Source organism: Ranitomeya imitator, chromosome 2 (assembly GCF_032444005.1).
Source record: "Ranitomeya imitator isolate aRanImi1 chromosome 2, aRanImi1.pri, whole genome shotgun sequence".
NCBI lineage: Eukaryota > Metazoa > Chordata > Amphibia > Anura > Dendrobatidae > Ranitomeya > Ranitomeya imitator.
In genome coordinates this window covers 347,345,308-347,489,486 of record NC_091283.1, presented here as the reverse complement: position 1 = coordinate 347,489,486, position 144,179 = coordinate 347,345,308, and the positions used below count along the sequence as shown (strand labels likewise).

General features: G+C 44.6%; 1 protein-coding gene across 1 annotated transcript; it reads left to right on the top strand.

Annotated features, from left to right (window-relative positions):
* Window positions 1–27,346: 27,346 nt before the first annotated feature.
* Window positions 27,347–135,304, top strand: LOC138666533 (zinc finger protein 420-like). Its single transcript, XM_069754746.1, has 15 exons — window positions 27,347–27,420; window positions 70,351–70,481; window positions 70,610–70,786; window positions 70,869–70,992; window positions 71,076–71,173; window positions 71,372–71,462; window positions 72,750–73,995; window positions 75,929–76,007; window positions 76,084–76,533; window positions 114,160–114,321; window positions 114,451–114,630; window positions 114,713–114,836; window positions 114,920–115,017; window positions 115,216–115,306; window positions 134,230–135,304. Exons 2-15 carry the CDS (start codon window positions 70,407–70,409, stop codon window positions 135,174–135,176), a joined length of 3,942 nt encoding a protein of 1,313 aa, XP_069610847.1. The 5' UTR covers window positions 27,347–27,420; window positions 70,351–70,406; the 3' UTR covers window positions 135,177–135,304.
* The last annotated feature ends 8,875 nt before the right edge of the window (window positions 135,305–144,179 follow it).

The following is a 144,179-nucleotide window of genomic DNA, read 5'->3' as shown; positions in this document are numbered from 1 at the left end:
CCACAGAGTTATGCTATAAGAATCAGGCTGCACTCAGATGACACCCGAGTGCAGTCCAATGGAGAGTACTGCAGAGACACAGGACTGATGGGTAAACTGCAGCAGCACAGGGACAGGTGGAGGAACTGAGGAAACGCAGAAGCTAGCGGGATAAAGGAAAGACAGGAACTGTAGAGACACAGGACTGATGGGTAAACTGCAGCAGCACAGGGACTGGCGGAGGAACTGAGGAAAACGCAGAGGCTAGCAGGATACAGGAAAGACAGGATAAACCCAAAGTCAGAGGGAAAGCGAACTTCACAGAGACTAAGAGCGGCCAGGAACGCCAGTAGGAAACAAATGATACAGGCACAGAGGAACGGCAGGAAGCAGTTTAAATACCTACTAGATTGTGGCCCGATTCTAACGCATCGGGTATTCTAGAATATGCATGTCACCGTAGTATATGGACAATGATGATTCCAGAATTCGCGGCAGATTGTGCCCGTCGCTGATTGGTCGAGGCAACCTTTATGACATCATCGTCGCCATGGCAACCATTATGACATCTACGTCAATACTGTGCCCGTCGCTGAATCAGGAACGTGGGATTTCTACGTCCTTTATGACATCATCGTCGCTGTGCCCGTTGCTGATTGGTCGAGGCCTGGCGGCCTCGACCAATCAGAGACGCGGGATTTCCAGGACAGACAGACAGAAAAACCCTTAGACAATTATATATATAGATAGGCAGGGTAGCACTTCCAGGTAACAGACCTCCAGTACCATAGAGAGGACAATAAGGAGAACCGACCTCAGGCTATTAGTCCTCCAGGACCATAGAGGAGACAAAAGATCAGAAGTGCACACGCGCAGCACTGAACCTGGTATGCGCATGCGCACGAGAAGCAGAGGCCGGGAGCGAGCGCGGAGAAAGAGACGCTGACTGGGGAGGCGGCAGCAACGGTATGACACTTCCAGGGGCAAAGTTACCCAAAACCAGATTATATAATCTGTCAGGTTTTGAGAGACAGGCCATTAAAGACTATCTCTGAGAGTTTTGCCAAGGGACATATTATACTCTCATCTTCGCCTGTAGCAGCAGGGTTTTTCTTCATTAAAAAGAAAGATGTGGGCTTGCATAGCTGTTTAGACTTTCTGAAGTTAAACCGGTATATTATCCAGGATCCATATTCCCTCCCACTCATTCCTGATTTATTCAATCAGATTATTGGGGCAAAATTTTTCTCCAAGTTAGATCTCAGAGGTGTTTAACATATACCGTAATTATAGTTAAGGAGGTTGATCAGTGGAAGACAGTGTTTTAACTTCCCAGTATGAGGGCCCCCTTCCTTACCAAAGACCGTCACAGCGTGACAACTATTTTTTTTATAATAAAGATCTTTTTACTATGTGCTAAGAGCAAAATATAAAATAGTCTTATCTCTTATACTGTATGGTGAACTGTGCAAAAATAAAAATAACTATTCTTGTGCTGCTGTTTATATGTTCATTTTGCATCCTAATTAGTTGTCCCCTGTGCGACGTTGTCATCTAGATATTTTCCACAGAAACGAAAGTGTTTTTAAAATTTTCTAAATTATACCAATGTAAATGAAAATGGGACCTTCTAAACATGGAAATGGAACTAGAAAAAGATATATCTGTAGTGATTGGAGCATGGTCAGAAAAATGTACAGTATGTCCGGGATGATGGAAAATGTGGTAATAATGAGAACAACAATTAATAGTTTAATTGTTCATAGGTGTCGTGTGCAAGGGACTAGTGTGTGTATTCATGCCTAATAAGATTAAGTAAGTCAAGGATCACCTATATTTTAGTGATCCATAAGGAATTGAACAGGAGTATATACAACCAGGGCCACCATCAGGGCATTACTGTCCTTACTGCTGTATGGGGTCATGTGAGCAGAAGTAAAGAGGGAGGGCCTGGATGCATTCTAGGCCCCCCTCTTGTGCTTCTGCTCACTGAGTCCCAGGGTATAATAACGTAGTATTCGCCGGTGCAAGCAGCCTTCCTTGGAGCTCCATGGAACAGCCTTCTGTGACGTGCGTGCATCATCGCGTTTTCGCCGGCGTATACGCGCACCACTCTCTAGAAGGACAAAAGAAGCAGAGCTGCGTTTGCAGATGATCGTGAGAGATATGAAAACTATTTTTTAAATAAAATGAATTAAATGTTCTCTGAGGGAAGCAAGTGATGATGAATTGAGGGTGTTGAACAGTGAATGATGTATTGAGGAGAGGGAGCGCAAATAATGATGCATTGGGATGGGGACAGCAAATGTTCAATAGAGGGTAGGGGAAAGCAAATGATGAATTGAGGGTGAGGGACCGCAAATGATGACTTGAGGGTGGGGGGTGTTGAGCGCAAATGAATTGGGGAGGGGGGCTGTTATAATTTGGTAATTCAGAACCACAATGAACATTGAAGTTCAGAGCACATACAGTGACCTGGCAATAATCCAAAAACATAGGACGAGCTCTGAGACGTGGGAACTCTGCTGACCGCAATCCCTAAGCCTATCAAACCACACTAGAGGCAGCCGTGGATTGCGCCTAACGCTACCTATGCAACTCGGCACAGCCTGAGAAACTAGCTAGCCTAAGAGGAAAATAAGCCTACCTTGCCTCAGAGAAATACCCCAAAGGAAAAGGCAGCCCCCCACATATAATGACTGAGTGAGATGAAAAGACAAACGTAGAGATGAAATAGATTTAGCAAAGTGAGGCCCGACTTTCTGAACAGACCGAGTATAGGAAAGGTAACTTTGCGGTCAACACAAAACCCTACAAACAACCACGCAGAGGAGGCAAAAAGTCCCTCCGTACCGACTAACGGCACGGAGGTACACCCTCTGCGTCCCTGAGCTTCCAGCAAGCCACAAAACCCAATTAAGCAAGCTGGACAGGAAAAACAACAAACAAAAATAACACAAGCAAAACTTAGCTTATGCAGAGCAGCAGGCCACAGGAACGATCCAGGAGGAAGCTAGACCCACACTAGAACATTGACAGGAGGCCAGGAGCAAAGCACTAGGTGGAGTTAAATAGGGCAGCACCTAACGACTTCACCACTCACCTGAGGAAGAAAACTCAGAAGCCGCAGTACCACTCTCCTCCACCAACGGAAGCTCACAGACAGAATCAGCCGAAGTACCACTTGTGACCACAAGAGGGAGCTCTGCCACAGAATTCACAACAGGGGGCAGCAAATAATGAATTGACGGTAGGGGAGAGCAAATTATGATTTGAGGGTGGGGAGAGCAAAAGATTTGAGGATGGGGTACTGCAAATGATAATGAATTCAGGCTGAGGGCAAGCAAATGATGAATTAAGGGTGGGGCGATATGGAGAGTAAATGATGAATTGAGGGTGCGGCACAGCAAATGCTAAAGAATTGAGGGGAGAGCGAATGATACTGAATTGAGGGGAGGGGAGAGCAAATGATAAATTGAGACTGGATGCTGGGGGATAGTGACGATGAATTGAGTACAGGGGTGAGACAGAGAGAAGACATAACAATGAACTGGGGCAGAGTGGGCATGTAAATATAAGGCTGGGTTCACATTGCGTTATGGTGGTACGTTTAACGGACTACGTTACACCGCGGCATAACGCGGTGTAACGTAGTCCGTTAACGCCGCCATATACTGCAATGTTGGATGCATCGCTAGCACATGCCCACAATGGGCGTGCGCTAGCGATGTACCGTCATTGAGTGACGGACCCCAAGACGCGGGCTGCAGCGTTTCCGGGTCCGTCACTTCTAGCGCAGATAGAGCTAGCAGATGCTCTATCTGTGTTAGCGCGATGCAAACGCCAGCACTTGCGTTACAGAAGCCCGTTATCGTATGTGCTGAACGGGCTGCTGCTAACGCAGTGTAAACCTAGCCTAATGAATCATTGGAGTGGGGGCGTTAAGGAGGCAGGAGTGTGACTGATAATGTATTGGGGAAGAGTACAGGTTCTAATTAATTTATGTATTTATTGGGAGGGAAAACTAATCAGTGGGGGCTGTTATGGCCGGCAATCAGGCAACACAGCGTGCAGTAATCAGCGCACATACAGAGATCTGGCAATAACCAAAAACAATAGGACGAGCTCTGAGACGTGGAATCTCTGTAGACTGCAGTACCTGATCTATCCTCACACAACTATAAGCAGCAGTGGATTGCGCCTATCACTACCTATGCAACTCAGCACTGCCTGAGGAGCTGACTAGCCTGAAGATAGAAATACAAGCCTGACTTACCTCAGAGAAATACCCCAAAGGAATAGGCAGCCCCCCACATATAATGACTGTTAGTAAGATGAAAAGACAAACGTAGGAATGAAATAGATTCAGCAAAGTGAGGCCCGATATTCTAGACAGAGCGAGGATAGCAAAGAGAACTATGCAGTCTACAAAAAACCCTAAAACGAAAGCCACGCAAAGGGGCAAAAAGACCCACCGTGCCGAACTAACAGCACGGCGGTGCACCCCTTTGCTTCTCAGAGCTTCCAGCAAAAGTAATAGCAAGCTGGACAGAAAAAACAGAAAACAAACTAGAAGCACTTATCTAGCAGAGCAGCAGGCCCAAGGAAAGATGCAGTAGCTCAGATCCAACACTGGAACATTGACAAGGAGCAAGGAAGACAGACTCAGGTGGAGCGAAATAGCAAGGCAGCCAACGAGCTCACCAAAACACCTGAGGGAGGAAGCCCAGAGACTGCAATACCACTTGTGACCACAGAAGTGAACTCAGCCACAGAATTCACAACAGGGGGCACAGTGGTGCATTACAATTTATATTTGGCATGGTAGGTTGCATAATAACTAATTATATATTAATGGGTGCACGTCTATTCAGCTGCGTATTGTAGAAGGGGCAAAAGTGGGCAATTTGCTTTGGAAGTGGTGCTCTAGACAATGGTTTTATTTTAAAGCAGAGATGAGTCCTGGCTGGAAGAAGTGACTGCGGTCTGCGCTGGATGAAGAAGAAAAGCAAAGATGGAGGACTTCAACTAGACACGTCACCAGTGAGTCAATCAGTGTGTTACCTGTACAATATTAGAGACCTTCCATCCAAAATCCAAAAATAACCTCAACAAGTGCCTTGAAAAATGTTAATCAGGCAAAACGTTTGATCTTCAACACATTTTGACCATAAGGAATCTGCCTACTGGATCTTGAATATTAGCTTATAAATAAATTGAAAGCTAAATAAAATTGCTACCCCTCATGTTTTTTTAAAGAGATTTTTACAAAGATGCTTCAATACAGTTAGGATATTTTTATTTCATAAAGGTGGGTAAGGTAGATCCTCTAAGCCTTAGATAACATTGACCTCAGAAATTGAATATGCAAACAAGAAAGCATATAGGTAGCAAGGACTTGGCACACTCAGGAATTTCAGAAGCAGCAGGACCGATGAAGGGAAACCCAGCAGGGTTGGAATAGTGTAAAAGCACAGTTTGCACAGAAAGTTGAGCACACTAAACATGGAAGTCTAATGTCTCAATTCCAAGACACTGGTGTGAGTGTCAATGAGCTTTAAATATGTCTAGGGAAATTGTCATTGATCCACGAAGGGCAACTTGAAAAACCCAATGTTGAGCACAACAGAAGACAGTGGACCCAGGATCAGGAAGCAGAGCCTGGGCTAACCGGGGCAGGTGTGTAATATGGGTCTTTATTTTTCATCCAATTTTTCTCTTGAGGAACACTGGATATAAAAATATTTTGTCAATTATTTATAACTCCTCCATTTGCCTGGGGTGTTGAGGCTGTCAACATTCCGAAAACAACATTTCAAGGAATACAAAAGTCATTGAGGATGTTGTCACAGAAGGTACCATAATAACCAATAACACACGGCGTAAAATAGCAGCTCAAGATCCCAAAACAATAAGAAAAAAACATACCTGAGATGCGAAGGGCCCACCCCCATTCTCCAGAAGCATATCTGAGGGGGGACAACCGGGGCATATGCCCCGGGTGCAGCCGGCAGCAGGTGCAATTGGGCTGTTTAATGTGGCGGTCCAGAGTGTCTTTCCCCAGGGCTAGGATTTGGTCATTCTGTGCCAGCTGACAAGCTGCAGCGCGCCAGCTCCCAGAGTCCAGGCTTTAAGACAAGTAGAATTGAAGCTCTGAACACTGTCAGAGCGACATCAGCAGTATAATTAGATCATGTGATCTCGCTGCTGATGTCACTCGCCGCCACGCAGAAGAAAGCAGAGGACCAGTGGTAAGTGCTGAAGACACCAAAGATTCAATGTAGGGGGGTGATTTATTCTTTGTGTGGGGGGATTTGTTTACTGTGAAGAGGGGATTATTCAGTGTGGAGGGGGATCTACTCTTTGTGGAGGGCTGGGGATTTATTACTTTTGTGGGGGGTATTATTCAGTGTGGAAGGGGGATCTATTCTTTGTAGGGGGTGGATTTAATCAGTGTGGAGGGGGGCTTAATCTGTGTGATGGTGATAGAATGTATGAAGAACAAGGGGTAAATATGTGAGGAGACAGTATGGTTCGCAGGGGTGACATACATGAGAATGGAAGGGGAAACGTGTGAGTTATCAGTATGGGAGGAGAAAAGTGTGAGTTGGCACCGATAGAGACTTTAGTATTGTGGGGGACGATGTAAGCCAGAAGTGGATAGTATGCCAAGGAGGAGTGTGATGAGGATGCATAGTATAGAGACTGGGCCATCTAGGGGGGGGGGGGGGGGACACAGTGTGAGAGGACAGTGTAAAGGAAAGTATGGAAACAGGATAGTGTGCACAGTGTGAACCAAAAGTGGGACCATTGGTTTTACCATGTTGTTTACTAGAAAACAGGAAAACAATCCAAGTGCGGTGAAATTGCAAAAAAAAGTGCAATCCCACACTTGTTTTTTGTTTGACTTTTTTACTAGGTTCACTAAATGCTAAAACTGACCTGCCATTATGATTCTCCAGGTCATTACGAGTTCATGTACACCAAACATGTCTAGATTCTTTTTTTAAGTGGTGAAAAAAAAAATTCTAAACTTTGTTAAAAAAACAAAACAAAACTGCCCAATGTCGGTAAGGGGTTAAGGGCGTTGTGTCGGGATGTGCTGCACAAGACTGGAGAAGATGGAAGTCTGCACAGACGACTTTGGCTGAGAAGAGTCATCATGGAGTCTAGACAAGATGAAGAAGAGAACGACTACAGAGACACAATAATCTAAAAGGTACGTGGATGTAAATGTTATTTGTGATACTCACTAATTTTCATATTTTTGTTTGTTATGAGCATTAAAGGGGTTGTCCAAGTTTGTGATGACATGAAAATTGAACTGCATTACTGCACTAGAAATATGATAAAGTTAGCGCATAAATTGGCCAATTCATGTGTACCTGGTAGCCACATTAGGGCATCTATCGTATACCAGGTCCTAAACTTTCCTCACTGAGAATAAACGTCTTCATCTGAATGGGTACCTGTGAAACCTCTTAGACTAAATTTCTCTCTCTCTGTGGAGGAGTAATGGACCTGCTGCGATTAAAACACCTGTGGCTAAGAGGCGGAGTGCTCAGTCAGAAGGCTAATGAATACAAATTTTAAAAAATTGACCGTCATATCCAAATAGACTAAGTGTGAACAGGGGCTGAACCTAGAGTCACCAACTCGTATACAAAAGTGGTGCAAAAGTTATCGGAGATCCATAACTTGTTCGTTCTGATGAAAGTTATGTAGTCTACACTTTGAGGGGACAGCCGGATGCGATTATCTGTCAGGATACCACCAGCAGAGCTGAATGCACATTCTGAAAGAACGCTGGTTGCAATGCATGACAAAACCTCCAAGGCGTGACAGGTGAGCTCAGGTCACTCTTCCATTTTTGAAGACCAAAATGTAAAAGGGGCCAACCACCCCCTGATGGCATTGATTTTGAGCTCAGATACTCCTGCACCATATTCTCCAGTTGTTCACAATGTGTCAAATATCAAAAAACTGATCATCACATCCAAACATGAATAAGGTCTGATCAGGTGCTTACCTAGAGTAACCAACTCAAATACAGAGTAACCAACTCAAATACAATCAAACAAATAAGTCTACTTTCACACTGGTGTTTTTTGTTAGACGTCGCAATGCGTCGTTTATGGCAAAAAACGCATCCTGCAAAGTTGTTTGCAGGATGCGTTTTTCCCCCATAGATTAACAATGGCGACGCTTTGGCACAAGTCGCAACCGTCGTGCGACGGTTGCACCGTGTTGTGGCGGACCGCCGTGAGCAAAAAACGTTAAATGTAACGTTTTTTGCTCCTGACGGACTGCTTTTTCCGAACGCGCATGCGCGGCCGGAACTCCGCCCCCACCTCCCTGCACCTCACAATGGGGCAGCGGATGCGCCGGAGAAATGCATCTGCTGCACCCGTTGTGCAGTGCGTCAAACGCTAGCGTCGGGATCTCTGCCTGACGCATTGCGACGGGGAGATTCCGACGCTAGTGTGAAAGTAGCCTTAGGCGCTATAACATGCAAACATTAAATATGAAAATTAAATTGAATTACTGCACGAGAAATATGAAAAATTGAGAAAGCTTAGTGCATAAATTGGCTAATTGGTGTGTACCTGGCAGCTACGGAAAGGCGTTTCTCATTGCCAGGACCTAATGCCAATCCTCTATTAGACAGCCTGCATCTCTCTGGGAACCTAATAAGAATCCTCTTCAGACTAAAATCTATATCTGTATGGAGGGATAGGATCCTGCTGCAATTAAAAACGGCTGAGACCAAGGGGCAGAGTGCTCAGTCAGAAGGCTAATACAAACATCAAAAATCTGACCATCATATCCAAACATGATAAGGTTTGTACAGTTGCTTACTTGGAGTAACAAACTCAAATACAATCAAATAAAGCAGCACTCTGTAGAGCTATAACATGCAAATGTGAAATATGAAAATTAAACTGCATTACTGCACTAGAACTATGAAAAATTGAGAAAGCTTAGCGCATAGATTGGACAATTTGTGTGTACCTGGCTGCCGCGATAACACGTTTCTCATAGCCAGGACCTAATGCCAATCCGCGCTTAGACAGTCTGCATCTCTCTGGGAACCTAATGTGAATCATCTTTAGGGCAGTCCCACACGTCCAGATAATTCCGGTACCGGAAAAATCGGTACCGGAATTATCCGTGCCCGTGTGTTTCTGTGGCACATCAGTGTGGCACACGTGCGGCACACGTGTGCCGACTGGGTACCACACGCACCGTGCAGGAGACAGCGCTAGAGATAAGCGCTGTCCCCTGCATCTGGTGCTGAAGCTGCCATTCATATCTTCTCTGCAGCAGCGTTTGCTGTAGAGAAGATATGAAAAATCCTTTTTTTTTTTGGTTTCTCGTGTTTAAAACAAAGATCCCTGTCCCCACCCCCTGTGCGCTCGCCCGCTGTTATTAAAATACTCACCCAGCTCCCTCGCAGTGTCCTGTCCTTGCCGCACCTTCTCCTGTATGAGCGGTCACGTGGGGCCGCCCATTACAGTCATGAATATGCGGATCCACCTCCCATAGGGGTGGAGCCGCATATTCATTTCTGTAATGGGCAGCCCCACGTGACCGCATACAGGAGAAGCTGCGGCCTGGAGAGGACACTGCGAGGGAGCCGGGTGAGTATTTTAATAACAGCGGGCGGGCGCACAGGGGGTGGGAGGGGGCTGGGGACAGGGATCTTTATTTTAAACACGAGAAACAAAAAACAAGGATTTTTCATATCTTCTCTACAGCAAATGCTGCTGCAGAGAAGATATGAATCGCGGCTTCAGCACCATGTGGGGGAGACAGCGCTTACTGTAGCGCTGTCTCCTGCATGGCACACGGACTGCACACGGACAACGTCCATGCGGTACGTGTTTTACATGGACCCATTGACTTTAATGGGTCCGTGAAATCCATGCGCTCCCACGAGCACTGACATGTCTCCATGTTTTGCACACGGACACACGGTCCGTGAAAACACGCTGACATGTGCAGAGACACATTGATTTCAATGTCTCTACGTGAGTCAGTGTCTCCGGTACATGAGGTCACCTCACGTACCGGAGCCACTGACGTGTGAAACCGGCCTTAGATTGAAAGCTCTCTCTAAATGGAGGGGTAGGATCCTGCTGCAATTAAAAATGGATGAGGCCAAGGGGCAGAGTGCTCAGTCAGAAGGCTAATACAAATATCAAAAAAACTGACCGTCACATCCAAACATGAATAAGGTCTGAACAGGTGCTTACCTAGTAACCAACTCAAATACAATCAAATAAATAAGGCAGCACTTCTTTGATTGTTCACAATGTGTCAGATTTGTACTCTGCTGTTCTGCTGGTACACAGGCTGGTCTAAAAAATGTGTTAAACGACTCACAGAAATTGCTTATGTCACACTGCTGCTAATGTTTCTGCAATAACGTCTTGACATTCCCGTGGATGGATGTCTACAACTGGGATGCACACTATGTGCCTCACTGCTGTCTTGGGGAATACCACTCTTAAGATTGTCTACAAGCGTATTTCAATACTCCAGTGGGGGAAGTATCTGGCTAAATTTACTCTTGTACCATGGATCTAACAGAGTGGCAACCCAGTAGTCAGCACTATTTCTAATTTCTAACTGTAAGAATATGGGCATCGTGTTGAAGATAGTGCAGCAAGAAGGTACTCATGTGTTGGGCACTTCCATGAGGTCCATGTCTATGGTGTGTTAGTGGCAGGGTAATACTCAAGGTTGCTTCCTCCGTCCCCTCCCATCAACCAAGGACAACAGAGAGTGTATTATTATCCTCTTCATCTCCTGACTATTGCGCGTCCATCACCTCATCCTCCTAAATTTGTTCCTTGGCTCCTGCATCTTCAACAGTTTGTCTGGTACCATGAGCCCCTCTGGAACAGTCACGTCACCTCGCACAGACTATTCAAAGTGTGCTCCAGCTTGTAGGTGACCGGAATAGTGATGCTTATGATGGCATCATCAGCGATAACCATCTTCGTAGTCATTTCAAAACTGTGCAGAAGGGTAGCCTTTCACTTGTGCCCACTCCGAAAGCATGATTTGCACCACGTCTGGACTGCGTTGGCCTAGGCTATGCAAAAAGACATAATATAGCAGGTTAACCGGTATGCCCATAGAAAGACCTTAAAGGGACTCTGTCACCTGAATTTGGAGGGAACAATCTTCAGCCATAGGGGCGGGGTTTTCGGGTGTTTGATTCACCCTTTCCTTACCCGCTGGCTGCAATATTGAAGTTCATTCTCTGTCCTCCGTAGTACATACCTGCACAAGGGATTGCCTTGTGCAGGCATGTACTACGGAGGACAGAGAATGAACTTCAATCCAATATTGCAGCCAGCGGGTAAGGAAAGGGTGAATCAAACACCCGAAAACCCTGCCCCTATGGCTGAAGATTGTTCCCTCCAAATTCAGGTGACAGAGTCCCTTTAACTTTCAGCACTAGCACTAGCGCAGGAGCGACCTCTCAGCACTGTAACACTGAGGAAATGTCGCCCAAAACAAGATGTCCGCTATCGTAACCAAAGTAATACAGAAGCATTAATGGAAATGTGATGATTTACCGAACTGTGACCGATGTTGAGTAATAATGCTTGTGAAAGCGAACACGAATCCGAATGTTCTACGTTCGTGCCGAACTTGAGATTGGAGAACGTTTTCCAAACATGTTCGCTCATCTCTACTCTCAGAAATAATCAACAGAGAGCAGAAATACCTTAAGTTAAAGAATGAAGGTGATAAGGGTCTAGGAGATAACGAGATGATCCACGGCTCCTTCTGGAATCTAGGCTGCTCAACGCCCATTGTGGCCTGTGGGCCAAAAAAGATTGTGTACCCCTGATATAGAGTATAATGTTCTGCAGTCCATATAGTCTATAGTATTCTCATACATTTATAAATATAATGGATATGGTGATATGGCAGTCTGCACAACTCGTACACACACGGCTCCGCTACGTACACCCAGTACACACACGGCTCCGCTCCGTACACCTCCTACACACACGGCTCCGCTCCGTACACCTCTCTTACACACACGGCTCCGCTCCGTACACCTCGTACACACGCGGCTCCGCTCCTTACACCTCGTACACACGCGGCTCCGCTCCTTACACCTCGTACACACGCGGCTCCGCTCCTTACACCTCGTACACACACGGCTCCGCTCCTTACACCTCGTACACACACGGCTCCGCTCCGTACACCTCGTACACACACGGCTCTGCTCTGTACACCTCGTACACACACGGCTCCTCTCCGTACACCCTCTACACACACACGGCTCCGCTCCGTACACCTCATACACACACAGCTCTGCTACACCCACACTATAAACCCCTCCTGACCCCACACATAAACTTCCCCTCATCCAGCACCATGACAACCAGCACAGCAGAGTCCTGCATACACTGAGGCCCGTGATCATGTGACCCCTGACTCCTCCCCTCCTGTGACCTCATCACAGGTCCTGTGCGCACAGAGCAGCCATATATGTGGTGTGCGGCTCTGCAGGTGGAGGTAGGTGCTGGAGCCCCGTTACTTTGGGGGGGGGCATCATCATTATAATTAACCCCTTCAAGTTTGAGCTATTTTACTAACAAACAGGAAATCTCTACATGTGTTGTGCCTGTTGAACAGCGGATAGTCATGCAGCCTTGGGGACCTGAACGTATTTTTCGAGCACTCTGAAAACATTCTGTTAGCACGCGAGCATGGATACCGCGTTATCCTAGCATGTTTGCTCACCACTAGCACTTTCCGGGTCACGCTCGGTGGCCCCGTCACGGCACACTTCCTATCCCCCTGCAAAACAGGATTCGCGCACATGAGCCGATGGAGCCATATAGTGTAAGGCTAGGTTCAGATTGCGTTAGGGCAATCCGTTTAGCGCTAAGCGCTAGCGGATTGCGCCAACGCAATGTCTTTTTCGGGGTCGCGTTTAACGTCCCCGCTAGCGCAGATCGGAACAGACCTCGGGTTTGCAGCGTCTGAGGCGCATCACAAAACACCGGCACACCGCTAGCGCATGCCGAAAATGGCATGCGCTAGCGATGCGCGTTACCATTGCTGCCAATGGGCGCCCTAATGGACGCGTTGCACGGCGTTAATTTCGCCGTGCAACGCTGTCCGTTAGCGCAGTCCCATTAACGCAATGGGAACCTAGCCTAACGGTTCCGGCAGAGCGAACGTTCTCTCTGACATACATCATTTTTGAAGTGTGCGCCTACTGCAGGGGGGCACTCACATGCAGGGGACTGTACCTGGGTGTCAGACTCCAGTAGGCGCACACTCCCGAAAATGATGCATGTCAGAGAGAACATTCGCTCTGCCGGACCCGTTACAATCTATGGCTCCATCAGCTCATGTGTCCGAATTGTGTTTTGCAGAGGGTTTGGATGCATGCCGCAACGGGGCCACCGAGCGGGTATGGGTTAATTTCATTTATATTCTGAGAAATCAGACGTCTTTGTAACAAATATTTTTTTTCTATATTTATAATGGTGAAAAAGATGGATGATACGAATTTTTATATTTTAAGGACAAATGAAGTGAAGATAATAATACCAAAGAATTTGTGATTGCAATCATTGTCAGGAAGAAACTGAGTATTATCTGACAGAATTACAGGGGTGTTAATACTTTTGGCCACAATTGTACTTGTTTTTGCTGATAATCTTGAAGGTCGTGTAAGTATTTTTTTTTGTTTTATTTCGGGTTTCCGATTCCTATTTGGAAAGTTCCTCTTACAGTGACGAATAAAATTTCTTGTAATGATATAATGATATACAGTTGAAATGGGGACAATAAGTTGTCCTGTCCCCTTTGCAGAAAATCACAGCCAAAGTATGTTTCCCCCCACCATGCTTCATGGTTGGGATGGTGTTCTTGGGGTTGTACTCATCCTTCTTCTTTCTCCAAACACGGCAAGTGGAGTTGATTCCAAAAAGTTCTATTTTGGTCTCATCTGACCACATGACCTTCTCTCATGCCTCCTCTGGATCATCCAGATGGTCATTGGTGAATTTCAAACAGGCCTGGACATGTGTTGGCATGAGCAGGGGGACCTTGCATGCCCTTCAGGAATTTAATCCATGATGGCGTAGTGTTATTAACTGTGGTCCCAGCTCTCTTCATGTCATTGACCAGGTCATCCTGACTGTGTAATTCTGAGCTGATTCCTGCCCTTTTGCAGAATCGTCCTTAGCCCACGAGGTGAGATCTTGCATGTAGCCCCAGACAGAGGAAGATTGACATCTTGTGTTTCTTCCATTTTCTAATAATTGTGCCAACAGTTGTTGCCTTCTCACCAAGCTTCGAGCCTAGGGGTCGGGAACCTTGTTGGCTGAGAGCCATGAATGCCACATACTGTATTTTTCGAACTATAATATGCACCAGACCATAAGACACACCCGAAATTTTCAGAAAGAGAAAATAGGGGAAAAAAATTAATGTGTGAAATGGGGATTCGTCTTACAGTCCGAATTAAACTTACCAGGGCGATATCGGCAGTGCTGGTGGAACATGGTCACAAGGGGTTTTTGGTGGTTCGGTGATATGACTCCCATCCCAGACTGGTGCGGCAGGTTCGGTAATGCTCTGTGGTGCGGGGGCTGTGTCAGCATTTTGTGAATTCCCGGAGGCCCCCGCACATCCATTGCTGCGATGCAGTGACCTCTAGGAAATCCCATTCCAGGTTGGTTCGGCGGTGTTCTGTGGTGCGGGAGGCTCTGCCGGCATTTTTTGAAAGCCAGGAGGCCCCTGCACATCCATTGCTGCGATGGCCGGCCATTTTCCCAGGGGCCACCGCATTGCAACAATGGATGTGCGGGGGCCTCTGGGCTTTCAAAAAATGCTGGCGAACTCCCCCCGCACCACAGAGCATTCCAGTCTGGAAAGGGAGTGTGATCATTGCCCTGTAGTCTCGGACCTGGACCGCCGCAGATTCGCCTGACTTTTCCTGCTGCCACACTACTTGTAAGTATATTCTGACTATAAGACGCTCCCCCATTTTCCCCAAAGAGTCTTATAGTCCAAAAAATACGGTATTTTAAAATGTAAAAGAGTGGTATTCACCTGCGCTGTCTACAAAAACGAACAATAAAATGAAAAATAGATGAATAAATGAATAAGAGAGCACTTGCTTAATGAGTAATCATTGGTTATGCAGTGGATGTTGTAATAGGTCCTTAAAGTACTACCAGAATCTTAGGGGAATGAGGAGAGGGAAAAAAAGGGTAAATGTTTGTATTGGTGAATATAGTGAGACTAAATAGATTTATAATATATACTCACTCAGATATTAAATGGAAATGTGCAATGAAGAGACGTGATCCCTGTGTATCTGCAATTGATGCGGGAATTGTGATGACCGCGGTTGCTTAATATTCAGAGGTTTATAGTAGATGCTCCTGCTTAAATAAATGTACAACCTTTATAGGTAATGGTGGTTTTAAATAAATGCGGTCTAGTTTTCCCAGTACACAAACTTACTGCTGGTGGGAGTAGCGCAGGATTCCGTTAGGTTAAGGTAGTAAGATGACCATCAGGTGCTGGCTGACAAGGACTACTGTGATTAGAATGGATTGCCCATATGTTGAGATGAGGAGAAATGCTCCCCTAGTATGTTGGAGCACTAATATGCCACAATTGCTATGTGCACATAATATATGCTGTACTCACAGCGGCGCTGAGTGCGGAGGGAAGTGGTTCCGGAAAGTCTGAGCCACCGCTAGGTGTACCGCTATGACAGAGCGGTGGGTTAAGGAGAGAGTGGCGGCAGAAGCCGTGCGACCGCGAGACCTCGTGTGCCCCGGCCGGATGCAGCGCTGAGGTAGCGGTCGGAGAGGGTGGGCGGAGCTGCTGGTGACGTCACCATGCTACGGGGCTAAAGAGGACAGGTGTGCTAGTATAGCTAGTCAGCAAACCAATGCATTTCAAGGACTCTGGCCCTCTTCATCAGGGTTAATGCTGACCGCATGTCTTCCTGCTTCTTTTATAGCGATGTGCCCTCCCCTCCTATGTGTAATTGCTGCCAGTGCTGATTCAATTAGTGAATCGTATCTTTGATTGGATGATTGTTTGTGCACCAATGCAGAAAGTTGTTGATAAGTAATTAGGTATTGAGCTGTGGAACTCAATTGAATTGTCTGTTGGTTGGGAATTAAAGTGTATAAACAGGTGAATTAAGAACTGGGAAAGTATTTAAAAGGGGAAAAAAATCTTTATTGATTATAGTAAAAAGCTTAAAAAGTATATCTGTATAAACTGCATTTAAAAATGAAAATACTAATAAAATCTTGTCTCTTAATTAGACTGACTTAACATATAACCACATCAGTATGTGTGGAGTTATAAATGTACACAAATATTAAGAATACATAAAATGTGTCATTTTATGTATGAAATATAAAATATTAGAGCTCTATAACCCTTGTTAGATACTTGCCTCTATGTATAGTCACCCATTATTAATGTTAGCCCGGGGTATTCGTCGAGCTCCATCGTTTTAGCCTTTGTTCAAAACGGATGATGTTATTATTGACCCAGCTACTGCTGCCAGCCTCATGAGGGTCAGAATTTGGCCAAATGACACGTCAAAAAAAAGGCATAAAGTTCAATTTCCTGATTTAGCCCTTTGGGTGCCAGGCTGTCAAGGGAGAAGATCCATTTAGATTCAATTCTTGACATGGTTTTGATGTAGTGGCCACTGGCCACCCCTTGGGTTCTTAGGTACAGTTTGGATACCGTAAAAGGAGATCCCCTCACATAATTTATTGTGTTTCTCATAGAAGTGTTGGGATAAGGGATGACCTTTGAAACCCTTTTTGATATTGTTCAGATGTTCCTTTATGCGGACCTTTAGGGGTTTTTTCGCAACTAAGGATATAGATGACCCCTACAGAGTCACATGTGATTGAGGACTTAATGGGATATTCATGAGTGTTATTTGCATCTGTCAAAGACGTGTATATTTTTTTGACACATTTTGTGTGCTTGCAGCAGAAACATTTGCCACATGATTTGAACCCCATAGTTTTAGTAGTTGATGCCTTATTTGTATTTGTGAGATTGCTTAATACTGGTTTAGTGGTGGGAGCAAGCAGAAGACCCAAGTTTTGGGCTTTTGTATATACGAATCTTGGATTTTGCGGTAATCAATCAATCACATGTGACTCTGTAGGGGTCATCTATATCCTTAGTTGCCCATGCGAGAAAATTTATGTCGGCCGCACGAAAAGACCCCTAAAGGTCCACATAAAGGAACATCTGAACAATATCAAAAAGGGTTTCAAAGGTCATCCCTTATCCCGACACTTCTATGAGAAAGACAATAAATCATGTGAGGGGATCTCCTTTTACGGTATCCAAACTGTACCTAAGAACCCAAGGGGTGGACAGTGGCCACTACATCAAAACCATGTCAAGAATTGAATCTAAATGGATCTTCTCCCTTGACAGCCTGGCACCCAAAGGGCTAAATCAGGAAATTGAACTCTATGCCTTTTTTTGACGTGTCATTTGGCCAAATTCTGACCCTCATGAGGCTGGCAGCAGTAGCTGGGTCAATAATAACATCATCCGTTTTGAACAAAGGCTAAAACGATGGAGCTCGACGAATACCCCGGGCTAACATTATTAATGGGTGACTATACATAGAGGCAAGTGTCTAACAAGGGTTATAGAGCTCTAGTATTTTATATTTCATACATAAAATGACACATTTTATGTATTCTTAATATTTGTGTACATTTATAACTCCACACATACTGATGTGGTTATATGTTAAGTCAGTCTAATTAAGAGACAAGATTTTATTAGTATTTTCATTTTTAAATGCAGTATATACAGATATACTTTTTAAGCTTTTTACTATAATCAATAAAGAATTTTTTCCCCTTTTAAATACTTTCCCAGTTCTTAATTCACCTGTTTATACACTTTAATTCCCAACCAACAGACAATTCAATTGAGTTCCACAGCTCAATACCTAATTACATATCAACAACTTTCTGCATTGGTGCACAAACAATCATCCAATCAAAGATACGATTCACTAATTGAATCAGCACTGGCAGCAATTACACATAGGAGGGGAGGGCATATTGCTATAAAAGAAGCAGGAAGACATGCGGTCAGCATTAACCCTGATGAAGAGGGCCAGAGCCCTTGAAATGCATTGGTTGCTGACTGGCTATACTAGCACACCTGTCCTCTTTAGCTCCGTAGCGTGGTGATGTCACCAGTAGCTCCGCCCACCCTCTCTGACCGCTACCTCAGCGCTGCATCCGGCCGGGGCACGCGAGGTCTCGCAGTCGCACAGCTTCTGCCGCCACTCTCTCCTTAACCCACCGCTCTGTCATAGCGGTACACCTAGCGGTGGCTCAGACTTTCCGGAACCGCTTCCCTCCGCACTCACCGCAGTGAGTACAGCATATTTTATGTGCACATAGCAATTGTGGCATATTAGTGCTCCAACATACTAGGGGAGCATTTCTCCTCATCTCAACATATGGGCAATCCATTCTAATCACAGTAATCCTTGTCAGCCAGCACCTGATGGTCATCTTACTACCTTAACCTAACGGAATCCTGCGCTACTCCCACCAGCAGTAAGTTTATTGTGTACTGGGAAAACTAGACCGCATTTAAGGTACCTTCACACTAAACGATATCGCTAGCGATCCGTGACATTGCAGCGTCCTGGCTAGCGATATCGTTCAGTGTGACAGGCAGCAGCGATCAGGATCCTGCTGTGATGTCGTTGGTCGGGGCTAGAAGGCCAGAACTTTATTTGGTCGCTGGCTCTCCCGCTGACATCGCTGAATCGGCGTGTGTGACGCCGATTCAGCGATGTCTTCGCTGGTAACCAGGGTAAACATCGGGTTACTAAGCGCAGGGCCACGCTTAGTAACCCGATGTTTATCCTGGTTACCATCCTAAAAGTAAAAAAAACAAACGCTTCATACTTACCTTCCGCTGTCTGTCCCCCGGCGCTGTGCTTCTCTGTACTCACTGTGAGCACAGCGGCCGGAAAGCAGAGCGGTGACTTCTTTTCTTCATCTTGTCTAGACCCCATGATGAGTTCTCATCCACAGCCGTTTCTGCAGATTTCCATCTTCTCCGTTCTTTTGCAGAAAATCTCCACATGACGCCCTTAAAGATACAAGTGTCATTAAAATGCTCCTGAATAAAAAAATTGCCCCTCACTATACTGTCTGCACAAAATATGACCCCCACACTGTCCCTCTTATGGTTCATGCTCTTCACACTGACCTCTCCTTTCCATACCGGCCCCTCTTCACATTGTCCTCTCATACTGTGTTCCCCCTATAGGCCCCAGTATTTATACTGTACTCTATCATCAAACTCCCCCTTCCTGGTATACTGTCCCCTCCTGGCTGTGCCCTCATACTGTCCCTCCATGCTACACCCCCACTATTCAGTTTCTATTCTGTGCCCACTCATTTTTGTCCCCCCATACTGTCTCCTCACACTATTCCCCTCCCTCCTTATACTGTCTCCTCTCACATCCCTCCTGTTCACCATACTGTCTCCTCATATATTTACCCCCTCACTTTCTATACTGCCTGCTCACCTAACTCCTCATACCGTGTCTGCACAAATCCCATCACCCTCACTTCCCGTACTCAGTCCACATACATTTTTCACATCGCTCTTCATACTGTGCCCTCATTCTCCCAGATTGTTTCCTAATACATGCCCCCCATTCCCTCATACTGTTTCCTCATACATGCCCCCAATTCCCCCATACTGTTTCCGCAAACATGCCCCCAATTCCCCCATACTGTTTCCTCAAACATGCCCCCAATTCCCCCATACATGCCCTCATTCCCCCATACTGTTTCCTCATACATGCCCCCAATTCCCCTGTACTGTTTCCTCATATATGCCCCCCATTGCTATTCATTTTGTGTCCTCAAGTCTTCCACACACATAAAATCCCCCATCCCCACTACAAATCTCACCCCACATATAATAAATTCCCCCATCCCCAAATTCTCCCCACACATAATAAATCCCCCATCATTGCTCTCTTCACCACCTCCATCATTGCCTTCTCCGTCATGCCTATCATTGCCCATTTCACCACCTCCAGCATTACCTCCCCAGCAATCCCACCATTGCCCTTTCCACCACATCCATCATTTCCTCCTCCACCATCCCCATCCTTGCCTATTCCACCACTTCCATAATTTCCTCCTCCCCCACCATCCCCATCCTTGCCCATTCCACCACTTCCATCTTTTCTTCCTCCACCACCATCCCCATCCTTGCCCATTCCACCACTTCCATCATTTCCTCCTCCACCATCCCCATATTTGCCCATTCCACCACTTCCATCATTTCCTCCTCCACCACCATCCCCATCCTTGCCCATTCCACCACCATCCCCATCCTTGCCCATTCCACCACTTCCATCATTTCCTCCTCCACCACCATCCCCATCCTTGCCCATTCCACCACTTCCATCATTTCCTCCTCCACCACCATCCCCATCCTTGCCCATTCCACCACCATCCCCATCCTTGACCATTCCACCGCTTCCATCATTTCCTCCTCCACCACCATCCCCATCCTTGCCCATTCCACCACCATCCCCATCCTTGCCCATTCCACCACTTCCATCATTTCCTCCTCTACCACCATCCCCATCCTTGCCCATTCCACCACTTCCATCATTTCCTCCTCCACCACCATCCCCATCATTGCCCTTTCCTCCCCCTACACACACACCATTTACTTCTCTGCACATTCCCCTGCAGCGCGCAACACAAACGCACGCGCGAACACACACACACACACACACACACACACACCTCTCACCCCCCCTCACCTCTCCTCACGCTCTGCCGCAGCATCTCCATCGCCTTCCTCTGACCTATGACACAGCCAGCCGCTGAATGATGACGTCATCCAGCGGCGCGTCTGTGTGAGAGGAAGCGCGGGCAGGATGACAGATCGCTGCAGCTCCGCTGCTATTTTCTCTTGTAGGCAGCGGAGCTGCAGGGATTTCTCCCTGCCTGCCACAGCCACACTGCAGGGGCCCCCCTCCACCTCCGCACCTGTTGGGAGTCGGCGCTCTGCAGCTTCTCTGTGTCGGCTGTCAGCTTGACAATCGGCACAGAGAACAGCTGACTCCCAGACCGGGGGCGGCATAATGCATCCGCCGGGGGAGACGCTGCGGACCGCCACATTAGGCGGCCCGACTGCGCCTCCCTGCCGGCTGCGCCCGGGGCACATGCCCCGGCTGCCCCTCCCCCAGATACGCCACTGCGTGTGCACATAGCCTTAACCGTGCCAAAGGAGTTGAAAAGAAAAGTCTTGAGTGAGGAAAAGAAGGGCTCTATTCTCTCTTTTCAACCCCTGGCAAAAATGATGGAATCACCGGCCTTGGAGGATGTTCATTCAGTTGTTTAATTTTGTAGAAAAAAAGCAGATCACAGACATGGCACAAAATTAAAGTCATTTCAAATGGAAACTTTCTGGCTTTAAGAAACACTAAAAGAAATCAAGAACAAAAAAGGTGGTAGTCAGTAATGGTTACTTTTTTAACCAAGCATAGGGGAAAAATTATGGAATCATGAAAAACAAACACTCCAAAACCTCACTAGTATTTTGTTGCACCACTTCTGGCTTTTATAATAGCTTGCAGTCTCTGAGGCATGGATTTAATGAGTGTCAAACACTACTCTTCATCAATCTCGCTCCAACTTTCTCTGATTGCTGTTGCGGTGGGACACAGTGAGCGTCATGGTGCCATCCTTAAAATTTCTAAGACGGCAGTCCATTACAACAAGGTCAAGCAGCAGACATTGCGGACAACAAAACTAAAGATTGTCAGAGGGTGAAAACAACTCTCCACTGACCAGGATGACCGTCATCTTATTTGAATGTCACTCAGCAACGCAGGATGACATCAAGTGACCTAAAAAGGAATGGCAAATGGCAGCTGGTGTGAAGTGCACGGCAAGAACAGTTTGTAACAGGCTCCTAGAGGCTGGACTCAAGTCATGTAAAGCTAGAAAAAAGCCTTTCATCAATGAGAAGCAAAGGAGAGCCAGGCTGAAGTTTGCCAAAGACCATAAAGATTGGACCATACGACTGGAGTAAGGTGATCTCTGATGAGTCTAATTTTCAGCTTTGCCCAACACCTTGTCATCTAATGGTTAGAGACTTGGATAGGCGTACAAGCTACAGTGTCTTGCACCCACTGTGAAATTTGGTGGAGGATCGGTAATGATCTGGGATGCTTCAGCAAGGCTGAAATTGGGCAGGTTGTTCTTTGCGAAGGACGTATGAATCAAGCTGCATACAAGGTTATCCTGGAAAAAGAGTTGATTTCTTCTGCTCAGGCAATGTTCCTCATCTCTGAGGACTATTTTTTTTTTCCAGCAGGACAATGTGCCATGCCACACAGCTAGATCAATCAAGATGTGGATGAAGGACCACCACATCAAATCCCTGTCATTGCCAGCCCAGTCTCCAGACCTGAACCCCATTGAAAACCTCTGCAATGTAATCAAGAGGAAGATGGATAGTCACAAGCCATCAAACAAAGAAGAACTACTTACATTTTTGTACCAGGAGTGGCATAAGGTCACCTAAAAGCAATGTGAAAGACTGGTGGAAAGCATGCCAAGAAGCATGAAAGCTGTGATTAAAAATCATGGTTATTCCACCAAATATTGATTTCTGAACTCTTCCTGAGTTAAAACATTAGTATTGTTGTTTCTAAATGATTGTGAACTTGTTTTTTTACATTATTTGAGGTCTGCAAGCAATGCATTTTTTGTTATTTTGACCATTTCTCACTTTACAGAAAATAAGTAAAAAATGTATTGCTTGGTACTTCGGAGACATGTTGTCAGTACTTTATAGAATAAAAGAACAATTTACATTTTACTCAAAAATATACCTATAAAGAGAAAAAGCAGACAAACTGAAAATTTTTATGAACAGGAGAAAAAGGGAGCATACAATATAAATAGTTTTATAAGCAAGTGTCTTTATTAATACAAAAAGATACTAAAAATAGTAAGACAATTACATATTAGGTGTAATCCAGTCAAACGCAGAGGGAGGACCACCCCCTGCAACCCCCATATACATATAAAAGTAATAACCAAGGGGAAAAAAGCCCCACATACAAATCACATGGAAGACTAAACCCACATGTACCTAGGTGAGTACCATGGCGAGCAATGAAGCTAAACTAATAGTAGTGTGTGGTACATAGTGAAGTAACAGGTACCGTGGCTAAGCTTACCAGCGAGGGGTGCAGGAGGAGAGTCCCACCGGAAAAAAAAAGCGCCCCGACGCGCGTTTCGCGGCTCTAAAGCGCCGCTTTCTCAAGGGGAAAGCTTGAGAAATCGGCGTTTTAGAGCCGCGAAACGCGCGTCGGGGCGCTTTTCTTTCCGGTGGGACTCTCCTCCTGCACCCCTCGCTGGTAAGCTTAGCCACGGTACCTGTTACTTCACTATGTACCACACACTACTATTAGTTTAGCTTCATTGCTCGCCATGGTACTCACCTAGGTACATGTGGGTTTAGTCTTCCATGTGATTTGTATGTGGGGCTTTTTTCCCCTTGGTTATTACTTTTATATGTATATGGGGGTTGCAGGGGGTGGTCCTCCCTCTGTGCTTGACTGGATTATACCTAATATGTAATTGTCTTACTATTTTTAGTATCTTTTTGTATTAATAAAGACACTTGCTTATAAAACTATTTATATTGTATGCTCCCTTTTTCTCCTGTTCATAAACATGCTTGTTATGGAGCTTTTTTGACTGATCTGGGGGCACTTTATGTTAATGTGTTGCAGCCCAGACCAGCATTATGACATTGAGATTTTTGTTAAAACTGAAAATTTTGCAGTGGTCTCTTAATCTTTGCCAGAGCTGTATGTAAGACCAACATTTTTAAAGTACAATAAGTCTTTAAATTCCTTTTTAATAACGTTGTTATGCTTTTGCTAACCAATGATGAATAAAGTACTTCTTACCATTAATGTGACTTCTGGTGCTATATGGTTTTGTGGGGTATAACCAAAGGATTGTAAAAAACCCTTTTAAAATGTAACTTTTAATAAATACTGAGTAAAAATTACCTATATAAACGGGTCAGGAGACAGTAGCACCTTAATCTATCTTAACACAAAAATGAAAGGATAGAGACTAGACTGTGGGGGGGCGTGATCTTTCCCTTACTCGCCCTGCCTCACAGCGGAGGTTGGCACCCTAAATTTGACATGGCGCCCCCACTCGTCGACGGCTCTCCCTTATGACCCTACAGGATCTTAACAAAATGAAACTACCACCACACCACAACCTTATCTAAAGTGCAATAATGCTTATAAGGTGCAATAAAAGAGCTGTAAAGATCTAATGTGGAATAGTTTCCACAAAAAAGGGTCTTGTAAACAGTTACCCTTCTATTGATCTGATATGAGAAAGGTGCACAAGGTGTCTAATGTTAGAGACAGAGTAAGTTTAAACAGTTGCGATATACAGCAATAATGGACCTGTTTCCAGTCTCAACAACACACATGACACCTATGGTATACCCAAATAATATGCACAGTATGGTATGTGGGAGAAAGATGTATACACTGTGTAGGCAGAGTAGTATGCAAAAAAAGGACAATCATATGTCAGTATGCCATACACCAGCACCTCTCAAATCATAAACAGGCAAAAAGAAAAAAGATGGTCAAATAAAGGATGTACTCATCCGTATGCTGCCGCCCATCCCGACGCGTTTCCCCCTAGGATAATGCACCAGGGTTCATCAGGGGAAGGAGTGGGGCTTCTCACGGTCCGAGGAAGCTATAGAAAGCTGCGTCTCGGAATGACCGCTCAAAACATCCGAGGCAGCTATAATGAGCTGCGTCTCTGAATGACCGCTATATGGTTTTGCTGATGGCTTTGTAGTCTGATTCTTAAGCCGGTTTCACACGTCAGTGGCTCCGGTACGTGAGGTGACAGTTTCCTCACGTACCGGAGCCACTAACACACGTAGACACATTAAAATCAATGCATCTGTGCAGATGTCATTGATTTTTTGCGGACCGTGTCTCCGTGTGCCAAACACGGAGACATGTCAGTGTTTGTGGGAGCGCACGGATTACACGGACCCATTAAAGTCAATGGGTCCGTGTAAAACATGTACCGCACATGGACGTTGTCCGTGTGCAGTCCGTGTGCCGTGCAGGAGACAGCGCTACAGTAAGCGCTGTCCCCCCCCACTGGTGCTGAAGCCGCCATTCATATCTTCTTTGCAGTAGCGTTTGCTGTAGAGAAGATATGAATATTCCTTTTTTTTGTTTGTTTCTCGTGTTTAAAATAAAGATGCATGTGCCCACCCCCCTCCCAACCCCTGTGCGCCCGCCCGCTGTTCTTAAAATACTCACCTAGCTCCCTCGCTGGCTGGCGCTGCTTCCTGTCCTGGCCGCACCTTCTACTGTATGAGCGGTCACGTGGGGCCACCGATTACAGTCATGAATATGCGGCTCCACCTCCCATAGGGGTGCAGCCGCATATTCATTACTGTAAATGAGCGGCCCCACGTGACCGCTCATACAGTAGAAGGTGCGGCCAGGACAGGAAGCAGCGCCAGCAAGGGTGCCGGGTGAGTATTTTAAGAACAGCGGGGGAAGGGGGGGTGGGCGCACAGGGGGTGGGAGGGGGATTTGGGCACATGGATCTGTATCCATGAATACTTATTACTTATACTTAATATGAATACTTATTTCATGCAATAAAATGCAATTGTGTAAAAATCATACAATGTGATTTTCAGTTTTTTTTATTTTTAGATTCTGTCTCTCACAGTTGAAGTGTACCTACGATAAAAATTACAGACTTCTCCATTCTTTGTAGGTGGGAAAACTGGCAAAATCGACAGCGTATCAAATACTTATTTTCCCCACTGTATCTCCATATGCACAAAGGCCTTGAAGACAAATCATTTATTAATTTCATTTATTTCGTATCAGTTATGAACTGTTTTTTTCTGTGTGAGATGAGTTGTATTTTGGGAATATCTTATAACTTATTGTTCAAATAAGAAATATTTTTCTTCAAGCAAAATAGCAATTCAGCTCCTTTTTTTACTACCCGCGCTTTACAGTGCTATAAAAATGAGATGAGTTGTTTTTTCTATTTTTGCACTTAAATATCACATTTCATGGTTTTATAGCTATTTTTCTCTGCACAAGTGATATCTTATCTCACTTAGTTTCTTCAGTAATTTTACTTATCAGCTCTTGACCTACAACATCGGATCCTGTCCGTGGAGATCTTCAATATTAGAGTTTTCCTGATAGACCCATCAAGGATGGATATAGACAGGCACAAGATGGCGGAGAGGATATTACACCTTACCCTCGAGATCCTCTTCCAGCTTACTGGAGAGGTGAGAGATTCTGATGACGTCACATTACATCATTCTTATCTATGGGAATAACAGACGGACAGAACTGGAGAGATGAGGACTCTGGAAATGTCTGTAGTGAGATTTATTAATGTGTCTGTCCATAACCAGGATTACACAGTAGTGAAGAAGACCTCTAGTGAGCGCTATCAGGACCCTGTGTCTGAGGGATGGGGAAAACCCCTGAGCCCTATTACAGGGCCTCCACCTCACCCCCTGATGCATGAGGACATCAGTGACCAGAATATCCTAGAACTCACCTACAAGATGATTGAGCTGCTGACTGGAGAGGTGACACTGCTGGGAATGCTGGGACATTATACAGTAACACTATGAAGGGATCGGGGGATGACGGTCTCATTGTCTGTGTCAGGTTCCTATAAGGTGTCAAGATGTTGCTGTATATTTCTCCATGGATGAGTGGGAATATTTAGAAGGACACACAGATCTGTACAAGGATGTCATGATGGACGTTCCCCAGCCCCTCACATCACCAGGTAATAGACAGGACTAAATACACCTGGCTTATAATTATCTGTATGTAAAGAATGAATTCACTCCCTGTATGTGTTTCCTCCAGATCTATCCAGTAAGAGGACAACACCAGAGAGATGTCCCCATCCTCTTCTTCCACAGAACTGTAAACAAGAAGATCCCAATGTTCCTCGGGACCATCAGGTAGATGGAGAGAAGGTGTCATGAGATCTCCCCTATGATGTGTAGACGGCTGTGAAGGTCTTGTGCTCAGTCTTGTTTTATCCACCAGTATTATATGCTTTATACTTGTGTAATGAGAACGGAGGAGATGGCAGGATTAGAGCTGATCATAGATGTGTCTTCTCTATCTGTCTGTGACTGTTACAATATTTGTTTCAGGGTGAAGCTCTGACCCATATTAATACTACAGAGACATATGTGAGTAGTGTAAAGTGGAGATTCCTACAAATGACTACCCAGGTGAGCAGTAACTGCCTTTTGGAGCTTCTAGCTGTGCAATCATTATTATTGCTCATGGGATAAACATGGATCTAACCCTCTCGTAATCTTCTTTATTAAATCAAGCCCAATCTATATCTCACTAATTCCCTTGACGGGAGCCCTGGTTCATCCATCCAGGCAGCCCAAAGCTGTACAAATTTATTAATATTACCTCTTATTTTGTACACACCTTTTTTAAACTTATACACCAGTTTATTTTGTTGATATATTCCTTTTTTGTTGAGCTCTTAGTATCCAGCCAGTGTTGCGCTATTAGATTCCTTTTTAAATACAGCATTCATGCTATAGCTATTTTACCCTGCTCAGTTGTCTGTAGATCTTCCACATGCTCCAGCACACAAACTAAGGCATCATTCACACATCAGTATTTTTGATCCGTATTTGTATGCCAAAACCAGGAGTGTCTCCAAAACACAGAACAGATGTCAATCTTTCGAATACAGTTTTTCTCTGTCAGTTCCACTCCTGGCTTTGGCTTCAAACTGATGCAAAAATACTGATGTGTGAATGAGGCCTCAGGGCGTAGTTTCCACCACCTTAAACACTCTTCTAATTAATCCTAGTACTTTCCTCCAGTATCCCTCCTTTTTAGGACATGACCACATCATATGAAGTAGAGTAGCCGGCTCCACTCCACACCTAGGACAGCATGCATCTGCTCTGGTCCCAATATTATACATAATCTCCGGTGTTCTATACACCTTATGTATTAGATAAAGTTGAGAAAGTCTATGCGCTTCACTAAGAGAGAGTTGAGGTACCCTTACCAGTATCTCTATCCACTGACCTTCTTCTATTGGGTGTTTGCTTAGCACTAATGTTGATAAAGATCTATATAGCTGCGATATTATCCCAGATGAACTATTTGATCTACTAATTAACTGTATAACAGTATTTGGTACATAGACCTTCAAACCACTCTCCGTAAAGTCCGCATTGAACGCATGACGTATCTGGAGGTATTTATAAAAGTCCTTTGGATTGAGATCGAATTCCTCCTGTAATTGTGCATAATTGTGCGTAATTGTACATTATTTAATAGCAGCTGGGATACCCCGCCCACCTCCCTCTCCCTCCACTTCCCAAAACCCACCAAACTTCTCAGATTAACTAACCATGGGGTGTCCCATATTAATGTAAATTTTGAGAAACTCTCTATTTGTTGCTGATCTCTTATTTTCCACCATATTTTCTGCATTAACGATAATGTGGAAAGTTTTTTGGAGAAGATTTGCATGTGTTACCCTCTAGTGCTTCATATAAAGATCGGCTATTTACCCCTCACTGCAAGAGATCCTTTAACAAATTTTTACCTGTATCCTCCCAGCTAAATATTGAGCTTGGCTTGCCAAGAGATAGACCCACAGGTTAGGAACTGCTAACCCCTCGTCTGATTTGTCCTTCTGCAGAGTTTCCAATTTAAAACGAGCCGTTCCACCCCTCCAAAGTAGAGATCCTTCAATAGCCTGAAAGAACCTAAAAGGGAACCATATCGGTGAATTGTGAAAAAGATACAGCAACTGGGGCATCCATATCATTTTAATTAAATTGTCTCTCCCCACAACTGATAAAGGAAGTTTAGACCATGGATTCCTTTTCCATGTAAGCTTACTGATGATTGGGGCTAAATTTAGTTTTTCATAATCTAGCGGGCTAAGTGAGACCATCACTCCCAAATATTTAAATATTGATACCTGCTGCAGTCCAGAGCTACGTGGATTAACAACCTGACCCCCCTCTCATCTAGTGGCATCAGCACCGATTTAGACCAGTTAGTCACCAGCCAAGAGTAGATTCCAAAAGTCTGGATCACCCCCATTGTCGTCGGCAGAAACTTGGCCCTGCGCTTAGTAACCCGATATTTACCCTGGTTACCAGTGAACACATCGCTGGATCGGCGTCACACACGCCGATCCAGCGATGACAGCGGGTGATCAGCGACCAAAAAAAAGGTCCTTATCATTCCCAGCAACCAACGATCTCCCAGCAGGGGCCGGATCGTTGGTCGCTGTCACGCATAACGATTTAGTTAACGATATCTTTGCTACGTCACAAAAAGCAACGATATCGTTAACGAAATCGTTATGTGTGAAGGTACCTTAACGGTACCTTAAAATGTCGCCGCGTAAAGTGCAATTTTATCTTCCAACCCCCCTCTTCTAAACCCCTCTGTCCCAGAATGTTTTTGTAGCAGAATCACCGGGGGCTCAACCACCAATGCGAAAAGCAAAGTTGACAAGGGACAACCTTGTTTGGACATCTCCCCAATACCAGTGCTTCTGATAAGGAACCATTCACCCTTATGCTGGCTGTAGGATTGGTATATAAGATTTTTATTGAATTTATAAATTCCTCCCACAATCCAAATTCTTGTAAAACTGACCACAGGAATCCTCACTCCACACTGTCAAAAGCTTTGGCCGCATCTAAGGAGCAAATCACTCTATCTCCTGAGTTTTCAACCGGCATCTGCAGATTCAAATATAGACATCTTATGTTAGTTGCCACCAACCTTCCTAGCATAAACCCGGACTAATCTTGATGAACAATAGAATAAATAACCCTGGTAAGTCTATTGGCCAGAACCTTAGCTATTATCTCTACATCTGTATTGAGAAGGGAAATGGGCCTATGCGAATCTGGTTGTATGGGATCCTTATCTTGTTTAGGTATCGCTACCATAATGGCTTCTTGCATGGATTTAGGCAATGAATGTGATTTAATGGCTTCCTGAAATGTATTTTAAAGTTTAGGTAACATTATACCCCATATTTTTTATACAATTCAATGGGGATCCTTGGATGTATACAGGGATTCATAGAATGTTTTAATATTTGTGGGGTTTCATACATCATCTCCCCAGTCTCATCCCTCAGTGTCACAATATATGTTTCTCCTCTGTGCGTTTGCTATTAATGCGAGGACATATCCCGCTTTTTTGCCTTCATCAAAGTAAAATTGTTTTTGAAATGATCTCTTCACTTTAGCTAATTCTAATACATGTGAATTGTAAGCATCTTGGGCAACCTTCATCTCAAGAAGATGCGCTCCTTCTCCACTTGAGGCAAAAAGTTGTTCCGTGTCCTGAGCCCTCAACTTTTCTCTGCTCACTGCCGGAATAAGAGCTCCCCTAAGATAGGCCTTCATTTCTTCTCACAAAGTATCCCATGACACTGTTCCGGAGTTATATAAGAAATAATCCTTGATGGCCTGTTCTATCAAGTGACCATCAATCATCTGCACCCAAAATGCATTAAAGCTCCACAGTTTGGGCAGAGATATACTACTGGAGAATTTTGATAATGTCACCAATAATGGCGAGTGATCTGACAATAGTCTAGGGAGGTATTCTATTGATTCCAATTGTTGAAATATTGGGTCCGTACCCAAAGCCAAATCTATACGAGATATTGTGTTATGTGAACTTGAGAAACAAGAAAACTGCTTAATATCAGGATATCCCAATCTCCATAAATCATTAAGCGAGAGTTCCGACAGAAGTTCCCCAAATTTCGGGACCGAATCATATTTCCCACCCTCCCCAGAGCATGAACTCTTACTCATTCTATCCAACCCTGGATTCATAACATTATTAAAATCTCCCAACATTAGGATTAGCTGCATCGGTAAAGTATTTACAGCTGACATAACCTCCCTCATTACTGGGAAACTGGGAAAACTTAATGACTTGAGTATAAGGCTAGGGTGGGAAATGCAGCAGCTACCGGTAAATGTCAAAAGTAAAAATAGGTACCAATAAAAGTAAATTTAATTGAGACATCAGTAGGTTAAGTGTTTTTGAATATCCATATTGAATCAGGAGCCCCATATAATGCTCCATAAAGTTTATGATGGCCCCATAAGATGCTCCATATTAAAATATGCCCCATACAATGCTCCATAAAGTTTATGATGGCCCCATAAGATGCTCCATATTAAAATATGCCCATATAATCCTGCATAAAGGTTAGTAATGGCCCCATAAGATGCTCCATAGACATATTTGCCCAATATAATGCTGCGCAAATGCTGATTATGGCCCCATAAGATGCTCCATAAAGATATTTGCCCCATATAGTGCTGCACAAACATTGATTATGGCCCCATACAGACACTTGCCCCATATAGTGCTGCACAAATGTTATGGCCCCTTAGTGCTGCACAAACGTTTTGGCCCCTTATAGTGCTGCACAAACGTTATGGCCCCATATAATGCTGCACAAACATTATGGCCCCATATAATGCTGCACAAACATTATGGCCCCATATAGTGCTGCACAAACATTATGGCCCCATATAGTGCTGCACAAACATTATGGCCCCATATAATGCTGCACAAACATTATGGCCCCATATAGTGCTGCACAAACGTTATGGCCCCATATAGTGCTGCACAAACGTTATGGCCCCATATAGTGCTGCACAAACGTTATGGCCCCATATAGTGCTGCACAAACGTTATGGCCCCTTATAGTGCTGCACAAACGTTATGGCCCCATATAGTGCTGCACAAACATTATGGCCCCATATAGTGCTGCACAAACGTTATGGCCCCATAGATGCTCCATACAGAAACTTGCCCCATTTGCTGTGATAAAAAAAAAAAATCACATACTCACCTCTCCGTCGCTCAGGCCCCAGGCGCTTTCAATATTCACTGCAATATTCACTTCAATATTCAGCACTGACCTTCAGGCTGAGGGTGCGCACTGACTACGTCACCGCGCCCTCTGACCTGAGCGCCACTGCTGAAGATGAAGCGGCGCCGGACCGAGGAGCAGGTGACTATCGCACTGCGCTCCCCCTCCCCGTATACTCACCTTCTCCTGGCGCTGTGCAGTCCCTGCTTCCCCGGCGCTGCAGCTTCTTCCTGTACTGAGCGGTCACTGTTACCGCTCATTACAGTAATGAATATGCGGCTCCACCTCTATGGGAGGTGGAGCCGCATATTCATTACTGCATTGAGCAGTACCATGTGACCGCTCAGTACAGGAGGAAGCTGCCAGCGTCGGGAAGCCAGAGACCTGCAGGGACCGCTCCAGGAGTAGGTGAGTATAAATAGACAGTGCCCGCTCCCCGTCACCTGCCAACCCCTGGGTATGACTCGAGAATAAGCCGAGAGGGGGACTTTCAGCCCCCAAAAATGGGCTGAAAATCTCGGCTTATACTCGAGTATATACGGTATTCACTGAGACAAGTATATAGTCCTGTCTAAAGATTCTACAATTGAGGCAGATGTATCTCCCTTCCCCATCTATTTTACAGAGGAGAAGTTTAAACTGAGTATCTTTGTGTATAAGAATAGAAACTCCTCTCGCATAACTAGATCCCACTGAATGAAAAGTATAACTCAGCCAGGGTCTATCAAGTATTGAGAGATTATCTCTACTCATGTGCGTCTCCTGCAGACATGTGATGGAAGGCGCTGTTTCCCTGATGTATTTTAGTATTGCTGTATGTTTAATAGGGTCTCCCAATCCCCGCACATTCCAGCTCATCAAAGATATATGCTTAGTCATTGTTTAGAGGAATGATCCATAAATGACCCACCATATGTTTAACCTGCATCGCACACTTAGACATACTTTCACATGTTATGACATTAAACAGCATTGAATGACATGATGACCAAATATGCAAATTGCATCTTCAGAGAAAAAGAGGACTTGAACTCTCTAGTTGGAAGTAGCGATCCTACAAGTCACAATCAACCTTTTAGCGAGTCATGCAATATGACTTAATGTAAAATGCCAAATCAGTATCTCAATTCGCAGACACGGTGTTTCGGGCTGTTGGCCCTCGTCAGTGCGAAGCATGAGAACTGATTTGGCTAGGTGAGAGGCTCTGGACTGGGGTCTAAGAGGTAAGGTTTCTCCTTGTGGAGAGTGACATACCAGCTGGCTTGTCAAGGTAAGGAGGCTTATTTGACGTGCAATGCTCCTCTGGGAAATTTAATATGCAAATTGCCTCTTCAGAGAAAAAGAGGACTTGAACACAGTGTCTGCGAATTGAGATACTGATTTGGCATTTTATCCTAAGTCATATTGCACGACTCGTTAAAGGGTTGATTGTGACTTGTAGGATCGCTACTTCCAACAGGTGGCGCTATAGAGTTCTTTTTCTCTGAAGATGCAATTTGCATATTAAATTTCCCAGAGGAGCATTGCACGTCAAATAAGCCTCCTTACCTTGACAAGCCTATGATGACCAAATGACACTCATAGAAAACCCATTTAACCAAAACACGAAAAGAAAAGCAAAAAATACGGTGATACTATGTGAACTTGTATCACACTTTAGAGCACAAAATCTGGGGAACCTGTCCTCCAGTAAACAGTACATGTTGAGTGCACATTTTCATTGCCGCTCCTGCACCTGGCAATGTAAAACCTCCGGACTCCTCCTGTCACGCCGTTTATTGCGATAACGGGGCAGGACGGCGAACTTGAACCCACACCTGTTATTGACAGGCACAAGGGGGCATTCTTTGCGTCTGGAGGAGAGAAGGTTTTTCCACCAACATAGAAGAGGATTCTTTACTGTTAGGGCAGTGAGAATCTGGAATTGCTTGCCTGAGGAAGTGGTGATGGCGAACTCAGTCGAGGGGTTCAAGAGAGGCCTGGATGTCTTCCTGGAGCAGAACAATATTGTATCATACAATTATTAGGTTCTGTAGAAGGACGTAGATCTGGGGATTTATTATGATGGAATATAGGCTGAACTGGATGGACAAATGTCTTTTTTCGGCCTTACTAACTATGTTACTATGTTACTATGTTACCTGTCCCTGCCACTATAAGGGGCCCTGGCTTTCCCTTATCTCAGGGGTACCTATGAAGGTTAGGAGGCCTGAGCCGCCAGCGTATCCCTGTCTCCTGTGCAGGACCTATCAGTGACCCCCTCTCCCCCCAAGAGAGGTGGACTGCACCAGTGTATAAATATCACATAACAGAGTATACAGACAAGGAAAAGGAAAACCACACTTAGCTTAATGCTGCAAGGCACAGCACAGCAGGAAGAAACACCAAATACAATGGACACAGCTGTAGAACAACAGTTCCCAGCTAGCTCCTACTCCCGGCTTGGTCGCTGAAGAATGAACTAACACCGACAGTCAGCTGATGAACCATGTGACCTCTTAAAGGATGGAGGGAGTGGTCACCACAAACATCAGCTGACCCAGCAGCAATGCAATAAAATCAGCGGCCACCAGGGGGAAAATACTACATTAACCCCCGATGACCAGAAAGGAAAAAAGGTCTTAATCTGAAGCAAAACCAGATCTGCCACAAATCCAAAATTGGATCGTGACACCTCCTGTTCAAAGTGCAAATACAATACCAGTCCTCATTTCAACAGATTAGAAATTCAAACTCGAGCAAGAAAAAAAAATTGAACCATAAGAAACCTTTTGTAGATGAAGTCACAAAGTCTCTTAGTGTTGCGTTTTCTTAGTTGTTGTTCATGTTGATCCAGCCTGTCCATGGCATTTTGCGGATTGTCCAAACACTGAACTGACCCCAACGCTGCCACCCGCAGATTAGCTGGGTATAGCATTGAGTATTGGACTTCTGCTGCCCCTAGACGCCTCTTGACATCGAAGAATTGAAGTCTCTTTTTTTTGGGGTTCCGCTGAATAATCTGGATAGAAGCATATCTTCTGGCCGTCTATAGTAATATCTGGGTTATTTCTGGCTGAACGAAGAATGTCGACTCTGTCTCTGTAATGTAGCAATTTTATTAGAAAGGCTCTGGGATGAGCCCGGCTGCATAGGACAAGTTGGCACTCTGTGAGCCCGTTCCACTACATAGAGTGAGGACAATGTGTCTGAACCCTTTCTGAAGCCAGGCCTCAAAGTATTCAGTGGAATTCCCACTCTGTCTTTTCCTGAACGCCCACCAGCCTATTGTTGTTTCTCCTTGAAAGATTTTCCAGGTTATCAGTTTTTGCAAGTAGTTAGGCAATCTGACTAACATGTCATCTCATATCTTTAGTGAGGTTTGGCACTTTGTCCTCTATATCGCTGATTCTATTTTCCACTTCCACTACTCTCTCATTTACCTTCCTTAAATCTTGTCTCATCAATGAGAATTCTTCTTTAAGTGTCCCCACTTGCAGACTGAGGGAAGAGAAAGACGAGTTACAATTATTATTTTATTATTATTATTATTTATTTATAGAACACCATTAATTCCATGGTGCTGTACATGAGAAGGGGGTTACATACAGAGTTATAGATATCGTTTACAGTAAGCAAATTTACAGTGAGAGACTGGTACAGAGGGGAGAGGACCTTGTCCTTGCGGACTTACATTCTATGGGATAATGGGGAAGAGACAGAAGGTCGGGGGTGCAGCAGCTCTGGTGGTGGTGAGGCGGCAGCTCACAATTGGTGATAGCTTTAAAGACGTCACCCAGCGTGGGCTCCTTGTCTGCCGGAAGACTCTGTTCCTGATTAGGTGTCTGTTCCTGAGTCAATCTGGGAGGAGTATTACTATTTATAGTCTCCTCTTCTTCAGAATTAATTCCTTTTCCCCGGTCAGGTGAGGTTCTACACAGCCGGATTCTATATTTCTATACAGTTACGTCAAAAGTAATGTCCGTGCCTTTAATGCGGGTTCTGAGGCTAAGCCCACATCTTTCCCCTTACTTGATGGCTGATTTCATCAGACATAAAATGCCTCTAAGGCCGGCGTCACACTCAGCGTACAAATACGGTCCGTATATTACGGCCGTAATACGCTGAAAAGTCCCGAAAATAGTGGTCCATATCTCCTCCGTAGGCAGGGTGTTTCAGCGTTTTTTGCGCATGGCATCCTCCGTATGGCATCCGTACTGCGTGTTTTTATCGCAGGCTTGCAAAACCGACATACGGCTATACAAGGGATCCATGTGTAAAAAAAAAAAAAACATATATACTGTATATATATATATATATATATATATATATATATATATATATATATATATATATATGTATGTCAGTAGACACATATATGTATATATATTAATATTTCATCCAGCGCGATCTAGCAGAAAGCCGGTAATTCAATTACCTAGAAAGCTCCCTGGCTTTCTAGGTAATTTCCCACGATCTATGAACAGCCAGCAGAGGGCGCCTCACCGCAAATGAAGCTAAATATAGATCATTGACCTATTTTTAGCTTCATTCCCTGGGGTTTTGCTGCGAGGAGGAGGAGGAGGAGGAGGAGGAGGAGGAGGAGGAGGAGCAGCCTGCATTAGCGGGACTCCTTGCTGCAAAATGTTTTAACCCCTTCAGAAGGATTTACATCGTTGGACGTTACAGATCTGCGGAGGGTAAGGATATTATTGGTTTATTATGTTTTTTAGGTACAGAACGAATAAAATACTCCAACAACCATTGTTTTTATTTCATTAAAATAATTTTAAATAATGTGTTTGTGTTTTATTTAACCCTTTACTACAATTGGATTAATAATGGATAGGTGTCATAATTGACGCCTCTCCATTATTAATCTGGCTTAATGTCACCTTACAATAGCAAGGTGGCATTAACCCTTCATTACCCCATATCCCACCGCTACACGGGAATGGGAAGAGAGTGGCCAAGTGCCAGAATAGGCGCATCTTCCAGATGTGCCTTTTCTGGGGTGGCTGGGGGCAGATGTTTTTAGCCAGGGGGGGGGCCAATAACCGTGGACCCTCTCCAGGCTATTAATATCTGCCCTCAGTCACTGGCTTTACTACTCTGGCGGAGAAAATTGCGCGGGAGCCCACGCCAATTTTTTCCGCCATTTAACCCTTTAATTTAGTAGCTAGAACGGCCAAATTTTGCAGATACACACTACTGACATTAGTAGTGTGGAATCTGCAAAAAAAATGGAGAGAATACATGGTTTACTGTATGTAAACCATGTCTCATATCATGTTGGGTTTAGGAAGGAGAAAGAAAAAGCCGGTAATTGAATTACCGGCTTTCAAGCTGTATAGCGCTGGAATAAATATTAATATATATACATATATGTGTCTCACTGACATATATATATATATATACCTATTCTATGTGTACACATTTATTCTACCTATTCTATTGTAAGCTGTCAGTGTGATTTTACTGTACACCGCAGTGAATTACCGGCTTTTCTCTCTAACACCGCTGCGTATTTCTCGCAAGTCACACTGCTTGTCCGTGTGTAATCCGTATTTTTGGGCCTTCCATAGACTTTCATTGGCGTATTTCTTGCGCAGTACGGTGACAAACGCAGCATGCTGCGATTTTCTACGGCCGTAGAAAGCCGTATAATACGGATCAGTTTAATACGGCAGATAGGAGCAGGGGCATAGAGAATAATTGTGCCGTGTTTTTTGCGAGTTTTACGGACGTAGTTTCTGCGCTCTTATGTCCGTAAAACTCGCAAGTGTGACGCCGGCCTTACACACACGTGGCTCTGCTCCGTCCACACACGGCTCCACTCCGTACACCTCGTACACACACAGCTCTGCTCCGTACACCTTGTACACACACGTCTCCTCTCCGTACACCTCGTACATACACGGCTCTGCTCCGTCCACACACGGCTCCTCTCCGCACACCTCGTACACACGCGGTTCCGCTCCGTACACCTCGTACACATGTGGCTCGGCTCTGTACACCTCGTTCACACACGGTTCCGCTCCGTACACCTCGTACACACACCTCTCTGCTCCGTACACCTTGTACACACACGGCTCCTCTCCGTACACCTCGTACACACGCGGCTCCGCTCCGTACACCTTGTACACACGCAGCTCCGCTCCGTACACCTCGTACACAAGCGGCTCCGCTCCGTACACCTCGTACACACACAGCTCAGCTCCGTACACCTCATACATACACGGCTCCGCTCCGTACACACGTGGCTCCGCTCTGTACACACACAGCTCCTCTCCGCACACCTCATACACAAGCGGCTTCGCTCCGTACACCTCGTACATACACGGCTCCGCTCCGTACACACGTGGCTCCGCTCTGTACACACACGGCTCCTCTCCGCACACCTCGTACACACGCGGTTCCGCTCCGTACACCTCGTACACATGTGGCTCGGCTCTGTACACCTCGTTCACACACGGTTCCGCTCCGTACACCTCGTACACACACCTCTCTGCTCCGTACACCTTGTACACACGCGACTCCGCTCCGTACACCTTGTACACACGCGGCTCCGCTCCGTACACCTCGTACACACACAGCTCAGCTCCGTACACCTTGTACATAGACGGCTCTGCTCCGTACATCTCGTACACACATAGCTCAGCTCCGTACACCTCGTACACACACGGCTCCGCTCCGTACACCTCGTACACACACGGCTCCGCTCCGTACACCTCGTGCTCCGTACACCTCGTACACACACGGCTCCGCTCCGTACACCTCGTACACACGGCTCTCCTACACCCACACTGTAAACCCCTACTGACCCCACACATAATCTTCCCCTCATCCAGCACCATGACAACCAGCACAGCAGAGTCCTGCATACACTGAGGCCCCTGATCATGTGACCCCTGACTCCTCCCCTCCTGTGACCTCATCACAGGTCCTGTGCACAGAGCAGCCATATATGTGGAGTGCGGCTCTGCAGGTGGAGGTAGGTGCTGGGGCCCCGTTATTTGGGGGCTTCATTATTATCATTTACGACTTCCACACCAGTTTACCCTATTCCTGACCATGCACATTTGCGTCCTCTTTTTCATAAATGCCGGGCTCTTCTAGTTTTTTGTATTTATGTTTATATCAGTGGGGAATTACCGTAAGAGTCTTGAGTCGATAGAGCTGTGTGAGCGTGTTTTTACATGATGACCTGACATGACTTTTGGATATGGGACAGACCCCGACTCCATCTTAAAACAACCATAACTACAGGAAACCTGGACATTGGGATTCACAAGTACTGCGATATTCCCAGATGTCTGACATACAGCACGAGGACAGACAGCCTTAAAGGGACGGCACGCACTGGCTTGCCATTCATGCAGAGCCAGTAAACTTTCGGGGCACCAATGACCCTATTATCCTCACTCCTGTGCTTAACCACTGTGCCCGCCCCTGATAGACGTTAACCTTAGTGTATGTTTCCACGTTCAGGAAATGTTGCGTTTTTGATGCTGCGTTGAGCCGCAGCGTCAAAAACGCAACATCCAGATGTTCCAAAATAAGAGACGTGGCAAGGGTATACATATAGTATAACAATATTTCTTTATTTATTTGCAATAGTGCAAATAAGCAATGTACAAAAGGGCCGGGAAGCACACTGTGCAAAGCACTTATTTGCACTATTGCACTTTGTTATGAGGTGTTGGCCACATGGCCAGAATATACTATATAATGGGTCAGTAATTTTTCTAGTAACCTCACGGACACCCTTGTGATATTTGTACACTAGTGATATACACTTCTTGTATCCATTTTTTACTAGAGACCTGATATTAACCTTCTTTGGCATACCTTATATCTACCGATATATATTTTCATTTTTAATTCTCTGATTTTATTGTTGCGATTGTGTTTATATATCCTTCCATATGTGCACATACATATATGTTATCACCATTCCTTAAAGAAATATTGTTATACTATATATATATATATATATATATATATATATATATATATATATATATACCCTTGCCACGTCTCTTATTTTGGGATTGGGTCCCTGGCTCTGGTGGTTGGTGCTTTGCTGCTGTCGAGTGGTTCCCACTTATCTTTTTTTGTTTTCACTGGGGTCTCTATAAATGGTTATTGTGTCATATCCTTTTATTTTATTATATATATATATATATATATATATATATATATATATATATATATTGCCCCTCTAGTGTTAAACAATTTGTGTCTAACATCCAGATGTTGCAGCATAGTGGAGGGGATTTCATGAAAGAACAAAAAGTGCCATTTTCCGATACCCATGTCGTCTCCATTTTTCGTGATCTCAGATTGGGTGAGGGCTTATTTTTTGCGTGCCGAGCTGACGTTTTAATGATACCATTTTGGTGCAGATACGATCTTTTGATCGACCGTTATTGCATTTTTATGCAATGTCGCGGCAACCAAAATAACGTAATTCTAGCGTTTTTTATTTTTTCTCGCTACGCCGTTTAGCAATCAGGTTAATCCTTTTTTTTAATTGATAGATCGGGCGATTTTGAACGCGATAATGCTAAATATGTGTAGGTTTGATGTTTTTGTTTTTTTTAATTGTTTTACTTTGAATGGGCAAAAGGAGGGAAATTTCAACTTTTATATATTTTTTTTTCATATTTTTAAAAACTTTTTTTTTTATTTATTTTTTTTAACTTTTAGCATGCTTCAACCGTTTCCATGGGAGACTAGAAGCTCTGCTCAGATCGATCCTATGTAGCAAAATTACTGCATTGCTATGAGTGCCGACCACTGGGTGGTGCTCACTGCAATCCGACATCAACAACCATAGGGTCTGCTGCAGACCTCTGGTTGTTATGCCGACGCACCGATGACCCCCGATCACGTGACGGGGGTCAGCGGTGCATGAATTTCCTGCCTGGTGGCCTGAAGTCCTTGTTAAATGCCACTGTCAGAGTTTGAAAGCGCCATTTAACTAGTTAATATGCGCAGGCGCATCGCTATTCTATTCAAAGCAGCTGACATGTCCCAGCTTTGATGCAGGCACACCACCGGAGCCCGCATCAAAGCGGGGGTTCTGCCATCAGACATACTAATCCGTCCGATGGCAGAAAGGGGTTAATTAACCCAAGCAACAAGGCCTTTGATGCTCTCTCTGGGGGGGGGGGGGGAAGAAGCATTGACCCTGTGTACCCAGCAATTTATCACAGGGGTATGAACTCTTGTGCAGGACCAGCCAAACTGGATTTCTTTGTCTGACTCAAGCCATATGCAGAGTTTGCAGCACCACAGATCACAGCAAGGCTCTTAGATAATGGCCTATAATAACAGAGTGCGATATCTATGATCCTAGCCGAGCACATAACCCAAATCTCCAATCTTTTCCCCACGAGCCCATACCAGGCAGCCACCCCTAGCACTCTGCATTATTGAGTTACCGAGCATAGCTACCAGGAATTAAATACAGTAGCCTTATTTGGTCTCCATGCACTGATAAGATCCAGCAGAAAACCCATTGGTGCTGCCGCTGTTCCATTTGGACCTTCGGGCGAAAAGTTATGGGCCATCCACGGTTCTTCCTGGAAAATCATGTTCTCAGATATTGAAAGAGGGAGGTGACCCAGCCCAGGGGTGGGTGCAGCGTGAGGGAGGCAACAGCCTAGGGGATAATATGCAGCTCCTCATTTTAGACTCTGTTCTGCTACTGGCAGGAGGACCGTTACCTGACACGACCAGGGAATCACATAACTAAGATTTGGACCTGTGGTCACTTGCTACATAACACGGTAATTGTAATCTATCTGTACCCTACCCTTGACTGTATACCTGCTTTTGTAAATATATACCTGTGTTAGGTGTTGGGATTTTCCCGCTGAGCGTGATGGATCCCGAGCCGTGTCAAGTGCTGTGGTCTACCATTCAGTCCCGGCCGCTGGGACTGCTGCTCAGCATGGATGTCGGTCCCAGCGTCTTGCTCAGGCTAATGCCGCACGTTTGGTTACTGTTGGCTCTCCAGTCAAGTCTATGATAACCAGTGTATTGCACGCGCCACATTGCATACTGGAGTCTAAGTCCAGAAATCACTTTACTGAGCATGTCTGTGATGTTGCTGGCGCCTTCTCATTGGTGCTCGGACGTCGCCTGCTCTGGTGATGTGGCAGCTCCGGATTGGCCCTCCGGCGATGTTAGCATGAGGAATCTGCCAACCCTAACAACCTGTATATTTCTAGTGCGCCTTTTTGTTGATTAAATATAAATTAATCTTGGGTTGCTCTTTTATCTCAATTCACGAATCCCAGGGTAGGTTTCTGACCCGATATAAGCCTGTTTTCGGATGAGGCTTGTATATCGAACGAGGAACTGGTGGCAGCATACCGCACTGTGAGGAACTCGGACAGTGACGGCCAGGAGATATATCTATCTATCTATCTGTGTGTGTATATATATATATATATATATATATATATATATATATATATATATATATATATATATATATATATATATATAATCTATCCCCCCCCCCCCCCAATCCTGGACTGGTGATATATATCCCCCTCCCCCACTGGGAGCCCCTCAATAACTCGTTCCCTGACTGACCTGGGGCAAGTGGTGGCGCCAGAGAGCCGATCCTTGCTGGTTCCTTCTCTTCCCTCCCTGGAGGTGAGTGAAGTCGACACACCCCTTCCCCTGTGTGATCCGTCATAGTTAAAATGAGTCCACCTTAACTTTTCCGCAACTTCCACCTGACTCCTAAACCTCCATCAAAGAGAATATTTGACACCTTAAATGTACTCGACCACCATCCACCATACCTAATAAAGCCAGCAACCATTTCTACATGCTATGGAAAGACTGTGCATACAAGTAACACAATTCCAGAGCTCTGGCAGAAAAATGTTATCAATGCAACTCTACCAAATTATGGTCTATAATACGGTAACTAAAGAAAAATAAATCGCTAAACAACCTGCAATGAGGATCCCATAATGGAGAATGTGGAAAGTAAACCATAATAAAAGTGGGATCCACCATCTGATTACCTGTATAGTGACATCTGTCATGCTTCAAAAAACTATTATACCGTGTGTATTGTAGCCAGCTCTAATAATTCACCAATTCAGTTTTTGGTTCTGTGCAGTAGCTGTGCTGTGCGGTAATAATTTCTTAAGCCCACTTACTCTACTATCGGAAAAGTGATGAGTATATATAAAGAGGAAGATATTATAAATAGGGAGTAATTAAAAGCTGTACACAATATAACATCAACATTAAAACCGACCATTAAATAACTTTCATAATATTTGGCCATAGTAATTGAAATAAACCTATGTTAATTGTTTTCAATGCCCTTGATGCCATTCACTGTTAACTGCTCCAACTTGGTCAGAGCCATCGGTGATAGGCATCTTGCCTTTCATGTTGATGCACTTAATTACTTTACCCTTAGCCGCTCCTCCTGGGTCAAGGGCATCGGGAATAGGCATATTGCCCTTTGTTTTAATGCACATGATTTTACTCTTAGCCGCTCCCACCATATCAAGGGCATCGGGAATAGTCATATTGCCCTCCGTGTTAATGCACTTTATCACTTTACCCTTAGTCACTCCCCACTGACTCAAGGGCACTCAGATTAGGTACACTGCTCTTCAGTTTAATGCACTAGATTACTGCTTTGTCCAGAAGACCACCTTAAAAGAAGCAAGAGTTGGTCAATATAAACAGTCAAGAACCGTGCCTCAGCATTCTCAAGACACATGAACAAAAAGAGAGGGTCCTTGAAGCTACAGATTGTATTGAAGAGCGTACCTACATTTTTTTTTTTCTCCCCTGCAGCTCCTAGGGGTGCTGTTCCTAGCTCGGAGGAGCCAATTTATTCTGTAGGTATGCAAAATATGATTGCCATGACCCCAGGGACTTTACTCTAACAGGGTCTTATAAGCTATAAATGTTTCTGGAGTCCAGGGGGTCATACCGTAATGGCCACCTCTCCACACCAGGGGGCCATACCCGAGATGGTTATCCCTCCACTGAATAACCTTAAACAACATTAACTTGACTCTGAAAAAAGGAGGAGAGGAATTGAAGGTTCAACCATTTTTTTTTAAAAAACTGCAATAAACAGCTCCACCATGCTACCCCCAGCCGTACCACAACCGGCTCAGGGGGACCCAGCTGACTGTTACACATACAAAAAAATGCCCCGCTGAGCCCTCTCTCAGTAGGTACCCACTTCCAATTTTATCACCTACTTAACACCGATGGGAGTCACCCATCCCGGCAGTGGGCTCTCCCGTCCTCCTTTGGTGTAAGCAACCTCCTTCAAAACCCCCCCTCCTTTTTGTCCAACAGATCGTTAACCCTCGACACAAGGGGGCCATACCTGAGACAGTTACCCCTCGACACAAGGGGGTCATACTGTCATGGACACCCCTCCAAACCAGGGGTCCATACCTGAGATGGTTACCCCTACTGACCAAATTATAAGTAACTTCAAAAACCCACGAAAAAGGAAAAACAAATAATTGCTTTTTCCAGGACGTCCCTCCTGACAGCACCAACAAGAGGTTGTCCTTCTTATCCTTGATAGGGACAGGAACACACAAGAGGTTAAAAGGCCCCTCCCTCCACCACCCTCTCAGTGTTTTTTCTGTCCCTATTAGGGACAGACGCAGAAGAGATTTACCTTTCCTCCAGGAGCAGGAGCCCGGACGCAGGAGGATCGGGCGGGGATCCTCGTCATCCTCCCCCCTTTATCTTGACCCCGCTGTACAAGGGGTCCCTCAGCCTGGTCCACGCGGGCAGTGGACCCTGAAGTGAGCCGCTTCCCCTCCCAAGGGGCTCTCGGCTCGCGCGGCGCGCCCAGAGTGCATTTTACATGCACAGAAGAGGATTTCCGGTTTCGTGGTGGACGCGCGCCCTCTAGCGTCCAGCGTGCGTTCCACCGTGGAACGCATTTCCGGCATATATTTGAAAAAATGGTGCCAACCCTAGGAATTAAAGAGGGAACGCCTTTTTCCTGACGATTCAGATGGAAGACAGGTGAGACTATTTAAGGCCGGTTTCACACGTCAGTGGCTCCGGTACGTGAGGTGACAGTTTCCTCACGTACTGGAGCCACTGACACACGTAGACATGGTGAAATCAATACATCTGTGCAGATGTCATTGATTTTTTGCGGACCGTGTCTCCGTGTGCCAAACACGGAGACATGTCAGTGTTCGTGGGAGCGCATGGATTACACAGACCCATTAAAGTCAATGGGTCCGTGTAAAACACGTACTGCACACGGACGTTGTTCGTGTGCCGTGCAGGAGACAGCGCTACTGTAAGCGCTGTCCCCCCCACTGGTGCTGAAGCCGCCATTCATATCTTCCCTGCAGCAGCGTTTGCTGTAGAGAAGTTATGAATAATCGTGTTTAAAATAAAGCTCCATGTCCCCAGCCCCCTCCCACCCGCTGTTCTTAAAATACTCACCCGGCTCACTCGCTGGCTGGGCGCTGCTTCCTGTACTGGCCGCACCTTTACTGTATGTGCGGTCACGTGGGGCCGTCCATTACAATCATGAATATGCGGCTCCACCTCCCATAGGGGATGGAGCCGCATATTCATTACTGTAAATGAGCGGCACCACGTGACCGCTCATACAGTAGAAGGTGCAGCCAAGACAGGAAGCGGCGCCAGCGAGGGAGCCGGGTGAGTATTTTAAGAACAGCGGGGGAGGGCGCACAGGGGGTGGGGACATGGAGCTTTATTTTAAACACGATTATTCATATCTTCTCTACAGCAAACGCTGCTGCAAGGAAGATATGAATGGCCGCTTCAGCACCAGATGCAGGGGACAGCGCTAAACTTTAGCGCTGTCTCCTGCACGGTGCGTGTGGTACCCAGTGGGCACACGGGCGGCACACGTGTGCCACACTGATGTGCCACAGAAACGCACCGGCACACGGTACCGGAATTATCTGGACGTGTGAGACTGCCCTAAGGCATGGTAGGGGGTGGGAGTTGATGTTCAGTGCATCAGATCAGCCAGCTATGGAAGGACACTCCGTTAACTGGCCTGATACTTTTACTCAGACCCCAGTACAAGTGAGTGTCTGGGACTTTGTGCCTTACTCTGCCCCTCTGTCTCTCTGTCTTCTGGCCACAACCAATTAGAGGGGATATATTTAATAGTATATTCCTTTGTTCCATTGTAGGACAAGGAAACCTCTAAAAGGACCACGGCTACATCTGTGCCTAAAAAGAAGGGTAAGGAGTCTGCCATTTATAATGCAAAATTACCTGACCCATACGGGAAACAATTATGCCCACCAGAGTGCATCGCGAAAGTGGTCAAAGATGAACACTCCTCTTTTATTAGGAAGTCTCCCTAAGCTAGAAGATCGTTGGGTACAGCCGGGACCAGCTGCTTCGAAAGCATCACCAAACCAGGGATTCAAGCTTCAGGAGGCTAATTTGCATATTCCAGGTGCCTTCTGGGAGAAGCGAAGTCTCCCTAAGCTAGAAGATCGTTGGGTACAGCCGGGACCAGCTGCTTCGAAAGCATCACCAAAATTTTTGCCTGTAGGACATTATTGCAAGAGAGCTTGGCTGAGTAGATTACACAAGAAGGAAAACACACAGCAAGTCAGCAGGATCTAGGAGCAACATGGCAGATGTGACAACCTACATGGTGAGCTGCAGCATGTGCTACATGTTCACAGATCGACCAGAAGAAGAATCCAATTTCACCTGTCAGAAGTGTAGACTAGTGGCCCTTTTAGAAGAAAAGGTGCGGGGTCTGGAAGAAAGAATAGCAACTTTGAAACTCATCAAAGAGAATGAAGACTTTCTAGACAGAACAGAAGCATCTCTACTGGTCACAGAAGGTGCAAAAAGTGTCAGAGAACCTCCAAAAGCAGATGAGTGGAAGCATGTGACCAAAAGAAGCAAGAAGACCATGGAGAAATCATCAACCACACAACTGAAGAACCGATATCAAATCTTTGTAGAGGATGAAGATGGCACACCTAAGAATGAAGCAATACCAGCAAGCAAAAAAGAAAAGGGCACACAGCAACAAGTGACAGCAAAAAGTACAGCCAAGAAGCAACGAAGAGTGGTGGTGGTGGGAGACTCACTACTGAGAGGCACCGAAGCAGCCATCTGCAGACCGGACATAACTGCAAGAGAAGTATGCTGCCTTCCAGGTGCGATGATCAAGGATGTGACCGATAGGATACCAAAGCTCTTCAGCTCCAAGGACGTCCACCCATTTCTTCTGATACATGTTGGCACCAATGACACGGCAAGGAAGGACCTACCGACAATCTGCAAGGACTTTGAAGAGTTGGGGAAGAAAGTAAAGGAACTGGATGCACAGGTAGTTTTTTCTTCTATCCTTCCAGTAGACGGGCATGGCACCAGGAGATGGAACAGGATCCTTGATGCAAACAACTGGCTAAGACGATGGTGCAGACAACAAGGATTTGGATTCCTGGACCACGGTGTGAATTACTGGTATGATGGACTCCTCGCCAGAGACGGACTACACCTCAACAAACCTGGGAAACACACATTCGCCAGAAGACTCGCTACACTCATCAGGAGGGCGTTAAACTAGAAGAAGAGGGGACGGGAAGAAAAACATTAGACTCGAACAAAGACGACCCAGGAAAACATACTCAGAAGGGAGGCAAGAACATTTCTAAAACAATCCACAGTGAGGAGATTGGAACAAAACAAAATCCTCTAAACTGCATGCTCGCAAACGCCAGAAGCCTGACAAACAAGATGGAAGAACTAGAAGCAGAAATATCTACAGGTAACTTTGACATAGTGGGAATAACCGAGACATGGTTAGATGAAAGCTATGACTGGGCAGTTAACTTACAGGGTTACAGTCTGTTTAGAAAGGATCGTAAAAATCGGAGAGGAGGAGGGGTTTGTCTCTATGTAAAATCTTGTCTAAAGTCCACTTTAAGGGAGGATATTAGCGAAGGGAATGAGGATGTCGAGTCCATATGGGTTGAAATTCATGGAGGGAAAAATGGTAACAAAATTCTCATTGGGGTCTGTTAGAAACCCCCAAATATAACAGAAAGCATGGAAAGTCTACTTCTAAAGCAGATAGATGAAGCTGCAACCCATAATGAGGTCCTGGTTATGGGGGACTTTAACTACCCGGATATTAACTGGGAAACAGAAACCTGTGAAACCCAGAAAGGCAACAGGTTTCTGCTAATAACCAAGAAAAATTATCTTTCACAATTGGTGCAGAATCCAACCAGAGGAGCAGCACTTTTAGACCTAATACTATCTAATAGACCTGACAGAATAACAAATCTGCAGGTGGTTGGGCATTTAGGAAATAGCGACCACAATATTGTGCAGTTTCACCTGTCTTTCACTAGGGGGACTTGTCAGGGAGTCACAAAAACATTGAACTTTAGGAAGGCAAAGTTTGAACAGCTTAGAGATGCCCTTAATCTGGTAGACTGGGACAATATCCTCAGAAATGAGAATACAGATAATAAATGGGAAATGTTTAAGAACATCCTAAATAGGCAGTGTAAGCGGTTTATACCTTGTGGGAATAAAAGGACTAGAAATAGGAAAAACCCAATGTGGCTAAACAAAGAAGTAAGACAGGCAATTAACAGTAAAAAGAAAGCATTTGCACTACTAAAGCAGGATGGCACCATTGAAGCTCTAAAAAACTATAGGGAGAAAAATACTTTATCTAAAAAACTAATTAAAGCTGCCAAAAAGGAAACAGAGAAGCACATTGCTAAGGAGAGTAAAACTAATCCCAAACTGTTCTTCAACTATATCAATAGTAAAAGAATAAAAACTGAAAATGTAGGCCCCTTAAAAAATAGTGAGGAAAGAATGGTTGTAGATGACGAGGAAAAAGCTAACATATTAAACACCTTCTTCTCCACGGTATTCACGGTGGAAAATGAAATGCTAGGTGAAATCCCAAGAAACAATGAAAACCCTATATTAAGGGTCACCAATCTAACCCAAGAAGAGGTGCGAAACCGGCTAAATAAGATTAAAATAGATATATCTCCGGGTCCGGATGGCATACACCCACGAGTACTAAGAGAACTAAGTAATGTAATAGATAAACCATTATTTCTTATTTTTAGTGACTCTATAGCGACAGGGTCTGTTCCGCAGGACTGGCGCATAGCAAATGTGGTGCCAATATTCAAAAAGGGCTCTAAAAGTGAACCTGGAAATTATAGGCCAGTAAGTCTAACCTCTATTGTTGGTAAAATATTTGAAGGGTTTCTGAGGGATGTTATTCTGGATTATCTCAATGAGAATAACTGTTTAACTCCATATCAGCATGGGTTTATGAGAAATCGCTCCTGTCAAACCAATCTAATCAGTTTTTATGAAGAGGTAAGCTATAGACTGGACCACGGTGAGTCATTGGACGTGGTATATCTCGATTTTTCCAAAGCGTTTGATACCGTGCCGCACAAGAGGTTGGTACACAAAATGAGAATGCTTGGTCTGGGGGAAAATGTGTGTAAATGGGTTAGTAACTGGCTTAGTGATAGAAAGCAGAGGGTGGTTATAAATGGTATAGTCTCTAACTGGGTCGCTGTGACCAGTGGGGTACCGCAGGGGTCAGTATTGGGACCTGTTCTCTTCAACATATTCATTAATGATCTGGTAGAAGGTTTACACAGTAAAATATCGATATTTGCAGATGATACAAAACTATGTAAAGCAGTTAATACAAGAGAAGATAGTATTCTGCTACAGATGGATCTGGATAAGTTGGAAACTTGGGCTGAAAGGTGGCAGATGAGGTTTAACAATGATAAATGTAAGGTTATACACATGGGAAGAAGGAATCAATGTCACCATTACACACTGAATGGGAAACCACTGGGTAAATCTGACAGGGAGAAGGACTTGGGGATCCTAGTTAATGATAAACTTACCTGGAGCAGCCAGTGCCAGGCAGCAGCTGCCAAGGCAAACAGGATCATGGGGTGCATTAAAAGAGGTCTGGATACACATGATGAGAGCATTATACTGCCTCTGTACAAATCCCTAGTTAGACCGCACATGGAGTACTGTGTCCAGTTTTGGGCACCGGTGCTCAGGAAGGATATAATGGAACTAGAGAGAGTACAAAGGAGGGCAACAAAATTAATAAAGGGGATGGGAGAACTACAATACCCAGATAGATTAGCGAAATTAGGATTATTTAGTCTAGAAAAAAGACGACTGAGGGGCGATCTAATAACCATGTATAAGTATATAAGGGGACAATACAAATATCTCGCTGAGGATCTGTTTATACCAAGGAAGGTGACGGGCACAAGGGGGCATTCTTTGCGTCTGGAGGAGAGAAGGTTTTTCCACCAACATAGAAGAGGATTCTTTACTGTTAGGGCAGTGAGAATCTGGAATTGCTTGCCTGAGGAGGTGGTGATGGCGAACTCAGTCGAGGGGTTCAAGAGAGGCCTGGATGTCTTCCTGGAGCAGAACAATATTGTATCATACAATTATTAGGTTCTGTAGAAGGACGTAGATCTGGGTATTTATTATGATGGAATATAGGCTGAACTGGATGGACAAATGTCTTTTTTCGGCCTTACTAACTATGTTACTATGTTACTATGTCGGATATAAGAACCATAATTAGGGAGTAAGTTTCACATCCCTCCCGAGTAGGCCCTAGACCAAAGAGACCACGATAGGAGATGGAGTTCAGTTCTGAAGGCGAGGAGACCTCAATTGACTCCGATGCAGAACAGGAGGAAAGTGAGGAATTTGTGCCGGGTCTCCCAGAAAAAAAAAATATCGCTTTTCCTGGGAAGATACAGACAGCTTGTTGTCAGGAGTACTATGGGATTAGGCGATACGGGTCTACCTCCTTCCTCAGTACAGGATCACATGTTTGTCGGCTTGAGATGCCGTACGAATAAAGTATTTCCGGTCAATATGCACATTAAAGCTATGATTCTAGAGGAATGGGAGGAGGTTTAGAAAAAACTCACTAAGATTTAGGACGCGTCTCCCATTTGAGTTGGAGGATATTAAATTATGAGAAGAAACCCAGAAAGTTGATGTCCCAATAGCCAGGGTAGCAAAGAAAACGGCTATCCCCTTTGAAGACTCTTCATGCCTTAAAGATTCTATGGATAGAAAGGCGGAGGGTCTTCTAAAGAAGTCATGGGAATCTTCAGCTGCTACAATTAAGGTGAACATAGCCTCAACCTCGGTTGACAGATCCATGAATATATGGTTAGAGGACTTAGAGGCTCATTTCAACCCAGGGAAGAAATCTTGGAATCCTTGCCGTTGCTCAAAATGGCAACAGCTTTTATGGCGGATGCCTCAGCGGAATCAATTAGATTCGCCGCAAGGAATGAAGCCCTAACAAATTCTGTAAGATGCGCAATATGGCTGAAAACCTGGTCAGGGGACTGCAACTCAAAAATAAATTATGCTCCATCCCCTTTTCGGGCCTTTGAGTTTTTGGTCCAGTTCTGGACGACATGCTGGAGAAAGCTTCGGATGACAAAAAAGGTTTCCCAGAAGAGAAACCTAAAAGGGTGGTGTCCTTTCGTAGACCATACGCCTATTAGAGACCAGAGTACAGAGGAAAGGGAAAAATGGGTAGATGGAGCGGCAAGGGAAAAAGTACCCCTTCCAGTTCATCAGTTAGCTCTCGAAGGCAATGTCACCAGATTGGTTGGGGGGTGACTTCAAAACTTTCTCCCAGCTTGGTCAAAAATATCCAAAAATCCATGGATAATACAGACAATAAAGGAAGGATACAGAATCGAATTCATACAGTTACCCCAAGGAAGATTTCACCTAACAACGGCCCAGTCTCTCCAAGTTGCAAAAAGGCTGCTATCGGACGTAAAGAAATTAATACGTTTAGGAGCAGTGGTTCCGGTACCGGAAGCAGAAAGAGGTCGGGGGTACTATTTGAGCCTCTTCTCAATCAAAAAACCAAGAGGAGACTATCCCACAATAATAAATCTAAAATCCCTGAACAGATGGGTTACTTACAAAAGATTCAAGATGGAATCTATAAAATCTACAACCCCGCTAATCAAACAGAGTATGGTCATGAGCACGCTAGATCTGAAAGAAGCGTACTACCACGTACCAATTCATCCCCACAGCCAGCAATTTGTGAGATTTGTGCTGACAGATGGAAAGGAAGTTCGTCATTATCAGTTCAGGTGTCTACCTTTTGGTCTTTCTTCAGCACCACGCATTTTTTCCAAACTAATGGCAGAAGGGACGGCCTTCCTCAGAGAGCAGGGAATAGTAATTGTCCAGTATCTGGATGATTTCCTCTTGATCGCAGAGTCCCCACAGCTCCTCAGAGCCAGTTTAATATCAACCGTCTTATTATTAAACAACCTGGGGTGGATAATAATCTGGGAAAAATCTGACCTAATGCCAGGAAAACAAAAAGTTTTCCTAGGAATTCTCCTGGATTCCGAAAAACAGATGTCCTTTTTACCAGGAAAAAAAAGCAGGAATAATTAAGAGTCAAAGTCTTAGCCTTCAAAAGGAAATATAAAGTGTCCATCAGAGACGCTATGGGAATTTTGGACTGATGACGGCCTCTATTCCAGGAGTCCGGTGGTGTCAATCTTACAACATCAAATCCTGTCAACTTGGAACAGAAGGACGGAAGGTCGGGACAAAAGATTAAGACTATCAACACTGACACTAAAATCTCTAAGCTGGTGGACATCTCCAAGCAACCTAAAGAAAGGGGTTATGTGGACACCGTCCCCATTCATATTAATTACCACAGACGCCAGCGGCAAAAGCTGGGGGCCTGTCATGATCCCAATGGCAGGGAATCACAAAATGACAAGCACAAGAACAAAAACGAGCTCTAGGGTGATGGAACCTGAGCTGACCGCGACCCTGAACCTAAACACACAACTAGCAGTAGCCAGGGAACGTGCCTACGATGATCCTAGACGTCTCGCACCAGCCGAAGATCTAACTTCCCCTATTAGAAGAAACACAGACCTCTCTTGCCTCCAGAGAAATACCCCACAGAAATAGCAGCCCCCCACATATAATGACGGTGAAATGAGAGGGAAGCACATGCGTAGTATGAAAACAGATTCACCAAAATGAGGCCCGCTAAAGCTAGATAGCAGAGGATACAAAAGTAAACTGCGCGGTCAGCAAAAAAAACTTCAAAAAACCATCCTGAAATTACTGGAACTCATGTTCCAACTCATGGAACATGAGGAGTAATAACAGCCCACTAGAGCAACCAGCAGCAAGGAATCACATATCTGCAAGCTGGACAAAGACATAAAATAAGCAAAACGTGGAACAGGAAAAACTAAACTTAGCTTGTCTTGAAGATTACTGAAGCCAGTAGCAGAGGTAACAAGAAACACTGATTACATTGATAGCCGGCGAGGAAATCACAAAAAGGCCAGGTTAAATAGGAAACTCCCATATCCTGATGGAACAGGTGGACACCAGAGACCGCAGAGAACACAAGTCACCCAGTACCATCTGTAACCACCAGAGGGAGCCCAAAAACAGAATTCACAACAGGGGCCCAGGTGTAGGATCAGTGCACACAAGGCATCTGGCAAAGTTCAGATCCTCCCGGATCTTCCAACCTTCGAGAGCTACAAGCAGTCTGGGAGATACTAAGGTGGTGCTTACCAAAATTAAAAAACAAACACATCCGCATTCTATCAGACAATGTTACTACAGTCTCCTCAGGCATCAAGGAGGCCCGAGACATCACCGTCTACAAGCAGTCGCACGAAAGCTCTTCATTTGGGCAGAAAAGATGGTGCTCTCGGTGACTGCAATACACTTGAAAGGCTCCCAAAACGTTGTCGCAGATTTTCTCAGCCAGAAAACAATCCAGCAGTCGGAGTGGGAGCTGAAATCGGAAGAATATGGTCGCATAATACACCAATGGGGTACTCCCCTAGTAGACCTGTTTGCCACAATGAAAAATTCAAAGACAAGGAAATTATTTTCTCTAAATCGGGGAGACAGACCAACAGGGGTGGATGCCCTATCTCTCAAGTGGGACATGGGCCTGGCATATGCCTTTCCCCCCCTTTCCTCTAATCCCAGCAGTTCTAAAGAAAGTCCAAGAAGATCAAGCCACAGTCATCATGATGGTACCCTTCTGGCCCAGAAGGAGTTGGTTTCCCCTTCTCAGGAAGATGGCCATAGGATTCTGAGCGGGAAATGCTGAGGACAAGGGGACTCTCCAAGGCAGTCATAACAACTATCTAGAGTAGTAGGAAGCCAGTGACTTCGGCCATATATACGAAAATATGGAAAAATTCACTTCTCAGTTTCCTGAAGCTAAGTCTGACATTCCCAAAATTCTAGAGTTTTTACAGGCAGCCTTTGAAAAAGGCCTGAGGCCTAGTACTTTTAAAGTACAAATCTCAGCCTTAAGTGCTTTTTTGGACTTCCCACTAGCATCCCATCCTTGGATTCAGCGTTTTATTAAATCCACAAGCAGATTAAGTCCCACAGTTAGGGCCTATGTCCCTCCATGGGATTTGAACATTGTCCTAAACGGTTTGTGCAAAACCCCGTATGAACCCGTGAAAAAATTCAGACATAAAATCTCTCTCCCCTAAAGCTGCTTTCCTTGTGACCATAACTACGGCCAGAAGAATTGGGGAAATACAGGCTTTTTCCATAAAAAGCCCATACCTAAATATCCTAGAAGATTGCATTATTCTGAGATTAGACCCCGCCTTTCTTCCAAAGGTGGCATCCTCCTTTCACATGAACTAGGAAATAGTTTTACCTTCCTTTTCTCAAAATTATAAGAATGATCAGGAGAAGGCTTTTCACTCTCTAGATCAGTGGTCCCCAACTCCAGGCCTCGAGGGCCGCCAACAGTGCAGGTTTTCAGGATTTCTTTAGTATTGCATCGGTGGTAATGTGATCATCTGCACAGGTGATGATTCCAACCCCTGTGCAATACTAAGGAAATCCTGAAAACCTGCACTGTTGGCGGCCCTCGAGGCCTGGAGTTGGAGACCACTGCTCTAGATGTCAAAAGGATAGTCCTCCGATACTTGGAGGTCACAAAGGACTGGCGAATAGACTCCAATTTGTTTGTACAATTTTGGGGGAAAAATACAGGGCAAAAAGCATCGAAAGCAACATTGGCTCGATGAGTAAAATCAGTAGTCCATCTGACCTACTCAGCTGAGGGCGAATCACCTCCAGTCAATGTTAAGGCACACTCCACAAGAGCAGTAGCCACATCCTGGGCTGAACAAGCAGGTGCCTCTGTGGACCAGATCTGCAGGGCCGCAACCTGGTCAAATATAAGTATCTTTTGCAAACACTATAAATTGGATGTGTTGGCAAGCCAAAAATTGACCTTCGGGAGGAAAATCCTCCAGGCAGTAGTCCCACCCTAATCATATCATCTGGTATTCTCCTGTTGGTGCTGTCAGGAGCGATGTCCTGGAAAGTAGGCATTTGACCTATCTGTAATAGGTTTTCCAGGAGTCCATTATGACAGCACCAATTATATTCCCTCCCTTTTTAGAAAATTCCTATCTGATATGTGATTATAACATATGTAGAAGGAATGTGAAATAAAACTTTGTTGCATCCATCCTGGTGTGGTACTTGGAAGAATCACTGAGAGGGTGGTGGAGGGAGGGGCCTTTTAACCTCTTGTGTGTTCCTGTCCCTATCAAGGGTAATAATAATAATAATAATTTTATTTATATAGCGCCAACATATTCCGCAGCGCTTTACAAATTATATAGGGGACTTGTACAGACAATAGACATTACAGCATAACAGAAATCACAGTTCAAAATAGATACCAAGAGGAATGAGGGCTCTGCTCGCAAGCTTACAAGCTATGAGGAAAAGGGGAGAGGTGGATGGTAACAATGGCTTTAGTTAGTCGGACCAGCCATAGTGTAAGGCTCAGGTGTTCATGTAAAGCTGCATGAACCAGTTTACTGCCTAAGTATGTAGCAGTATAGACACAGAGGGCTATTAACTGCATAAAGTGTATGAGAACATGATGCGAGGAACCCAATTATGTTTTTTTTTTGTTTTTTTTAATGGGCCACACAGGGATAGTTAGGTTAATGCGTTGAGGTGGTAGGCAAATCTGAACAAATGAGTTTTTAGGGCATGCTTAAAACTGTGGGGATTGGGGATTAATCGTGTTAACCTAGGTAGTGCATTCCAAAGAATCAGCGCAGCACGTGTAAAGTCTTGGAGACGGGAGTGGGAGGTTCTGATATTGAGGAAGCTAACCTGAGGTCATTAGTGGAGCGGATGGCACGGGTAGGGTGGTAGACTGAGACCAGAGAGGATATGTGGGTGGTGCTGAGCCATGGAGTACTTTGTGGATGAGGGTAGTAGTTTTTTACTGGATTCTTGAGTGGATGGGTAACCAGTGTAATGACTGGCACAAGATAGAGGCATCGGTGTAACGGTTGGTGAGGAATAGGATCCTGGCTGCAGCATTCAGGACAGATTGGAGCGGGTCGAGTTTGGTAAGAGGGAGGCCGATTAGTAGAGAGTTACAATAGTTCAGACGAGAATGAATAAGTGAAACCGTAAGAGTCGAAAGTAAGAAAAGGGCGAATTCTAGAAATGTTTTTGAGATGCAGATAAGAAGAGCGAGCCAGGGATCGGATGTGGGGGGTGAATGAAAGCTTGGAATCAAGTATGACCCCAAGGCAGCGGGCATGTTGCTTTGGAGTAATGGTGGAACCGCACACGGAGATGGCAATGTCAGGTAAAGGTAGGTTAGTAGAGGGAGAAAACACGAGGAGTTCAGTTTTTGACAGGTTCAGTTTCAGATAGAGGGAGGACATGATGTTAGAGACAGCGGTAAGACAATCACTGGTGTTTACTAAAAAGGTCAGCGTGATAACAGGAGAAGAAGTGTATAATTGGGTGTCGTCAGCATAGAGATGGTACTGGAAATCAAATCTACTGATTGTTTGTCCAATAGGGGGAGAATACAAAGAGAAGAGGAGGGGGCCTAGGACTGATCCTTGAGGAACCCCAACAGTAAGGGGAAGGTGCGAGGAGGAACCACCAAAATATACAGGTCCTTCTCAAAAAATTAGCATATAGTGTTAAATTTCATTATTTACCATAATGTAATGATTACAATTAAACTTTCATATATTATAGATTCATTATCCACCAACTGAAATTTGTCAGGTCTTTTATTGTTTTAATACTGATGATTTTGGCATACAACTCCTGATAACCCAAAAAACCTGTCTCAATAAATTAGCATATTTCACCCATCCAATCAAATAAAAGTGTTTTTTTAAAACAAAAAAACCATCAAATAATAATGTTCAGTTATGCACTCAATACTTGGTCGGGAATCCTTTGGCAGAAATGACTGCTTCAATGCGGCGTGGCATGGAGGCAATCAGCCTGTGACACTGCTGGGATGTTATGGAGGCCCAGGATGCTTCAATAGCGGCCTTAAGCTCATCCAGAGTGTTGGGTCTTGCGTCTCTCAACTTTCTCTTCACAATATCCCACAGATTCTCTATGGGGTTCAGGTCAGGAGAGTTGGCAGGCCAATTGAGCACAGTAATACCATGGTCAGTAAACCATTTACCAGTGGTTTTGGCACTGTGAGCAGGTGCCAGGTCGTGCTGAAAAATGAAATCTTCATCTCCATAAAGCATTTCAGCCGATGGAAGCATGAAGTGCTCCAAAATCTCCTGATAGCTAGCTGCATTGACCCTGCCCTTGATGAAACACAATGGACCAACACCAGCAGCTGACAAGGCACCCCACACCATCACTGACTGTGGGTACTTGACACTGGACCTCAGGCATTTTGGCATTTCCTTCTCCCCAGTCTTCCTCCAGACTCTGGCACCTTGATTTCCGAATGACATGCAAAATTTGCTTTCATCAGAAAAAAGTACTTGGGACCACTTAGCAACAGTCCAGTGCTGCTTCTCTGTAGCCCAGGTCAGGCGCCTCTGCCGCTGTTTATGGTTCAAAAGTTGCTTTACCTGGGGAATGCGGCACCTGTAGCCCATTTCCTGCACACGCCTGTGCACGGTGGCTCTGGATGTTTCCACACCAGACTCAGTCCACTGCTTCCTCAGGTTCCCCAAGGTCTGGAATCGGTCCTTCTCCACAATCTTCCTCAGGGTCCGGTCTCCTCTTCTCGTTGTACAGCGTTTTCTGCCACATTGTTTCCTTCCAACAGACTTACCATTGAGGTGCCTTGATACAGCACTCTGGGAACAGCCTATTTGTTGAGAAATTTCTTTCTGGGTCTTACCCTCTTGCTTGAGGGTGTCAATGATGGCCTTCTTGACATCTGTCAGGTCGCTAGTCTTACCCATGATGGGGGTTTTGAGTAATGAACCAGGCAGGGAGTTTATAAAAGCCTCAGGTATCTTTTGCATGTGTTTAGAGTTAATTAGTTGATTCAGAAGATTAGGGTAATAGGTCGTTTAGAGAACCTTTTCTTGATATGCTAATTTATTGAGACAGGTTTTTTGGGTTATCAGGAGTTGTATGCCAAAATCATCAGTATTAAAACAATAAAAGACCTGACAAATTTCAGTTGGTGGATAATGAATCTATAATATATGAAAGTTTAATTGTAATCATTACATTATGGTAAATAATGAAATTTAACACTATATGCTAATTTTTTGAGAAGGACCTGTACAGTGAAGGAGCGGTCAGAGAGATAGGAGAAGAACCAGGAGAGAACGGTGTCCTTTAGGCCCATGGAGCGGAGCATAGTGAGGAGGAGCTGATGATTCACAGTGTTGAATGCTGCGGAGAGATCCAAGAGAATTAGCATGGAGTAGTGACCATTAGATTTAGCTGTTAATAGGTCATTAGAGACTTTAGTGAGGGCAGTTTCAGTAGAGTGTAAAGAGCGGAAAGCAGATTGAAGAGGGTCTAGAAGAGAGTTATCTGAGAGATAGCGGGTAAGACTGGAGTGGACCAGGCGCTCGAGGAGTTTAGAGATGAAGGAAAGATTAGAGACAGGTCTATAATTAGCAGCACAGTTTTGCTTGAGGGATGTTTTTTTAAGTAATGGATGTATGATGGCATGCTTAAATGAGGATGGAAAAATACCGGAAGTGAGAGAAAGGTTGAATATTTTTGTTAGGTGAGAGGTGACAGCCGGGGAAAGGGACTGGAGGAGATGTGACGGAATGGGGTCACTGGTGCAAGTGATTGGGCGAGAAGATGCAAGGAGCCTAATTACTTCTTCTTCTGTAACTGGTTCAAAGTCAGAGAGTGAACTAGATGCAGTGGGGGAGGGAGGACAGTGCATGGTATAAAGAGATTGGGAGATGATTTCCAAGTAAGAAGGACAACCTCATGTTGGTGCTGTCATGATGAAAAATCTATTACCGGTAGGTCTAAGGCCTCCTTTTTTTTTTTATTCAGTTCCTGAAATGTATATAAGTGAGGATGAAACAACATGCATTTACATATAAGTTAGAGTTTACAAACTGTAACAGTTTGATAACTGGAAAATTTCACATCATAAGGTCAGATATAGTCAGTGATGGACAATGCTGTGTTATATGCTGTAACAATAAATGAGAAAAAGCCACCTGCTCCTTTACAGTAGTTACAAACAGACACGGCTCTCAAGTCACCAGTTGCACATAAATAGTAAGAAATATAATATGTAGGTCTAGTATAATCATATTAAATTTGTTTACAGTAAACGATATCTATAATTTTTGTATGTAACCCCTTTCTCATGTACAGCACCATGGAATTAATGGTGCTATATTAATAAATAATAGTATAAGCTGCCTGTAGCCATAGGTGTATGTGTAGAAGACTGCAAGTTCTGTATCCAAGTCAGTCACTCTACCTACATACAATAGACAAGACCGGGTTGAAAACTGGGCCCATGATGTGTCCTCCAGAGCAAGGTGCAGCATCACACTAGGAGTGCCCACTGAATGCTCCACCATGTGCGGAGTTATTAGTGCCCACTCACCGCCCTGCCATGTGCGGAGTTATTAGTGCCCACTCACCGCCCTGCCCTGTGCTGAGTTGCTCCCCAAATATTTATTTTATATTTGATGAAACATATATGCTAAGGCTCCAGGTAATCCACTCGGGCATGTGCTATCCACCATCTTAGATAATATAAAATAAGCACTTGGTGGATATACACCGATTCTGCAACATATGAGGGGGACAATATACAGAAACAGGATGGATATGTCAAGCAGGTCAGCATGCAACATAAGAGGACTAAAGGCTGCCATAGCTACAAAAGTAAAGCACAGAGATGGAAGTCATGTACAGATTATATGTACAGTGAGGAAAATAACCAGGAGGCACCGGATCTTTATACATAGCATGATCCGTATATAGCAGAGTGATGAATGATAACATGTACCCCAGGTCTGTATCCATGATAAGTATACAGCACATTTGGATGGAGCCTTTACACAGATACCACATACATGGAGAAAGTAACCTGGTTGCACTGAATCTGTACACACAAGATGATCAGTATATAGCAAAGAAGAGGTCACATACAGATTACAAGACTCCATAAATGGGAAGGGGAGAGGGAATAATACGCACACAGCAGGGTTAGTATACATATCATTAACATGAAGTGCAGCAACAAAGGCCCCTTTCTCGGTCTCCCATGACAGCACTACGGAGAGAGGGGATCCGCCCGTCAGGGACAGGAAACCTACAGATAAAAGGGCGGTACCTCTCCCTCGCATCAGTTGGTTTCCTGTCCCTGAACAGGGAACCTCTTTTTTCGGTGGTACCTGTAAGATAGACCGATGGACCGGGACCAGGCGGTCGGGTTCCGGCAGCGAGGAGGCTCCTGCCGCGGCTTGTCCGGCTCCCAAAGCCGCCACCGCTGGAACCGAGGGGTTCTTCAGGGTGAGCGGGAGGTAGAACGCCGCCGATTCTGATGAGAAGAAGGGGCGCTGGATCACCCGGAGCTCCTGTGCCGATAAGCGCACGCTCCGGGTGTACAAAGATGGCCGCCGCTCCGGAAATGCGGCAGGACTTCTGGGTCATCGCCGCGCGCATGCGCGGTAGCTCTTTTTCTCCCTGGAGGATGTGACGCAGGACCGGAAGTGCGGTGAATGCCGGGGGTGGCGCCAAATACAAATATGGAGATGGTGCACACATAGTTGTCGCACTATGTCCCTGTAACCATGGAGGACAGCGATCCACAGCAGGAGCTGCAGCCAAGGCAGCAGCACCACAGAAAGACAGACCCAAAAAATACCAGGAGTGGGTCTAGCAGCCGTTCCACACAGCGCAGCAGATCTGCTGCAAAGACTAATACGCCTCCTCAGGAACTTTCTCTACCAGGCCCCCCTCCAGAACCGGTACCTGCCTTCCACATCCGAATGGTGAGTGATCTCCGTGAATGTACATATTTTATAATAGGGCTCCCTCTTCTCCCTTAACAGGGAAAGAGGTTGGAGAAAAATAAAAATAAATCCTGCCCCATCTGTGACAAAGCTTTACCGGTAACCTGGGACAAAAAGCTTGCATCCAGCGTTTGTTATCTGAGGAGACTCCCGACTTCGCATCTGAACTTAAAAACATACCGTATATACTCGAGTATAAGCCGAGATTTTCAGCCCAAAATTTTGGGCTGAAAGTGCCCCTCTCGGCTTATACTCGAGTCATGGTGGGTGGCAGGGTCGGCGGGGGACAGGGCGCTGAGGCATACTCACCTAGTCCCGGCGCTCCTGACGCTCCCTCTGCCCATCACACGGTCTTCGGTGCTGCAGCTCTTCCCCTGTTCAGCGGTCACGTGGGAATGCTGATTAGAGAAATGAATATGCGGCTCCACCTCCCATAGGGGTGGAGCCGCATATTCATTTCTCTAATCAGCGGTGCCGGTGACCGCTGATAGAGGAAGAGGCTGCGGCACCGAAGACCGTGTGACAGGCAGAGGGAGCGGGACGCCGGGAGCAGGTAAGTATGTAATATTCACCTGTCCGCGTTCCACACGCCGGGCGCCGCTCTGTCTTTGTGTCTTCTTGCTCTGACTGTTCAGGTCAGAGGGCGCGATGACGTATATAGTGTGCGCGGCGCCCTCTGCCTGATCAGTCGGTGCGGAGAGACGCCGGGACGAGACGCTGGGAGCTGCAAGCAAGAGAGGGGAGTATGGCTTTTTTTTTTTTATTGCAGCAGCAATGGCACAGCTTTATATGGCACAGCTATGGGGCAATAATGAACGGCGCAGAGCACTATATGGCACAGCTATGGGACAATAATGAACGGTGCAGAGCACTATATGGCAGCTATGGGGCAATAATGAATGGTGCAGAGCACTATATGGCAGCTATGGGGAAATAATGAATGGCGCAGAGCACTATATGGCACAGCTATGGGGTAATAATGAACGGTGCAGAGCACTATATGGCACAGCTATGGGACAATAATGAACGGTGCAGAGCACTATATGGCACAGCTATGGGACAATAATGAACGGTGCAGAGCACTATATGGCACAGCTATGGGACAATAATGAACGGCGCAGAGTACTATATGGCAGCTATGGGGCAATAATGAACGGCGCAGAGCATTATATGGCACAGCTATGGGGCAATAATGAACGGCGCAGAGCACTATATGGCACAGCTATGGGACAATAATGAACGGCGCAGAGCACTATATGGCACAGTTATGGGGCAATAATGAACGGTGCAGAGCACTATATGGCACAGCTATGGGGCAATAATGAACGGTGCAGAGCACTATATGGCACAGCTTTCTATGGTACATCTATGGGGAAATAATGAACGGTGCAGAGCACTATATGGCACAGCTATGGGGCCATAATGAACAGTATGGAGCATCTATTTCTATTTTTGAAATTCACCGGTAGCTGCTGCATTTTGCACCCTAGGCTTATACTCGAGTCAATAAGTTTTCCCAGTTTTTTGTGGCAAAATTAGGGGGGTCGGCTTATACTCGGGTCGGCTTATACTCGAGTATATACAGTAATCCGGTCCAAGGTTCAAAATGCCGTTTTATCTTCCAAAAAAGGGAAAGATAAAATAAAGGAGACAGTACATTCCCACTCTGTCCGATCCTCATCTGAAGATGCAGATTTGGACGATTCTAATTCCTCCCTATCCTCCTCCGAAGAAGATTCGGGCCGGCATTGCTTCCCACTTGAAGAAGTGGATACTTTAGTGAGAGCCGTTAGGGCTACTATGGGGGTTGAGGAACCCAGACCCGACAAAACGGCCCAAGATGTAATGTTTGGAGGTCTGGGACAAAAGAAGCGGAGAACTTTTCCTCTAAATACCAATGTCCAATCACTAATCAAAAAAAAGAGTGGGAGAAACCAGATAGGAGAAACTTTTCGGTGCCCTTGCTTAAAAGAAAGTATCCCTTCGAAGATGAGGCATCCACTTCCTGGGATAAGGCACCAAAACTGGATGTAGCGGTGGCAAAAGCCTCGAAAAAATTTGCGCTCCCGTTCGAGGATATGGGTACCCTCAGAGACCCTTTAGATAAGAAAGCGGACACATTTCTTAAAGGGGCATGGGAATCGACTGGGGGTAGCTTGAGACCTGCTGTTGCAGCGACCTGCACCTCCAGATGTCTAATGGTATGGATTGACCAATTAGAAAGTCAAATTAGAGACGGGCTACCCAGAAATAAGTTGCTGGATTCAATCCCTGTAATTAGAGCAGCAGCAGCATTCCTGGCGGACTCCTCAGCAGACTCCGTGCGCTTAACATCTAAGGCCGCTGCTCTCTCTAACGCAGCCAGAAGGACCTTATGGCTCAAGAGCTGGCCTGGAGACCTCCAGACAAAGTTAAAGCTATGTTCTATCCCATGTGAAGGAAATTTTTTGTTTGGAGAGACCCTGAATGATATCCTCCAGAAAGCGGGAGACAAAAAGAAGGGGTTTCCAAATCTAGGTCCAGCCCCATTCAGGCAGTCCTTTTCGGAACCGGAGATTTTTCCGCCGCAGACCCCCCAGGGAGCAGAATAAATGGGAAGAAGGCAGGAGAAGGGATAGAGGTTACCTCTTTGGCAATACCTCTCGTGACAAAAAGCCCTCCAAATAACATTTTTCCTACTGTGGGGGGAAGACTCACATCATTCCTTCCTGCCTGGAAGAAAATATCCAACAACATCTGGATTTTAAACATCATACAGTCCGGTCTAAAAATAGATTTTACCCCCCCCCCCCCCGGAATTACATAGAAACAAGAACAAGGTCCTCGGCAGCAGAACAAGCAGCTTTAGAGAGAGAAATTATTTCCCTACTGCAAAAATCGGTAATTCGAGAAATCTCCCCTCAGGAAATAGGGGAAGATTTTTTTTTCTCCCCTCTATTTTTAGTACCGAAACCCGACGGGTCCTTTCGGACCATTATAAATCTAAAAAACTTAAACAGATACGTAAAAAATCACAAGTTCAAAATGGAAACAATAAAGTCTACCATAAAAATCCTTTTTCCGAATTGCTACATGGTCGTGATAGACTTAACCGACGCATATTACCATGTGCCCATCCACAATCAATCTCAAAAATTTCTCAGGATGGCAGTCCACATAAAAGGGCAATTAAGGTATTTCCAGTACAGGGCTCTCCCATTCAGGATCTCTATAGCTCCTTGAATATTCACGAAGATAGTAGCGGAAATGATGGCCCACATAAGGGAACAAAATATATTAATAGTCCCTTACCTGGACGACTTTCTCATTGCAAGCAACTCGGCTCAAAGTTACAGAGAACTGTGAGACCGAGTAATAACTATTTTGCCGGACTTGGGGTGGCTTATAAACATAAAAAAATCAAAGTTGGAACCCTGTCAAGTACAGGAGTTCCTAGGACTGACGTTAGACTCCCGGGTCCAAGAATGTCGACTTCCAGATCCCAAAAAAGACAACATATTAGCCATGATACCACAAGCGTTACACCATCCTTCCATGACTCTAAGGAGAGCAATGTCGCTACTAGGCTCTCTATCCTCATGCCTACCAGCGATACCCTTCGCACAATTCCACACAAGAGAGCTTCAGTGGCACATACTAGAATGGCAGTTATTACTAAAAAAAACAAACTGGAAAGTCGAATTACCCTAAATTCCTCAGTTATTCATTCCCTTCTTTGGTGGGGGGAAAGCCAAAACCTGTCGAAGGGAGTTCCTTGGGTGCCAAAAATATCTCTGGTAATAACAACCGATGCGAGTCCCAGTGGATGGGGGGCTCACATGGGGGACAGAGTGGCTCAGGGAATCTGTTCTTGACCTGACCAATCAGCATCCTCAAACCAGAAAGAACTTTGGGCAGTGCTTCAGGCCCTACTATCTTTTCTGACCTACATTCAGGGACATCATGTCCGAATTTTTTCGGACAACAAAGTGACTGTAGCGTATATAAACCACCAGGGAGGAACAAGGTCTCGGGCACTGATGAGTTCCTCCGCCAAAATGATCAAGCTTGCGGAAGAAAATCTACTATCCCTCTCGGTGTTACATATTCAGGGTTCAAACAACGAGAGAGCAGATTACTTGAGTCGAACTTAGTTAAAACAAGGTGAGTGGTCCCTGAATCAGTCTATCTACAACCAGATCATATAAATGTGGGGAACACCAACAATAGATTTATTCGCCAGTTCCAAAAACAAGAAGGTGAACAAATTTTGCTCACTGAACCCGGAAGGGAATCCACAGGCTCTAGATGCCTTTCTGATTCCATGGACTCAAAAATTGACTTATGCCTTTCCTCCAACCATTCTGATTCCGGCAGTCATTCAGAAAGTCAGAGAAGACAAAACAAAAATGATCCTTATAGCCCCGTTCTGGCCAAAAAGAACGTGGTTCTCCTGGCTGAGGATACTATCGGTCTCGGACCCATGGGTCCTACCGAATATACCAGACCTTCTACATCAAGGACTGATCTTCCACCCACAGGAGTCGAACTTACATTTGACAGCCTGGTTTTTGAACGGGGACTATTAAAAGAAAGAGGTTTTTCAGACAACTTAGTTGCCACACTATTAAAAAGTAGAAAACCCATCACTACTAAAATATATGGGAAAACATGGAGAAAATTCCTGTCCGTCTCCAAGGTAAAAGTCCAGGAGGGGCCTTCAATTCCTAAAATACTTGAGTTCCCACAAAATGGTCTGGAACAAGGGTTGGCGGTTAGTACTCTTAAGGTACAAATAGCAGCTCTAGGAGCACTCTATAATCAAAATATTGCGGCCAACCCATGGATAATCAGATTTATTAAGGCAGTAACAAGATCAAAGCCCTTAAATTACTCAAAAGGTGCCCTCATGGGACTTAAATTTAGTCCTCTCAGCGTTAACGGGTCCTCCATTCGAACCCATAGAGTCAATTCCCATCAAAACATTATCACTTAAGACCATTCTCTTGGTAGCATTAACATCTGCGCGCAGAATAAGTGACATTCAAGCCCTATCTTCTAATCCACCTTTCACTAAAATATTAGATGATAGAGTCACTCTTAGACCTGACCCGGCCTATTTGCCAAAAGTGGCATCAAAATGCCATAGGTCACAAGAAGTATCCCTACCGTCCTTTTGTCCAAACCCAAAAAATGAGAAAGAGCAGAACTTCCATAATCTAGACGTCAGAAGATGCCTAGTCCAATACTTAGATTCCACCAGGGAGTATAGGAAGGAAGGCTCTCTGTTTGTCTGTTTTCAGGGTCCCAGAAAAGGATTCCGGGCATCCAAAGGTACTTTGGCGAGGTGGATAAAGGAGGCGATAGCCTTGGCATATTCATCCTCGGGGAAAACGATCACAGATGGTATAAGAGCGCATTCCACAAGAGCAGTAGCTACCTCATGGGCTGAGAGGTCAGAAGTATCGATAGAGCAAATCTGTAAGGCGGCCACCTGGTCATCACCATCAACCTTCTTTAGACACTATAGATTAAATCTAGCCTCTGTGTCTGATTTAACCTTCGGACAAAGGGTTCTCGAGGCGGTGGTCCCTCCCTAAGCTTAGTCTCTGCAATTCTCTCCGTAGTGCTGTCATGGGTGTTTCTCGGAGCCCATGACAGCACTCGCTTATTCCCTCCCATCACGAGTGCGGTGAGCACCTTTAATTACATATAATTTATATAGTATTATCTAGGCACGGGGTTCCTCTATTAAGAAATGTTGTTATATGATTTTTTCTCTGTTGTAAACTAACCTGGAGGTCCTCCAATGCTCTGTAAACCAACTGATGCGAGGGAGAGGTACCACCCTTTTATCTGTAGGCTTCCTGTCCCTGTCATGGGCTCCGAGAAACACCGTTATCGGTGAGTAACTACGACTTTTTCACACATCAGTTTTTTGCTGTCAGTCGCAATCCGTCGAATTTTGAAAAAAAAACGAATTCGGCGACTGATGCCGCCAGATCCTTTTTTATCTCATAGACATGTATTAGCGACGGATTGAGACAGATGGCCTCACGTTTCATCCGTCGTTTGCTGGAGCCATCGAAAATTGTTTGTCCGGCTTCCGGAGATGACGGACAAAGTAACGTTTTTTGTGTATGTCGAAAAATCGGACAGTGACGGATCCGTCGCCGCCTGTCGTTTACTCAAATGGAAGCCTATGGGCGTCGGATCCGTCAAATGACGGAATCTGGCAACAGATCCGTTTTTTAAACTGAGCATGCTCCGATACAATTAGCCAGCCCCCAATTAGGAAGCGTATAAAAATCCTGCCAGGTAGTGCTTCACTCATTCATGTACCAGCAATCAAGCCAGCGGGAGTCCAGCCAGCCCAAGACCAGCCACTTTAAATTATGTTTTGTATAAACTAATAAAAACTATTCTAGTTTTAAAATATATTCTGTGTCCACTTCTAAAAATATTTTTTGCACCTCATTAATTGAATATGATGCATGAAAAATAAGGTTGTGCAGTTAAAGTAGAAGGAAGTGCTGGCCCCTGTTTTATGGGCTTTCTGATTGAGGACTTGTTTGTTTTTGATATTCCACCCCCTGATTGTTCCTCTCTCACCACAGTTTAGTAAATGTGACTGCCCAGGTCCATCACGGTAATGGCAGTGCCATAGCTGATATCTTCTCACAGCCCTTGTTTCCCATATTATACAGTCAGTAGCACCAAAAACTCATGAAGAATCTTTATAATACAGCAGTAATGTGATATATCAGACATGTCTGCATGTAGGTCACACAGGAGCTGTCTCTGCATTGTGTGAGGTAACTTATAGCAGCCACATGAGGTAACATGGCGGCTACATACATTTCTGAGGTAGTATTAATCCCATATATGATGTAGGACCTGATTCTACACTAATACATGATGTCTGAAGTGAATGTGCTCTTATCAGCTGTAATGTGATGTGATAACCCCAGTATTAAACGTCCCTGGAACTGCTGAGGTGTTTTCTCCATTTCATCTGTGAAAAAGGGAGAGACACAGATTTACCTCCCCTTTATAAGCCCCACCCTCCTCACAGTGACACAGCAGGCACAGACATACTGTGCACCTTGGGCCCACCAGAGAAAATCATTCTTGGGGCCCACTATGTAGCTACATAGAAATAGATACAAGACTACCAATTGTGCGGTAAAAAGCGCTAATATCAGGGTATAATATAAGGTAGTACATGTCTTAATTATGTAGCAAGGGTTGGGGTAACCCCCTCATAAAATATAATGCAGTCCCCTCTCAGAATATAATGCAGCACCCCACAAAATATAATGAAACTCCCTCAGGTATAACGCAGTCCCCACTATAGAATTTAATGTATCACCCTCATAGGGTATAATGCAGCCCCCCTCATATAGGATAATGCAGCCAACGACATAATATAATGCAGCCCCCCATAGAGTATACTGTAACCCCTTCATAGGACATAATGCTCCCCCCTCATATAGTATGATGTAGCGCCCCCCCAGAATATAATGTAGTCCCCCTGAGAGAATGCAGCCCCACTACAGAATATAATGGAGCCCCCCATATAGTAATATGTAGCCCCTCCAGAATATAATGTAGTCACCTGAGAGAATAATGCATCCCCACCACAGAATATAATGCAACCCCCATAAAGTATACTGTAGCCCCCTCATATAGTATGATGTAGCCCCCATAATATAATGTAGTCCCCTGAGAATAATGCAGTCCCCCCACAGAATATAATGTAGCGCCCTCATGAAGTATAATGCAGCCCCTCACCACCCCCATCATTGTCCTCATCACCACCTCCATCATTGCCTTCTCCTCCACCACCCCCATCACTGCCCTTTCCACCACCTCCATCATTGCCTCCTCCCCCACCATCATTGTCCATTTCATCACCTCCATCATTGCCTCCCCACCACCATCATTGCCCATCACCTCCATCATTGCCTCCTCTTCCACCATCATTGCCCATTTCATCACAACCATCATTGCCTCCCCACCATCATTACCCATCACCTCCATCATTGCCTCCCCTTAACGCTCATTGCCCATCACTTCCATCATTTCCTTCCCTCACCCTCATTGCACATCACCTCCATCATTGTCTCCCCCCACCACCATCATTGCCCATCATGGTCTCTCCACACCAATATCATTGTCCTTCCACCACACACACTTCACCTCTCCGTCGCAGCACATCCTGCAGCCTCTTCCTTGCCGGCAGCTTTCTGTCTGATACAGCGCGCTGGATGATGATGTCATCCAGCTGGGCTGTCTCAGACAAGAAGCAGGGCGCCGGGAGGTGAGCTGTGCTGTGTGTGTGTGTGTGTGTGCCTGCGTGTGTATGTGGTGCTTTATATGCGGGCAGTGTTAGCTGCAGCCTGTGGCTAATGCCCGCTATTTAAGAGAAATGGTATTCACACCTCTCCACGCCCATAGGGGCATGGGAGTGAATATTCTTATTGCTTTCGTAGTGGGCACAGGATCCTGTCTCCAGCTGCTGCTACACTGGCACAGGGCGCGCCCCCTTGACTCAGGGGCCCCATAGCCACTGGCTGGGGGCCCCTGGAGCAGTGGGGGACCTAGGCAGCTGCTGGCCACTATGCCAGCAGTTGTCAGTGCCTGGGCACACTGGTGAATTCTCCTGTGGGCCAGTCTGAGCCTGTATACCGCTATACAAACAAAAACTACATGAGTTAAAGATCCCCCCCCCCCCCCCCCAAGTCATGTCCTCTTCCGCTTATTGCTCCGGTGGTTTCTTTTTAATTGATATAATTTTAAGTTCCATGTGAGAAAAGCTTTACATATCCGCTCATTTTCTTACCAATCAGGTCCTTATAGTATCGAATCCTTTCCGTGAACGTCTTAAGACAGTTTCCTCTCAATTATGGAAAGGGAGAGGAACAAGATGAAGAGGATATTACATCTCACCCTGGAGATCCTCTTCCGGCTTACTGGAGAGGTGAGAGATTCTGATGACATCACGTTACATCATTCTTATCTATGGGAATACAGATGGACAGAACTGGAGAGGTGAGGACTCTGGAAATGTCTGTAGTAAAATTTAGTAATGTGTCTCTCCATAACCAGGATTACACAGTAGTGAAGAAAACTTCTAGTGAGCACTGTCAGGACCCTGTGTCTGAGGGATGGGGAAGACCCCTGAACCCAATTACAGGGCCACCTCACCCGCTAATACATGAGGACATCAATCGCCAGAAGATCCTAGAACTTGCCTACAAGATGATTGAGCTGCTGACTGGAGAGGTGACACTGCTGGGAATGCTGGGATCTTATATAGTAATGCTATGAAGGGATTGGTGGATGATGGTATAATTGTATGTGTCAGGTTCCTATAAGGTGTCAAGATGTCAGCATCTATTTCTCCATGGAGGAGTGGGAGTATTTAGAAGGACACAAAGATCTGTACAAGGACGTCATGATCGAATTTCCCCAGACCCTCACATCACCAGGTAATAGACAGGACTAAATACACATGGCCTATAATTATCTGTATATAAAGAATGAATTCAGTCCCTGTATGTGTTTCCTCCAGTTCTATCCAGTAAGAGGACAGCACCAGAGAGATATCCCCGTCCTCTTCTTCCGCAGGACTGTAAACAAGAAGATGCCAATGTTTCTCAGGATGATCAGGTAGATGGAGAGAAGGTGTCATGAGATCTCCCCTATGATGTGTAGACGGCTGTGAAGGTCTTGTGTTCAGTCTTCTTTTATCCACCAGTATCAAATGTTTTATACTTGTGTAATGAGAACGGTTGAGATGGCAGGATCAGAGCTGATCATAGATGTGACTTCTCCATCTGTCTGTGACTTTTACAATATTTGTTTCAGGATGAAGATCTGACACATCTTAATACTACAGAGACATATGTGAGGGATGATGAGCGGTATAAAGAGGAGATTCCTATAGATAACTGCCCAGGTTAGTAACTACTGAATGCAGAGAAGTCACAGATTCTTCTCATGTATATCGTATTTTTCAGATAAGACGCTCTTTTTTTCCCCCCACATTTTTTTGGAAAATGGGGGTGCGTCTTATAACTTAAATATACCTTACTGGCTGCAGTTGAGTGGGGTCCCAGGGTCGCGGCTGGCAGAGGCAGGAGTGGGGTGATGCTGCGAGCCCTGGGTGCGGCTCCCTATGAACTGGTGAGATTTTACATTATATGTGCCACTGTGTCTAACTTCGTATTCCAGTCAAGTAAATAAGGCAGCACACTGCAGCGCTGAAACATGCAAACATGAAACACGAAAATTGAACTGCATTACTGCACTACAAATATGAAAAATGAGAGCGTTTAGCGCATAAAAATGGCCAATTTTATGTGTACCTGGTAGCCACTTTAGGGCATCTCTCTTATACCAGGTCCTTTCCTCGCTGAAAATAAACGTCTCCATCTGAATGGGTACCTGTGAAACCTTTTCTTAGACTAAAATTCTCTCTCTCTCTGTGCTGTGGAGGAGTATTGGACCTGCTGCGATTAAAACACCTGTGGCTAGGAGGCGGAGTGCTCGATCAGAAGGCTAAAGAATACATTTAAAAAAACTGACCGTCACATCCAAACATAGACTAAGTGTGAACAGGTGCTGAACCTAAAGTCACCAACTCGTATACAGTCAAGTAAATAAGGCAGCACACTGCAGCGCTGAAACATGCAAACATGACTGTATACGAGTTGGTGACTTTATACTTGTGGCATTTCCTGAGGAAGGAGTCATGTGCACTCCGAAATGCGTAGAATAAACCAGTGTTCAACTAAACATTTGGTCTGTTTTTGGATTAGCTGGTAGCGCGGATCACAACCCACAAATCCTCCTATTCAGCGATGATATTTATTTAGGTTTAAATAATTTTTACTTGAATCCAGGAGTGGATTGTAAAGATAATTTTTAAAAAAGAATAGTACTAAGCCAGCTTTATACTCTCTAAAGCCATGACCATGCCACCCTTCATTGCTCTACACTAAAGTGCAGCTGTGGGGGAGGGGTGTTGAAACAGATACACACTACATAATAACATTAATCTATAGGTGACTTTATGATTCTCTACTGAGCAATTTTCTAGAAAGAGTGGCGACGTGTTTAATTTGGCATCCTAATGAGTTTCAATCTGCCAAAGTCAAAAACATCTATGTTTATTAATTTAGAAATAATGTATAATTTCAAAGTAATATAATTCAAAAATAATAAAATGTAGTTTTATTCTTAGGAGATAACTATACTTGGAACCCAGAAGGACATCAAATATCTTCCGATTTCAAGGCAGGTGGTCATAGAATCACATATGATACATATGATGACCATGCCGTTATCACATGTATACACGCTGCTCTTCAAAGTAAAGACCTATCATCTGATGCTTTTCAATTGGCCCTATCTTCTGATTCATTGCAGATTGAAAAGCAAAATCACAGAGCTCATATAGAAATTAAGCCATGTTCAAGTTGGGAAAGTGAGAATTGCTTCAACCATGAATCCAATCTTGACACACATCAGCGAGTTCACACTGTGGATAAGCCGTATTCATGTTCAGGATGTGGGAAATGCTTCAACCATGAATCCAATCTTCTTACACATCAGCGAATTCACTTAGCGGAGAAGCCATATTCTTGTTCAGAATGTGGGAAATGCTTCAACCCTGAATCTGATCTTCTTACACATCAGCAAATTCACTTAGCGGAGAAGCCATATTCATGTTCAGAATGTGGGAAATGCTTCAACCATGAATCCGAACTTCTTACACATCAGCGAATTCACTTAGCGGAGAAGCCATATTCATGTTCAGAATGTGGGAAATGCTTCAACCATGAATCCGATCTTCTTACACATCAGCGAATTCACTTAGTGGAGAAGCCATATTCATGTTCAGAATGTGGGAAATGCTTCAACCGTGAATCCGATTTTATTAAACATCAGCGAAGTCATGCGCTGGAAAAGCCATATTCATGTTCAGAATGTGGAAAATGTTTTAATCGGAAATCATCTCTTGTTGAGCATCAAAGAATTCATACAGGAGAGAAGCCATTTTCATGCTCTGAATGCGGGAAGTTTTTTAACCAGAAGTCAGTTTTGGTTATGCATCAGAGAAGTCACACAGGAGAAAAGCCATTTTCATGCTTAGAATGTGGCAAATGTTTTACCAAGAAATCATATTTTGAAACACATCAGCGAGGTCACACAGGGGAGAAGCCATTTTCATGTTCTGAGTGTGGGAAATTTTTTAATCGAAAATCAGATTTGGTTACGCATCAGAGAAGTCACACAGGAGTGAAGCCGTATTCATGTTCAGAATGTGGGAAATATTTTACACAGAAATCAAATCTTGCTACACATCAAAGAATTCACACAGGGGAGAAGCCATATTCCTGTTCTGAATGTGGTAAATCTTATTCTCAAAAATCACATCTTAATAAACATCAGACGAATCACAGAGGGAAGATACCTTTTGTTATGTAGCGCATGTGGAAACTGCTTCAACTGCAACTGAGATCTAATTGTGCATCAAAGATCTCAAGTGGAAAACGCCAGTATGTCGGGAATGAGAAATATCTTATCCACAAATCCCTCCCTAAAGCTAATAAAGAAATTAAAATATTTAATTTATTCTGGAAGGATAATACTTCTTTACTATTTGTTTTATGTGTGTTCTGTTTGTTATAAGGTTTCTTAACCATTATTTATTAAAGTTTTCTAATTTATTTTCATAGCTCTTTGTAGAGTTCTTTTCAATTAATTAATTGCTGATTTCTCTGCCTGTCGCAGTATTTGTTGTTTTTTACTTCAACCCCCGTCAATGCGTTTTTTTTTTCTACGTTTTCGCTTTTTTCTGGCTCTTTCAAGAACTATAACTTTTTATTTTCCTGCCAACATAGCAGTATCAAATCTTGTTTTTTACAGGGCGAGTTATACTTTTAAACAGAACCATCCATTTTGCCATGTGATAAACTGGAAAATGAAAAATAAATTCCAAATTTGGTGAAACTGCAGAAAAAAAACACAATTACACAATTTTTTTTTTTTGTGTGGGTTGTTTAATTTCAATCATTGCACTATTAAAGTGAGCTTCCATTGTGATTTTTCAGGCCAATGTCAATCTGATTATGGTGCTACAAACTTATACTAATTATAGTAATATTTGAGCAGGTATAAGAAAGAAATGTGGCACTCACCATCTGTCTTCAGCTAAAAATGTCCTTTATTTAGCACTTAAGCCTTCACAAACATGATGCGGCATCGGCAGGAGTATACGAGGGAGCGGGGGAGTGACAGGAGAGGACGACGGCCGTTTCGCGCACAGGCGCTTCTACGGGTCACATGGACCCGTAGAAGCGCCTGTGCGCGAAACGGCCGTCGTCCTCTCCTGTCACTCCCTCGTATACTCCTTGCCGATGCCGCATCATGTTTGTGAAGGCTTAAGTGCTAAATAAAGGACATTTTTAGCTGAAGACAGATGGTGAGTGCCGCATTTCTTTCTTATACCTGCTCACTTTGATTCCTGGATTCTGTATGCAGAGCACCACCTGGATCTCATCAGAGGCCAGTAGCGTCCACTCCATGTAAGATCACATGTAAAATTGCTTTGATACACAGCTTTTCAGTGCCGGTCACATTTTCTCTCTATCGATTATAGTAATATTTGTTTTGTTTGTGTTGGAAAAAAAATGTGCTTGTTGCCATTTTCCAAGGCCCATAGTATTTTTATTTTTTTGTGGATTGAGCTGTATGATGCTTGTCCTCTACTGTGGTGAACGGGCATTTTTTCTCTTCGCCACGACAGCACCCACTGAGAGAGGGGAATCTGCCCCTAGGAACAGGAAACCCTACGGAGAGATAAAAGGGGCGGTCCCCCTCGCTCCCACAGTTTGGTTTCCTGTTCCTACGGGAAGATCCACGGAGAAGAGGATTCCCAGCCTGGACGCCGCTTGCGCAGTTTACCTGTGAGGACGGCAAGGGCTCCAGGACTGGATGCAGCGTCGGGGGTGCTGATGCAGTTTTCCCCCCTCTGCTGGCAGACGTCGCGAGAGCGGGTCGTGGGGTCGGTTCGCGGCAGATGTCCGGCGGTCTGCGGGGCAAGCACCAGGTGGTAGCGTCGCACCGTCCTCGGCGGACGCTTGTGCGGTGTGGAGCCCAGTGCATGCCCCCGGAAGTGCTGGTAAGCTTCCGGGGTGCGGAGGAGTGAGACGACGCCGGCGCAGAAGCCGGGTAACAGCGCCGGAGTACACAATATGGCCGCGACCCGGAAGTGGTTAGCACTTCCGGGTTCAACAGGAAGAACATGGCGGCCCCCATGTGAAAAGGACGCCGGCGCTGCATCCCGGCGTCCAGAATGGATTCTACAAGGGAGCCTGCGGTACCTTCTCTAGAAGTTACCGCCATCACCCCTCGCAGCCATGCCAGCAGCAGCAGCCGCTCTAGGCAGAGTGGATCGTCCAAAAGGCCACCTGCATCTGTGTCTCCTCCTCAGCCGGTACCTGATCGGTCAGCTTCTGGGTGAGTGTGCATCTACCCCACTAGTCTGATTATTGTCCCTCTCCCTTTATTAGGCAAAAAGGAAAGAAAAAGCGAAACACAAGCAGTGTGCGTTATGTATCCAGCCACTTCCAGATAGTTACACTAAAAGGCTATGTGATTCATGTATAAAATCAACGTTACGTGAGGAAGCCTCAGTCAAATCAGAGGATATAAGGGCCATGATCAGGGAAGAATTACGAGCCCTACAAAGCATTGACAGAGAGCCACGTATTAAGGAGAAAAGAGGATACGTTTCACCTGTATCCGATCAGGCCTCTGAGTTAGAGGAAGCAAACTCAGATAGATCGCAGCAGGAGGTATCCTCAGATGAGGATCAGGATACGTGCTTCCCCACAGACAGCATTGACAATCTGGTGAGATCAGTTTGCAATACCATGGGCATAGAAGATCTTAAAGTCCCTAAAACACAGCAAGACATTATGTTTGCCGGCCTATCCGAAAAGAAGAGACCCTCTTTTCCGGTAATAACGGCAGTAAAGAGTTTGATCAAGAAAGAGTGGGAAAGCCAGGGGCAGAGGGGGTTACCACCATCCTCAAAAAGACGCTACCCCTTTAATGATGAAGAATTAGCAACGTGGTCAAAAGCCCCAAAAGTAGACGCAGCTGTGGCGTCTACATCAAAGAGATCCTTACTGCCTGTAGAGGATTCAGGCTCGTTGCAAGATCCTCTAGATCGCAAAGCCGATTCACTTCTTAAAAGAGCATGGGAGACTTCGGCAGGGGCTTTTAAACCGGCAATCTCAGCCACATGCACCGCGAGATCCATGCTTGTTTGGCTGAGTGACTTGGAGGAAGGGCTGAAAGGAGGTCTCTCTCGAGAAAAATTATTGTCCTCCATACCCCTAATTAGAGGTGCCACAGCCTTTCTAGCGGACTCATCCGCTGACTCTATACGCCTGGCAGCCAAGTCGGCAGGATTAACCAATGCAGCACGTAGGGCCCTATGGCTTAAGGGCTGGAAGGGTGACCCTCAGACCAAGTCTAAGTTATGCAGCCTCCCATGTCAGGGTGAGTACCTGTTTGGTACCAAACTGGATGAGATCTTAACTAAAGCAGGGGAAAGGAAGAAAGGCTTTCCAAATAGTAATAATTACCTTCCATTTTATAGGAGAGCGTTCCGAAAGCCCGCATTTAATAAAAGGAAGGAGTTTAAGAACCAGGATCGCTGGGCCACAAGAGATACAAAACAAAGGGGTGCGTTCTTTGGGAAGCGCCCTTTCAAGTTTGAAGAAAAACCCCGTTGGGACAGATCTACCTGTGGGAGGCAGATTGTCCTCCTTCGCTAATCAATGGCGGGCCATAACAGCAAATATTTGGGCAAATAACCTTATCACATCTGGGTTACAATTAAAATTTTCCCGAGTCCCTCTGGACTCATTTCTATTGACTTCATTAAAGTCTCAATTACAACAAGAGGCATTGGAGCAGGAGGTAATGAATCTCCTAGCTAAGGGAGTCTTGGTGGAGGTTCCATTCCTACAGGAGGGAAAAGGATTCTATTCCCCGTTATTTTTAATCCCTAAGCCAGATGGAACATTCAGAACTATTATTAATCTTAAAAAATTAAACATCTACCTAGAAAATCAAACCTTTAAGATGGAGTCTATCCGGTCCACCATTAAACTCCTGTTTCCATATTGCTTTATGACAGTTCTCGACCTTAACCCTCCGTCACATACAACTGATCTGACAGGCGCTTCTCTTTTACTTTCATTTCTCCTTCCTCACCAGATTGTGAGGAAACCCCCTCCCTCCAGGTAGTCTCCTGTCTCTTGAAGGTCTGTGAAACCTGATATCACAGTTGGATTTCAGAGCTTCAGGGGAGAGGATATAGCTGCACAGATCTCTCAGGCTCATTGTATGTGAATACGTCACATTCAGTAAGGTTGGTATTTTATATTTTTATTCATCACAATAGTTTATTTAGCTTGTTTTATGAATGTATAGCACAAAATGTGAGGATATTTCATAGAAATAAGGGAGATTTTATAAAAGAAAGTGTGCTGCTCAGGCATATACAGTAGTTCCCTAACATATTCCTTCTCTTGCTTCAGATTATCTGCTGAAATGGAGAGGAAAATGTACAATTTATCCAAACAACTTGATGTTGAGGAAGTAACAAACATGCTGTTAGATGATAGAGACCTCACACTGAATGAGGATTTAGGAGAGGAAAGTGAGATTGATTCTCATGATGAGGTGGAAGAATGTGTCCTGGATTCTGAAACAGAGCAAGATGGTGACAGTGGTGAGGATGAAGAAGTTGGATCATATTATATTGGAAAAGATAAAAATACTAAATGGAACAAGAAGCCATAGTTCAGCTCAAAAGGTTCCGCCCAGAAGATGATGGTGAAAAGTCACCATCTGCACCACCTCACAAAAGAAGGAGATGCACCACCTGCCAAACGGAAAGCGGAACCAGAAGGCTTTCAAATTATGAATGTCTCAAATGTCATAAAGCAATTTGCCTGACACATGCAAAAATGGTGTGTAATTCTTGCTATTTGCTCTGCAAGTGTGACTTTTCTGGGGAAACCTCAGCATCTACTTCTGATTGAATATGTTTTTAATAGTACTTAAGGTACCTTAAAATTAAGTTTGTGTTCAAAAATTTTCTTTGTACATTTTTTTGAGAGAGTCGAACTGGGGACTATTTGGCGGGAGTTTTGAAAAGTTTGTATTTCATAGTTATTAGTTTTATGTTAAGTAAATGTTTTTTTTTGCAACTGATTATGTGTAGTCTCTTTTATTACATCCCTATGAAGGTCACTGATCACTTTTAGAGCACTGAAATTGCAAACATTAGATATTATAGGTATTTTTCCAGCAGGCGCCTGACAGGCACATTGTATGTGAACTCGTTAGTCCGAATATTGTATGTGACGGAGGGTTAAAGATGCGTATTACCATCTACCTATTTATGCAGAGCATCAACAATATCTCCGTGTAGCGATTGTATTGAATGGGTGTGTCCGACACTTTCAGTATACTGCAATGCCTTTTGGGCTATCTATAGCCCCAAGAGTATTCACTAAACTAATGGCGGAGGTAATGTCATATCTAAGACTAAAAGACACTCTCGTAATTCCCTACTTAGATGACATCTTAGTAGTAGGAAATTCTCCTTCGCAATGTCAACAACGGTTGTGTGATATGATAGCATCTCTGCAAAGATTGGGTTGGATAATAAACTGGGAAAAATCTAGATTTATCCCAACAACTCGGCAAATTTTTCTGGGAATTATATTAGATTCTACAAGCCAGAAATGTTTCCTTCCGGAAACTAAACAAATAACGGTTAGGAATAAAGTTCAGTCGGTAATCGATAAACCCCTAATTTCTTTGAGAGAAGGCATGTCCCTTCTTGGCTCCTTCACGTCATGTATCCCAGCGGTTCCATGGGCCCAATTTCATTCGAGGCATTTGCAGTATGCAATTTTACATGAAGAAGAAAAATCTCATGGTCATTTAAATATTAAAATTTCCCTTTCTAATAAAGTAATCCAATCTCTGATATGGTGGCTAGAACCAAGAAACCTGGTCAGTGGAGTCCCCTGGGTAGTTAAACCCTCAAATATAATATATACTGATGCCAGTCCTACTGGCTGGGGCGCACATTTAAAAGATCATTTAGTCCAAGGATTATGGTCAGTCACGGAGTCAGACGACTCTTCTAATATAAGAGAGCTAAAAGCTATCTATCATGCTCTATGTGAATTCCTTCTGCAGCTACACGGGACACATACCAGAATTCTGTCCGACAACATGACATCAGTCGCCTATATCAATCATCAAGGAGGAACAAAATCAGGAACACTTATGTCTATAACCGAAGACATTCTAACCATAGCCGAAGAACATCTTCTGTCCCTGTCAGCGCTGCATGTCAGAGGAGTGGACAACTCAAGAGCAGACTTCCTCAGTCGTCATACCCTCCTCCAAGGGGAATGGGTCCTAAATCATCACATTTTCAAAATGATAACTATGAAATGGGGTATACCCGAAATAGATCTCTTCGCCACAAGACAAAACCGACAACTAAAAAGATTCGCTTCAATGTTCCGGGCCGACAATCCCGATATTCTCGATGCCCTTCAGACTCCTTGGACATTTCAGAAAGCATACGCTTTTCCTCCTCTGATTCTTCTACCAACGGTAATCAGGAAGATAAGGGAGGACTGGGCAAATATAATCCTGATTGCCCCGTTTTGGCCAAAAAGACCATGGTTTTCCCTGCTCAGAGCCATGTCCATCTCGGATCCATGGATCCTCCCGGAGGATCACGATCTTCTTTCCCAGGGGCCCTTCAACCACCCTCATGTGAAGGGACTAAGGTTGACAGCCTGGAATTTGAGAGGCAGCTGTTAAAATTAAGAGGCTTCTCCGATAGTGTAATTAATACCTTGTTGACAAGTAGAAAAAGATCCACTACTGACATATATGTGAGAGTGTGGAGGAAATTTCTAGATCTCTATCCATCAGCATTGTCTAGTGAAATTCCCGTCTCCACTATCCTAGAATTTCTTCAAAAAGGACGTGACCTAGGCCTTTCAGTTAATACTCTGAAGGTACAAGTTTCTGCTCTAGGGGCCTTGTATAGTCACAATGTTGCGGGTAATAGATGGATAGCTAGATTTATTTCAGCTTGCCAGAGATCAGAGCCAGTTCAGATTCCCCAGATGCCTCCTTGGGATATTAATTTGGTCCTGGAAGCCTTAACAGGTCATCCATTTGAGCCTCTAGACTCAGCTCACATTAAATATATTTCACTTAAGACCGTTCTTCTTGTCGCGCTAGTATCGGCAAGAAGAGTAGGTGACATACAGGCGCTATCAGTAGATCCTCCCTTTATGTCAATATTTCCTGATAGAATTGTCCTGAAAACAGACCCTTCCTACCTACCTAAAATGTGTACAAAATTCCATAGATCTCAAGAGATCCTTCTTCCTTCTTTCTATAATAATCCTACAAACCAGGAGGAAGAGAAGTACCATACTTTAGATGTGAGAAGGGCTATAATAACTTATCTGGATAGGACTAGCGCCTGGAGGAAGAGCAGGGCTCTCTTTGTTTCCTTCCAGGGTCAAAGGAAAGGATCTGGTGTTACAAAAGGCACACTATCCCGATGGATTCGGGAGGCGATACACCTGGCCTATTCATCTAAAGGGGAGAATCCACCTGAGACTGTGAAGGCACATTCCACCCGGGCGATAGCATCATCCTGGGCTGAGCGAGCAGAGGTTCCTATAGAACTCATATGTAAGGCCACAACCTGGTCTTCTCCTTCTACCTTCTATAGTCACTATAGATTAGATCTATCTGCCTCCACTGACTTGTATTTCGGTAGATCAGTCCTTAATACGATAATCCCCCCCAAATAACTATCTCTGAAAGTCTCTCAGTGGGTGCTGTCGTGGCGAAGAGAAAACACCAGATTACGTACCGGTAATGCTCTTTTATAGAGCCACGACAGCACCCCTTCACTTCCCTCCCATTTATTTATATTTGTGTACATATGAGCACTGTTATAGGTGGTGGATTCTTGTAGTTATACGTAGTTAAATTATAATAAATGATGATAAAGAATTGTCTACTAAAACTGGTGGGCGGTTCCTCGCAATCTCTGTAACCCAAACTGTGGGAGCGAGGGGGACCGCCCCTTTTATCTCTCCGTAGGGTTTCCTGTTCCTAGGGGCGGATCCCCTCTCTCAGTAGGTGCTGTCGGGGCTCTATAAAAGAGCATTACCGGTACGTAATCCGGTGTTTTGTTGACCCCATTTAGGTTAGATGTAACATTTTGATCACTTTTTATAGCATTTTTTTGTGGAGTTGCAATGCCTGAACGTAGGTTCCTTGTTGCTTGTCTCCAGATCCTATTGGTGCATGGTTGTTCTGGGCAAAATGACCACTTAAACAAATAATAAGAAAATATACATGTCCCCCACAGTGTGACTTAGTGAAAAAGTAAAAAAAAAAAAAAAAGTCAAACATGTAAAAATGTTAAAAAAAAAAAATTGTCATGTTTATTACGTACAGTGAACACTGTAAAAAAAAAAAAAAAAATGTCGCTTTTTCGTCATACTGACATACCAAATATTGAATGAAAACTGATCAAAATGATATTTGTGGAGTTTACTTGGAAACCTTAAGGTTAAGCACCCCGTATAGAACACAAGAATGTGATTTACCCTTAGGGTATGTTCCCACAGTCAGTAATCGGCAGCATCCAACCCGCAGAGTTTACTGACCGTGGGAACATACCCTCATAATAAAAGTGATAAAAAAAATTATATGCCCCAAAATGGTACTCAAAAACTAAGCCCCCAAACAGCTATGTTCAACAAATAATAAAGAAGTTACAACTCTCAGAATGACGATTAAATAAGTGTCACATCCTCCTGGGAGATCTGGGGTTAGGTGTTCTTTTCATATTGTGAATCGCAGGTTTTCTATTTAGCCTGTGTGTTTTGTTCGTCATGTTAAATGGACTTCGGTTCCTTTGGCGCTGAAGAGGTTAACGACTCTTTGCATGCAGGTTAGACATGCAGCTCAGTCTCATAGCTGCCTGATCTGCTCGTTTTCTCTCTCTATAAAACCTAGCCAGACCTTCTCATCCCTGGCTGTGAAAGTTTGCTTCATGACTTGCTGGAGTTTGAGTGCTGAAGTTGGAGTTCGTAGTTTCCAGTGATGAGAGAGTATACTCGTTGCTCGGGTTGTCTCCGAGTATTTATGACTGCTCGGATATTTAGTTTTCCTTGCCTCAGCTGGATGATATGCTTGATTACATGTGGGGATTTCATAGCAATCAGGCAACCTGAGGCGTGCTTGGGAAAACCTGAGCAACGAGTATACTCGCTCATCACTAGTAGTTGCTGCTAGAGAATGTTGTGTGCTGTTTTAGATTGTATGCTTTCTCCATTATCCTATTCCCATTTGGTTTGTACCTTCATATCCTTCCCTTTTTTCCTCTCTACCCTTGGTGAGTATTTTTGTAAGTAAATTACTTTTTGTTATCCCTATTTGTCTTACATGTGTATACACTAGCATATCTGTCCTAGGACTCCTGGAGGAGGGGATCGCGTAGGACATTAACAGGAGCATAGTAAGGTGGGAGACTCTGGTCTCTACTACTCCCGGGACATGGATAGTTAGAGTCCCAGTACCAGGGACAGTTTGAGACCCCCCACTTCCTTACCGAAGACCATCACAGCATGACCTTTTCATAGGCCCCACATTTTTTGATCCTGACATGGATTCCGTCGCTAACCTTGCGAGACAAGAGCAGGATTTTTCTTGCGAGCTATTAGACCTACGGTCTAAAGTTTATTCACCAGACAGCTGGACTGGAACCTAACGGCACATTCCTGGATAGTTATGCGGGGAGTCAGGACAAATTTGTTATGTTCTGGGAAGCCTGTAAGCTCTATTTCAGGCTTTGTCTGTGGTCATCTGGGTACAGAGGATAGGGATTGGAAAAAAGCTATTTAAGTGGGCACCATCACATAATATTATATTAATACTTGTCTGGGATCACCACCATGCATGTAAAATATAACCATAGAAACCATTTAAAGAAACAGGTACATGCATATAATTGTAGGATCACCACAAGAAGCAAGAATAATTTTCAAAAAATACAAATTTTTATTTTACATGCCAAAAAGAAACCAGACAATACACACTATTAATAACATTTAAAACTTGTTCCACATTGAACAATATAGATTAGATCCAAACCATTTGAATATAGTATATAAAGATATATGATTATAATAACAATGCCCGACTGTTAAATATCATTATATAAAGGAGAAACATTCGGTATGGACTAGAGTGGTCTATAGGGGACGCAAGAGCCCTACATTCAACCTAAGAGAGAATAAATCAGAGTGTAGCATACTCAATCTTATAGCAAAGAAATGCTGGCAACAGATGCCCTGATGTATATGGTGAACCCCAGCATTATAAACACATACATGAGTTCTCATATAGAATACCCTGAGGCACAGACTTCCACAAATGTGCTTCCCTATGTCCTAGGGGTAACAGACTAACAATGCAATACCTCACTTGCGTGCTATTGATACTTCACCCTACACCGTCTCAAAGTCCACTACCGTCCTCATGGTCCTAAGTGCAATGCTACCGGGCAAGATTACTGGACACACGCCGATTCAGCGATGTCTGCGGGAGATCCAGCGACGAAATAAAGTTCTGGACTTTCCACAGCGACCAACGATCTCCCAGCAGGGGCCTGATCGTTGGTCGCTGTCACACATAACAATTTCGTTAACGATATTGTTGCTACGTCACAAAAAGCAGCGATATCGTTAACGATATCGTTATGTGTGACGGTACCTTAAGCATAATCCAGTCATAGATTGGCAGGAAAGAGAGATAATTAAGTGGAGTGATTTTTGCAAGAATAATTGTCTAGGTACTATTATATCCAATGTCTCCACTAAAAATATTCCATCTTTTCTGTCTGATTTTGAGGTGGTGTTCTCTGAAAAGTGATGTCAAGAACTGCCTCCTGATCATGTGTATGATTGTCCTGTGAACTTGATTCCATGGGCAAAATTACCCAAAACCAGATTATATAATCTGTCAGGTTTTGAGAGACAGGCCATTAAAGACTATCTGTGAGAGTTTTGCCAAGGGACATATTATACTCTCATCTTCGCCTGTAGCAGCAGGGTTTTTCTTCATTAAAAAGAAAGATGTGGGCTTGCATCGCTGTTTAGACTTTCTGGAGTGAAACCAGTATACTATCCAGGATCCATATTCCCTCCCACTCATTCCTGATTCATTCAATCAGATTATTGGGGCAAAATTTTTCTCCAAGTTAGATCTCAGAGGAGTTTAACATATAATTATAATTAAGGAGGTTGATGAGTGGAAGACAGTGTTTAACTTCCCAGTATGAGGGCCCCCTTCCTTACCAAAGACCGTCACAGCGTGACAACTATTTTTTTTTATAAAAAAAAAGGTCTTTTTACTATGTGCTAACAGCAAAATATAAAATAGTCTTATCTCTTATACTGCATGGTGAACTGTGCAAAAATAAAAATAACTATTCTTGTGCTGCTGTTTATATGTTCACTTTGCATCCTAATTAGTTGTCCCCTGTGTGACGTTGTCATCTAGATATTTACCACAGAAACAAAAGTGTTTTTAAAATTTTCTAAATTATACCAATGTAAAGGAAAATGGGACCTTCTAAACATGGAAATGGAACTAAAAAAAGATATATCTTTAGTGATTGGAGCATGGACAGAAATATGTACAGTATGTCCGGGATGATGGAATATGTGGTAATAATGAGAATAACAACAATCAATAGTTTAATTGTTCACAGGTGTCGTGTACATGGGACTAGTGTGTGTATTCATGCCTAATAAGATTGAGTAAGTCAAGGATCACCTATATTTTAGTGATCCATAAGGAATTGAACAGGAGTATATACAACCAGGGCCACCATCAGGGCATTACTGTCCTTACTGCTGTATGGGGTCATGTGAGCAGAAGTAAAGAGGGAGGGCCCGGATGCATTCTAGGCCCCCCTCTTGTGCTTCTGCTCACTGAGTCCCAGGGTATAATAACGTAGTATTCGCCGGTGCAAGCAGCCTTCCTTGGAGCTCCATGGAACAGCCTTCTGTGACGTGCGTGCATCATCGCGTTTGCGCCGGCGTATACGCGCACCACTCTCTAGAAGGACAAAAGAAGCAGAGCTGCGTTTGCAGATGATCGTGAGAGGTATGACAACTATTTTGTAAATAAAATGAATTAAATGTTCTCTGGGGAAGCAAGTGATGATGAATTGAGGGTGTTGAACAGTGAATGATGTATTGAGGAGAGGGAACGCAAATAATGATGAATTGGGATGGGGACAGCAAATGTTCAAGAGAGGGTAGGGGAAAGCAAATGATGAATTGAGGGTGAGGGACCGCAAATGATGACTTGAGGGTGGGGGTGTTGAGCGTAAATGAATTGGGGAGGGGGGCAGCAAATAATGAATTGAGTGTAGGGGAGAGCAAATTATGATTTGAGAGTGGGGAGAGCAAATGATGATTTGAGGATGGGGTACTGCAAATGATAATGAATTCAGGCTGAGGGCAAGCAAATGATGAATTAAGGGTGGGGCGATGTGGAGAGTAAATGATGAATTGAGGGTGGGGCACAGCAAATGCTAAAGAATTGAGGGGAGGGCGAATGATACTGAATTGAGGGGAGGGGAGAGCAAATGATAAATTGAGACTGGATGCTGGGGGATAGTGACGATGAATTGAGTACAGGGGCGAGACAGAGAGAAGACATAACAATGAACTGGGGCAGAGTGGGCATGTAAATATAAGGCTGGGTTCACATTGCGTTATGGTGGCCGCCATATACTGCAATGTCGGATGCATTGCTAGCACACGCCCACAATGGGCGTGCGCTAGCGATGTGCCGTCATTGAGTGACGGACCCCAAGACGCGGGCTGCAGCGTTTCCGGCTCCGTCACTTCTAGCGCAGATAGAGCTAGCAGATGCTCTGTCTGTGTTAGCGCGATGCAAACGCCGGCACTTGCGTTACAGAAGCCGTTACCGTATGTGCTGAACGGGCTGCTGCTAATGCAGTGTAAACCTAGCCTACTGAATCGTTGGAGTGGTGGCGTTAAGGAGGCAGGAGTGTGACTGATAATGTATTGGGGAAGAGTACAGGTTCTAATTAATTTATGTATTTATTGGGAGGGAAAACTAATTAGTGGGGGCACAGTGGTGCATTACAATTTATATTTGGCATGGTGGGTTGCATAATAACTAATTATATATTAATGGGTGCACGTTTATTCAGCTGCGTATTGTAGAAGGGGCAAAAGTGGGCAATTTGCTTTGGAAGTGGTGCTCTAGACAATGGTTTTATTTTAAAGCAGAGATGAGTCCTGGCTGGAAGTAGTGACGGCAGTCTGCGCTGGATGAAGAAGAAAAGCAAAGATGAAGGACTTCAACTAGACACGTCACCAGTAAGTCAATCAGTGTGTTACCTGTACAATATTAGAGACCTTCCATCCAAAATCCAAAAATAACCTCAACAAGTGCCTTGAAAAATGTTAATCAGGCAAAACGTTTGATCTTCAACACATTTTGACCATAAGGAATCTGCCTACTGGATCTTGAATATTAGCTTATAAATAAATTGAAAGCTAAATAAAATTGCTACCCCTCTTGTTTTTTTAAAGAGATTTTTACAAAGAGGCTTCAATACAGTTAGGATATTTTTATTTCATAAAGGTGGGTAATGTAGATCCTCTAAGCCTTAGATAACATTGACCTCAGAAATTGAATATGCAAGCAAGAAAGCATATAGGTAGCAAGGACTTGGCACACTCAGGAATTTCAGAAGCAGCAGGACCGATGAAGGGAAACCCAGCAGGGTTGGAATACTGTAAAAGCACAGTTTGCACAGAAAGTTGAGCACACTAAACATGGAAGTCTAATGTCTCAATTCCAAGACACTGGTGTGAGTGTCAATGAGCTTTAAATATGTCTAGGGAGATTGTCATTGATCCACGAAGGGCAACTTGAAAAACCCGATGTTGAGCACAACAGAAGACAGTGGACCCAGGCTCAGGAAACAGAGCCTGGGCTAACCGGGGCAGGTGTGTAATATGGGTCTTTATTTTTCATCCAGTTTTTCTCTTGAGGAACACTGGATATAAAAATATTTTGTCAATTATTTATAACTCCTCCATTTGCCTGGGGTGTTGAGGCTGTCAACATTCTGAAAACAACATTTCAAGGAATACAAGACTCATTGAGGATGTTGTCACAGAAGGTACCATAATAACCAATAACACACGGCGTAAGATAGCAGCTCAAGATCCCAAAACAAGAAAAAAACCATACCTGAGATGCGAAGGGCCCACCCCCATTCTCCAGAAGCATATCTGAGGGGGGACAACCGGGGCATATGTCCCGGGTGCAGCCAGCAGCAGGTGCAATTGGGCTGTTTAATGTGGCGGTCCGGAGTGTCTCCCCAGGGCTAGGATTTGGTCATTCTGTGCCAGCTGACAAGCTGCAACGCGCCAGCTCCCAGAGTCCAGGCTTTAAGACAAGTAGAATTGAAGCTCTGAACACTGTGTCAGAGCGACATCAGCAGCATGATTAGATCATGTGATCTCGCTGCTGATGTCACTTGCCGGCACGCAGAAGAAAGCAGAGGACCAGTAGTAAGTGCTGAAGACACCAAAGATTCAATGTAGGGGGGTGATTTATTCTTTGTGTGGGAGGATTTGTTTACTGTGAAGAGGGGATTATTCAGTGTGGAGGGGGATCTACTCTGTGGAGGGCTTGGGATTTATTACTTTCGTGGGGTTATTCAGTGTGGAAGGGGGATCTATTCTTTGTAGGGGGTGGATTTAATCTGTGGAGGGGGGCTTAATCTGTGTGTGATGGTGATAGAATCTATGAAGAACAAGGGGTAAATATGTGAGGAGACAGTATGGTTCGCAGGCGTGACATACATGAGAATGTAAGGGGAAACGTGTGAGTTATCCGTATGGGAGGAGAATAGTGTGAGTTGGCACCGATAGAGACTTTAGTATTGTGGGGGACGATGTAAGCCAGAAGTGGATAGTATGCCAAGGAGGAGTGTGATGAGGATGCATAGTATAGAGACTGGGCCATCTAGGGGGGGGGGGGGGGACACAGTGTGAGAGGACAGTGTAAAGGAAAGTATGGAAAGAGGATAGTGTGCACAGTGTGAACCAAAAGTGGGACCATTGGTTTTACCATGTCATTTACTAGAAAGCAGGAAAAAAATCCAAGTGCGGTGAAATTGCAAAAAAAAAGTGCAATCCCACACTTGTTTTTTGTTTGACTTTTTTACTAGGTTCACTAAATGCTAAAACTGACCTGCCATTATGATTCTCCAGGTCATTACGAGTTCATGTACACCAAACATGTCTAGATTCTTTTTTTATTTAAGTGGTGAAAAAAAATTCTAAACTTTGTTAAAAAAAACCCAAACTGCCCAATGTCGGTAAGGGGTTAAGGGCGTTGTCGGGATGTGCTGCACAAGACTGGAGAAGATGGAAGTCTGCAGAGACTACTTTGGCTGAGAAGAGTCATCACGGAGTCTAGACAAGATGAAGAGAACGACTACAGAGACACAATAATCTAAAAGGTACGTGGATGTAAATGTTATTTGTGATACTCACTAATTTTCATATTTTTGTTTGTTATGAGCATTAAAGGGGTTGTCCAAGTTTGTGATGACATGAAACAAGAAAATTGAACCGCATTACTGCACTAGAAATATGATGAAGTGAGAGCGTTTAGCGCATAAATTGGCCAATTCATGTGTACCTGGTAGCCACATTAGGGCATCTCTCGTATACCAGGTCCTAAACTTTCCTCACTGAGAATAAACGTCTTCATCTGAATGGGTACCTGTGAAACCTCTTCTTAGACTAAATTTCTCTCTCTCTGTGGAGGGGTAATGGACCTTCTGCGATTAAAACACCTGTGACTAAGAGGCAGAGTGCTCAGTCAGAAGCCTAATGAATACAAATTTAAAAAAACTGACCATCACATCCAAACAGACTAACTGTGAACAGGGGCTGAACCTAGAGTCACCAACTTGTATACAAAAGTGGTGCAAAAGTCATTGGAGATCCATGACTTGTTCCTTCTGATGAAAGTTATGTAGTCTACACTTTGAGGGGACAGCCAGATGCGATTATCTGTCAGGACACCACCAGCAGCGCTGAAGGCACATTCTGAGAGAACGCTGGTTGCAATGCATGACAAAACCTCCAAGGCATGACAGGTGAGCTCAGGTCACTCTTCCATTTTTGAAGACCAAAATGTAAAAGGGGCCAACCACCCCCCTGATGGCATTGATATTGAGCTCAGATACACCTGCACCATCTTCTCCAGTTGTTCACAACGTGTCAAATATCAAAAAAACTGATCATCACATCCAAACATGAATAAGGTCTGAACAGGTGCTTACCTAGAGTAACCAACTCAAATACAGAGTAACCAACTCAAATACAATCAAACAAATAAGGCGCTATAACATGCAAACATTAAATATGAAAATTAAATTGCATTACTGCACGAGAAATATGAAAAATTGAGAAAGCTTAGTGCATAAATTGGCTAATTGGTGTGTACCTGGCAGCCACGGAAAGGTGTTTCTCATTGCCAGGACCTAATGCCAATCCTCTATTAGACAGCCTGCATCTCTCTGGGAACCTAATAAGAATCCTCTTCAGACTAAAATCTATATCTGTGTGGAGGGGTAGGATCCTGCTGCAATTAAAAACGGCTGAGACCAAGGGGCAGAGTGCTCAGTCAGAAGGCTAATACAAACATCAAAAATCTGACCATCATATCCAAACATGAATAAGGTTTGTACAGGTGCTTACTTGGAGTAACAAACTCAAATACAATCAATCAAATAAAGCAGCACTCTGTAGAGCTATAACATGCAAACATGAAATATGAAAATTAAACTGCATTACTGCACTAGAAATATGAAAAATTGAGAAAGCTTAGCGCATAGATTGGACAATTTGTGTGTACCTGGCTGCCGCGATAACACGTTTCTCATAGCCAGGACCTAATGCCAATCCGCGCTTAGACAGTCTGCATCTCTCTGGGAACCTAATGTGAATCATCTTTAGGGCAGTCCCACACGTCCAGATAATTCCGGTACCGGAATTATCCGTGTCCGTGTGCCCGTGCATTTCTGTGGCACATCAGTGTGGCACACGTGCGGCACACGTGTGCCGACTGGGTACCACACGCACCGTGCAGGAGACAGCGCTAGAGATAAGCGCTGTCCCCTGCATCTGGTGCTGAAGCTGCCATTCATATCTTCTCTGCAGCAGCGTTTGCTGTAGAGAAGATATGAAAAATCCTTTTTTTTTTTTTGTTTCTCGTGTTTAAAATAAAGGTCCCTGTCCCCACCCCCCTCCCACCCCCTGTGCGCCCGCTGTTATTAAAATACCCGGCTAGCTCGCAGTGTCCTGTCCTTGCCGCACCTTCTCTTGTATGAGTGGTCATGTGGGGCCGCCCATTACAGTCATGAATATGAGGCAATCCCTTGTGCAGGCATGTACTACAAAGGACAGAGAATGAACTTCAATCCAATATTGCAGCCAGCAGGTAAGGAAAGGGTAAATCAAACACCGAAAACCCCGCCCCTATGGCTGAAGATTGTGCCCTCCAAATTCAGGTGACAGAGTCCCTTTAAGGGCGTTTCTTTGGGCCTACCGGTTAACCTGCTATAGTATGTCTTTTTGCATAGCCTAGGCCAACGCAGTCCAGACGTGATGCAAATCATGCTTTCGGAGTGGGCACAAGTGAAAGACTGAATATGTAAAAAAGAGAAAAAATCTTCAGCTCACCCAAATGGAGTCCAAATTCCAAGAAGAAATCCGAGCAAGGATCAAGCGTGCAGCCAACGTCATGGATACAAAAGAAACGAGGGAGATCCAGCTTCAGGAAAGGATATAGTCTCTGATAAAATCCAAAATAGCTTTATTGTCATGAAAAAATTTAAAATGTGGACTCCAATTACTGAGGACTAAGAACACAGCTGTGTTCGAAACGCGTTCAGTGCAGTGAGAGCTGCTATGTGATTCCTTTGTTATACCACTTGTCATTGCCACATTTTACATTTTTTCATGACAATAAAGCTATTTTGGATTTTATCAGAGACTATTTCCTTTCCTGGAGCTGGATCTCCCTCGTTTACAAGTGAAAGACTACCTTTCTGCACAGTTTTGAAATGACTACGAAGATGGTTATCGCTGATGATGCCATCATCAGCATCACTATTCCGGTCACCTACAAGCTGGAGCACACTTTGAATAGTCTGTGCGAGGTGACGTGACGGTCCCAGAGGGGCTCATGGTACCAGACAAACTGTTAGTGAAGATGCAGGAGCCAAGGAACAAATTTAGGAGGATGAGGTGATGGACGCGCAATAGTCAGGAGATGAAGAGGATAATAATACACTCTCTGTTGTCCTTGGTTGACGGGAGGGGACGGAGGAAGCAACCTTGAGTATTACCCTGCCACTAACAAACCATAGACATGGACCTCATGGAAGTGCCCAACACATGAGTACCTTCTTGCTGCACTATCTTCAACATGATGCCCGAATTCTTAGGCCATGTTCACACAGTGCGTTTTTTACTGCGGAACCGCCGCGATTTTGCCGCTGCGGGTCCGCAGCTGTTTTCCATGCAGGGTACAGTACAATGTACCCTATGGAAAACAGGAACCACTGTGCACATGATGCGGAAATTAACTAAAAAAGCTGCACTGAATAGCTGCGGTAAAAAAGAAGGACCATGTCACTTCTTTGTGCGGAACTGCAGCGGTTCTGCACCCATAGACCTCCATTGTGAGGTCAAACCCGCAGTAAAACCCGCAGACGAAAAAAATATTTGCGGGTTTTCTGCGGTTTGTGGTGCAGAACCGCTGTAGCAGGAAGTGCGGGGAAGCGGGAGGAAGTGTGTGGGCAAAGTGTGGCTGCCCCCCCCGTGCTCCAATCCCGCCCCCCGTGCTCCAATCCTGCCCCCCCGTGCTCCAATCCCACCCCCCCATGCTCCGATGCCACTCCCCCATGCTCCGACGCCCCCCCGTGCCCTCATCTCCCCCCTTATACTTACCGGGCCTCCCGGTGTCCGTCTTCTTTCCTGGGCGCCGCCATCTTCCAAAATGGCGGGCGCATGTACAGTGCGCCCGCCGAATCTGCCGGCTGGCAGATTCGTTCCAGGCACATTTTGATCACTGTGGTAACCTCACAGTGATCAAAATAAAAAAAAAAAGTAAATGACCCCCCCCCTTTATAGGTAGTAACAATAATAAAATAAAGAATTTTTTTTTTCCCCACTACAGTTAGGGGTAGGGTTAGGGTATTTTCAGCCATTTTAACCCTAAAAAAACTTCCTAGAAAACACAGACTCTGCAGAGAAAACTGCATAAAAAACGCACTAAAAACCGCATCAAAAAGCGCACCAAAAAACGCACCTGCGTTTTCTGCCAAGAGCTGCGGTTTTTAGTGCAGAAAAAACAGCAGGGAAATCAGGAACGCGTGAACATGGCCTTACAGTTAGAAGTTAGAAATAGTGCTGACTACTGGGTTGCCACTCTGTTAGATCCATGGTACAAGAGTAAATTTAGCCAGATACTTCCCCCACTGGAGTATTGAAATACGCTTGCAGACAATCTTAAGAGTGGTATTCCCCAAGACAGCAGTGAGGCACATAGTGTGCATCCCAGTTGTAGACATCCATTCCCGGGAATGTCAAGACGTTATTGCAGAAACTTTAGCAGCAGTGTGACATAAGCAATTTCTGTGAGTCATTTAACACATTTTTTAGACCAGCCTGTGTACCAGCAGGACAGAGTACAAATCTGACACGTTGTGAACAATCAAAGAAGTGCTGCCTTATTTGTTTGATTGTATTTGAGTTGGTTACTAGGTAAGCACCTGTTCAGACCTTATTCATGTTTGGATGTGACGGTCAGTTTTTTTGATATTTGTATTAGCCTTCTGACTGAGCACTCCGCCCCTTGGCCTCATCCATTTTTAATTGCAGCAGGATCCTACCCCTCCATTTAGAGATAGCTAAGTCCGGTTTCACACATCAGTGGCTCCGGTACGTGAGGCGACAGTTTCCTCACGTGCCGGAGACACTGACTCACGTAGACACATTAAAATAAATGTGTCTCTGCACATGTCAGCGTGTTTTCACGGACCGTGTGTCCGTGTGCAAAACACGGAGACATGTCAGTGTTCGTGGGAGCGCACGGATTACACGGACCCATTAAAATCAATGGGTCCGTGTAAAACACGTACCGCACACGGACGTTGTCTGTGTGTAGTCCGTGTGCCGTGCAGGAGACAGCGCTACAGTAAGATCTGTCCCCCCCCCACATGGTGCTGAAGCCGCGATTCATATTTTCTCTGCAGCAGCGTTTGCTGTAGAGAAGATATGAAAAATCCTTTTGTTTTTTTGTTTCTCGTGTTTGTGCAGGCATGTACTACGGAGGACAGAGAATGAACTTCAATCCAATATTGCAGCCAGCATGCAGCCAGCGGGTAAGGAAAGGGTGAATCAAGCACCCCAAAACTCCGCCCCTATCGCTGAAGATTGTTCCCTCCAAATTCAGGTGACAGAGTCCCTTTAACTTTCTGCACCAGCACTAGAGCGACCTCTCAGCACTGTAACACTGAGGAAATGTCGCCCGAAACAAGATGTCCGCAATCGTAACCAAAGTAATACAAAAGCATTAATGGAAATGTGATGATTTACCGAACTGTGACCGATGTTGAGTAATAATGCTTGTGAAAGCGAACACGAATCCGAATGTTCTACGTTCGTGCCGAACTTGAGATTGGAGAACGTTTTCCAAACATGTTCGCTCATCTCTACTCTCAGAAATAATCAACAGAGAGCAGAAATACCTTAAGTTAAAGAATGAAGGTGATAAGGGTCTAGGAGATAACGAGATGATCCACGGCTCCTTCTGGAATCTAGGCTGCTCAAAGCCCATTGTGGCCTGTGGGCCAAAAAAGATTGTGTACCCCTGATATAGAGTATAATGTTCTGCAGTCCATATAGTCTATAGTATTCTCATACATTTATAAATATAATGGATATGGTGATATGGCAGTCTGCACAACTCGTACACACACAGCTTCACTTCGTACATCCCGTACACACGCGGCTCTTCTCTGTACACCTCTTACACACATGGCTTTGCTCCATACATCCTGTACACGTCTCCGCTCCGTACACCCCGCACACACACGGCTTCGCTCCGTACACCTCGTACACACATGGCTTTGATCCGTACACCTCATACACACCTGGCTTCGCTCACTACACCTCATACACACACGGCTCTGCTTTGTACATCCCGTACGGATGCGGCTCCGCTCAACTCGTACACACGCGGCTCCGCTCTGTACACACACGGCTCCACTCCACATGTTGTATAAATGCGGCTCCATACACTGCGTACACACACGGCTCCGCTCAATACACCTCGTACACACACAGGGCTCCGCTCCGTACACCTCATACACACATGGCTCTGCTGTATACACACATGGCTCTGCTCTGTAGCCCTCGTACACAGAGCTCTGCTCTGTACACCTCGTACACATGCGGCTCCACACACCTCGTACACACACGGCTCCTCTCCGTACACACACGGCTCTGCTCCGTACACCTCGTACACACGGCTCTGCTCCGTACACCTCGTACACACGGCTCTGCTCCGTACACCTCGTACACACGGCTCTGCTCCGTACACCTCGTACACACACGGCTCCGCTCTGTACACCTCGTACACACACGGCTCCGCTCCGTACACACACTGCTCTGCTCCGTACACCTCGTACACACGGCTCTGCTCCGTACACCTCGTACACACACGGCTCCGCTCCGTACACACACGGCTCCGCTCCGTACACACACTGCTCTGCTCCGTACACCTCGTACACACGGCTCTGCTCCGTACACCTCGTACACACACGGCTCCGCTCCGTACACACACGGCTCCGCTCCGTACACCTCGTACACACACGGGTCTGCTCCGTACACCTCGTACACACGGCTCTGCTCCATATACCTCGTACACACACGGCTCCGCTCCGTACACCTCGTACACAAACGGGTCTGCTCCGTACACCTCGTACACACGGCTCTGCTCCATATACCTCGTACACACATGGCTCCGCTCCGTACACCTCGTACACACACGGCTCCGCTCCGTACACATCGTACACACACGGCTCCGCTCCGTACACCCCGTACACACACACACGGCTCAGCTCCGTACACCTCGTACACACACGGCTCCGCTCCGTACACCTCGTACACACGGCTCTGCTCCATATACCTCGTACACACATGGCTCCGCTCCGTACACCTCGTACACACACGGCTCCGCTCCGTACACATCGTACACACACGGCTCCGCTCCGTACACCCCGTACACACACACACGGCTCAGCTCCGTACACCTCGTACACACACGGCTCCGCTCCGTACACCTCGTACACACGGCTCTGCTCCATATACCTCGTACACACATGGCTCCGCTCCGTACACCTCGTACACACACGGCTCCGCTCCGTACACATCGTACACACACGGCTCCGCTCCGTACACACACACACGGCTCAGCTCCGTACATCTCATACACACACGGCTCCGCTCCGTACACCTCGTACACACACGGCTCCGCTCCGTACACTTCATACACACACGGCTCTGCTACATCCACACTGTAAACCCCTCCTGACCCCACACATAAACTTCCCCTCATCCAGCACCATGACAACCAGCACAGCAGAGTCCTGCATACACTGAGGCCCCTGATCATGTGACCCCTGACTCCTCCCCTCCTGTGACCTCATCACAGGTCCTGTGCGCACAGAGCAGCCATATATGTGGTGTGCGGCTCTGCAGGTGGAGGTAGGTGCTGGAGCCCCGTTACTTTGGGGGGGGCATCATCATTATAATTAACCCCTTCAAGTTTGAGCTATTTTACTAACAAACAGGAAATCTCTACATGTGTTGTGCCTGTTGAACAGCGGATAGTCATACAGCCTTGGGGACCTGAACGTATTTTTCGAGCACTCTGAAAACATTCTGTTAGCACGCGAGCATGGGATACCGCGTTATCCTAGCATGTTTGCTCACCACTAGCACTTTCCGGGTCACGCTCGGTGGCCCCGTCACGGCACACTTCCTATCCCCCTGCAAAACAGGATTCGCGCACATGAGCCGATGGAGCCATATAGTGTAAGGCTAGGTTCAGATTGCGTTAGGGCAATCCGTTTAGCGCTAAGCGCTAGCGGGTTGCGCTAACGCAATGTCTTTCGGGGTCGCGTTTAACGTCCCCGCTAGCGCAGATTGGAACAGACCTCGGGCTTGCAGCGTCCGAGGCGCATCACAAAACACCGGCACATCGCTAGCGCATGCCGAAAATGGCATGTGCTAGCGATGCGCGTTCCCGTTGCTGCCAATGGGCGCCCTAATGGACGCGTTGCACAGCGTTAATTTCGCCGTGCAACGCTGTCCATTAGCGCAGTCCCATTAACGCAATGGGAACCTAGCCTAACGGTTCCGGCAGAGCGAACGTTCTCTCTGACATACATCATTTTTGAAGTGTGCGCCTACTGCAGGGGGACACTCACATGCAGGGGACTGTACCTGGGTGTCAGACTCCAGTAGGCGCACACTCCCGAAAATGATGCATGTCAGAGAGAACATTCGCTCTGCCGGACCCGTTACAATCTATGGCTCCATCAGCTCATGTGTCCGAATTGTGTTTTGCAGAGGGTTTGGATGCATGCCGCAACGGGGCCACCGAGCGGGTATGGGTTAATTTCATTTATATTCTGAGAAATCAGACGTCTTTGTAACAAATATTTTTTTTCTATATTTATAATGTTGAAAAAGAAGGATGATACGAATTTTTATATTTTAAGGACAAATTAAATGAAGATAATAATACCAAAGAATTTGTGATTGCAATCATTTTCAGGAAGAAACTGAGTATTATCTGACAGAATTGCAGAGGTGTCAATACGTTTGGCCACAATTGTACTTGTTTTTGCTGATAATCTTGAAGGTCGTGTAAATATTTTTTTGTTTTATTTCGTGTTTCCGATTCCCATTTGGAAAGTTCCTCTTACAGTGACGAATAAAATTTCTTGTAATGATATAATGATATACAGTTGAAATGGGGACAATAAGTGTTTGATTTATTGATAGAAAAACAAACTTAATATTTGGTACAGAAACCTTTGTTTGCAAATACAGAGGTCAGACATTTCCTGTAGTTCTTGACCAAGTTTACACACTGCAGCAGGGATTGTGGCTCAATCCTCCATACAGATCTTCTCCAGATCTTTCAGCTTTCAGGGCCGTCACTGGGCAACAATGACTTTCAGTTCCCTCTAAAATTTTTCTATGGAGTTCAGGTCTGGAGATTGGTTAGGCCACTCCAGGACTTTGAAATGCTTCTTACGGAGCCACTCCTTAGTTGTCCTGGCTGTATGTTTTGGGTCATTGCCATGCTGGAAGACCCAGTCACGAACCATCTTCAATGCTCTTACTGAGAGAAAGAGGTTGTTGGCCAAAATCTCACGATACATGACCTCATCCATCCTCCCTTCGATGTGGTGCAGTTGTCCTGTCCCCTTTACAGAAAATCACAGCCAAAGTATGTTTCCCCCCACCATGCTTCATGGTTGGGATGGTGTTCTTTGGGTTGTACTCATCCTTCTTCTTTCTCCAAACACGGCAAGTGGAGTTGATTCCAAAAAGTTCTATTTTGGTCTCATCTGACCACATGACCTTCTCTCATGCCTCCTCTAGATCATCCAGATGGTCATAGGTGAACTTCAAACAGGCCCGGACATGTGTTGGCATGAGCAGGGGGACCTTGTATGCCCTGCAGGAATTTAATCCATGATGGCGTAGTGTTATTAACTGTGGTCCCAGCTCTCTTCATGTCATTGACCAGGTCATCCTGACTGTGTAGTTCTGAGCTGATTCCTGCCCTTTTGCAGAATCATACTTAGCCCACGAGGTGAGATCTTGCATGTAGCCCCAGACAGAGGAAGATTGACATCTTGTGTTTCTTCCATTTTCTAATAATTGTGCCAACAGTTGTTGCCTTCTCACCAAGCTTCGAGCCTAGGGGTCGGGAACCTTGTTGGCTGAGAGCCATGAATGCCACATACTGTATTTTTCGAACTATAAGATGCACCAGACCATAAGACACACCCCAAATTATCAGAAAATAGAGGAAAAAAAATTAATGTGTCAAATGGGGATTCGTCTTACAGTCCGAATTCAACTTACCAGGGCGATATCGGCAGTGCTGGTGGAGCATGGTCACAGGGGTTTTTCGGTGGTTCGGTGATATGACTCCCATCCCAGACTGGTGCGGCAGGTTCGGTAATGCTCTGTGGTACGGGGGCTGTGTCAGCATTTTGTGAATTCCCGGAGGCCCCCGCACATCCATTGCTGCGATGCAGTGGCCTCTAGGAAATCCCATTCCAGGTTGGTTCGACGGTGTTCTGTGGTGCGGGAGGCTCTGCCGGCATTTTTTGAAAGCCAGGAGGCCCCTGCACATCCATTGCTGCAATTCAGTGGCCTCCGGGAAAATGGCCGGCCATTTTCCCGGGAGCCACCGCATTGCAACAATGGATGTGCGGGGGCCTCTGGGCTTTCAAAAAATGCTGGCGAACTCCCCCCCGCACCACAGAGCATTCCAGTCTGGAAAGGGAGTGTGATCATCGCCCTGTAGTCTCGGACCTGGACCGCCGCAGATTCGCCTGACTTTTCCTGCCGCCACACTACATGTAAGTATATTCCGACTATAAGACGCTCCCCCATTTTCCCCAAAGAATTTTGGGAAAAAAGTGCGTCTTATAGTCCAAAAGGGTAAATGTTTGTATTGGTGAATATAGTGAGACTAAATAGATTTATAATGTATACTCACTCAGATATTAAGTGGAAATGTGCAATGAAGAGACGTGATCCCTGTGTATCTGCAATTGATGCGGGTATTGTGATGACCACGGTTGCTTAATCGGACTAATACTATGGCGTCACTTCATTGATGACATCATATTTATTTGGAACGGCCCATCCACAACTTTACAACTATTCATCTCAAAATTAAATGACAACTATAATGCCTTGGAGTTCACACCGACTGTAAGTAAAACCGGTGTAAATTTTCTAGATTTAACCATCTGTGTATCCAAAAATGAAATAATGCATATGTTAAGGGAATCGATGATATTCAAAACTTATGAAAATCCTCGTCCATCCACGCTTCAGGAGCAGATATGTAAATTACCCATAGTCACCCAGTTTTATCCCGGGTATAAAAAGTTCAATAATATAATCCGGAAGCATTGGCCTATATTACAAGGGCGATAAACATATTGGGGATCTTTTACCGCAAAATCCAAGATTCGTATATACAAAAGCCCAAAACTTGGGCCTTCTGCTTGCTCCCACCACTAAACCAGTATTAAGCAATCTCACAAATACAAATAAGGCATCAACTACTAAAACTATGGGGTTCAAATCATGTGGCAAATGTTTCTGCTGCAAGCACACAAAATGTGTCAAAAAAATATACACGTCTTTGACAGATGCAAATAACACTCATGAATATCCCATTAAGTCCTCAATCACATGTGACTCTGTAGGGGTCATCTATATCCTTAGTTGCGAAAAAACCCCTAAAGGTCCGCATAAAGGAACATCTGAACAATATCAAAAAGGGTTTCAAAGGTCATCCCTTATCCCAACACTTCTATGAGAAACACAATAAATTATGTGAGGGGATCTCCTTTTACGGTATCCAAACTGTACCTAAGAACCCAAGGGGTGGCCAGTGGCCACTACATCAAAACCATGTCAAGAATTGAATCTAAATGGATCTTCTCCCTTGACAGCCTGGCACCCAAAGGGCTAAATCAGGAAATTGAACTTTATGCCTTTTTTTGACGTGTCATTTGGCCAAATTCTGACCCTCATGAGGCTGGCAGCAGTAGCTGGGTCAATAATAACATCATCCGTTTTGAACAAAGGCTAAAACGATGGAGCTCGACGAATACCCCGGGCTAACATTAATAATGGGTGACTATACATAGAGGCAAGTGTCTAACAAGGGTTATAGAGCTCTAATATTTTATATTTCATACATAAAATGACACATTTTATGTATTCTTAATATTTGTGTACATTTATAACTCCACACATACTGATGTGGTTATATGTTAAGTCAGTCTAATTAAGAGACAAGATTTTATTAGTATTTTCATTTTTAAATGCAGTTTATACAGATATACTTTTTAAGCTTTTTATTATAATCAATAAAGAATTTTTTCCCCTTTTAAATACTTTCCCAGTTCTTAATTCACCTGTTTATACACTTTAATTCCCAACCAACAGACAATTCAATTGAGTTCCACAGCTCAATACCTAATTACATATCAACAACTTTCTGCATTGGTGCACAAACAATCATCCAATCAAAGATACGATTCACTAATTGAATCAGCACTGGCAGCAATTACACATAGGAGGGGAGGGCACATCGCTATAAAAGAAGCAGGAAGACATGCGGTCAGCATTAACCCTGATGAAGAGGGCCAGAGTCCTTGAAATGCATTGGTTTGCTGACTAGCTATACTAGCACACCTGTCCTCTTTAGCCCCGTAGCGTGGTGACGTCACCAGCAGCTCCGCCCACCCTCTCCGACCGCTACCTCAGCGCTGCATCCGGCCGGGGCACACGAGGTCTCGCGGTCGCACGGCTTCTGCCGCCACTCTCTCCTTAACCCACCGCTCTGTCATAGCGGTACACCTAGCGGTGGCTCAGACTTTCCGGAACCGCTTCCCTCCGCACTCAGCGCCGCTGTGAGTACAGCATATTTTATGTGCACATAGCAATTGTGGCATATTAGTGCTCCAACATACTAGGGGAGCATTTCTCCTCATCTCAACATATGGGCAATCCATTCTAATCACAGTAGTCCTTGTCAGCCAGCACCTGATGGTCATCTTACTACCTTAACCTAACGGAATCCTGCGCTACTCCCACCAGCAGTAAGTTTATTGTGTACTGGGAAAACTAGACCGCATTTATTTAAAACCACCATTACCTATAAAGGTTGTACATTTATCTAAGCAGGGGCATCTACTATAAACCTCTGAATATTAAGCAACCGCGGTCATCACAATTCCCGCATCAATTGCAGATACACAGGGATCACGTCTCTTCATTGCACATTTCCATTTAATATCTGAGTGAGTATATATTATAAATCTATTTAGTCTCACTATATTCACCAATACAAACATTTACCCTTTTTTTTTCCCTCTCCTCATTCCCCTAAGATTCTGGTAGTACTTTAAGGACCGATTACAACATCCACTGCATAACCAATAATTACTCATTAAGTAAGTGCTCTCTTATTCATTTATTCACCTATTTTTCATTTTATTGTTTGTTTTTGTAGACAGCGCAGGTGAATACCACTCTTTTACATTTTATATACTTTACAGGTCTACACAGAACCTGTCACAATCACCAGCAGCACTCTACATTCAGCAATTTTGTTTCCCCACTAGGGACTATCAGGAGCGCCAGTGCTTTTTACATTCTTTTTTAGTATTTTAAAATGTAAACCATAGAACAGTAAGAAATACCGCGCTACAAGTGGCCAAAAACCTAACTGAAAGAATAAGTGTGTGTAGATGGAGACGTGCTGCCAACCTAGTACCCTAAAAGCATGTGGTGGATGCACCTACCCTGAATAAACAGTGCGGGATATGCAGACCTAGAGTCTGCCTACAAAAGTCTGGTAAAGTAGTGACTACTCAGACTAGGACTAATGCCGCAATAGAGAATAGTAACTGCTGGATGGCAGATTCACTTACCTGCCCAGCTTGGGGAGGTATGGAAAAGACGTCCGGCGGCTGATCGTGATGTAGGGTGCCGATGATATGCTCCCCTGTAGCGGTGCTCCCTCGAGCTAAGGGAGAGCGAGCGTGCCCCGGTGCCTGCGATCGCAAGTGCTGGGCGGGGGGTAACTGAAGCTCCGTGCAGCGCCAGAGACGTCCCGGCCGGAGTCGTCCCTGGATGCACGAGAAACAAAAAATGGCCGACGCTGCTGCGCAGCGTGTGATGTCACTGGCCTATGGAGCCCTAGCAGGGTCAGTATAACCAATGCGTTTCGGAGTGTGCCGCACTCCTTCGTCAGGGTTACCGCCCAGCAATTCTGCAAGGTGATAAAGTGGTTGGCGAACATCTTCCCAGAAACCCCAGGTTCATATATAGAAAGGCCCAATCGCTGGGCCAGCTAATAGCCCCTACAACTAAAATGGCCCTTACGGACAAAAGGGGTGTCAAATCCATCTTGAATCCACCGAAGGTGGGCTTTTTACCATGTGGAGGGTGCTATGGGTGCACACACACCTCGTTTAGGAAAATCAGACAACTTACGTTTTCGGATGCCGATGGAACACGCGAGTTTTTGATTAGGGACAGTTTGTCCTGTCATTCCATCGGAGTAATATATGTAATCCAATGGCCATGTAACAAGTTGTACGTGGGTCGTACAAAAAGACAATTAAGGGTGCGTATTCAAGAACATTTTAAGAATATCCAAAAAGGGTTTTTAGAACATCCCCTTTCAAGACATTTTAAGGATAAACATGGAAAATCCTTGAAAGGAATAATTTTCTATGGCATCCAGGCCGTCCGTCCAAACATAAGAGGGGGCGATTTTATAAAGCAGATGTCTCGTTGCGAATCCCAATGGATTTTCACGTTGGATAGTTTAAGACCTAAAGGCCTCAACTGTGAATTAGAACTACATGGTTTTTAATGCTAGATGTTTTTATAGCTCTGAAGCTACACATATCCTTCATGTGTTTATGGGGGTGTTACTAGGGAGTCTCGCCATGAGGATCATACCCACTTAGTCCAGTAAGGGAATAAATCAGCAATGTGGGCAACTATTTAGTAGACACTCCGAAACGCGTTGGTTATACTGACCCTGCTAGGGCTCCATAGGCCAGTGACGTCACACGCTGCGCATCAGCATCGGCCATTTTTTGTTTCTCGTGCATCCAGGGACGCCTCCGGCCGGGACGTCTCTGGCGCTGCACGGAGTTTCAGTTACCCCCCGCCCAGCACTTGCGATCGCAGGCATCGGGGCACGCTCGCTCTCCCTTAGCTCGAGGGAGCACCGCTACAGGGGAGCATATCATCGGCACCCTACATCACGATCAGCCGCCGGACGTCTTTTCCATACCTCCCCAAGCTGGGCAGGTAAGTGTATCTGCCATCCAGCAGTTACTATTCTCTATTGCGGCATTAGTCCTAGTCTGAGTAGTCACTACTTTACCAGACTTTTGTAGGCAGACTCTAGGTCTGCATATCCCGCACTGTTTATTCAGGGTAGGTGCATCGACCACATGCTTTTAGGGTACTAGGTTGGCAGCACGTCTCCATCTACACACACTTATTCTTTCAGTTAGGTTTTTGGCCACTTGTAGCGCGGACGCGGTATTTCTTACTGTTCTATGGTTTACTATTCCCCTGACAGATTTAGCACAGTATCTGTCTGATTTACCAGCAGCACATGTGGGACCTCCACTTATGTACTAGTAGAGCGCCAGTGTATTGTGTTTATATTTTAAAATGTAATTCCGTGAGAGCCATACAATATGCTTATGTGTGCTTTTTACAGCTCTGTCAAAAATTAAGAGACCACTGCCCAGTTTTATAAAAATCAGCTTCTCTACATGTCTGACAGCCATTCCATTCCAGCGTCAGTTGAATTCCAACCAGAGGACACCTCATTCTATGTAATGTGCTTCTGATTAGGCCATCACCTGAACCAAATCTTATGTAATGAAGGAAAGTATAAAAAACACTGCTGTGCTGTTCACAGTCCTCTTGCAATAGGACAAGCTGGATGGCAAAACAAGTGCTAGTAATATCCCAAAAGTAAAGGTTCCTTCACACTAGACGATATCGCTAGCGATCTGTGACGTTGCAGCGTCCTGGCTAGCGATATCGTCCAGTGTGACACGCAGCAGCGATCAGGCCCCTGCTGTGCTGTCGCTGGTCGGGGAAGAAAGTCCAGAACTTTGTTTCGTCGCTGGACTCCCCGCAGACATCGCTGAATCGGCGTGTGTGACACCGATTCAGCGATGTCTTCGCTGGTAACCAGGGTAAACATCGGGTAACTAAGCGCAGGGCCGCGCTTAGTAACCCGATGTTTACCCTGGTTACCATCGTTAAAGTAAAAAAACAAACAGTACATACTTACCTACAGCTGTCTGTCCTCCAGCGCTGTGCTCTGCACTCCTCCTGCACTGTGTGTGAGCGTCGGTCAGCCGGAAAGCAGAGCGGTGACGTCACCGCTCTGCTTTCCGGCCGCTGTGCTCACACAGACAGTACAGGAGGAGAGCAGAGCACAGCGCTGGAGGACAGACAGCTGTAGGTAAGTATGTACTGTTTGTTTTTTTTTACTTTTAGGATGGTAACCAGGGTAAACATCGGGTAACTAAGCGCGGCCCTGCGCTTAGTTACCCGATGTTTACCCTGGTTACCGGCATAGTTGGTCGCTGGAGAGCGGTCTGTGTGACAGCTCTCCAGCGACCAAACAGCAACGCTGCAGCGATCCGGATCGTTGTCGGTATCGCTGCAGCGTCGCTTAATGTGAAGGGGCCTTAATAGGAATCAAAAAATAACCTTAAGGCCGGGTTCACGTTGCGTTAAACAGACTGCGCTAACGCAAGTGCCGAAAAAGATCGCGTTTATGCGATCACGCTAGCGCAGATGCTCTATCTGTGCTAGCGGTGACAAACCCGAAAATGCTGCAGACTGCGACAGAGGGTCAGTCACAAAACGAAGGCACATCGCTATCGCATGCCGATTATGACATGCGTTAGCGATGCGCTACATAATGGCAGTTACTGGGTGCGCTAACGCATTCGTTACATAGTGTTAGTGCCGCTAACGGATGCCGTCAGCGCATTGCCATTAACGCAATGTGAACCCAGCCTGAAGCTGTGTGCACACATTGCGTTTTTTTTTTGCATTTTTTTTCGCTATAAAAACGCATTAAAAACGCGTACATTATGCATCCCATCATTTAGAATGCATTCCGCAATTTTTGTGCACATGATGCATTTTTTTCCGCAAAATAAAAACGTATTGCGGTAAAAAAACGCATCATGTTCATTAATTTTTCGCGTTTTTCCCGCTATTTAATGCATTGGGAAGCTCCGGAAAAAAACGGACGAAAAAAGCGAGAAAAACTTGAAAAAAACGCATGCGGATTTCTTGCGAAAATGTCCAGTTTTGCTCAAGAAATTTCTGCAAGAAATCCTGAACGTGTGCACAGAGGCATATCTAGGGTTTCTGGCACCCGGGGCAAGAATTCATTTTGACACCCCCCCCCAGGACATATGCGATTTTCACACTTAGTCATGCACTGACGAGCTCCGCTCCCCAATGCTCTCAATGATCAGTGAAAAATTGAGAGAAGCAGAAGAGAAGCTCGTTGTCACAGGACCACAAGTATGAAAGTCGCATATGAGTGACGTGTCCATGTGACGACTACTGGAAGCTGCAGAGCTGAATCCTGACATCGCAGCTTCTGAATTCTCACAACGCATGCACTGCACACTTTTAGGATTCTCCCTTGCCTGTGGAAAGTCATGTCAGCACAAGCATGAGATTTTTATACCTCTGGCCACATTCCGACTAGACGTGCCCGGCCTCGCTGAGTTCATTGAGTGAGGCCACACATGTCTAGTCAGCATGTGACCGCATGTATCTAAATCGCCAGCATGAGAGCATCCTGACAGTGTGCAGGGCGCACTGTGAGAATTCAGAAATCTGCAGTCACAAAGAATAACTGCAGTCTCATTACAAACCTGGACATTCCGTTTAAAGCTCCTAACATAAAAACATGAGACCAATATAGAAAAATCAGCCGCACTCTTATGGTATATCTTTGCAAAAATGCACAGCAGGGAGTATAAACGGAGTAGTAACGTTTCGACCCTACCTCGGGTCTTTCTCAAACTGCGTTTTCTAGATAGTGTGAAAAATAAGAAGTGTGGTCCCTTTAAGGGCTCCTATTGTTGTGGTGTCAGGACATCCTGCTTCTGTGGGCGTGTTTTCTTAATATAAAAACATGAGAGTTAGTTAACATCACACATAACATTTACATCCAGGTACCTTATATATGACGTCTCTGGAGCCGATCTCCTTCTTTTCTTCATCTTGTCTAGACCCCATGATGAGTTTTCTCATCCACAGCCTTCTCTGCAGATTTCCATCTTCTCCGTTCTTTTGCAGAAAATCTCCACATGACGCCCTTAAAGATACAAGTGTCATTAAAATGCTCCTGAATAAAAAAAATTGCCCCTCACTATACTGTCTGCACAAAATATGACCCCCACACTGTCCCTTTTATGGTTCATGCTCTTCACACTGACCTCTCCTCTCCTTTCCATACCGGTCCCCTCTTCACATTGTCCTCTCATACTGTGTTCCCCCTATAGGGCCCAGTATTTATACTGTACTCTATCATCAAACTCCCCCTTCCTGGTATACTGTCCCCTTCTGGCTGTGCCCTCATACTGTCCCTCCATGCTACACCCCCACTATTCAGTTTCTATTCTGTGCCCACTCACTTTTGTCCCCCCATACTGTCTCCTCACACTATTCCCCTCCCTCCTTCTACTGTCTCCTCTCACATCCCTCCTGTTCACCATACTGTCTCCTCATATATTTACCCCCTCACTTTCTATACTGCCTGCTCACCTAACTCCTCATACTGTGTCTGCACAAATCCCATCATCACCCTCACTTCCCGTACTCAGTCCACATACATTTTTCACATCGCTCTTCATACTGTGCCCTCATTCTCCCAGATTGTTTCCTAATACATGCCCCCCATTCCCTCATACTGTTTCCTCATACATGCCCCCAATTCCCCCATACTGTTTCCTCATACATGCCCTCATTCCCACATACTGTTTCCTCATACATGCCCCCAATTCCCCTGTACTGTTTCCTCATATATGCCCCCCCATTGCTATTCATTTTGTGTCCTCAAGTCTCCCACACACATAAAATCCCCCATCCCCACTACAAATCTCACCCCACATATAATAAATTCCCCCATCCCCAAATTCTCCCCACACATAATAAATCCCCCATCATTGCTCTCTTCACCACCTCCATCATTGCCTTCTCCGTCATGCCCATCATTGCCCATTTCACCACCTCCAGCATTTCCTCCCCAGCAATCCCACCATTGCCCTTTCCACCACATCCATCATTTCCTCCTCCACCATCCCCATCCTTGCCTATTCCACCACTTCCATCATTTCCTCCTCCCCCACCATCCCCATCCTTGCCCATTCCACCACTTCCATCATTTCCTCCTCCACCACCATCCCCATCCTTGCCCATTCCACCACTTCCATCATTTCCTCCTCCACCACCATCCCCATCCTTGCCCATTCCACCACCATCCCCATCCTTGCCCATTCCACCACTTCCATCATTTCCTCCTCCACCACCATCCCCATCCTTGCCCATTCCACCACCATCCCCATCCTTGACAATTCCACCACTTCCATCATTTCCTCCTCCACCACCATCCCCATCCTTGCCCATTCCACCACTTCCATCATTTCCTTTTCCACCACCATCCCCATCCTTGCCCATTCCACCACTTCCATCATTTCCTCCTCCACCACCATCCCCATCCTTGCCCATTCCACCACCATCCCCATCCTTGCCCATTCCACCACTTCCATCATTTCCTCCTCCACCACCATCCCCATCGTTGCCCATTCCACCACTTCCATCATTTCCTCCTCCACCACCATCCCCATCCTTGCCCATTCCACCACTTCCATCATTTCCTCCTCCACCACCATCCCCATCATTGCCCTTTCCTCCCCCTACACACACACACACACACCATTTACTTCTCTGCACATTCCCCTGCAGCGCGCAACACACGCATGCGCACGCACGCACACACACACACACACACCCCTCTCACCCCCCCTCACCTCTCCTCACGCTCTGCCGCAGCATCTCCATCGCCTTCCTCTGACCTATGACACAGCCGGCCGCTGAATGATGACATCATCCAGCGGCGCGTCTGTGTGAGAGGAAGCGCGGGCAGGAAGACAGATCGCTGCAGCTCCGCTGCTATTTTCTCTTGTAGGCAGCGGAGCTGCAGGGATTTCTCCCTGCCTGCCACAGCCACACTGCAGGGGCCCCCCTCCACCTCCGCACCTGTTGGGAGTCGGCGCTCTGCAGCTTCTCTGTGTCGGCTGTCAGCTTGACAATCGGCACAGAGAACAGCTGACTCCCAGACCGGGGGCGGCATAATGCATCCGCCGGGGGAGACGCTGCGGACCGCCACATTAGGCGGCCCGACTGCGCCTCCCTGCCGGCTGCGCCCGGGGCACATGCCCCGGCTGCCCCTCCCCCAGATACGCCACTGCGTGTGCACATAGCCTTAACCGTGCCAAAGGAGTTGAAAAGAAAAGTCTTGAGTGAGGAAAAGAAGGGCTCAATTCTCTCTTTTCAACCCCTGGCAAAAATGATGGAATCACCGGCCTTGGAGGATGTTCATTCAGTTGTTTAATTTTGTAGAAAAAAAGCAGATGACAGACATGGCACAAAATTAAAGTCATTTCAAATAGCAACTTTCTGGCTTTAAGAAACACTAAAAGAAATCAAGAACAAAAAAGGTGGTAGTCAGTAATGGTTACTTTTTTAACCAAGCATAGGGTAAAAATTATGGAATCATGAAAAACAAACACTCCAAAACCTCACTAGTATTTTGTTGCACCACCTCTGGCTTGCAGTCTCTGAGGCATGGATTTAATGAGTGTCAAACACTACTCTTCATCAATCTCGCTCCAACTTTCTCTGATTGCTGTTGCGGTGGGACACAGTGAGCGTCATGGTGCCATCCTTAAAATTTCTAAGACGGCAGTCCATTACAACAAGGTCAAGCAGCAGACATTGCGGACAACAAAACTAAAGATTGTCAGAGGGTGAAAACAACTCTCCACTGACCAGGATGACCGTCATCTTATTTGAATGTCACTCAGCAACGCAGGATGACATCAAGTGACCTAAAAAGGAATGGCAAATGGCAGCTGGTGTGAAGTGCACGGCGAGAACAGTTTGTAACAGGCTCCTAGAGGCTGGACTCAAGTCATGTAAAGCTAGAAAAAAGCCTTTCATCAATGAGAAGCAAAGGAGAGCCAGGCTGAAGTTTGCCAAAGACCATAAAGATTGGACCATACGACTGGAGTAAGGTGATCTCTGATGAGTCTAATTTTCAGCTTTGCCCAACACCTTGTCATCTAATGGTTAGAGACTGGGATAGGCGTACAAGCTACAGTGTCTTGCACCCACTGTGAAATTTGGTGGAGGATCGGTAATGATCTGGGATGCTTCAGCAAGGCTGAAATTGGGCAGGTTGTTCTTTGCGAAGGACGTATGAATCAAGCTGCATACAAGGTTATCCTGGAAAAAGAGTTGATTTCTTCTGCTCAGGCAATGTTCCTCAACTCTGAGGACTGTTTTTTTTCCCAGCAGGACAATGTGCCATGCCACACAGCTAGATCAATCAAGATGTGGATGAAGGACCACCACATCAAATCCCTGTCATTGCCAGCCCAGTCTCCAGACCTGAACCCCATTGAAAACCTCTACAATGTAATCAAGAGGAAGATGGATAGTCACAAGCCATCAAACAAAGAAGAACTGCTTACATTTTTGTACCAGGAGTGGCATAAGGTCACCTAAAAGCAATGTGAAAGACTGGTGGAAAGCATGCCAAGAAGCATGAAAGCTGGGATTAAAAATCATGGTTATTCCACCAAATATTGATTTCTGAACTCTTCCTGAGTTAAAACATTAGTATTGTTGTTTCTAAATGATTGTGAACTTGTTTTTTTACATTATTTGAGGTCTGCAAGCAATGCATTTTTTGTTATTTTGACCATTTCTCACTTTACAGAAAATAAGTAAAAAATGTATTGCTTGGTACTTCGGAGACATGTTGTCAGTACTTTATAGAATAAAAGAACAATTTACATTTTACTCAAAAATATACCTATAAAGAGAAAAAACAGACAAACTGAAAATTTTTATGAACAGGAGAAAAAGGGAGCATACAATATAAATAGTTTTATAAGCAAGTGTCTTTATTAATACAAAAAGATACTAAAAATAGTAAGACAATTACATATTAGGTGTAATCCAGTCAAGCACAGAGGGAGGACCACCCCCTGCAACCCGCATATACATATAAAAGTAATAACCAAGGGGAAAAAAGCCCCACATACAAATCACATGGAAGACTAAACCCACACGTACCTAGGTGAGTACCATGGCGAGCAATGAAGCTAAACTAATAGTAGTGTGTGGTACATAGTGAAGTAACAGGTACCGTGGCTAAGCTTACCAGCGAGGGGTGCAGGAGGAGAGTCCCACCGGAAAGAAAAGCGCCCCGACGCGCGTTTCGCGGCTCTAAAGCGCCGCTTTCTCAAGGGGAAAGCTTGAGAAAGCGGCGTTTTAGAGCCGCGAAACGCGCGTCGGGGCGCTTTCTTTTCCGGTGGGACTCTCCTCCTGCACCCCTCGCTGGTAAGCTTAGCCACGGTACCTGTTACTTCACTATGTACCACACACTACTATTAGTTTAGCTTCATTGCTCGCCATGGTACTCACCTAGGTACATGTGAGTTTAGTCTTCCATGTGATTTGTATGTGGGGCTTTTTTCCCCTTGGTTATTACTTTTATATGTATATGGGGGTTGCAGGGGGTGGTCCTCCCTCTGTGCTTGACTGGATTACACCTAATATGTAATTGTCTTACTATTTTTAGTATCTTTTTGTATTAATAAAGACACATAATTATAAAACTATTTATATTGTATGCTCCCTTTTTCTCCTGTTCATAAACATGCTTGTTATGGAGCTTTTTTGACTGATCTGGGGGCACTTTATGTTCATGTGTTGCAGCCCAGACCAGCATTATGACATTGAGATTTTTGTTAAAACTGAAAATTTTGCAGTGGTCTCTTAATCTTTGCCAGAGCTGTATGTAAGACCAACATTTTTAAAGTACAATAAGTCTTTAAATTCCTTTTTAATAACGTTGTTATGCTTTTGCTAACCAATGATGAATAAAGTACTTCTTACCATTAATGTGACTTCTGGTGCTATATGGTTTTGTGGGGTATAACCAAAGGACTGTAAAAAACCCTTTTAAAATGTAACTTTTAATAAATACTGAGTAAAAATTACCTATATAAACGGGTCAGGAGACAGTAGCACCTTAATCTATCTTAACACAAAAATGAAAGGATAGAGACTAGACTGTGGGGGGGCGTGATCTTTCCCTTACTCGGCCTGCCTCACAGCGGAGGTTGGCACCCTAAATTTGACATGGCGCCCCCACTCGTCGACGGCTCTCCCTTATGACCCTACAGGATCTTAACAAAATGAAACTACCACCACACCACAACCTTATCTAAAGTGCAATAATGCTTATAAGGTGCAATAAAAGAGCTGTAAAGATCTAATGTGGAATAGTTTCCACAAAAAAGGGTCTTGTAAACAGTTACCCTTCTATTGATCTGATATGAGAAAGGTGCACAAGGTGTCTAATGTTAGAGACAGAGTAAGTTTAAACAGTTGCGATATACAGCAATAATGGACCTGTTTCCAGTCTCAACAACACACATGACACCTATGGTATACCCAAATAATATGCACAGTATGGTATTTGGGAGAAAGATGTATACACTGTGTAGGCAGAGTAGTATGCAAAAAAAGGACAATCATATGTCAGTATGCCATACACCAGCACCTCTCAAATCATAAACAGGCAAAAAGAAAAAAGATGGTCAAATAAAGGATGTACTCATCCGTATGCTGCCGCCCATCCCGACGCGTTTCCCCCTAGGATAATGCACCAGGGTTCATCAGGGGAAGGAGTGGGGCTTCTCACGGTCCGAGGAAGCTATAGAAAGCTGCGTCTCAGAATGACCGCTCAAAACATCCGAGGCAGCTATAATGAGCTGCGTCTCTGAATGACCGCTATATGGTTTTGCTGATGGCTTTGTAGTCTGATTGTTAGGCCGGTTTCACACGTCAGTGGCTCCGGTACGTGAGGTGACAGTTTCCTCACGTACCGGAGCCACTGACACACGTAGACACATTGAAATCAATGCATCTGTGCAGATGTCATTGATTTTTTGCGGACCGTGTCTCCGTGTGCTAAACACGGAGACATATCAGTGTTCGTGGGAGCGCACGGATTACACGGACCCATTAAAGTCAATGGGTCCGTGTAAAACATGTACCGCACATGGACGTTGTCCGTGTGCAGTCCGTGTGCCATGCAGGAGACAGCGCTACAGTAAGCGCTGTCCCCCCCCCCCACTGGTGCTGAAGCCGCCATTCATATCTTCTTTGCAGCAGCGTTTGCTGTAGAGAAGATATGAATATTCCTTTTTTTTGTTTGTTTCTCGTGTTTAAAATAAAGATCCATGTGCCCACCCCCCTCCCAACCCCTGTGCGCCCGCCCGCTGTTCTTAAAATACTCACCCAGCTCCCTCGCTGGCTGGCGCTGCTTCCTGTCCTGGCCGCACCTTCTACTGTATGAGCGGTCACGTGGGGCCACCGATTACAGTCATGAATATGCGGCTCCACCTCCCATAGGGGTGGAGCCGAATATTCATTACTTTAAATGAGCGGCCCCACGTGACCGCTCATACAGTAGAAGGTGCGGCCAGGACAGGAAGCAGCGCCAGCGAGGGAGCCGGGTGAGTATTTTAAGAACAGCAGGGGGGGGGGGTTTGGGGCGCACAGGGGGTGGGAGGGGGATTTGGGCACATGGATCTGTATCCATGAATACTTATTACTTATACTTAATATGAATACTTATTTCATGCAATAAAATGCAATTGTGTAAAAATCATACAATGTGATTTCAGTTTTTTTTATTTTTAGATTCTGTCTCTCACAGTTGAAGTGTACCTACGATAAAAATTACAGACTTCTCCATTCTTTGTAGGTGGGAAAACTGGCAAAATCGACAGCGTATCAAATACTTATTTTCCCCACTGTATCTCCATATGCACAAAGGCCTTGAAGACAAATCATTTATTAATTTCATTTATTTCGTATCAGTTATGAACTGTTTTTTTTCTGTGTGAGATGAGTTGTATTTTGGGAATATCTTATAACTTATTGTTCAAATAAGAAATATTTTTCTTCAAGCAAAATAGCAATTCAGCTCCTTTTTTTACTACCCGCGCTTTACAGTGCTATAAAAATGAGATGAGTTGTTTTTTCTATTTTTGCACGTAAATATCACATTTCATGGTTTTATAGCTATTTTTCTCTGCACAAGTGATATCTTATCTCACTTATTTTCTTCAGTAATTTTACTTATCAGCTCTTTGCCTACAACATCGGATCCTGTCCGTGGAGATCTTCAATATTAGAGTTTTCCTGATAGACCCATCAAGGATGGATATAGACAGGCACAAGATGGCGGAGAGGATATTACATCTTTCCCTCGAGATCCTCTTCCGGCTTACTGGAGAGGTGAGAGATTCTGATGACGTCACATTACATCATTCTTATCTATGGGAATAACAGACGGACAGAACTGGAGAGATGAGGACTCTGGAAATGTCTGTAGTGAGATTTATTAATGTGTCTCTCCATAACCAGGATTACACAGTAGTGAAGAAGACCTCTAGGGAGCGCTATCAGGACCCTGTGTATGAGGGATGGGGAAAACCCCTGAGCCCTATTACAGGGCCTCCACCTCACCCCCTGATGCATGAGGACATCAGTGACCAGAAGATCTTAGAACTCACCTACAAGATGATTGAGCTGCTGACTGGAGAGGTGACACTGCTGGGAATGCTGGGACATTATACAGTAACACTATGAAGGGATCGGGGGATGATGATATCATTGTCTGTGTCAGGTTCCTATAAGGTGTCAAGATGTTGCTGTCTATTTCTCCATGGATGAGTGGGAATATTTAGAAGGACACACAGATCTGTACAAGGATGTCATGATGGACGTTCCCCAGCCCCTCACATCACCAGGTAATACACAGGACTAAATACACACGGCCTATAATTATCTGTATGTAAAGAATGAATTCACTCCCTGTATGTGTTTCCTCCAGATCTATCCAGTAAGAGGACAACACCAGAGAGATGTCCCCGTCCTCTTCTTCCACAGAACTGTAAACAAGAAGATCCCAATGTTCCTCGGGACCATCAGGTAGATGGAGAGAAGGTGTCATGAGATCTCCCCTATGATGTGTAGACGGCTGTGAAGGTCTTGTGCTCAGTCTTGTTTTATCCACCAGTATTATATGCTTTATACTTGTGTAATGAGAACGGAGGAGATGGCAGGATTAGAGCTGATTATAGATGTGACTTCTCCATCTGTCTGTGACTGTTACAATATTTGTTTCAGGGTGAAGCTCTGACCCATATTAATACTACAGAGACATATGTGAGTGGTGATGAGTGGTGTAAAGTGGAGATTCCTACAAATGACTACCCAGGTGAGCAGTAACTGCCTTTTGGATCTTCTAGCTGTGCAATCATTATTATTGCTCATGGGATAAACATGGATCTAACCCTCTCGTAATCTTCTTTATTAAATCAAGCCCAATCTATATCTCACTAATTCCCTTGACGGGAGCCCTGGTTCATCCATCCAGGCAGCCCAAAGCTGTACAAATTTATTAATATTACCTCTTATTTTGTACACACCTTTTTTAAACTTATACACCAGTTTATTTTGTTGATATATTCCTTTTTTGTTGAGCTCTTAGTATCCAGCCAGTGTTGCGCTATTAGATTCCTTTCTAAATACAGCATTCATGCTATAGCTATTTTACCCTGCTCAGTTGTCTGTAGATCTTCCACATGCTCCAGCACACAAACTAAGGCATCATTCACACATCAGTATTTTTGATCCGTATTTGTATGCCAAAACCAGGAGTGTCTCCAAAACACAGAACAGATGTCAATCTTTCGAATACAGTTTTTCTCTGTCAGTTCCACTCCTGGCTTTGGCTTCAAACTGATGCAAAAATACTGATGTGTGAATGAGGCCTCAGGGCGTAGTTTCCACCACCTTAAACACTCTTCTAATTAATCCTAGTACTTTCCTCCAGTATCTCTCCTTTTTAGGACATGACCACATCATATGAAGTAGAGTAGCCGGCTCCACTCCACACCTAGGACAGCATGCATCTGCTCTGGTCCCAATATTATACATAATCTCCGGTGTTCTATACACCTTATGTATTAGATAAAGTTGAGAAAGTCTATGCGCTTCACTAAGAGAGAGTTGAGGTACCCTTACCAGTATCTCTATCCACTGACCTTCTTCTATTGGGTGTTTGCTTAGCACTAATGTTGATAAAGATCTATATAGCCGCGATATTATCCCAGATAAACTATTTGATCTACTAATTAACTGTATAACAGTATTTGGTACATAGACCTTCAAACCACTCTCCGTAAAGTCCGCATTGAACGCATGACGTAGCTGTAGGAATTTATAAAAGTCCTTTGGATTGAGATCAAACTCCTCCTGTAATTGTGCATAAGATTTGAGTACATTATTTAATAGCAGCTGGGATACCCCGCCCACCTCCCTCTCCCTCCACTTCCCAAAACCCACCAAACTTCTCAGATTAACTAACCATGGGGTGTCCCATATTAATGTAAATTTTGAGAAACTCTCTGTTTGTTGCTGATCTCTTATTTTCCACCATATTTTCTGCATTAACGATAATGTGGAAAGTTTTTTGGAGAAGATTTGCATGTGTTACTCTATAGTGCTTCATATAAAGATCGGCTATTTACCCCTCACTGCAAGAGATCCTTTAACAAATTTTTACCTGTATCCTCCCAGCTAAATATTGAGCTTGGCTTGCCAAGAGATAGACCCACAGGTTATGAACTGCTGACCCCTCGTCTGATTTGTCCTTCTGCAGAGTTTCCAATTTAATACGAGCCGTTCCACCCCTCCAAAGCAGAGATCCTTCAATAGCCTGAAAGAACCTAAAAGGGAACCATATCGGTGAATTGTGAAAAAGATACAGCAAATGGGGCATCCATATAATTTTAATTAGATTGGCTCTCCCCACAACTGATAAAGGAAGTTTAGACCATGCATTCCTTTTCCATGAAAGCTTACTGATGATTGGGGCTAAATTTAGTTTTTCATAATCTAGCGGGCTAAGTGAGACCATCACTCCCAAATATTTAAATATTGATACCTGCTGCAGTCCAGAGCTACGTGGATTGACAACCTGACCCCCCTCTAATCTAGTGGCATCAGCACCGATTTAGACCAGTTAGTCACCAGCTAAGAGTAGATTCCAAAAGACTGGATCACCCTCATTGTCGTCGGCAGACACTTAGACGCATTAGCTAGAAAGAGTAAAGGTACCTTCACACATAACAATTTAGTTAACGATATCGTTGCTTTTTGTGACGTAGCAACGATATCGTTAACAAAATCGTTATGCGTGACAGCAACCAACGATCAGGCCCCTGCTGAGAGATCGTTGGTCGCTGGGAATGATCAGGACCTTTTTTTTGGTCGCTGATCACCCGCTGTCATCGCTGAATCGGCGTGTGTGACGCCGATCCAGCGATGTGTTCACTGGTAACCAGGGTAAATATCGGGTTACTAAGCGCAGGGCCGCGCTTAGTAACCCGATATTTACCCTGGTTATCATTGTAAAAGTAAAAGAAAAAACAGTACATACTCACATTCCTGTCACGTCCCCCGGCGTCAGCTTCCCGCACTGACTGTCAGCGCCGGCTGGCCGTAAAGCAGAGCACAGCGGTGACGTCACCGCTCTGCTTTATTGCCGGCGCTTACACAGTGCAGGGAAGCTGACGCTGGGGGACGTGACAGGAATGTGACTATGTAGTGTTTTTTTTTGTTTTACTTTTACAATGGTAACCAGGGTAAACATCGGGTTACTAAGCGTGGCCCTGCGCTTAGTAACCCGATGTTTACCCTGGTTACCCGGGGACTTCGGCATCGTTGGTCGCTGGAGAGCTGTCTGTGTGACAGCTCTCCAGCGACCACACAACGACTTACCAACGATCACGGCCAGGTCGTATCGCTGGTCGTGATCGTTGGTAAATCGTTTAGTGTTAAGGTACCGTTACACTAAACTATTTACCAACGATCACGACCAGCGATACGACCTGGCCGTGATCGTTGGTAAGTCGTCGTGTGGTCGCTGGGGAGCTGTCACACAGACAGCTCTCTCCAGCGACCAACGATCCGGGGAAAGACTTCGGCATCGTTGAAACTGTCTTCGACAATGCCGTAGTCCCCGGGTAACCAGGGTAAACATCGGGTTACTAAGTGCAGGGCCGCGCTTAGTAACCCGATATTTACCCTGGTTACCATTGTAAAAGTAAAAAAAAAAAACAGTACATACTCACATTCCTGTCACGTCCCCCAGCGTCAGCTTCCCTGCATTGTGTAAGTGCCGGCCGTAAAGCAGAGCGGTGACGTCACCGCTGTGCTCTGCTTTACGGCCAGCCGGCGCTGACACAGTCAGTGCGGGAAGCTGACGCCGGGGGACGTGACAGGAATGTGAGTATGTACTGGCTTTTTTTTTTACTTTTACAATGGTAACCAGGGTAAATATCGGGTTACTAAGCGCGGCCCTGCGCTTAGTAACCTAATACTTACCCTGGTTACCAGTGAACACATTGCTGGATCGGCGTCACACACCGATCCAGCGATGACAGCGGGTGATCAGCGACCAAAAAAAGGTCCTGATCATTCCCAGCGACCAACGATCTCCCAACAGGGGCCTGATCGTTGGTCGCTGTTCCGCATAACGATTTCGTTAACGATATCGTTGCTACGTCACAAAAAAACAACAATATCGTTAACGAAATCGGTATGTGTGAAGGTACCTTAACGGTACCTTAAAATGTCGTCCGCGTAAAGTGCAATTTTATCTTCCAACCCCCCTCTTCTAAACCCCTCTGTCCCAGAATGTTTTCGTAGCAGAATCACCAGGGGCTCAACCACAAATGCGAAAAGCAAAGGTGACAAGGGACAACCTTGTCTAGTACATCTCCCCAATACCAGTGCTTATGATAAGGAACCATTCACACTTATGCTGGCTGTAGGATTGGTATATAAGATTTTTATCGAATTTATAAATTCCTCCCACAATCAAAATTCTTGTAAAACTGACCACAGGAATCCCCACTCCACGCTGTCAAAAGCTTTGGCCGCATCTAAGGAGCAAATCACTCTATCTCCTGAGTTTTCAACCGGCATCTGCAGATTCAAATATAGACGTCTTATGTTAGTTGCCACCAACCTTCCTGGCATAAACCCGGACTGATCTTGATGAACAATAGAATAAATAACCCTGGTAAGTCTATTGGCCAGAACCTTAGCTATTATCTCTACATCCGTATTGAGAAGGGAAATGGGCCTATGCGAATCTGGTTGTAGGGGATCCTTGTCTTGTTTAGGTATTGCTACTATAATGGCTTCTTGCATGGATTTAGGTAATGAATGTGATTTAATGGCTTCCTGAAATGTATTTTAAAGTTTAGGTAACATTATACCCCATATTTTTTATACAATTCAATGGGGATCCTTGGATGTATACAGGGATTCATAGAATGTTTTAATATTTGTGGGGTTTCATACATCATCTCCCCAGTCTCTTCCCTCAGTGTCACAATATATGTTTCTCCTCTGTGCGTTTGCTATTAATGCGAGGACATGTCCCGCTTTTTTGCCTTCATCAAAGTAAAATTGTTTTTGAAATGATCTCTTCACTTTAGCTAATTCTAATACATGTGAATTGTAAGCATCTTGGGCAACCTTCATCTCAAGAAGATGCGCTCTTTCTCCACTTGAGGCAAAAAGTTGTTCCATGTCCTGAGCGCTCAACTTGAAGAATTTCCCGAACTGTCTGTTCTTTAACTTTTCTCTGCTCACTGCCTGAATAAGAGCTCCCCTAAGATAGGCCTTCATTGCATCCCACAAAATATCCTATGACCCAGAATTATATAACAAATAATCCTTGATGGCCTGTTCTATCAAGTGACCATCAATCATCTGCACCCAAAATGCATTAAAGCTCCACAGTTTGGGCAGAGATATACTACTGGAGAATTTTGATAATGTCACCAATAATGGCGAGTGATCTGACAATAGTCTAGGGAGGTATTCTATTGATTCCAATTGTTGAAATATTGGGTCCGTACCCAAAGCCAAATCTATACGAGATATTGTGTTATGTGAACTTGAGAAACAAGAAAACTGCTTAATATCAGGATATCCCAATCTCCATAAATCATTAAGCGAGAGTTCCGACAGAAGTTCCCCAAATTTCGGGACCGAATCATATTTCCCACCCTCCCCAGAGCATGAACTCTTACTCATTCTATCCAACCCTGGATTCATAACATTATTAACCCCTTCAAGACCCAGCCTATTTTGACCTTAAAGACCTTGCCGTTTTTTGCAATTCTGACCAGTGTCCCTTTATGAGGTAATAACTCAGGAACGCTTCAACGGATCCTAGCGGTTCTGAGATTGTTTTTTCGTGACATATTGGGCTTCATGTTAGTGGTAAATTTAGGTCAATAAATTCTGCATTTATTTGTGATAAACACGGAAATTTGGCGAAAATTTTGAAAATTTCGCAATTTTCACATTTTGAATTTTTATTCTGTTAAACCAGAGAGATATGTGACACAAAATAGTTAATAAATAACATTTCCCACATGTTTACTTTACATCAGCACAATTTTGGAAACAAAATTTTTTTTTGTTAGGAAGTTATAAGGGTTAAAATTCGACCAGCGATTTGTCATTTTTACAACGAAATTTACAAAACCATTTTTTTTAGGGACCACCTCACATTTGAAGTCAGTTTGAGGGGTCTATATGGCTGAAAATACCCAAAAGTGACACCATTCTAAAAACTGCACCCCTCAAGGTACTCAAAACCACATTCAAGAAGTTTATTAACCCTTCAGGTACTTCACAGCAGCAGAAGCAACATGGAAGGAAAAAATGAACATTTAACTTTTTAGTCACAAAAATTATCTTTTAGCAACAATTTTTTTATTTTCCCAATGGTAAAAGGAGAAACTGAACCACGAAAGTTGTTGTCCAATTTGTCCTGAGTACGCTGATACCTCATATGTGGGGGTAAACCACTGTTTTGGCGCACGGCAGGGCTTGGAAGGGAAGGAGCGCCATTTGACTTTTTGAATCAAAAATTGGCTCCACTCTTTAGCGGACACCATGTCACGTTTGGAGAGCCCCCGTGTGCCTAAAAATTGGAGCTCCCCCACAAGTGACCCCATTTTGGAAACTAGACGCCCCAAGGAACTTATCTAGATGCATAGTGAGCACTTTGAACCCCCAGGTGCTTCACAAATTGATCCGTAAAAATGAAAAAGTACTTTTTTTTCACAAAAAAATTCTTTTAGCCTCAATTTTTTCATTTTCACATGGGCAACAGGATAAAATGGATCCTAAAATGTGTTGGGCAATTTCTCCTGAGTACACCAATACCTCACATGTGGAGGTAAACCACTGTTTGGGCACATGGTAAGGCTCGGAAGGGAAGGAGCGCCATTTGACTTTTTGAATGAAAAATTATTTCCATCGTTAGCGGACACCATGTCGCGTTTGGATAGCTCCTGTGTGCCTAAACATTGGCGCTCCCCCACAAGTGACCCCATTTTGGAAACTAGACCCCCCAAGGAACTAATTTAGATGCCTAGTGAGCACTTTAAACCCTCAGGTGCTTCACAAATTGATCTGTAAAAATGAAAAAGTACTTTTTTTTCACAAAAAAATTCTTTTCGCCTCAATTTTTTCATTTTCACATGGGCAGTAGGATAAAATGGATCATAAAATTTGTTGGGCAATTTCTCCCGAGTACGCCGATACCTCATATGTGGGGGTAAACCACTGTTTGGGCACTCGGCAGGGCTCGGAAGAGAAGGCGCGCCATTTGACTTTTTGAATGGAAAATTAGCTCCAATTGTTAGCGGACACCATGTCGCGTTTGGAGAGCCCCTGTGTGCCTAAACATTGGAGCTCCCGCACAAGTGACCCCATTTTGGAAACTAGACCCCCCAAGGAACTTATCTAGATGCATATTGAGCACTTTAAACCCCCAGGTGCTTCACAGAAGTTTATAACGCAGAGCCATGAAAATAAAAAATAATTTTTCTTTCCTCAAAAATGATTTTTTAGCCTGGAATTTCCTATTTTGCCAAGGATAATAGGAGAAATTGGACCCCAAATATTGTTGTCCAGTTTGTCCTGAGTACGCTGATACCCCATATGTGGGGGTAAACCACTGTTTGGGCGCACGGCAGGGCTCGGAAGGGATGGCACGCCATTTGGCTTTTTAAATGGAAAATTAGCTCCAATCATTAGCGGACACCATGTCACGTTTGGAGAGCCCCTGTGTGCCTAAACATTGGAGATCCCCCAGAAATGACACCATTTTAGAAACTAGACCCCCAAAGGAACTAATCTAGATGTGTGGTGAGGACTTTGAACCCCCAAGTGCTTCACAGAAGTTTATAACGCAGAGCCATGAAAAAAAAAAAAAAAATTATTTTCTCAAAAATGATCTTTTAGCCTGCAATTTTTTATTTTCCCAAGGGTAACAGGAGAAATTTGACCCCAAAAGTTGTTGTCCAGTTTCTCCTGAGTACGCTGATACCCCATATGTGGGGGTAAATCACTGTTTGGGCACATGCCGGGGCTCGGAAGTGAAGTAGTGACGTTTTGAAATGCAGACTTTGATGGAATGCTCTGTGGGCGTCACGTTGCGTTTGCAGAGCCCCTGATGTGGCTTAACAGTAGAAACCCCCCACAAGTGACCCCATTTTGGAAACTAGACCCCCAAAGGAACTTATCTAGATGTGTGGTGAGCACTTTGAACCCCCAAGTGCTTCATAGAAGTTTATAATGCAGAGCCGTGAAAATAATAAATACGTTTTCTTTCCTCAAAAATAATTATTTAGCCCAGAGTTTTTTATTTTTCCCAAGGGTAACAGGAGAAATTTGACCCCAATATTTGTTGTCCAGTTTCTCCTGAGTACGGTGATACCCCATATGTGGGGGTAAACTACTGTTTGGGCACATGCCGGGGCTTGGAATTGAAGTAGTGACGTTTTGAAATGCAGACTTTGATGGAATGCTCTGCGGGCGTCACGTTGCGTTTGCAGAGCCCCTGATGTGCCTAAACAGTAGAAACCCCCCACAAGTGACCCCATTTTGGAAACTAGACCCTGAAAGGAACTTATCTAGATGTGTGGTGAGCACTTTGAACCCCCAAGTGCTTCATAGAAGTTTATAATGCAGAGCCGTGAAAATAATAAATACGTTTTCTTTCCTCAAAAATAATTATTTAGCCCAGAATTTTTTATTTTCCCAAGGGTTACAGGAGAAATTGGACCCCAAAAGTTGTTGTCCAGTTTCTCCTGAGTACGCTGATACCCCATATGTGGGGGTAAACCACTGTTTGGGCACACGTCGGGGCTCAGAAGGGAAGTAGTGACTTTTGAAATGCAGACTTTGATGGAATGGTCTGCGGGTGTCACGTTGCGTTTGCAGAGCCCCTGGTGTGCCTAAACAGTAGAAACCCCCCACAAGTGACCCCATTTTAGAAACTAGACCCCCCAAGGAACTTATCTAGATATGTGGTGAGCACTTTGAACCCCCAAGTGCTTCACAGACGTTTACAACACAGATCCGTGAAAATAAAAAATCATTTTTCTTTCCTCAAAAATTATGTTTTAGCAAGCATTTTTTTAGATTCACAAGGGTAACAGGAGAAATTGGACCCCAGTAATTGTTGCGCAGTTTGTCCTGAGTATGCTGGTACCCCATATGTGGGGGTAAACCACTGTTTGGGCACACGTCAGGGCTCGGAAGTGAGGGAGCACCATTTGACTTTTTGAATACGAGATTGGCTGGAATCAATGGTGGCGCCATGTTGCGTTTGGAGACCCCTGATGTGCCTAAACAGTGGTAACCCCTCAATTCTAACTCCAACACTAACCCCAACACACCCCTAACCCTAATCCCAACTGTAGCCATAATCCTAATCACAACCCTAACCCCAACACTAATTCCAACCCTAACCCTAAGGCTATGTGCCCACGTTGCGGATTCGTGTGAGATATTTCCGCACCATTTTTGAAAAATCTGCGGGTAAAAGGCACTGTGTTTTACCTGCGGATTTTCCGCGGATTTCCAGTGTTTTTTGTGCGGATTTCACCTGCGGATTCCTATTGAGGAACAGGTGTAAAACGCTGCGGAATCCGCACAAAGAATTCACATGCTGCGGAAAATACAACGCAGCGTTCCCGCGCGGTATTTTCCGCATCACGGGCACAGCGGATTTGGTTTTTCATATGTTTACATGGTACTGTAAACCTGATGGAACACTGCTGCGAATCCGCAGCCAAATCCGCACCGTGTGCACATAGCCTAATTCTAAAGGTATGTGCACACGCTGCGGAAAACGCTGCGGATCCGCAGCAGTTTCCCATGAGTGTACAGTTCAATGTAAACCTATGGGAAACAAAAATCGCTGTACACATGCTGCGGAAAAACTGCACGGAAACGCAGCGGTTTACATTCCGCAGCATGTCACTTCTTTGTGCGGATTCCGCAGCGGTTTTACAACTGCTCCAATAGAAAATCGCAATTGTAAAACCGCAGTGAAATGCGCAGAAAAAAACGCGGTAAATCCGCCATAAATCCGCAGCGGTTTAGCACTGCGGATTTATCAAATCCGCAGCGGAAAAATCCGCAGAGGACCAGAATACGTGTGCACATTCCTAACCCTAACCCTACCCCTAACCCTACCCCTAACCCTAGCCCTAACCCTAACCCTACCCCTAACCCTACCCCTACCCCTAACCCTACCCCTACCCCTAACCCTAACCCTACCCCTAACCCTACCCCTAACCCTAACCCTACCCCTAACCCTAACCCTATTCTAACATTAGTGGAAAAAAAAAATTTCTTTATTTTTTTATTGTCCCTACCTATGGGGGTGACAAAGGGGGGGGGTCATTTATTATTTTTTTTATTTTGATCACTGAGATAGATTATATCTCAGTGATCAAAATGCACTTTGGAACGAATCTGCCGGCCGGCAGATTCGGCGGGCGCACTGCACATGCGCCCGCCATTTTGGAAGATGGCGGCGCCCGGGAGAAGACGGACGGGACCACGGCTGGATCGGTAAGTATGATAGGGTGGGGGGGGACCACGGGGGGGGGGATCGGAGCACGGGGGGGGGGATCGGAGCGCGGGAGGGGTGGAACGGAGCGCGGGGGGCGTGGAACGGAGCACGGGGGGGCTGGAATGGAGCACGGGGGGGTGGAACGGAGCACGGGGGGGGTGGATCGGAGTGCAGGGGGGGTGATTGGAGCACGGGGGGGTGATTGGAGCACGGGGGGAGCGGACACGAGCACGGGGGGGAGCGGAGCACAGGGCGGAGGGGAGCCGGAGCAGTGTACCGGCCAGATCGGGGGGGTGGGGGGGCGATCGGAGGGGTGGGGTGGGGGCACACTAGTATTTCCAGCCATGGCCGATGATATTTCAGCATCGGCCATGGCTGGATTGTAATATTTCACCCGTTATAATGGGTGAAATATTACAAATCGCTCTGATTGGCAGTTTCACTTTCAACAGCCAATCAGAGCGATCGTAGCCACGAGGGGGTGAAGCCACCCCCCCTGGGCTAAACTACCACTCCCCCTGTCCCTGCAGATCGGGTGAAATGGGAGTTAACCCTTTCACCCGATCTGCAGGGACGCGATCTTTCCATGACGCCGCATAGGCGTCATGGGTCGGATTGGCACCGACTTTCATGACGCCTACGTGGCGTCAAAGGTCGGGAAGGGGTTAAAATCTCCCAACATTAGGATTAGCTGCATCGGTAAAGTATTTACAGCTGACATAACCTCCCTCATTACTGGGAAACTGGGAAAACTTAATGACTTGAGTATAAGGCTAGGGTGGGAAATGCAGCAGCTACCGGTAAATGTCAAAAGTAAAAATAGGTACCAATAAAAGTAAATTTAATTGAGACATCAGTAGGTTAAGTGTTTTTGAATATCCATATTGAATCAGGAGCCCCATATAATGCTCCATAAAGTTTATGATGGCCCCATAAGATGCTCCATATTAAAATATGCCCCATACAATGCTCCATAAAGTTTATGATGGCCCCATAAGATGCTCCATATTAAAATATGCCCATATAATCCTGCATAAAGGTTAGTAATGGCCCCATAAGATGCTCCATAGACATATTTGCCCAATATAATGCTGCACAAATGCTGATTATGGCCCCATAAGATGCTCCATAAAGACATTTGCCCCATATAGTGCTGCACAAACATTGATTATGGCCCCATACAGACACTTGCCCCATATAGTGCTGCACAAATGTTATGGCCCCTTAGTGCTGCACAAACGTTTTGGCCCCTTATAGTGCTGCACAAACGTTATGGCCCCATATAATGCTGCACAAACATTATGGCCCCATATAGTGCTGCACAAACATTATGGCCCCATATAGTGCTGCACAAACATTATGGCCCCATATAATGCTGCACAAACATTATGGCCCCATATAGTGCTGCACAAACGTTATGGCCCCATATAATGCTGCTCAAACATTATGGCCCCATATAGTGCTGCACAAACGTTATGGCCCCATATAGTGCTGCACAAACGTTATGGCCCCTTATAGTGCTGCACAAACATTATGGCCCCATATAGTGCTGCACAAACGTTATGGCCCCTTATAGTGCTGCACAAACGATATGGCCCCTTATAGTGCTGCACAAACGTTATGGCCCCTTATAGTGCTGCACAAACGTTATGGCCCCTTATAGTGCTGCACAAATATTATGGCCCCATATAATGCTGCACAAACATTATGGCCCCATATAGTGCTGCACAAATGTTATGGCCCCATATAATGCTGCACAAACGTTATGGCCCCATAGATGCTCCATACAGAAACTTGCCCCATTTGCTGTGATAAAAAAAATCACATACTCACCTCTCCGTCGCTCAGGCCCCAGGCGCTTTCAATATTCACTGCAATATTCACTTCAATATTCAGCACTGACCTTCAGGCTGAGGGCGCGCACTGACTACGTCACCGCGCCCTCTGACCTGAGCGCCACTGCTGAAGATGAAGCGGCGCCGGACCGAGGAGCAGGTGACTATCGCACTGCGCTCCCCCTCCCCGTATACTCACCTTCTCCTGGCGCTGTGCAGTCCCTGCTTCCCCGGCGCTGCAGCTTCTTCCTGTACTGAGCGGTCACTGTTACCGCTCATTACAGTAATGAATATGCGGCTCCACCTCTATGGGAGGTGGAGCCGCATATTCATTACTGTATTGAGCAGTACCATGTGACCGCTCAGTACAGGAGGAAGCTGCCAGCGCCGGGAAGCCAGGGACCTGCAGGGACCGCGCCAGGAGTAGGTGAGTATAAATAGACAGTGCCCGCTCCCCGTCACCTGCAAACCCCTGGGTATGACTCGAGAATAAGCCGAGAGGGGGACTTTCAGCCCCCAAAAATGGGCTGAAAATCTCGGCTTATACGGTATTCACTGAGACAAGTATATAGTCCTGTCTAAAGATTCTACAATTGAGGCAGATGTATCTCCCTTCCCCGTCTATTTTACAGAGGAGAAGTTTAAACTGAGTATCTTTGTGTATAAGAATAGAAACTCCTCTCGCATAACTAGATCCCACTGAATGAAAAGTATAACTCAGCCAGGGTCTATCAAGTATTGAGAGATTATCTCTACTCATGTGCGTCTCCTGCAGACATGTGATGGAAGGCGCTGTTTCCCTGATGTATTTTAGTATTGCTGTATGTTTAATAGGGTCTCCCAATCCCCGCACATTCCAGCTCATCAAAGATATATGCTTAGTCATTGTTTAGAGGAATGATCCATAAATGACCCACCATATGTTTAACCTGCATCGCACACTTAGACATACTTTCACATGTTATGACATTAAACAGCATTGAATGACATGATGACCAAATATGCAAATTGCATCTTCAGAGAAAAAGAGGACTTGAACTCTCTAGTTGGAAGTAGCGATCCTACAAGTCACAATCAACCTTTTAGCGAGTCATGCAATATGACTTAATGTAAAATGCCAAATCAGTATCTCAATTCGCAGACACGGTGTTTCGGGCTGTTGGCCCTTGTCAGTGCGAAGCATAAGAACTGATTTGGCTAGGTGAGAGGCTCTGGACTGGGGTCTAAGAGGTAAGGTTTCTCCTTGTGGAGAGTGACATACCAGCTGGCTTGTCAAGGTAAGGAGGCTTATTCGCCATGCAGTGCTCCTCTGGGAAATTTAATATGCAAATTGCCTCTTCAGAGAAAAAGAGGACTTGAACACCGTGTCTGCGAATTGAGATACTGATTTGGCATTTTATCCTAAGTCATATTGCACGACTCGTTAAAGGGTTGATTGTGACTTGTAGGATCGCTACTTCCAACAGGTGGCGCTATAGAGTTCTTTTTCTCTGAAGAGGCAATTTGCATATTAAATTTCCCAGAGGAGCATTGCACGTCAAATAAGCCTCCTTACCTTGACAAGCCTATGATGACCAAATGACACTCATAGAAAACCCATTTAACCAAAACACGAAAAGAAAAGCAAAAAATACGGTGATACTATGTGAACTTGTATCACACTTTAGAGCACAAAATCTGGGGAACCTGTCCTCCAGTAAACAGTACATGTTGAGTGCACATTTTCATTGCCGCTCCAGCAACTGGCAATGTAAAACCTCCGGACTCCTCCTGTCACGCCGTTTATGGCGATAACGGGGCATGACGGCGAACTGGAACCCACACCTCTCCCTGCCACTATAAGGGGCCCTGGCTTTCCCTTATCTCAGGGGTACCTATGAAGGTTAGGAGGCCTGAGCCGCCAGCGTATCCCTGTCTCCTGTGCAGGACCTATCAGTGACCCCCTCTCCCCCCAAGAGAGGTGAACTGCACCAGTGTATAAATATCACATAACAGAGTATACAGACAAGGAAAAGGAAAACCACACTTAGCTTAATGCTGCAAGGCACAGCACAGGAGGAAGAAACACCAAATACAATGGACACAGCTGTAGAACAACTGTTCCCAGCTAGCTCCTACCCCCGGCTTGGTCGCTGAAGAATGAACAACACCGACAGTCAGCTGATGAACCATGTGACCTCTTAAAGGATGGAGGGAGTGGTCACCACAAACATCAGCTGACCCAGCAGCAATGCAATAAAATCAGCGGCCACCAGGGGGAAAATACTACATTAACCCCCGATGACCAGAAAGGAAAAAAGGTCTTAATCTGAAGCAAAACCAGATCCGCCACAAATCCAAAATTGGATCGTGACACCTCCTGTTCAAAGTGCAAATACAATACCAGTCCTCATTTCAACAGATTAGAAATTCAAACTCGAGCAAGAAAAAAAAATTGAACCATAAGAAACCTTTTGTAGATGAAGTCACAAAGTCTCTTAGTGTTGCGTTTTCTTAGTTGTTGTTCATGTTGATCCAGCCTGTCCATGGCATTTTGCGGATTGTCCAAACACTGAACTGACCCCAACGCTGCCACCCGCAGATTAGCTGGGTATAGCATTGAGTATTGGACTTCTGCTGCCCCTAGACGCCTCTTGACATCGAAGAATTGAAGTCTCTTTTTTTTGGGGTTCCGCTGAATAATCTGGATAGAAGCATATCTTCTGGCCGTCTATAGTAATATCTGGGTTATTTCTGGCTGAACGAAGAATGTCAACTCTGTCTCTGTAATGTAGCAATTTTATTAGAAAGGCTCTGGGATGAGCCCGGCTGCATAGGACAAGTTGGCACTCTGTGAGCCCGTTCCACTACATAGAGTGAGGACAATGTGTCTGAACCCTTTCTGAAGCCAGGCCTCAAAGTATTCAGTGGAATTCCCACTCTGTCTTTTCCTGAACGCCCACCAGCCTATTGTTGTTTCTCCTTGAAAGATTTTCCAGGTTATCAGTTTTTGCAAGTAGTTAGGCAATCTGACTAACATGTCATCTCATATCTTTAGTGAGGTTTGGCACTTTGTCCTCTATATCGCTGATTCTATTTTCCACTTCCACTACTCTCTCATTTACCTTCCTTAAATCTTGTCTCATCAATGAGAATTCTTCTTTAAGTGTCCCCACTTGCAGACTGAGGGAAGAGAAAGACGAGTTACAATTATTATTTTATTATTATTATTTATTTATATAACACCATTAATTCCATGGTGCTGTACATGAGAAGGGGGTTACATACAGAGTTATAGATATCGTTTACAGTAAGCAAATTTACAATGACAGACTGGTACAGAGGGGAGAGGACCTTGTCCTTGCGGACTTACATTCTATGGGATAATGGGGAAGAGACAGAAGGTCGGGGGTGCAGCAGCTCTGGTGGTGGTGAGGCGGCAGCTCACAATTGGTGATAGCTTTAAAGACGTCACCCAGCGTGGGCTCCTTGTCTGCCGGAAGACTCTGTTCCTGATTAGGTGTCTGTTCCTGAGTCAATCTGGGAGGAGTATTACTATTTATAGTCTCCCCTTCTTCAGAATTAATTCCTTTTCCCCGGTCAGGTGAGGTTCTACACAGCCGGATTCTATATTTCTATACAGTTACGTCAAAAGTAATGTCCGTGCCTTTAATGCGGGTTCTGAGGCTAAGCCCACATCTTTCCCCTTACTTGATGGCTGATTTCATCAGACATAAAATGCCTCTAATACTTGCGGGTGGATCTGAGATCCACAATCACTGAGAGCGGCATTTAACACACGCCGACCAGAAGTGCGTCACAAGTCTCACCTATTGGTGCCCCTGTCGCATGATTGTGGGGCGCCGATGGCTTTCATGACAGCCGTGTGTCGGCAGAAGACCCCAGTGCCTGTCATTGTGAATCTCCAATGAGTGCTGGCTGAACCACTGCTATGTGTAGCACAAGCGATCATATGATCGCATCAAGTGTCCTATGGAGACTATTGAAGTCAGTAAAAAAAAAAATATAAAAAAACCACAAGTTCAAATCACCCCCCTTTTGCCCCATTGAAAATAAAACAATCCCTCTGGGTGTTATATGCAAATTGCCTCTTCTAGCTCTACCTGTTGGAAGCAGCAATCCTACAAGTCACTATCGACCCTTTAACGAGCCTTGTAATATGACTTAGGATAAAAGCCATAGCACTATAGGGTTCAAGTTCTCTTCCTCCACGAAAAGGCAATTTACGTATAAAATTTTTAAGAGGAGCATTGCACGGTGAATAAACCTTCTTACCTTGGCATGCCATAGCCGGTGTATCACTCTCCACAAAAACAAACGTTACTCCATGAGTAATATAATCAGTCATTACGGTTTGATGCCATTACTGAGAATAGAATAATTCTATCTTTATCTATAAGAATGTATGAATGTGTCTAGTGTCTTTTGGTGGACCACCCTTGGAATTTCTTGGTTTATGGCATCCAAAGTTTTCTTTTGTTGAGAATTAGACTACTTTCCTTCTGTTTATTCCCAATCACAGAAGATAATGAATCATATAGATAATGAAGGTCTACAGGTCCTTCTCAAAAAATTAGCATATAGTGTTAAATTTCATTATTTACCATAATGTAATGATTACAATTAAACTTTCATATATTATAGATTCATTATCCACCAACTGAAATTTGTCAGGTCTTTTATTGTTTTAATACTGATGATTTTGGCATACAACTCCTGATAACCCAAAAAACCTGTCTCAATAAATTAGCATATTTCACCCATCCAATCAAATAAAAGTGTTTTTTAATAACAAACAAAAAAACCATCAAATAATAATGTTCAGTTAAGCACTCAATACTTGGTCGGGAATCCTTTGGCAGAATTGACTGCTTCAATGCGGCGTGGCATGGAGGCAATCAGCCTGTGACACTGCTGAGATGTTATGGAGGCCCAGGATGCTTCAATAGCGGCCTTAAGCTCATCCAGAGTGTTGGGTCTTGCGTCTCTCAACTTTCTCTTCACAATATCCCACAGATTCTCTATGGGGTTCAGGTCAGGAGAGTTGACAGGCCAATTGAGCACAGTAATACCATGGTCAGTAAACCATTTACCAGTGGGTTTGGCACTGTGAGCAGGTGCCAGGTCGTGCTGAAAAATGAAATCTTCATCTCCATAAAGCATTTCAGCCGATGGAAGCATGAAGTGCTCCAAAATCTCCTGATAGCTAGCTGCATTGACCCTGCCCTTGATGAAACACAGTGGACCAACACCAGCAGCTGACTGTGGGTACTTGACACTGGACTTCAGGCATTTTGGCATTTCCTTCTCCCCAGTCTTCCTCCAGACTCTGGCACCTTGATTTCCGAATGACATGCAAAATTTGCTTTCATCAGAAAAAAGTACTTGGGACCACTTAGCAACAGTCCAGTGCTGCTTCTCTGTAGCTCAGGTCAGGCGCCTCTGCCGCTGTTTATGGTTCAAAAGTGGCTTTACCTGGGGAATGCGGCACCTGTAGCCCATTTCCTGCACACGCCTGTGCACGGTGGCTCTGGATGTTTCCACACCAGACTCAGTCCACTGCTTCCTCAGGCTCCCCAAGGTCTGGAATCGGTCCTTCTCCACAATCTTCCTCAGGGTCCGGTCTCCTCTTCTCGTTGTACAGCGTTTTCTGCCACATTGTTTCCTTCCAACAGACTTACCATTGAGGTGCCTTGATACAGCACTCTGGGAACAGCCTATTTGTTGAGAAATTTCTTTCTGGGTCTTACCCTCTTGCTTGAGGGTGTCAATGATGGCCTTCTTGACATCTGTCAGGTCGCTAGTCTTACCCATGATGGGGGTTTTGAGTAATGAACCAGGCAGAGAGTTTATAAAAGCCTCAGGTATCTTTTGCATGTGTTTTGAGTTAATTAGTTGATTCAGAAGATTAGGGTAATAGGTCGTTTAGAGAACCTTTTCTTGATATGCTAATTTATTGAGACAGGTTTTTTGGGTTATCAGGAGTTGTATGCCAAAATCATCAGTATTAAAACAATAAAAGACCTGACAAATTTCAGTTGGTGGATAATGAATCTATAATATATGAAAGTTTAATTGTAATCATTACATTATGGTAAATAATGAAATTTAACACTATATGCTAATTTTTTGAGAAGGACCTGTATAAATATAGATCCTCTCCTCAAAACTAAAAAAATGAGTTTTTCTTTTAACTTTTTAGATTTCCTATTAGGAGCTCTGGATCAAAAAAGTTATTGTCTTATTAGATGATCCCTAGAGTTTTCATATTTTACTTAAGCACTACCCAAAAGGCTTGGTTATACTTGGGATCTTTCCTTCAGGTGTAATATTGTCCAAGCCATATTCCTTCCTTATTGGGGTGTGTTTCTCCATAATCCTCTTACAGGTGATTTCTTGGATGATGAAACAACATGTTAATTACACTTGTGTTTTGATTTTACAGAAACCCATGAGAGCACCACTACTTATTCCCTCCCTCTTAATTGTAGTTGGTCGTGGCTTTTTTTTTTTCTCATCACGTATTGCAAATTATGGATTTGTATGTGTATTAGTAATTATGATAACAAATTTGGACAGCAAAAATGGGAGGTATCTTTTTATTTTGCTCAACGCCTTTTGTCTAGTGAGACGGTTTGGCCCCCTCTCTCTCCCCTTTGGTGCTGTGTTGAAAAACACAATGAAGCATTCATCTGTTCGCTGAGAAGAGCAATGCCTGGGATGAGGGTGGAGTGCACGGAGGATTCAGATTGGTTTCCTGAGTAAACCATGGAAAAAATGTTGGAAATCCAGCAATAGCAACATTCATTAAAATGTTGCGTTTATTTACAGATTAAAACTGAAAAACTAAAAAGTTAAAAGTATATATTAGCGCTAAGGTCAACGTGTTTTGAACTTAATCACAGGATGAAAAGCTAGTATAGCTAGACCTTAGCACTAATATGTCCTTTTAATATTTTATTTTTTCATGTTTTAATCTACAAATAAACGTGATGTTTTAATAAATCTTGCGGTTGCTGTCATGGGTTTCTTGTAAATTAAGTTAACGTTATGCAATTTTTTTGTGTACGGCAAGCATATGTGATTTGGTAATTTGTCAAGGAACAAGGTGCAGGCATCCATAGCTTGCGCAAGATATTGATGCATGTTGCATTTGTTCATGACCATACTACCCTTTTCTACTTTTTTCTAAACCGCACTGAACTCTAGGTGATTTTGATTCTTTACTGAGCAATTTCCTCGAAAGGGAACAGTGACAGGAAAATTGAAAGCTTTTATATATTGTTTTAAAAAATAATATAATTTCAAAGCAATATAATTAAAAATTGGGTTTATTCTTAGCAGATGACTATTCTTGGAGCCCAGAAGGACATCAAATATCTTCAGATTTTATATCAGGTGATCATGGATTCACACATGATGAAGAGCACGTCATTATCCCGTATGAAAACTCAACAGTTTACAGCAAAGATCTATCATCTGATCCTTTTCAACCTGTCCTATCTTCTGATTCATTGCCATATTCAAATTCAGAATGTGGAAAATATTTCAGCCTTGAATCCGATCTTGTTACACATGAGCGAATTCACATAACGGAGAGGCCATATTCATGTTCAGAATGTGGAAAATATTTCAATCGGAAATCAAAACTTGTTGAGCATCACAGAATTCACACAGGGGAGAAGCCTTTTTCATGTTCATTTTGTGCTAAATGTTTTAGCCAGAAATCAGTACTTTTTAGACATCACAGACTTCACACAGGAGAGAAACCATTTTTATGTTCACAATGTGGTAAGTCTTTTAAACGGAAGGCAAATTTAGCTGCACATCAAAGAGTTCACACAGGGGAAAAGCCGTTTTCATGCTCAGAATGTGGGAAATGTTTTAACCAGAAATCAGCTTTGGTTATGCATCAGAGACGTCACACAGGGGAGAAGCCATTTTCATGCTCAGAATGTGGGAAATGTTTTTCAAAAAAATCACATGTTGAAGCACATCAGAGAGGTCACACAGGTGAGAAGCCATTTTCATGTTCTGAATGTGGTAAATTTTTTAACCGGCAATCAAGTTTGATTACGCATTGGAGAAGTCACACAGGGGAGAAACCATACGCATGTTCAGAATGTGGGAAATGTTTTAGCCAGAAATCAAATCTTAGTGCACATCAGAGAACTCACACCGGGGAGAAGCCATACTCATGTTCTGAATGTGAGAAATCTTATTCTCAAAAATCAGATCTTAATAAACATCAAAAGAGCCACAGATGGAAGAAGCCTTTTTTAATGTAGCGGATGTGGAATGTGCTTTAACCACAATTCCGATTGCGCATCAAAGATCTCACAGAGTAAGGCACAGTCATATCGAGAATGTGAGAAATTCAGGTGCTTTTCACAAAATTAGAATATCATCAAAAAGTGAATTTATTTCAGTTCTTCAATACAAAAAGTAAAACTAGTATATTATATAGAGTCATTACAAACAGAGTGATTTATTTCAAGTGTTTATTTCTGTTAATGTTGATGGTTATGGCTTACATCCAATGAAAACCCAAAAGTCATTATCTCAGTAAATTAGAATAAATAACAAAAAATGCCTGCAATGCAAAGGCTTCCTGAGCCTTTAAAAAGGTACATTAACCTGTTTCATTAGGTTCCACAATCATGGGGAAAAATGCTGACTTGACAGATGTCCATAAGACAGTCATTAACACACTCCATAAGGAGGGTAAGCCATGAAAGGTTATTGCTAAAAAAAAAAAAGCTGGCTGTTCACAGAGTGTTGTATCCAAGCATATTAATGGAAAGTTGAGTGGAAGGAAAAAGTGTGGTAGAAAAAGGTGCACAAGCAACCGGGATAATTGCAGCCTTGAAAGGATTGTTAAGAAAAGGATATTCAAAAATTTGGGGGAAATTCAAAAGGAGTGGACTGCTGCTGGATTCATTGCTTCAGGAGCCACCACACACAGACATATCCAGTACATAGGCTACAAGTGTCGCATTTCTTGTGTCAAGCCACTCATGAACAATAGACAACGCCAGAAGCTTCTTACCTGGGCCAAGGAGTAAAAGAACTGGACTGTTGCTCAATGGTCCAAGGTGCTGTGTTCAGATGAAAGTCAATTTTGCATTTCATTTGGAAATCAAGGTCCCAGAGTCTGGAAGACTGCTTGAGGTCTAGTGTAAAGTTTCCACAATCAGTGATGGTTTGGGGAGCTATGTCGTTTGCAGGTGTAAGTCCACTGTGTTTTATCAAGACCAAAGTCAGGACAGCGGTCTACCAGGAATTTTTAGGGCACGTCATGCTTACCTCTGCCGGTAAGCTTTTTGGAGATGGAAATTTCATTCTCCAGCAGGAATTGGCACCTGTCCACACTGCTAAAAGTACCAATACCTGTTTTATAAACAACAGTATCACTGTGCTTGATAGGCCAGCAAACTCACCTGACCTTAATCCCATAGAGAATCTATGGGTTATTGTCAAGAGGAAGATGAGACACAAGACCCAACAATGTAGATGAGCTGAATGCTGCTATCAAAGCAACCTGGGCTTCCATAACACCTCAGCAGTGCCACAGGCTGATCGCATCTATGCCACACCACATTGATGCAGTAATTGATGTAAAATAAGCCCCGACCAAGTATTTAGTGCATTTACTAAACATACATTTCAGTAGGCCAACATTTCGGATTTTAAAATCATTTTTCAAGCTGGTGTTGTAAAGTATTCTAATTTACTGAGATAATGACTTTTGGGTTTTCATTGGCTGTAAGCCATAATCATCAACATTAAAAGAAATAAACACTTGAAATAGATCACTCTGTAATGACTCTATATAATCTGAGTTTCACTTTTTGTATTGAAGAACTGAAATAAATTAACTTTTTGATGATATTCTAATTTTATGAGAAGCACCTGTACAAATTTCTCCTTAGACATCACAGAACTTGGATATAACTAATGTATACACAATAACCATATATTAAAGGGATTGTGCCGCCTTACTTTCCCCCATCTAATTTCACATTTACGGTATACTGTTCCACCCAAATTTTCAGTCTTTAGCCCCTTACTGCCATCAGACGTACTATTACGCCGATGGCAGTATCCACCGCTTTGACACGTGGGCTCCGGCGGTGAGCCCTTCTCGAAGCCGGGACATGTCAGCTGTTCAAAAGAACTGACATGTGCCCACAATAAGTGCGGGTGGAATCGCGATCCACCCGCGCCTGTTAACTAGTTAAATGCCGCTGTCAAACTCTGACAGCGGCATTTAACAAGCGCTTCCGGCCATCCGGCTAGAAATGCGCGCATCGGTGACCCCGTACGTGTTCGGGAGTCATCAGTGCATCCCCATGACAACCATGGTTGTTGATGCTGGATTGCTGTGAGCGCCACCCTGTGGTCGGCGCTCATAGCAAGTATGCAATTCAGTTACATAGAGGCGATCTGAGCATCACCTCTATGTAGCAGAGCCGATCAAATTGAACTATGCCAAAAGTAAAAAAAAAATTAAAAAAAATTTAAATATGAAAAAAAAAATATATAAAAGTTCAAATTAGCCTCCTTTTGCCCCATTCAAAATAAAAAAAAAAAAAAAAATCAAACCTACACATATTTGGTATCGAATCTATAAGAGAAAATATTAGTAAAAACCCTGCTGTAACTAAGTAAATAAAAAGCAAAAAGTGCATTTAAATAACACAGAGTTTTTAGTAATACTGCTTTTGATCAAAAATAGCATAAAAGCCATCCCACCACGACAAGGTAACTCTGATCGGGACGGTCCTAAACCTTAACATGTGCCAATTTTGCCCTAGGGGGAAGAAGGGCAGACAAAAGAACCAGGCCGAACCAGTTAAACTCCAGTCTGAGGAAGCCTTATATACAATCTCTAGCTCAAACAGGGAGGCCACACCCCGGCCATATTTGGTATCGCCGTATTCAGAATCGGCCGATCTATCAATAAAAAATAAAAAAAGAATTAACCTGATCGCTAAACGGCGTATCATTAAAAAAGTCAATGCCAGAATTACATTTTTTGATCGCCGCAACATTGCATTAAAATGCAATAACTGGCGATCAAAAGAATGTATCGGCACCAAAATGGTATCATTAAAAACATCAGCTCAGCGCGCACAAAATAAGCCCTCACCCAACCCCAGATCACGAAAAATGGAGACGCTACAGATATCGGAAATTTGTGCAATTTTTTTTTTTTAAATCAAAGTTTGGAATTTTTTTTCACCAATTAGATGCGTGTAAGGCATGTGTCTTGGCATGCTTTCCGCAGGTCTTTCACACTGCTTTTGGGTGACCTTATGCCACTTCTGGTACAAAAATGTAAGCAGTTCTTCTTTGTTTGATGGCTTGTGACTATCCATCTTCCTTTTGATTACATTCCAGAGGTTTTCATTGGGGTTCAGGTCTGGAGATTGCGCTGGCCATGACAGGGATTTGATGTGTTCCAGCAGGACAATGCACCATGCCACACAGCTAGGTCAATCAAGGTGTGGATGAAGGACCACCAAATCACATCCCTGTCATGGCCAGCCCAATCTCCAGACCTGAACCCCATTGAAAACCTCTGGAATGTAATCAAGAGGAAGATAGATAGTCACAAGCCATCAAACAAAGAAGAATTGCTTACATTTTTGTACCAGGAGTGGCATAAGGTCACCCAAAAGCAGTGTGAAAGACTGGTGGAAAGCATTCCAAGATGCATGAAAGCTGTGAATAAAAATCATGGTTATTCCACAAAATATTGATTTCTGAACTCCTCCTGAGTTAACACATTAGTATTGTTGTTTCTAAATGATGATGAACTTTTTTTTCCCATTATTTGAGGTCTACAAGCAATGCATTTTTTTGTTATTTTGACCATTTCTCATTTTCTGAAAATAAAGCCAAAATTTATTGCTTGGAACTTCAGAGACCTGTTGTCATTAGTTTATAGAATAAAAGAACAATCTACATTTTACTCAAAAATATACCTATAAAGAGAAAAATCAGACTAACTGAAAATGTTGCAGTGGTCTCAATTTTTGCCAGTGCTGTATATTCTGTAATATCTTTTTGTATTGTTGACGTTTTTTGTGCTTTTGCACTTTTTTCTTCTGCCAAGAGCTATAATTTTTTATTTTTCTGCTCACGCAGTAGGATCAAGTCTTGTATTTTGTATGACAAGTAGAAAAATAAAACAAAAATTAAATTACGAAGGGCTGCCGGAGGCGGTACATGTAAAGATTGAGATCTCGGCACCGAGCTCTTGTTGCCAAGATCTCAATCCACATATCCTCCGCCTCTGGCGGCCATTTTCCCGTAGGCCACTGCATTGGAGCAGATGGAAGTGCTGGGGCTCCAGGCTGTCACAAAACGACGGTGGAGCCCTCCCACCACCAAACCTGCCGCACCAGGATAGGATGGGAGACAGATCATCGTCCTGCAGCTTCGGACCATCCATCACCCCTTCTTCCCAGCCAAAGGCCGGCAGAATCGCCTGACTTTTGCTGCCGCCACATTCCTTGTAAGTACATTCGGACTATAAGACGCACCTCCCATTTTCCCCAAAAAATTTTTTGTGAAAAAAGTGCATCTTATAGTCCAAAAAATATGGTACCTATCCTACCTCGCATTCCTCTTCTCCCTGATAAGGAAAATACACGTGAGCAGCCAAAACTTCTGTCAAGCACGTCTGAGACTAGATGTGTGATGGCCACACATAAGGGTAATGAAGACCGCATGTGATCCTGAGGCCGTAGTTTGTGCACCTCTGGTCTAGAAATGTAAGTTCGTAGGTCCTATTCTACGAGACATTACAAATTTCTTGGGTGCATTCGTCAGGTAAAATTACATCTGGTTGAATTTAATAAAGCCTATGTGTGTAAAAAGACTATTTCTAAAAAGTAAAGTGTACGCCTCTTAATAAATTTGTCGCATCTTTAGTCTATGCACCAGAAATGAAACTACATTATTGTAAATTTATCGTGTAATGGTAGACACTGCCCCTTTTTGCTAAGCCTCACTCACATTTCAGAAAAGTGACTGCAACCCTCTCTCAACATTTGTCCCTTTTTGATGCCCTTCATTTTTTAATGTCTCATTTTTAGCAGGGTACAATGCATGGGCTCCGTGTTAGTAGCAGGGACCCCACCATAAGTAGCCAATTTGGTACTTTTTTTTTTAATCGCCTCCCTGGTGATTAAGCAATACACAATTTTTGGGTTATTTTTTAAAAATTACCCTTCAAATGTAATTTTTAGTTATTGATCTAAATCTTTAAGTTAATCCACCTTAAAACATTTGAACAGATTTCTTATATTTGTCTAATAGTGCAATACTATATAAGGCCGGTTTTACATGTCAGTGTCTCCTGTACGTGTGGTGACAGTTTTCTCACGTACTGGAGACACTGACAGACGTTGTCCCATTCAAATAAATGGGTCTGTGCACATGTCAGCATGTTTTCACAGACCATGTGTCCGTGTTCAAAACACGCAGACATGTCCGTTTGCACCCAAGCACACGGGCTGCAAAATGTGCCACACACGTGCACACGGAGAACAGTGCATACTGTCCACTGTGTGCACGTATGGCCGTCGGGGAAGTAGCTAAACTGTAAGCGCTGTTCCCTTGCGTGTGGTGCTGAACGCGGCTGTCATTATTCTCCCCTGCTCTGCGGCGAGCAGGGGAGAATGAATGGATGAAAAACGCGAAGTGGGGTCCCCCTATGTTTTTAAACCAACCCGGCAAAACTCACAGGTGCGGGCTGCTATTCTCAGACTGGTAAGGGGCCATGGATATGGACCCCCCAGCCTAAAAACGGAAGCCTGCAGCTGCCCAGAAAAGATGCATCTATTAGATACGCCAATCTAGAGCTTTGCCCAGTTCTTCCCACTTGTCTTGTAGAGGTGGCAAGTGGGATAATGGGGGTTAATGTCACCTTGCTACTGTAAGGTAACATTAAGCCCGGCTTAGTAATGGATAGGTGTCAATACGACACCTCTCCATTACTAATCCTATAGTTGGTAAAGGGTTAAATAAACACACACACATGCAGAATAAAGTCTTTTAATGAAATCATACACCGCACAGTTTTACCATCTTTATTATACTGGTAATCCAAGCGACGCCCTCGATCTCCTGTAAAAATAATATACCAACAATATTCCCATGCCTGTCCGGCGTTCAGTCAGTCCCACACCGTAATCCAAATCTGGGGGATATAGTTTACAACCGGGAGCGGTGCTAATATGACTCCTGCCGCTGTAAACTACTGGGGAATGAATGATTTGCAGCAGGCACAGGCTCAGTAACTAGCGGTGACGTCACTGTGTCTGTGCTCGCTGCCGGCATGAACTCATGTGACCTTAGGACCGTGGGAAAATGAAAGTGATGAGGTCACTGTGACAGAGCTTGAACTGCCGTAACCTCATTACTTGCATTCTCCCATGGTCCTGAGATCACATTAGTTCATGCCGGCAGCAAGCACAGACTGTTACGTCAGCGCTAGTTACTGAGCCTGTGCCCGCTGCGTATCATTCATTCATTCTCCCTTACTCGAGCAGAGCAGGGGAGAAGGGATGATAGCCGACTTCAGCACCACACACAGGTGAACAGCGCTTACAGTAGCGCGACTTCCCCAGTGGCCGTCCATGTGGTACGGTTGCCACATGAGTGCCGCACGTAGTACACGCACAGACATGCAGACACTGATATCTCTGGTACTGTTTTTTCCGGTACCGTAGATATCAGGACGTGTGAAACTGGCCTAAAAGTTTTAAGCAAGTGTGAAAAAAATGCTGTCAAAAATAGAAGTGTCAATAGTTTATTTTTGTTAATTAAAATGCAAAGTGAATGAAGAAGAGAGAAATCTCAAATCAGTTGGGCAAAATCAGTCAAGAATGATACGGGGGGAACTCAGGCAGCCAGGGACAATACAGGGGGAATGGGCTAAGTCAGTCGAGGGTAATATGGGGGGGCTCACTCAATCAGGAATAATACAGGAGAAGGGGGTTCACTCAGTCAGGGATGAAAAGGAGAGGGCCTCCATCATTAAGGGGTGATAAAGGGAGAGGGGGCTAAGTTGGTCCAGAAGAATATGGCTACAAGGGGCTCACTGAGTCAAAGGTGTTACAAGGGCTGGGAGCTCAGTCAGTGGTGATCCAGAAAGTGAGGGCTCAGTCAGTGGAGAAATGAGGAAGGAGGATTAAGAGACTGAGCCCAATTCCTTGTATCATCCTTGACAAACGCCCATTCACACTCACTCAGTGTTGCGGTCGGCAGGATTCCCTCAGTTAGTCATCGCTGATAATGCTGCTCAGGTTCTGAAATCTGACTTTTGTGATATATCGGGGAGCCATGTATCTCTTTTGGCACCTTACAGTGTGCCTATAAGGCTATGTGCACACCTTGCGTCGGGTCCCTGCGGGTTCTCCCGCAGCGGATTTGATAAATCTGCAGGGCAAAACAACTGCGGTTCTCCCTGCAGATTTATCGCGGTTTGTTCCGCGGTTTCCGCTGCGGGTTTCCGCCTATACTATTGATGCTGCATATGCAGCAATATGCAGCATCAATAGTAATGTTAAAAATAATAAAAATTGGTTATACTCACCCTCTGATGTCCGGATCTCCTGGACGCTGCACCCGGCGGTCCGGTTCCAAAGATGCTGTGCGAGAAGGACCCTTCGTGACGTCACGGTCACGTGACCGCGACGTCACCGCAGGTCCTGGTCGCACAGCAACTCTGACCGGATGGCCGCGTGCAGCGCCCAGGAGATCCGGACATCAGAGGGTGAGTATAACCAGATTTTTTATTTTTTAACCCCAAATATGGTTCCCAGGGCCTGGAGGAGAGTCTCCTCTCCTCCACCCCGGGTAGGAACCGCACATTATCCGCTTACTTCCCGCAACGTGGGCACAGCCCCATGCGGGAAGTAAGCGGTTCTATGTATTCCTATGGGTGCAGAATCGCAGCGATTCTGCACAAAGAAGTGACATGCTGCGGGTTGTAAACCGCTGCGTTCCCGCGCGGTTTTTCCCGCAGCATGTGCACAGCGGTTTGCGGTTTCCATAGGGTTTACATGTTACTGTAAACGCTATGGAAACTGCTGCGGACCCGCAGCATCAAAATCGCGGCGGTTCCGCGGTAAAACCCGCTAAGTGTGAATATAGCCTAACAGTTCAAGGGAATAGAGGCGCCTATTTTACAAAAACACAGAGCTCATTACCTGACCTGACCTGCTTAGCTATGGAGAGGGCACCAAAAAAAGTGGTGACCACATGCTAGTGATTCTGAGTTCTGCTCATCGCTCACACTGGAGTTAGAGTACCTGGGAGAGCAGTTCATGCGTAACTGACAAACTCTTCTGCTGCAGATCACAGCTCACTTTGTGTACTGAACTAAATGATGTTCTGATCAGTTGGCTTCTTATCATCGCTGAGCCTGCCACTGTAATGAAGGCCCGGGCCCACCAGAGAATCCTCCAGTCCTCCTGTTGGCCAGTCTGACCCTGTACATCCATCATGCAATATCATCATCAGGGAATAATTTATTCTGCAGTAGGACAACACCACCAAACACACAGCCAATGTCATTAAGAACTAACTTCAGTGTAATGAAGAACAAGGAGACCTGGAAGTGACTATATGGCCCCTACAGAGCCCTGATCTGAACATCATCGATTGTGTATGGGATTGCAGAAAAGAATTTGCACAAGCCTCATACACAGAAGACCTAAGTTTAGTTCTTCAAGATTTTAGAACAAACTCCCTGCCAAGTTCCTTCAAAACCTGTGTACAATTGTACTTAACCCCTTAGTGACAGAGCCAATTTGGTACTTAATGACCAGGCCAATTTTTGCAATTCTGACCACTGTCACTTTGAGGTTATAACTCTGGAACGCTTCAACGGATCCCGCTGATTCTGAGATTGTTTTTTCGTGACATATTGTACTTCATGTTAGTGGTAACATTTCTTCGATATTACTTGCGATTATTTATGAAAAAAACGGAAATATGGCGAAAATTTTTAAAATTTTGCAATTTTCAAACTTTGTATTTTTATGCCCTTAAATCAGAGAGATATGTCATGAAAAATAGTTAATAAATAACATTTCCCACATGTCTACTTTACATCAGCACAATTTTGGAAACAAAATTTTTTTTTGTTAGGGAGTTATAAGGGTTAAAAGTTGACCAGCAATTTCTCATTTTTACAACACCATTTTTTTTTAGGGACCACATCACATTTGAAGTCATTTTGAGGGGTCTATATGATAGAAAATAATGAAGTG

Excerpts from the sequence above, each read along its gene's own strand:
- LOC138666533 (XM_069754746.1), top strand. The coding sequence starts at position 70,407 with ATGGAAAGGGAGAGGAACAAGATGAAGAGGATATTACATCTCACCCTG. Across the intron at positions 76,008-76,083 it reads CTGTGTCTCCTCCTCAGCCG|GCAAAAAGGAAAGAAAAAGC; the intron begins GTACCTGATCGG and ends TCCCTTTATTAG. Across the intron at positions 114,837-114,919 it reads CCAGCCCCTCACATCACCAG|ATCTATCCAGTAAGAGGACA; the intron begins GTAATACACAGG and ends TGTTTCCTCCAG.